Source organism: Salvia splendens, chromosome 13, assembly GCF_004379255.2.
Source record: "Salvia splendens isolate huo1 chromosome 13, SspV2, whole genome shotgun sequence".
Taxonomy (NCBI): Eukaryota; Viridiplantae; Streptophyta; class Magnoliopsida; order Lamiales; family Lamiaceae; genus Salvia; species Salvia splendens.
This window is the reverse complement of record NC_056044.1, coordinates 32,984,555-33,107,235: the sequence shown is the minus strand read 5'-3', so window position 1 is coordinate 33,107,235 and position 122,681 is coordinate 32,984,555. Positions and strand designations below refer to the sequence as shown.

The window sequence follows — 122,681 nt, the reverse complement described above, 5'->3', positions numbered from 1 at the left end:
ATCGGATGATGTAGAGGGGCTCGTATCAGTTTCCTTCTAGTTTGGGACATTGCCAAGGATTGGAGCTTTTTGATGTTGCAGGGAATGAGTTAACAGGTGAGATTCCCACTTGGATTAGCCAGATGTATAATGTAGTATACCCGTTGAGATATGCAATCTTACTTATATTAAAGTTCTAGACTTTTCTGGAAATAACCTATCTGGGAGAATACCCGATTGCTTCAACAAATTACTTCACTGGCTCAAGAGAATATACCAGCTAATATAAGTCATAGGGGTTATGTTTTGTATTTCTATCACAATGATCATCATCCAAATGTGGCTACGATGCATATTCGTTGGTTCAGTGGAAGGGCCAAGAATCGGAATACAAGAGAAATCTTGTAATTCTCAAACTCGTTGATTTTTCAAGCAATAGATTGAGTGATAACATTCCCCAATCATTTTCTAGTATGAGGGGATTAATTTCCTTGAACCTGTCACTGCTTATGCTGTGAATGATGGACTCTGTGGCGCAGTCACTAATCCGAGAGAAAATACATGAGAAAGGAAACAACCTATCTTTTATGCAAGAAGTTGGCATATCAATGGCCTTTGGTTTTATTTTCGGGTTTTGGGGAGTTGTTGGTTCTTTCATACTCAAGAAATCGTGGAGAATTGCATTTTTCAACTTCTTTGACGATTTTATACGATAGGACTCTTGTGCATGTATCCAAATGGCGACCTAAGAAATCAAAGTCATTGTTGTGCTATGATGTACGATGGATTTTGGCAATCAGACATCCTTTGTAATTTCTTTGTACTTCTTTTTGAGTAGCTAAGGTTTTCCAAACCACTTGTAAATAATGGATTCCATTGTTTTCTCCTTTACTTTATGGTCATTCTATGACACATTTGCATTACAGCTTGCACAAAGAAAATGAAAATGAATATGTATTCATGAATAGATTAAGTTGGCGATGGGTTGGCAATTGGAATTTGAATTGGTAAATTTTTTGCTATTTTCTCTTAATTTTTCCATTTTTTGGTTATCATATGGCTATGGGAGCTTGTGTGTCTTCTCTTTTTCATGGGAGAGAATGAAATAGAGAGAGAAAAAGATAGTAAAGTGACTGAGAATAAACTAAAGTGTTTGTCAAAAAATAAAATCACTTCACTATCTTTCGATAACCCAAAAGAATACAACTAAACTACCTTATGATGGAAGGAGTATTTCCTTTGCATAAAAAGTGCAAGAAAGAGAATTGTGTGCTTTTTTCTCTTACTTGTTTCCTTTATCAATTTCAGAGAACTGAACAAATTGGTGATCTTAATAAATTGGAGATGATGTGGTTGTATGATGACTAAGTCCGAATCAAATCCCAAACTTAGACTCTGACATATATAAACAACTTGTAGTCGAATTACCAAAAGAAACTCAACAATTAGGTTTCCCATTAAATCATTTGTCACCAAGAAAGTTGTTATCCCATTATGATCGACTAACCATTCCACACGCCAAACTATGTCTTAATTCTTCCTCTAATAGTAATAAGGTATCTGTTTAGGATAGAAATCCATGGGTTCCATCCTAAAACCAATTAGTGATAGGAGGAGGGGCCCATGAGACTTATATACTAGTTTCAGTTTTCTCTTGACATCGATGTGGGACAGTTATATGTTATATTTTTAGTTTCAATTGCCAACACCCTCCCTCAAACCCTTCAAGGTGAACCTTGGAGGGGTTGGACTTTTTTCTAATCGATTGGACAATCGGCCCAATTTTTTTTCGATCGGTTGGACCACTTGGCCCAAATTTTTAAGTCCAGATATACTGCTGGATCAGTCATTTTTTCGGTTTCGGCCCAGATATATTGCTGGGTCAGTTAAATATGACCCACAGTCGGCGACCCGCTCTGATACCATGATAGAAATCCATGGGTTCCATCCTAAAACCAATTGGTGATAGGAGGAGGGGCCCATGAGACTTATATACTAGTTTCAGTTTTCTCTTGACACCGATGTTGGACAGTTATATGTTATAGTTTTAGTTTCAATTGCCAACAGTTTATAATCATTGCAAGTGCAAGCTGACCAATTTTCCACTTCTCTACCCTAAAGACTAAACCTGCCCTCATTTCTAGTGGGGCAACAAAAGTTTGGTAATTTTACACTTTGCAAGCTAACCAATTTTCCACTTCTCTACCCTATCAAAGACTTGACTTGACTTGGAAAATATTATTTTAGATTTAAATGTAAAAGACTTCTTTTACCAAAGTTCACTTTTTTCTTCTTAGCACATCATTACAACTAGCACTCTGGAAATAGTTAATTCCATAGAAAAAAATATGTGATGCAAATCCAAGTCGTCTTATGATTAAATCAAAGTCCATTCTCTAAACCATCAGCAGTGGGGCGCCCTATGGCGCGCCACGTCAGCATTTTTATCCTCCTCCTTCTCCACCTGCAGTGGGGCGCCCTATGACGCGCCACATCATCATTTTGTTGTTTTGTTTAATTAATTTAACTATTTTCAAATGACACGTAACGAGTAAAAAAAACAACTAAATAACAAGCGGCGAAGTTTTAATAATAAAAAAAATTACACCATTTAACTAAAAAAAAGAAAAAAACTAAGTCGGGCCAATTCCCAACTTCCTACGCAACTCATCGAGTAATGCACGGAGATACTCGGCTTGTTCGGGGTCGGTGCACTTCTTGAGGGCCTTGTGCGTCTGCAACATCGTCCTTGCCATCGACGCTGTAGCTAACGACGCAAACGCGGTGGCCGTCTGCGTCGGGAGCTCATCTGGGTCCGGAACAGGGGTTGCAGCGGTCGACGATGACGTCGCGGTCGCCTTCCCCTTGGCCTTCGCAGCCTTGATGCCCGGAGGACACCGGTGTGCCGGAACTCCCTTCATCCACGTACGTCCGGTTGAGGTCAACCGGGTTAGTGCCGCTGCCGCTGCTCGTGTAGTCACCAGCTTCGGTGACCTTCGTCCTCTTCGGCGCACCAGTGTGCAGAATTCCACCTTGGAACTTCTGCTTCTCCCTCAAGAGCGCCCAGATGGCCTCGTGCTTGAACTAGCCGAACATCGACCGGTACGACAACATCGCTTTAGAGCGCACGTCGTGCACGCTCTCGCCGCTCCCCTGTGACCGCGCACTTCTCGAACTCCGCCGAGTACAAGTTCACTTGCTTCTTGATTTGATCCCAGTGCTTGTGGAGTTGCTCACGCTTGCGCTTGTACGCGGTCGGCGGCTTGACCGAATTGTAGAGGTCTGCGATGCGCTCCCAGTACGCGGTCTGTCTCTGGTTGTTGGCGAATATCGGATCTTCCGATATATCTACCCAACACCGGGCCAAAGTGAGAGTTTCGTCGTCGGTGTAGTTCGTACGGCCGGGGGCGTACTCATCGCAATCACCGGGAGACAGCAACTTCTGCGCCCGCTGCCGGTTCCGCTTCGCCTTCCCCTTGGAGGCACCGGTCGCTGCGGGGGCGGGATCGGCCGATGCGGTTGTGCGGTGCGGCGACGGCTCCATATCAGACAACCCATACGATTCCGTACTGAAATCGGGATCGTAATGGGTGTTGTCGCCGAACGAACGATAATCGCCGGGTTCTGTACCCGGCCAATGCGCCTCTCCGCTAAACGTAGGGCTATTGGGGCTTGAATCCATTTCATAGTAATTATGTAAATGAAGGTTTCGAAGATGAAATCGTGTGAAATGATATGTTACAAATGAACGCTATTTATAAAAAAAACGAAACCGCGTACCATCGTCCGCGTGCCATCGTCCGCGGCCTTCACAATGGGGCGGACGATGCCGCGGACGATGGCCATCGTCCGCGACGTCCGCAATGGAGCGGACGATGGCCATCGTCCGCGGTTTAAGTCGCGCCCGAAGCATAGGCCGCGACTATCGTCCGCGGCCTATGCCATATACCCACAGTGGGGGCGGATGATGAATGGCGCGGACGATGCGCGCCATCGGGCATGCCATCGTCCGCCCATTGCGGATGGCCTAACATTCTTGTAAGGCATGTCTCTTGGACACATTTATGTTTCCCTTTCAATCACTTCCTTTTTCCATCAAAGCTTTTACTCAAATAAATTATTATGTACTGTATTGTGTTTTGCCAAAAAGATAAAATGACTTAACTTAGTTGGGATATCCCAAAAATGAATACGACTCAACTTAGTTGGGACGGGAGAGTACCAAATTTGAATCCCATTGCTGATGATATTATTATTCATGGATGTATTTTTAGGTGTAATTTATGCTTACATATAATTCTCAATTCCCACGTTAAATATACTTAGCATTAGATGCTGTGTTTAAATTTAATTAATTCATTTCCAAAATTACGAAATTCATTTGAAACTTACATTCTAGTGACACAAACAGTGACTTGTTTGGAGTTTATTTGAGAAGCTTCTTTGATTTTTCATTAATGGGACCAGAAAATATGAGGCCTTATTTCATTTTGCTTCATCATGCATTTTCTATTAATGGTACAAAAATAATATTTGGCTTTATTTGATTTAGCTTAATTATGCAGTAAACACCTTGTAAAAGTCTTTGTAGCTTTTGCCTCCAAATTCACTCATTTTTCAATTGGACTTGACTGGTTTGTGAAGGACTTTTTATAGTTGAACAAAGGGGCATATATCTTCTAGTCTTCGTTTTTGAGCATACAATTAACTGATGCAAGCGTTACAAAGAAAGACAGGAAAGTAGAGAAAGAGGGAAATCGTAGAAAGAGAAACAGTGAAACCCATAATTTATGTTTCCCTTTCAATCACTTCATTTTTCCAAGAAAGGTTTTACTCAACAAAAATATTAGTACTCCTTCCGTTTTTTCATAGTTGAGGCAAAACTTTTCGGCATGGAGTTTTAGAAAAAAATGTTGGGTGTATTAAATAAATAGATAAAAAAGTAAGAGGGAGGAAAAGGTAGAGAGAATAAAGTATTAAGTGAATAAAGTAGAGAGAGTAAAGTAAGAGAGAGTAAAATAAGAAAGAGAAAAAAGTTACCATATATGGAAATGACTCAACTACGAAGGACTTCTCGAAATGGAAAAATGACTCAACTATGAAGAAACGGAGGGAGTACTATATTGCTTCTCACTTCAAGCACTTACCCTCTCTCTACCGACACAAAGAAAAAATATTATTAAACACCAATTTATCTGTATCAAAGCTGACCAATTTTCTACTACTTCTCTACCCCATCAAACACCATGCTTCCATCAATTTTTTTTCGTTTCTATTTTTACTCTTAACTTTTTGTTTCCGTTTTTACTTTATTGTTTGTATAATATCAAACACCAAGCTTCCCTCAATTTCCAGTGGGGCAACACAAGTTTGGAAATTTTACACTTTGCAGTTGACTTGACTTTGAAAATATGTTATTAGAGAAGGTTTCAGACATATTTGTTGGAATATAGTATTTTAATTTTGAGTAAAAAGGGCATCTCCTAGTTTGTATATAAATAGGCAAATGAAGCAGAGTAGATAGACAAAAACACAGCCATGAAAACAGCATACCTTTTCCTTACATATCTTTCTCTCCTAACACTTTGTCTATGTTTGTGTCCTTCAAGAGCAGCCACAGATGAAGCAGAGAGTTTGATGAGATGGAAATACAGCCTATCATCTTCTGCTTCTCTCGAGTCTTGGTCCGTCAACAACATCAGCAACCACTGCATATGGATTGGCATTCGCTGCAACGATGAGGGATCTGTCTCTGGGATTGATCTCTCCGGTGCAGACCTTGCAGGGACATTGGACCTGTTCCATTTCACTGCATTGCTGAATCTCACCACTTTCAACCTCAGTGGGAATTATCTCAACGGCTCCGTACCAGCTGCTCTTGGCAACCTCACAAGCCTCACTCTCTTGGACCTCTCCAACAATTCGTTTGCCGGCGCCATTCCTCCAGAGGTCGGCCGCTTGACAGAGCTTCGATACCTGAGCTTCTCCGAAAACTCTATGTTTGGAGAAATCCCATATCAGATTGGCAATCTGAGGAAGGTGCGCTTCTTGGATTTGGGATCCAATTACTTTGAAACTCCAAAATGGTCTCGATTTCCAACTTTCCCTTTCCTAACTCACCTGAATCTTGGTATCAATGAACTCAACTTGGAATTTCCACACTTCATAACCACATGTCTCAACCTTACTTTTCTTGATTTGTCTCAAAACAAATTCACAGGCCAAATTCCTGAATCATTGTTCACTAATTTGGTCAAACTTGAATATCTTAACCTCACCAGAAATGGTTTTCAAGGCCCCCTGTCACCAAATATCACTAACCTCTCCAAGTTGAAGGATCTTCGCCTCACCGAAAACCTTTTCTCTGGCAAGATTCTTGATTCAGTAAGCCTTATTCCAAGCCTGCAAAATCTAGAGCTGTACAATAATTCGTTTGTAGGAGAAATCCCTTCTTCTATAGGCCTACTCACGAATCTTCGAAGTATAGGCCTTGGAATGAACAGATTCAATTCCTCCATTCCTCGAGAGCTCGGCCTGTGCAACAAGCTGACCTACTTAGATTTATCCCAGAATTCACTCTTGGGGCCATTGCCGCCATCCTTATCAAATCTGGGTAATTTATCTTATTTGCGACTATTTAAGAATAGCCTGACTGGTGAAATATTGACCTCTTTCATCACGAGTTGGAGAAAACTAATCTGGCTAGTAATTCAAGACAATGAATTCAGTGGGGAACTTCCATCAGAAATAGGCTTGCTCACAAACCTCGAGTATCTGTTTCTCTATAATAATTCGTTTTCAGGCACCATCCCACCAGAGATAGGAAACCTACAAAAAATGAGTTGGCTGGACCTTTCAACCAATAACTTTTCAGGTGAAATAGCTCGAGTCATAAACCGATTGAATGGGAGTTGGAAAACAATGCATTATATTCCATACTGAATTTCTTTTTCTTTTTAATGACGGTTTGAAACGATCATCGTTTTGAATTAAATACTTTTTATAAAGAATGCAATGCATTACTCATAAATGTGCTATTAAAATGCTATTCATACATTTACATTTTAAAAGTAAAGAATTTTGATTTATATCCTTATTTAACTTTAAAATATATTGTTTGAAGGTCTATTACCATCCACCATTGGGAGTCTTACAAATCTGGAGGGCTTAGTTCTCTCTTTCAACAAATTAAATGGTGAGTTCCCAACCTCCGTTTGCAACTTGACATCTCTTGAGTAATCTTGTTGGCCAAATACCAAATTTAATAACTAGATGTCATGCTAGTATGAAGTGACATTATATAAATATCTCAATATAAACCTAAAATACTATATCATTTCTAGAATATTTTGTTATAGTGATTCCCTACATGCCTGCTAGAACATGAATTTTGTTCCTAGGGATATTACCATATGAGTAATGGTTGTCTCAAACTTGTACCATCCACAATTGAGAATCTATACGTTATGGATATAAGTCTCAACAAATTAAATGATGCTTTATAATAACTCGTTTTCAGGCAGCATCCCACCAGAGATAGGAAGCCTACAAAATTTATGGAGGCTGGACCTTTCAACCAATAACTTTTCAGGTGAAATACCGATTGAGTTTGAGTTGGAAAACAATGCTTTATATTCTTCCCTTGGTGAATTTCTTATTATTTTTCATGACTTTTTGCAACGAGTTTGAATTAAATCCTTTTTAAAAAGAATGCAATGCATTACTCATAAATGTGCTGATAAAATACTATCCATGTGCATTTTTAAAAGTAAATAATTTTGATTTATATCCTTATTTAACTTTAAAATATATTGTTTGAAGGTCCATTACCATCTGCCATTGGGAGTCTTACAAATCTGGAGGACTTAGCTCTCTCTTTTACCAAATTAAATGGTGAGTTCCCAACCTCCGTTTGCGACTTGACATCTCTTGAGTAATCTTGTTGGCCAAATACCAAATTTAATAACTACTTGAGTGCAAGATGTCATGCTAGTATGAAGTGACATTATATAAATATCTCAATATAAACCTAAAATACTATGTCATTTCTAGAATATTTTGTTATAGTGATTCCCTACATGCCTGCTAGAACATGAATTTTGTTCCTCGGGATATTACCATATGAGTAATGGCTATGTCTCAAACTTGTACCATCCACAATTGAGAATCTATACTTATGAGTTATGGATATATATGTCTCAACAAATTATGGTGCTTTTATCTACAATATGGAGTATTAGTTTAGTTCACAACATGATATGCATGTAGTACAATTTTAGATGTAAAGAAATTTGATTTATATCCTTCTTATATTTCAAATAAATGGTTTGAAGGTACAATTCCATCCACTATCGGAAATCTTTCAAATCTGAATACCTTAGATCTCTCTTCCAACAAATTAAATGGTGAGCTCCCATCCTCCCTCTGCAACTTAACATTCATTAAATAATCTTGTTGGGCATTTTTATAACTTTCAGAATACCTAGCATAATATGGCATTTTTATAATAGTTTTTATTATAGTGATTCCCTACATGCCTGCTAGAACATGAATTTTGTTCCTCGGGATATTACCATATGAGTAATGGCTATTGTCTCAAACTTGTACCATCCACAATTGAGAATCTATACTTGAGTTATGGATATATATGTCTCAACAAATTATGGTACTTTTATCTACAATATGGAGTATTAGTTTAGTTCACAACATGATATGCATGTGGAGTACAATTTTAGATGTAAAGAAATTTGATGTATATCCTTCGTATATTTCAAATAAATGGTTTGAAGGTACAATTCCATCCACTATCGGAAATCTTTCAAATCTGAATACCTTAGATCTCTCTTCCAACAAATTAAATGGTGAGCTCCCATCCTCCCTCTGCAACTTGACATTCGTTAAATAATCTTGTTGGGCATTTTTATAACTTTCAGAATACCTAGCATAATATGGCATTTTTATAATAGTTTTTGTTATAATGATTTCCTATATGAGAGCTAGGTATGAATAGTGAATTTCATTACTCTGGATATTAACATGAATAATCTAGATATGTTCGAACATGGACATTGAAAAGTTCATACATTAGGGTGAATAGTTATATTTTCGTACAACTATATGGTCGGAGAAATCTCATATCAGATTGGCAATATGAGGAAAGTGCGCTTCTTGGGCTCCAATTACTTTGAAACTGCTGATTGGTCTTGATTTCCCACTTACCCTTTCCTAACTCACCTTAATCTTGGTTGGAATGAACTCAACTCAGAATTCTCACACTTCATAACCACCTGTCTCAACCTAAATTTTCTTGATTTGTCTCAAAACAACTTCATAGGCCAAATTTGGTTGCGCTGGACCTTTCAACCAATAACTTTTCAGGCGAAATACCGATTGAGTTTGAGTTGGAAAACAATGCTCTATATTCCTCCCTTGGTGAATTTCTTATTCTTTTTCATGACTGTTTGCAACGAGTTTGAATTAAATACTTATTAAAAAGAATGCCAATGCATTACTCATAAATGTGCTGATTTGATTTTTATCCTTATTTATCTTACGAATAAATTGTTTGAAGGTCCAATACCATCCACCATTGGGAATCTTACAAATCTGATGTTTTTATCTCTCTCTTCCAACAAATTAATTGGTGAGCTCTTGACATTCATTAAATAACACTTTTATATCTGAAAATTATGCTAATTTTATTTAAATGTCATCTTGACAAACACTTTGATTTTATGTGGTCCCTCTACTGTAAAATATTAATATCTAATGCAGATAACTGTCATGTTATGTATGTGTATTTTTCAGTATAAATAAATTTGATTTGTATCCTTCTTTTATCTTTCAAATAAATGGTTTGAAGGTACAATTCCATCCACTATTGGAAATCTTTCAAATCTGGGTTCCTTATATCTCTCTTCCAACAAATTAAATGGCGAGCTCCCATCCTCCATTTGCAAGTTGTCACGGCTTTATTATCTTCTTCTCTCAAATAATACTTTGGAAGGAAGACTGCCACAGTGCCTTGGGAACTTCAGCAGAATTTTGACCATCTTTCATCTAAACCAAAATCAATTTGGTGGCCTCATTCCATCCACCTTTTCTATGAATTGTAGTCTCGTTTCCATCAATTTGGGTAATAACAAATTCCACGGGCGATTACCTAAATCCTTAGTCAATTGCCAAAGTCTAAGGGGTCTCGACATTGGAAATAATAGAATACAAGATGAATTTCCCTTTTGGATGGAACGCCTTCCCAAGCTTAAAGTGCTAGTGTTGAAGTCTAACAAGTTTGATGGCAACTTATCACTTCCTTCGCCTACCAAACTTCCATTTCCTATGTTACAAGTTCTAGATATATCTCATAATGCATTTGTAGGCTCTCTCCCTGAAAGATATTTCAAGAATTTCAGAGCAATGATAGAGGAAAAGCAAAGAGATGACACAAAGAGTTTCCATGACAAAGAAAAAGACAACGACGTCTATTATCTAATTTATGTGGATATGATGATCACCTTGAAAGGTCAGGATCAGTTGTTGAATAGACTACTTGAAACCTTCACAACAATTGACTTATCCTCTAATAGTTTCTCCGGGACTATTCCACCTTCCATAGGAAATCTTAATATTCTCAAATACTTGAACCTATCCCACAATAGCCTCACAGGACATATACCTTCATCTCTTGGAAACATGAGCCAACTCGAATCGTTGGATTTGTCAACAAACAAACTGGAAGGAGGAATTCCAAGTGAATTGACAAGGTTGACATTTCTTGCTAAATTAAACCTTTCAATGAACAATCTTGTTGGGCATATACCGCAATCCAACCAGTTCTCCACATTTGACAATAACTCATATATTGGAAACTGGTGGTTGTGTGGATTTCCGTTGACGAGAAAATGCAATGATGAGAATGGGCCAACGATAAACCACTCAAATGAGAAAGGCAACAACCTATCTTTTATGCAAGAAGTTGGCATATCAATGGCCTTTGGTTTTATTTTCGGATTCTGGGGAGTTATTGGTTCTTTCATATTAAAGAAATCATGGAGATTTGCATTCTTCAACTTCTTTGATGCTGTTGGAGATTGGCTCTACGTTAGGAGTCTTGTGCTTGTATCCAAATGGAGACGGACCTAAAATAAGGTACTAATCACTTCATCCCTTCAACTTCTTTGATGTTTTCATTGAATGTTATTAGCAGTAAATTATCTGGAAATAGCATGACTTTTAACCAATATTTTTTTAACTAAAAAGAAAATTTTGAACCATTTTGGTCCCTTTTTGTATCAATTGTGCACACATGTTTGATGCATTTTGATGCAGTTCCAGCAAACGACGTTGATTGCGTTGGAATGACTAGAATTATGGCGTCAAATTCACGTGATGCTTGTGGAAAAAGTTGAGGAATCAAAGTCATCGTTGTGCTATGATGTTCGATGGACCATCGGACATCCTTTAAGTTACGAAATTGTCCTTTTATTTGTTTTTCAGGCTTTTTTTTGGTAATTTTGTTACTTTCTCTGAAACGGTAGGGTTTCAAACCACTTGTAAATAATGGATTTCATTGTTTTTCAATTTAGAATAGACTAAAAGTCCATTTTTGGTCCTCATATATGGCCATTTCGCATTTTGGTCTTAAATATTAACTTTTTGATCTTTGAATCCCAAACAAACGAAAACAGACATGAAATGAACCTTAAATAGCATTGACCATCAAGTTTTGAAGAAGCCTTAAAAAAGGACTATTTGCATACTATTTTCATTTGTTCGGGATTCAAAGATAAAAAAAAGTCAATGTTCTAGACCACAATCATAAAATAGTCATAAGTTTAGGACCAAAAATAAACTCTACTCTCCGTCGATCTAAATTTGAGATGAAATATTCTTATAAAATTGATGAATTTGTTTGGCAAAAACAGCTGCATGGCAATTGAAACCCATATTTGTCAAAGTACCTTCAAAGAACTTTCACCAACGTAATTCTCATTACACTTCCATTTTATACAGGCCCAAAAATAAAAGCCCAAGATTGAACCCCAAGATGGGCTTCACCAATGTATTCACAACCCATTTAGGTGTGATCTGATGGTAGATATGGAAGCCAATTGGACCGCCGGAACCTCTGTTTGTACATGGAGAGGAGTTACTTGTGATTCATCTAATAGTAGAGTGACTCATTTACATCTCAACTATAAGGGACTCAGAGGTTGCATCGCACCAGAAATTGGAAATATTTCTTTTCTCGTTTCGGTAGATTTGAGCGACAACTATTTCCATGGCCCCCTACCAAAGGATATTTGCAGATATAACAACCTTCCTAGACTCAAAGAACTTCAGCTTTTCAATAACAAATTGGAGGGAGAAATACCAATGAGTTTGGGTGAATGTCCACAACTTGAGCTTCTTGATTTGTCATTCAACAACTTTAGTGGACATATGCCTACACAAATTGGGAACATCACACACCTTAAGACACTAGACCTTGGTTTTAACAATCTGAGAGGTAAGATCATATATTTATATTGAAAATATAACTAATTTTCAGCTTAATCTTGATTATCAATTCTAATAGACCATGTCCTCATTGTTGAAAATGTAATAAGTAAATTGCTTCACTTATCAAATCCATATGCACATTATCCATTTCCAAATGCATGGTCTTTTCTATATAATCATGTTGTTTACTTGACTGATAATTTTATTATTTTTAATGCATTTTAGGTACTATTCCCAAAGAAATTGGCCTTCTTAAGAAGTTGAAGGTGATGGATTTGTCTTATAACAAACTTAGCGAATCAATCCCAAGAGAAGTGTGGAATATGACAAATCTCATTCAATTATGGCTTTCAGATAATTTTCTAAGTGGTATGATTTATTATTCAGCTATAGCCACAAGTTTAGTAACATCATCTTGCGCTCACACACAAATTATTTGATAGTAATGTTATTAATAAAATTATTATTTGGACTAAAAACTAATTTTTAAATATATTTTCCTATAAAATATTAACTTTAGGTAAACATTTTGATTTATAGGAGTTATTCAACAAGAGATTGGTCATCTTGCTAATTTTCAACGGTTGGGCATGAGCTCGAACGAATTGTCAGGGTCTTTGCCGTCAGCCGTTTTATCAACATATCTTCTTTGGATACCATTGACCTATCAAGTAACACACTTTGTGGTGCATTTCATTCGGAAATTCAGAACTTGAAAGCACTGACACTCTTAAGGCTTGGGAACATTGGCATGATTTCTAACTCTTGAAAGCACTGACACTCTTAATTTAAGCATATTCTTGCATTATAGCATTAATTTGCAACTTGCACGTAGCATTAAATGATCTCTTATTCTCTCCAACAACTTGAATGGTGAGCTCCCATTCTCCATCTGTTACTTGACATCCATTGAATGTTTTTGTTGGGCATTTTATAAATATCATAAAATGGCATGCATGCATGCATATTTTTCAATTTGATTCTTATCGTTGGTTTATCTTTCAAATATACTTGTTTTAAGGTCCAATACCATCCACAATCGGAAATCTTTCAAATCTGGACTTCTTATATCTCTCTTCCAACAATTTAAATGGTGAACTCCCATCCTCCATCTGCATGTCAGGCATTCGTATTCTTCTTCTCTCAAATAATACTTTGGAAGGAAGACTGCCACACTGCATCGGATCTTTGACCATCTTTCATCTCAACGAAAATCAATTTAGCGGCCTCATTTCCTCTACATTTTTTAAGGATTGTAGTCCTATGTCCATTAATTTTGGTGATAACAAATTCCACGGACGTTTACCTAAATCCTTAATCAATTGCAAAAGTCTAGAAGGCCTCGACATTGGAAATAATAGATACAAGATGAATTTCCCTTTTGGATGGAACGCCTACGTAAGCTTCGGGTGCTAGTGTTGAGGTCTAACAAGTTTGGTGGTAACATGTCATTTCATTCAAGAACCAAGTTTCCATTTCCTAGGTTCCAAGTTTTAGATGTATCTCATAATGAATATATGGGCTCTCTACCTCAAAGCTATTTCAACAATTTCAGTGCAATGACTGAGCCAACAGAAATTGAAAATGATGAGTTTCTAAGCTATGTGGAGATGAGGCTCATCTTGAAAGGTCAGGATCAGTTAATTGATAGACTATTGGAAACCTTCACAACAGTTGACTTATCCTCCAATAGATTAACTGGAAATATTCCACCTTCCATGGGAAATCTTAAGATTCTCAAATATTTGAACTTGTCCCATAATAACCTCATTGGACATATACCTTCATCTCTCGGAAACATGAGTGAACTTGAATCGTTGGACTTGTCAACAAACAAATTGGATGGAGAAATTCCAAGTGAATTGACAAGGTTAGCATTTCTTGCGAAATTAAACCTTTCAATGAACAATCTTCTTGGGAAAATACCACGATCTAAGTAGTTCTCCACGTTTGAGAATGATTCATATATGGGAAACTTGGGATTGTGTGGAGTTCCGTTAACAAGAAAATGCAACGAGAATGATGGGAAATCGATGCATCCTGCAATAGAAGAAGTTGAATATGAATTATAGATGGATTTGGTTGGCGATGTGTTGTGATGGGATATGGAAGTGGATTTGTAGTTGGGATTGGAATTGGCTACATATGATTATAAGAAATGGAAGGCCAAGATGGTTAGTGGAATTCTTTTTTGGTGTTGGATATAAATATAAGACGAAAAAGAGACGCAACAAAGCAGCACCAACACGCAGGGGAACTTAGATTGGAAGACAAAAGGAGGATTGTGTGATTTCCTTGTGTTAAATTTGGAACTCTTTCTTGAGTTGTTCTGAATTTCTTTCTTACCTTTTTTTCCGTTTTTGGATGTCAGGAGAGCTTGTGTTTGAGTTGTGTTTCTATTTCTTTTACCATATTAATTGCTACTTTTGTGGTTGTGCTTAGTTTCAAATTTGGAGTTGCTGCAGTATATTAAATTATGTTAAGAGTTAAGCTAATTTATTTTCTGTATTTTGCAAACAAATAAACAATTATCTGTGCTAGAGGAAATTGATGAGTAAAAAAGTTTGCCAAATTATACATATAGTATAAGGTTTTAATTGTCACATTTGAAATGCACCCAATAAATACAGAAAAAAATAAAAAGAACTCAAACTCCGACGTTCTACATAAAGTGAACATCACATCAAAATTTGTATTATTTAGTACTTTGAACTTTTAAAATTTATATTATTACAATCTTTTGAGAAATTGAAAAGTATAAATTTCAAAGAGTCGTTCGGGGAAAAAATAAATTAGAAATCGTGTTGTAAATCAGCAAAATCCGCACACAATCACGCTCTAATTAGGCCAAAGGCGCAAGAACAAAATAGCTCGTAATTTGTGTGAAGAATTGTGAATTAACCCTAATTTCTCACTTTGCCTAATTACGGTATGTGATAATCGGAATGGGAGTTTAAACTGTTTTAATGAGTGGTTTATGTGTTAATTCACTAATTAGTGTGATATTTGTGAGCCAATTTTGATAGTGATGTGTTTGATTGCTTCCTTCTCTTTTTTATATGGATTTTTTTGGTTAATCACTTAAGAAGAAGATTGAATTTCTTCCGTTCATCATTTATTATGAATTTCTTCATGAGATGCAAGTACATTTTCTCAACGTCTGGAATCTGTTTGGTTTCCTAGTTTTGTAAGGGAAATAATCCTTATACACTTTTAATAACATAGTGCACTTCCATCTGTTTGATATTATTCTTCATAGCATATATGTGTTGTTTTAATATAAATATCATGTACCAATAAATATCAAACTGACACTATGTATATAAACAACCAATAGTCAAATTAAATAAAAAAAGAGAGGTTGAAAATAGTTAATTCCATAGAAAAAAAATATGTGATGCAAATCCAAGTCGTCTTATGCTTAAATCAAAGTCCATTCTCTAACCGTCTTCTAAGGCACGTCTCTTGGACACATTTATGTTTCCCTTTCAATCACTTCCTTTTTCCATCAAAGCTTTTACTCAAATAAATTATTATGTACTATATTTATTTTTTGCCAAAAAAAGAAAATGACTTAACTTAGTTGGGACGGGGGAGTACCAAATTTGAATCCCATTGCTGATGAAATTATTATTCATGGATGTATTTTTAGGTGTAATTTATGCTTACATATAATTCTCAATTCCCACGTTAAATGTAATTAGCATTAGATGCTGTGTTTAAATTTAATTAATTCATTTCTAAAATTACGAAATTCATTCGAAACTTACATTCTAGTGACACAAACAATGACTTGTTTGGAGTTTATTTGAAAAGCTTCTTTGATTTTTCATTAATGGGACCAGAAAATCTGAGGCCTTATTTGATTTTGCTTCATCATGCATTTTCCATTAATGGGACAAAAAAAATATTTGGCTTTATTTGATTTAGCTTAATTATGAAGTTAACACCTTGTAAAAGTCTTTGTCGCTTTTGCTTCCAAATTCACCCATTTTGCTATTGGACTTGACAGGTTTGTGAAGGACTTTTTTTAGTTGAAAAAAGGGGCATATATCTTCTAGTCTTCATTTTTGAGCTTACAATTTTGGAAATGATAATAAAACCCCTAAAAACAATAGATTTACTATTTCGCCCCCAAGACGTCTTATTCTTTAATCAAAGTCCATTCTCTTATCGTCGTGTAAGGATGGCTCTTAGGCACACTTATGTTTACTCAAGAAAAATATTACTTCTTCCGTCCCTAAAGAGTATGAACTATTTCATTTTTCGTCCGTCCCTAAAGAGTATGAACTTTCTAATTTTAAAAATTCAAACAAAATACTACCCTTACACATCATTTTATTTATAACTTATACCATTTAAATTTATTTAATTCATTTCGAAATTACAAAAATTCATTTGAAACTTACACTCTAGTGACACAAACAATGACTTGCTTGGAATTGATTAGTAGATGTTGTTAAACACGGCTGAATTGAATAGTAAGGGAATTTCTTATTCACTGGATTAATTTTCATTACACATTAGGCACCACTTTATAGTATAAGGAATATACAAGGTAAATATTCTCTAATTACTCTAATTGATTGCTATCTCCTATGTATGGTAAGGTATAATCTCGAGCATATCTCTTGTGTAATTAGGAGAATATCTCGTGATCTCCTCAATCTTCTCCAACACTCCCCCTCAAGTTAAGTAACGGGATTCCCGATATTTAACTTGCATAAGACTTCCCGGAATGACTTCGAGTTTACTGCCTTGGTCAAAATATCTGCCAGCTGATCCTCGGATTTGACATAGGGCATCTCGACTATCTTTGCCTCAATATTGTCTTTTATGAAGTGCCTATCCACCTCCACATGCTTAGTTCGATCGTGTTGAACTGGATTCTCTGAAATGCTTATAGCTGCCTTATTATCACAAAATAGCTTACATGTTTGGGACGAAGAGAGTCCTAGTTCCCTCATAAGCTTCCGTAGCCATAGAAGTTCTGTGAGTCCACTCTTAATCCCCCGGAACTCTGCTTCTGCACTTGAAAGGGCTACTACCTTCTGTTTCTTGCTTCTCTAAGTCACAAGATTGCCTCCCACGAAGGTAAAGTATCCTGCTGTGGACTTTCTATCATTTGGGTTGCCAGCCCAATCGGCGTCAGTGAACCCATGTATCTGTAGATGCCCATGACTCTCAAATAGAAGCCCATGTTCAACTGTTCCCTTCAAATATCTCACAATTCGCAAAACTGCTTCCCAATGCTCTTCTTGGGGAGCGTGCATAAACTGGCTTACAATCCCTACAGCATATGCAATATCTGGCCTTGTATGCGATAGGTAAATCAACTTCCCGACTAATCGCTGGTACCTGCCTCTGTCGGTCTGCTTCCCTTCTTCCTTCATCTGCAGCCCATGATTTTGGATCATTGGAGTGTCTGCTGGCTTACAATCTACCATCCCGACTTCAGCTAGCAAATCAAGCACATACTTTTTCTGATTAATGAAGATTCCCTTTTTCGATCGTAGTACTTCGATTCCCAAGAAATACTTTAACGGTCCCAAGTCTTTCATCTCGAACTCACTAAATAAATTCTTCCTTAATTCAGCCATTTCTTCTGTATCATCTCCCGTAAGAATCATGTCATCCACATATATGATCAGACACGTAATTTTATCTCCTCTCCTTTTGATGAATAGCGTGTGGTCTGAATTACTCTGCATGTATCCATACTTCTTCATTACCTCTGTGAACCTTCCGAACCAAGCTCTAGGAGACTGCTTCAGTCCATACAAAGTCTTCTGCAATTTGCATACCTCTCCTTCTTGAAACTCGTCGGTGAATCCAGGTGGAGCCTCCATGAAGACTGGTTTCGGTAATTCTCCATGTAGGAAGGCATTCGTAACATCGAATTGGTGAAGCGGCCAATCCTTGTTTGCAGCAATTGAGAACAACACCCTTACAGTGTTAATCTTTGCGACGGGTGAAAAAGTCTCCGCATAATCGACCCCATAGGTTTGGGTATATCCCTTCGCCACCAGCCTGGCTTTATATCTCTCAATCGTCCCGTCTGGTCTTCTCTTTATTGTGAACACCCATCTACACCCAACAGTCCTTACCCCTTCGGGCAGCTTGTCTTTGACCCAAGTGTTGTTCCTCAATAGTGCTTTCATTTCGGTGAGCATAGCCTCCTTCCAGTGTTTGTATTTCATTGCCTCCTCGGCTGATTGCGGGATCTCTTCTTCTTCATATAGAGCAGCTTCAAATGATCTTGCCATCTTTGATAGATTTCCCTGTACAAAGTTTGCTACTCCATACCTGCTCTTTCTTCCAATCTTCTCGGGGGAGTACCTCTTCGGAGGGATTCCTCTTGTGCTCCGGGGTGGTAGAATGTATCCCCCAGTGTCACTGTCTATCGTATTGATCTCTTCCGATGATTCTGCATCTACTGGGTCAGTAGAAACTGTATGAAGGATGGGTTCAGTAGTTACCTCGGATATCGGTGGAAGAGGATCGTCGGAATGTGGGTGAGATGACTCACTTTGCGGCGAGACATGCTCCGCGGTAGTGACAACTGGTTCTGTTAGATCCTCAATCGAAGAGTTTGGAAGTGGCACGACCCAACTTAGATAGTCCACGGAAGTATTTCCGGGATCACTCTCCCCCTGACTACTAAGGTGGGTATGGTAGAAGAATTCGGTTTCTAGGAAATTACAGTTCATGGTGGTGGTGACCTTTTTGGTGATCGGATCATAGCATCGATAGCCCTTCTGGTTAATACCGTACCCGACAAAGACACATTTGGTAGCGCATGGGGATAGTTTGGTTCTTTCGTGTTTGGCAATGTGGACATAGACGGTGCAACCAAAGACTCTAGGTTGAAGGTTAAGGTGTGGAGGGATTTTGGATAAGGAGGATAAAATATCTAGAGGGGTTTTTTTGTTCAGGATTTTTGTTGGTAGGCGATTCATGAGGTAGACAGATGTTGCGATTGCTTCTGGCCAAAAATATTGTGGAACTTTGGATTCGATCATTAATGCTCGGGCTATTTCTAGGATTATCCTATTTTTCCGTTCGGCTACCCCATTTTGTTCTGGTGTGTAGGCACATGAGGTTTGGTGAACCATTCCCTTTTCTTGGAAAAATTTGGTCATTGGGCTATTAATGAATTCCCTCCCATTATCAGATCGAAGGGTTTTGATGGAGGTGTGAAATTGGGTTTGAACCATTTTAAAAAATAAAATAAACTTGTCCATAACCTCAGATTTGTGTTTCATAAAGTAGATCCACGTCATCCTAGTGCAATCATCAACAAATATCACGAAATATCGAAAACCATTCCCCCCAGCAAAAGGTGCGGGACCCCACACATCAGAATGTACTAAGGAAAACATAGATTGCACACGAGTGTTTGAGAGTTTAAATGATTGTCGGTGGCTCTTTGCCAAAACACAAGTTTCACAGAAAAAATTAGCAGGAACAGAAAGGTTCGGAAAAAGCAGTTTAAAATAACCAGGAGAAGGGTGTCCTAGTCTTCGGTGCCACAGCCAAATCTCTTGTTTCATGGATCCGTGAGCCAGCATCGCACTACCATGTTGAGCTATCTCGTCCACGTAGTAGAGTCCACATTTCTCAGTGCCACGCCCAAGTATCCTCTTCGTCCGAATATCCTGTAAAATGCAGAAGTTGGGATGCATCAGAAGGGTACAATTTAATTCCTTTGTAACATGACTGATAGACATCAAACGTTGAGATAAAGTCGGAACATATAAGCAATTTTGGAGACGAAGTGTAGGAGATATCTCAATAGTGCCAGATCCTTCAACAGTGATTAATTCCCCACTTGCGGTCTTAATATAAGTTTTAGTGACTCTACTCAAGGTAATAAAATCACTCTTATCCGGTGTCATAGTATCGGTGGCCCCACAATCAAAAATCCAACCCTTTGACATACTTGCCTCACTATTCATATGAAATGCAGCGGAAATAGTTTCTAAGGGAGCAAATGGGTTTCCTGTCACATATTCACATAAATTTGGGCTAATTTGGAAATTTTCAACAACAGGGGGGTCAATTATAATTTTCGAACAATCTGAGGGACTCCTATGTAAAGAGTGGGGTCGAAAATCTAATTTTGGCGAAAACGGGGGACTCCTGTGCAAAATTCGGGGTTCCAATTTTAATTTCCTAAACTCTAGTGGGGTTAAATGTGGTTTCAAGAAATTTCTAGGGTTTGGTAATATACCAAACCTGTTACCTCTACTATCCGGCGCCGTCCCCTCTTTTTCGGCGAAATTGCCGACTCCTCGGACATTGCCGCCCCGGGTTGATGCCTCCTGGTTCACCATCTGACCTTTACCGGCTGTTCCCCCACGGTTCTCCGGTTGATTTCTCTGTATTCCGTCCTCGGTGACTCCGACGGCCATTCTCGCCTGAGGCTTGTACCGTCTTCAATTTCTGTCTCTCCTCCCACCATTCGGGGTACCCCAGCCGTTTGAAACACGTCTCGTACGTGTGTTTGGGTCTCTGGCAGTGGGTGCACCACAGGCCAGATTTATCGGGACGGCTCCCCGGTCGGCTGGCGGTGGCTGCTGGACGCGGTGTTCCTCCGTTACGGTGTGGCGTCCGTTGGCTTTGGGCAGCGAATCCACTTCCGATTCCATCCCCAGATGATGTATTGGTGTTAACGCCGGCGGTCTCGGGGTTCGGGAAAGGCGACGCCGGTGGCATGATTTGACGTCGAGCCGCCTCCGTCTTCACCCACCCGTAGGCCGCCTCCACTGATGGGTAGGGATCCTCCTTGAGGATATCCCGTTTGATCGAATCATACTCGGGATTTAATCCGGCCAGAAACTTGAACAATCTCCTCTCGTTTGAGTGAGTCCGGTATTGATTGACTCCCTTGTCACAGCACGTAATCGGTTACTTTTGGCATCGGTCGATATTGACCCATAGTCCGTGTATCCGGCGGTAATATGTTTCCAGATCCATACTGTCTTGTTTGATTGTTATTATCTTCTCTTCCAGGTCATATATGAGATATTTGTCGGCCTTGTTTTCGAAGGTTATGGCCAGACTATCCCACAACGCTTTCGCCGTTTGGTGGTGAGCGAAGTCGGCAATAATTTCGTCTTCAATGTTATCGACGATCCACGAGAACACCACCAAATCATCTTCCTCCCAATCATCATATCCCTTGCTTCCCGGTTCTGGGGGCTCCTTCCGGATGTGTGCATAGGCACCTCGGCCTCCTATCTTGACTTTCATAAGTCTCGACCACAGTGGGTGGTTCTTTCCGTTAAGCTTGAATGCCACGGTGACATTCTTGCTATTCTTCAACTTCGATGGCTGTTCTGGATCAATCTTCTTGTTTTCTGTATCTGACATCTTGTTTTACAGGGTTGGTTATTCTGGTTCTTGGCTAAGGTAGGTCGAGATTGGTATATCACGGCTATGAGGAGAATTCTCTGAGCCGAGATCGTTTTTCTGGCTCTGATGCCATGTTAAACACGGCTGAATTGAATAGTAAGGGAATTTCTTATTCACTGGATTAATTTTCATTACACATTAGGCACCACTTTATAGTATAAGGAATATACAAGGTAAATATTCTCTAATTACTCTAATTGATTGCTATCTCCTATGTATGGTAAGGTATAATCTCGAGCATATCTCTTGTGTAATTAGGAGAATATCTCGTGATCTCCTCAATCTTCTCCAACAGATGTTGTTTTTTTTTTGGATTCACAAGACTAGTAAATAGTCTTTGATTGCCTTTTCCAACATCAACGTAGGCAGTTTTTTCTTCTTAGCACCAATCACACTTCAAGTAAGTTAAAATTGATTCAAAAAGCTTTTCAGTTGGACCTGACTTTGAATATGACTCAAGTAACACTGGCTGCTCGTAATAAAATACGACTTAAGTAACTTGGGACGGACGAGATATTACTTTAGTTTTGATCGAAACTCATCGTCGGTTATAGGCAACAATATGTTAGTCAATCTTGGCTTTACTATTTTGTCTTTTCCCCTGGATTATAGACGCAATTCTTACGTTAAATTATCAATAATCAATTTCACTGATTTATATTGATTTATAAGTTGGTTGGAAAATTCTTTTGTCAATTAAAACCTCAATTGCGACACTATCTTGAGATGAACTATTTCAAACAGTTTCTACATTATTTGTGATCATAACTTAGTCACGCTTCACTTTCTTCATTTGTCTTTCAAATTTGCAAGTTGGATTTCTGCTTAATTCAAAGTCCATTCTCTTACTGTCACTGCTCTTGGACCCATTAATTGTGAATAGTCTTTGTCTATATTTCCTCCAAAATTTACTCATTTCACATTATTTTGAAAAATAATTGGACCACCACTCCAAGAAACTTACTATGTGTTTTACATTTATTTAGGCTTCCCAAATAACATGTTTATTATATCTAAAATTCTTGTTTTTGTGTTTACTTCATTATGCGACTGTAATCTGTCCTTTTTTGTGTATGTAAATAAATTATTAAAGCTGACTTGCTGAGCCATCTGTGCTCAAACTTCAAACACGTTTGAATCTTTATTGTTTGAGTTAATTTATATACTCTAATTATATGGATTTTTGTCTTACCGGTGTCGGGCTTGAATCGTTTGTATCAAAGCTGGCCTATTATTTTAGAAATACCAAGCTTCCCTCATTTTCCAGTGGGGCAACACAGTTTTGGAAATTCACACCTTGCATTTGACTTGACTTTGAAAAAATGTTATTTTAGAATCTTTCAGACATATTTGTGGAATACTATATTATTTTAATTTTGAGTAGAAGGGCATCTCCTTTTTACTATATAAATACTCTATAAATAGGCAAAATGAAATAGAGTAGATAGACAAAAACGTCAGCCATGAAAATAGCACACCTTTTTCCCATATATATTTCTCTCCTTACACTGTGTCTATGTATGTGCCCTTCAAGAGCAGCCACAAGTGAAGCAAAGGGTTTGATGAGATGGAAATTCAGCCTATCATCTTCTGCTTCTCTCAAGTCTTGGTCCCTCAATAACATCAGCAACCACTGCAGATGGATTGGCATTCGCTGCAACGACGAGGGATCTGTCTCTGGGATTGATCTCCCCAATGCAGAGCTTGCAGGGACATTGGACCTGTTCCATTTCACTGCATTGCTGAATCTCACCACTTTCAACCTCAACGGGAATCATCTCAACGGTTCCGTACCAGCTGCTCTTGGCAACCTCACTAGCCTCAGACTCTTGGACCTCTCCACCAATAGGTTTTCCGGCGTAATTCCACCAGAGATCAGCCGCTTGACAGAGCTTCGATACCTGAGCTTCTCCGAAAACTCTATGGTTGGAGAAATCCCATATCAGATTGGCAATCTGAGGAAGGTGCGCTTCTTGGATTTCGGCTCCAATCACTTTGAAACTCCTGACTGGTCTAGATTTCCCACTTTCCCTTTCCTAACTCACCTTAATCTCTATTACAATGAACTCACCTCAGAATTCCCACACTTCATAACCACTTGTCTCAACCTTACTTTTCTTGATTTGTCTCAAAACTACTTCACAGGCCGAATTCCTGAAATTTTGTTCAGCAATTTGGTCAAACTTGAATATCTTAACCTCACCAGCAATAGTTTTCAAGGCCCCTTGTCACCAAAAATCACTAACCTCTCCAAGTTGAAGGATCTTCGCCTCACTGAAAACCTCTTCTCTGGCAAGATTCTTGATTCAGTAAGCCTTATTCCAAGCCTGCAAAATCTAGAGATGTACAATAATTCGTTTATAGGAGAAATCCCTCCTTCTGTAGGCCTACTCACGAATCTACTAACTCTAGCCCTTGGAATGAACAGATTCAATTCCTCCATTCCCCGAGAGATCGGCCTGTGTAACAAGCTGACCTACTTAGATTTATCCCAGAATTCACTCACGGGGCCATTGCCGCCATCCTTGTCAAATTTGGGCAATTTATCTCGGTTGCAACTATCTGGCAATAGCCTGACTGGTGAAATATTAACCTCTTTCATCACGAGTTGGAGAAAACTAATATTGTTATTAATTGGAGACAATGAATTCAGTGGGGAACTTCCATCAGAAATAGGCTTGCTCACAAACCTCGACTATCTGTTTCTCTATAATAACTCGTTTTCAGGCAGCATCCCACCAGAGATAGGAAACCTACAAAAAATGAGGTGGCTGGACCTTTCAACCAATAACTTTTCAGGTGAAATACCTCAACTCATAAACCAATTTAATGGGAGTTGGAAAACAATGCATTTCTTTTTCTTTTTAATGACGGTTTGAAACGATCATCATTTTGAATTAAATACTTTTTATAAAGAATGCAATGCATTACTCATAAATGTGCTATTAAAATGCTATTCCTACATTTACATTTTAAAAGTAAAGAATTTTGATTTATAGCCTTATTTAACTTTAAAATATATTGTTTGAAGGTCCATTACCATCCACCATTGGGAGTCTTACAAATCTGGAGTTCTTATATCTCTCTTTCAACAAATTAAATGGTGAGTTCCCAACCTCCGTTTGCAACTTGACATCTGCAAGATGTCATGCTAGTATGAAGTGACATTATATAAATATCTCAATATAAACCTAAAATACTATGTCATTTCTAGAATATTTTGTTTAGTTCACAACATGATATGCATGTGGAGTACAATTTTAGATGTAAAGAAATTTGATTTATATCCTTCTTATATTTCAAATAAATGGTTTGAAGGTACAATTCCATCCACTATCGGAAATATTTCAAATCTGGATACCTTAGATCTCTCTTCCAACAAATTAAATGGTGAGTTCCCATTCTCCTATGCAACTTGACATTCATTAAATAATCTTGCTGAGCATTTTTATAACTCTCAAACTACATAACACATTATGTCATTTTTATTATAGTTTTTGTTATAATGATTTCCTATATGCGAGCTAGGTATGAATAGTGAATTTCATTACTATGGATATGTTAGAAGGCGGACATTGAAAAGTTCATACATTAGGGTGAATAGTTATATTTTCACCAACACTTTTATGTCTGAAATTATGCTAACTTTGTTTAAACACTCTGATTTATGTTCTGATTTATGGGAGTTATTTCATGAAATATTGGTCATCTTGACAACTGACATTTTGATTTTATGTGGTCCCTCTACTGTAAAATGTTAATATCTAATGCGGATAACCGCCATATTGCCAATGAGTATTTGATAAAATGAGTTTTTGGCAAATAGATATTACTCTTATAAAAGAATTAATTAAAGAAGTCAATTGGAATTATTTTACGAATTTGATAGACACTTCGCATAAGCTTCTTTTGTTACAAACATGTCTCAAATAATTTCATTTGTATAATGACTTCGTATTGATATTCCACCCTGATTTGGCGTATTAAAGAAAATGCAAATGAAGACGTATGTGGTTGTATCTATCTTCTATCTTCAATATATGCCATGTACTATTAACTATTGATTAATAGTATAATTTTGTTATATATTCCAAAATTCGTAAAACTAACCCAAATTCGTAAAACTAAGGTATATCGTGACAATGATGTATTATATTGTTAAGTCATCCTTAAATTGCTAATTACAATCAAATCAAGCACAAGGTCATTCAATCACGAGTATCAATATAGTGTATAAAAAATTGTTATTAATCTCATTTAGCAAAAAAGTTAGTTATAACTAACTTTTAAAAAATATCCCAAAACTTTAAATAATTATAACTATCTCAATTTAAATTATTTTTTAATGCAACTTATATCAAATAAAGATAATTTAATAAGGATGCTAACGAGATCTCACTTGCATATGTTTCGATGTCAAAATTTGAAATAAAAAAACTCTTGAATTTTCGTGTTTTTGAAGAGTCAGCTTAATGTCAACGTAGCTATCATAATATGTCAATGTAATGATTATACAATGTCAATATGAAATTGTGTTGACATATTTAATTAATCGTATTGATATGTTTAATACACTATATTGATATTGATCTAAAATCTTAATTTTAATAATTTTCATATCTTTTTAAATTTAAATAATAATAAAATGAAATTATACATATAAATTTAATAAACCACTAGATCTCTACAAATCTTATGATTTAAAATTAATTGTAGTTAGTAATTAAAAATAGTGTTAACAATTGATTACACCCTTATCGTGACATATTGTTATGTGTTAGTAGAAGATAGATACAACCCCATACGTCTTCATTTGCATTTTCTTTAATACGCCAAATCAGGGTGGAATATCAATACGAAGTCATTATACAAATGAAATTTTTTGAGACATGTTTGTAACAAAAGAAGCTTATGCGAAGTGTCTATCAAATTCGTAAAATAATTCCAATTAACTTCTTTAATTAATTCTTTTATAAGAGTAATATCTATTGCCAAAAACAAATGTTTAGAACAACTCATTTTTATCAAATACTAATCACTTAAAAAAATGCGCCGTTGCCGGGGATCGAACCCGGGTCACCCGGGTGACAAGCAGGAATACTTACCAGCGTGACGCATAAGGGTTATGGGTCATTAGGGTAAGACGCATAATGCTTATGCGTCTTTGAACGACGCATAACCCTTGTGCGTCATTAACCAAAGACTCATAAGGGTTGTGCGTTTCATTAATAACGATGCATAACCCTTGTGCGTCACTCCTCCATTCGGAATAAATCTACTCTCCTTCATTAAAATGGAATTCCATTAGTGGGCTAGAACAAAAATAGAAAGAACTCTATAATTATCTCAATATAAACCTAAAATACTATGTCATTTCCGGAATATTTTGTATAGTTATTCCCTACATGCATGCTAGAACATGAATTTTGTTCCTCGGGATATTACCACATGAGTAATGGCTACGTCTCAAACTTGTACCATCCACAATTGAGAATCTATACTTAAGAGTTATGGATATATATGTCTCAACAAATTAAATGGTGCTTTTATCTACAATATGATATGTATGTACAATTTTAGATGTAAAGAAATTTGATTTATATCCTTCTTATATTTCAAATAAATGGTTTGAAGGTCCAATACCATCCACCATTGGAAATCGTACAAATCTGTTGTTCTTAGATCTCTCTTCCAACAAATTAAATGGTGATCTCCCATCGTCCCTCTGCAAGTTGTCAAATCTTCAGTATCTTCTTCTCTCAAATAATACTTTGGAAGGAAGACTGCCACCACAGTGCTTTGCGAACTTCAGCGGATCTTTGACTATCTTTCATCTAAACCAAAATCAATTTAGTAGCCTCATACCATCTACCTTTTCTAAGAATTGTAGTCTTATTTCCATCAATTTGGGTAATAACAAATTCCATGGACGATTACCTAAATCCTTAGTCAATTGCCGAAGTCTAAGGGGTCTCGACATTAGAAATAATAGATTACAAGATGAATTTCCCTTTTGGATGGAACGCCTTCCCAAGCTTAAAGTGCTAGTGTTGAAGTCTAACAAGTTTGATGGCAACTTATCACTTCCTTCGCCTACCAAACTTCCATTTCCTATGTTACAAGTTCTAGATATATCTCATAATGCATTTGTAGGCTCTCTACCTGAAAGATATTTCATGAATTTCAGAGCAATGATAGAGGAAAACCAAAGAGAGGACACAGGGAGTTCCTACGACGAAGATGACCAGTATCGAAGATTTGTGGATATGATAGTCACTTTGAAAGGTCAGGATCAGTTGTTGAATAGACTACTTGATACCTTCACAACAATTGATTTATCCTCCAATAGTTTCTCCGGAACTATTCCACCTTCCATAGGAAATCTTAAGATTCTCAAATACTTGAACCTATCCCACAATAGCCTCACAGGACATATACCTTCATCTCTTGGAAACATGAGCCAACTAGAATCGTTGGATTTGTCAACAAACAAATTGGATGGAGAAATTCCAAGTGAATTGACAAGGTTGACATTTCTTGCGAAATTAAACCTTTCAATGAACAATCTTATTGGGCAAATACCACGATCTAAGCAGTTCTACACATTTGAGAATGATTCATATATGAGAAACTTGGGATTGTGTGGACTTCCGTTGACGAGAAAATGCAATGATGAGAATGGGCCAACGATAAACCACGCAAATGAAAAAGGCAACAACCTATGTTTTATGCAAGAAGTTGGCATATCAATGGCCTTTGGTTTTATTTTCGGATTCTGGGGAGTTATTGGTTCTTTCATACTAAAGAAATCATGGAGATTTGCATTCTTCAACTTCTTTGATGCTGTTGGAGATTGGCTCTACGTTAGGAGTCTTTTGCTTTTATCCAAATGGAGACGGACCTAAAATAAGGTACTAATCACTTCATCCCTTCAACTTCTTTGATGTTGACTTGACTTTTCATTAAATGTTACTCTGATACAATCCCAGCAGAGCCGCAACCTCAGCATGAGCCGAGCATGGAGCAGGGGACGACTCCGGCGGAACAGCAGAGCGCGGAGCAAGCGACGACCCCGGCGGAACTGCAGCCTCAGCAAGAGCCAGTCGTGGAGCAGAGAGGAGCGAGAGAGGAAGAATCCATTGCGAAGTTAAGGCCGACGAGGAACGTGAAGCCTCCGAGCCGATTCGGCAACTTCGTTGCCCGATAGTCTCTTTCCATATTTTCGTTCTTTTATTTTTGGTAATAGTCGACTTTAGTATTTATTTTTTTGGCATATTTTATTATTTATTTTTGCATTGAGTCGGGCGTAATTATAAGCTCCGTCGGGTTTTCTTGTTGGTTCTTTTCCGATGTTTAGGATTAGGTCGAACCAAACCTAGGGTCCGTAGTTTATAAATAGGGCTGTTATGTTCACAACACAGAATAATAAGAATATTTTGGCCCTACTTTGCGTTGCTTAACAATCAAGAAACCCTCGAAACGCGCTGCCCGACGAGAGAACTTGTGCACAGCCGCTTCAGGAAGATTCCGACGACCCTACGTGAAGGGCGCCGGACGTGGGAGGACGACGATAGGCTTCGTCGATTGCAGTTAAGGGAAAGGAGCCTTAACATCTGGTGCTTTCAATTGAACTCTATGCGACGCTACAACAACTACGGTAGACCGGGGTGGGGCTCATCTCGCCGTGGCCAACCGGTGAACCGTCGCGAGGCTGGAGGGTTTAACCATCAGCCGTTTGACGATTTGGACGTGGAACCGAGACAGGGGGAAGACGTCCAGCATGGGGACCCTGTTAACAATAAATTGGACCGGCTGTTGGATCGGTTCGACAAATTGGATATGTGGAGGGATGAGACGGATCGGAGATTTGAAAATCTGGAGGCGCCTTCCGCACGCGAGGTAGAACCCCCTTCGCGCCAGGGCGATTGGGAGAAGTATGAGGAGTTGGACGTAAGGGGCAAGAGACCATGGGACCGTGGGCTCAGGCCACGCCGCGCGCCGGTCGGCTGGGAACCAGCGGGGGTTAACTCAGGCCGTTCGCGACTTAACGGGTTCAATCAAGCGTTTGATCGCCCCCCGTCCTGTTGGGACCCCCCCCCAACGATTTGCATCGCGCGAATCACCCTTCGACAGGACCGAGAGGGTGAAGATGGCGGCACCACGATTCGATGGCTCGGACGCTACCAATTGGATGTCCCGGGTCCAGTTTTATTTTAATCATCTGATGATGCTGGACGCACAGCGCTTACACTATGCAGTAATGTTGTTCGACCCACCAGCGTCGGAATGGGTTTTTAATTATTGCGCAAACAATGAATTTGTCACGTGGCAGGAGTTCTTGGATGATGTGCGTCATCGTTTTGATAGACAGAGCTTTCAAGACTACTTCGGTCTAATTGCGAAGTTGACACAGACCGGTACGGTGCTCGAGTATCATGACACGTTTGAGAAGTACCTTAACCGGATTCAAGGCGTTCCGGAGAAACAGCTCTTCACGCTGTTCGTGGCCGGGTTAAAGCCGAATATGAAGGAAAGGTTGCATCTACATCGCCCGTCGTCCCTAGCCGCGGCGATGGCCTTAACCTTGGAACTGGCAGACTCGCACCCCGATCGACAACAGCCACAGATGACAGCTCGTCGCACGTGGCAACCTCGGGATGGTCGCACTCCGACGGCGCCGAACCCCGCCCAGTCTTCGGCCGAAACCCCCATAGGTCAACCGCAGCAGGCAGCTCAGGGGCGGCCTCCCATCCACGCTCGTCTCCCTCAAATCCGGGTGTCCCAAGCTGAAAAAGCAGAACAGGCGAAGCTGGGCCTCTGCTACTTCTGCCCAGATAAGTGGGTCGTGGGGCACATTTGCAAGCAGCGACTACTCTGTTATGCCGATGATCTCATCGACGTGGAGGATGAGGATCTAGAGAACATCCCGACTGAGGACTTCGAGGATACAGAGGTAGCGCATGTCCACACGATGAATGGCGGCCGACAGTCGCGGCCTTTGAATGTGCTGGGCACCATCCAGGACCGGGAAGTAAGTGTTTTGATTGATACGGGGAGTGATCGGGATTTTCTCCACCCGCATATCACGGAGGGATTGCACCTACCGATTGATCCTATTCGGCCGTTTAGGGTGATTGTGGGGAATGGCAAGGCACTGCTTTGCACGCACGTATCGAAGCAGACAAAATTGGACATACAAGGAACCACATTCTTGGTGGATCTACACATTTTGCCGGTACACGGACCGGACGTGATATTGGGGATGGACTGGCTCGAGTCCTTGGGACCAATCACTGCAGACTTCGCGGATAAGAAGCTTACTTTCTTTCAGGGGAATCGCCAGGTAGTGCTGCAGGGTATATTACCCCCACCCCGCCGCGCTACTCTCCATCTGTTGGCATCATTAGTGCCGCCACGTGAGGGGCACGACATCTTCGAACTGTTGTTACTGGACCCAGAAGTTGTTCAAGGCGGGGCCACTGCGAGCGAGGATTTTCCGGTGGGCCTACCGTCGGGTATAGTGGAGGTATTGACAAATTTCAGGACGGTTTTTAGCTTGCCGACGGGGATGCCCCCCAAGCGCCCTTTCGACCACCGGGTCTGTTGCCGGGTACGAGATCCATCAATGTGCGGCCTTACCGTTATCCTTACTTTCAGAAGAATGAGATTGAGCGGCAGGTGAAGGACATGCTTGAACAGGGCATCATTCAACGAAGCAACAACCCGTTCTCGTCTCCAGTACTTCTTATCAGGAAGAAGGATGGGACGTTCCGCTTCTGCATTGATTACCGAGCCTTGAATAGCGCCACCACCCCGGATCATTTTCCGATCCCAACGGCAGATGAACTCTTTGACGAGCTGGGCAAGGCTCGAGTTTTCACTAAATTGGATCTGCGTTCGGGATACCACCAAATCAGAATGCATGATGCAGACATTTTCAAGACGGCTCTCCGCACTCATGATGGCCACTTTGAGTTTCTGGTCATGTCGTTCGGCTCACAAATGCACCTTCGACGTTTCAGGCAGCGATGAACGCGATTTTTCAACCAATGCTCCGGAAGTTTGTTATCGTCTTCTTCGATGACATTTTAGTCTACAGCCCGTCGGAGGAGGCGCACGGGCAGCACCTGGCCGAGGTCCTCACCGTGCTTAAGAAAAATGACTTCTTCGTAAAGCTTTCGAAGTGCTCGTTTTGCAGCACCATGGTGGAATATCTAGGGCATCTGATCAGCAAGGGCCTTTTAAAGGCCGATCCGGGCAAGATTACCGCAATGACAGCGTGGCCTACGCCTAAGTCAGTCAAGGAGCTTAGGGGATTTTTGGGGCTGACAGGATACTACCGTCGCTTTATTGCGGGGTATGCCATGATTGCGGCTCCGTTGACCGAGCTACTCAAGAAGGATTCCTTCCGTTGGTCCCCAGAGGCAGAGGAGAGTTTTATGAACTTGAAGACAGCGATGACGTCGGCCCCGGTTCTACGTCTACCCGACTTTGAACGCCAATTTTGTATAGAGACCGACGCGTCGGATCTAGGCATCGGGGCAGTATTGTTGCAAGATGGCCATCCTATAGCTTACTTCAGCAAGAAACTGGGACCCCGACGTCGGGTGGCGTCGACGTATCACAAGGAATTGTACGCCATCGTAGAGGCGGTACAAAAATGGCGACAGTATCTCTTGGGCCGTGAATTCGTGATTAGAAGCGATCAAAAGAGCTTGAAAGAATTGTTACAACAAATCGTTCAGACCCCGGATCAACAGCTGTATGTGAGGAAATTAATGGGGTACAAGTTCACGATCGAATACAAAAAGGGGTCGACCAACCGCGCGGCTGACGCATTGTCACGCCGCGCAGAGACGACCGAGGGTGAGCCTCCGGTTGATGCAGCGGGCGAGGACTTCGCTGAGGAGCAGGCTGACGGAGCTCTGCTGGCAGCAGCCGCCTGCCCAGTTCCACAGCTTATCAACCTATTGCGGCGCGAGACGGCCTCGTCTCCAGAAATGCGGGAATTGACCAAGGACATTAAGGAGTGTCGCGCCCAGCCTTATTTATCGTACGTAGACGGGTTAGTCTACTACAAGAGGCGCATATTTGTGGGGTCCCGGTCATCCGCGCGCACACCGATACTGACTGAATATCATTGCTCGCAGTCGGCGGGACACCCGGGCTTTGAACGAACGCTGCGGAGAGTGACGGCCGAGTTCTGCTGGCCAAAGATGAAGAAAGAGATTCGTCGTTTCGTCGAGGCGTGTGTGGTCTGCCAGACCACCAAATATTCTACTCAAAAACTGGCGGGTTTGCTACAACCTCTACCGATCCCTTCTCAGGTTTGGGAGGATGTATCGATGGATTTCATTACGGGACTGCCACCCTCGCGGGGCTACACGGCCGTCATGGTCGTCGTGGATCGTCTATCCAAGTACGTGTTAGGGTTTAGTATACTGAAAAGCATGTTTCGAGCAAATTCGCACGAATAGGAATTTTGCTTGTATACGAAAAAACTCTACAATCCACTTTTAACCCGATTCAGTATTATTCGAGCAGTTTGCACGAATAGAATCAGTATATTATTACATTGTGTTTACTTTTGCGTTTATAAGATGTTTTATAAACATTTAAATGCATAAGAAGTAAACAAAGCCTAAGTCTTTTGCTTAGTAGACTGGTTGTGGGCGTCGTCCACTTTAAGGTAACTACAGTCGGTTCTATGCAATGCTTTGCAAAAGAAAAAGAAGAATTTCACAACCTAGATAGGCTTTGGCTACCTATCGTGAAAGGTTGCAATGTCAGTCCGATTATTTCCAAGCCTTATTGAAATAAGATGACGTTGGTGTGGTATAGCACTGAATGGATCTAACAGCAAGACGTGTCTTTATGCTATCTACTGAAAGACGGTGTCTTGATAAATATTTAGTTCTTAATCAATGTACGTTAGCATTGAGCATACGATATTGAGTATCTACTACTTTGACTTACCAAAGGTGCGGGTTTTTCGTCACCCAACGATCCAGGTATATTGGGTAGTGGTGATCATTATCTAGCGGTGCTAGGATTGCTATTATGTTGAATCGCGCACGAGGTGAGTCTCGTTTGATAATGTCCTCAAGAGGAGCTTGAACAAGGTTTTATAATTCGGAAACTGGCCAGTTGGAGTTTTATTACTCTATGAATAATAAATAAGTGTTTCTTGCTAAGTCTACTCTTGGAATTAATAAGATGTTAATTAATTAAGTCCATAGCAGACTTTAATTAATTAATGGACATTTCTATCTTAAGCGCGGGAAATAAATAATAAATAAAGTGGAAACCCGGATTACTTGTAATTTCGGATTTGGATGGGGAGTTCAATATTACGTCTGTAGTGGCTGCTCGTAATATTCCAATATAAGCTTGTATTAAATTGTGGGTTCAATTTAATTAGGAAAAAGCTAATTGGGTGAGCCCATATCCAAAGCCTTCCATAGATCTCTGACTGGGCCCAATATGAACTATTATAAATAGGAGAATAAATGAGACATAAATTATTATTAATTCATTATGAAATTTCGTCCACCCTCATATTTTGAGGGAGGAACGATTTTCTTGAAGAATTCTCCTCCGTGAGTTCTTCAGCTCCTCCTCCGTGAGAAAGTTCTGTCTTCTTTATTCGAGTCCTAGTGTTTCGATAAGATCAGCCCACCCTGATGTCGGAATACAGTTCGGGACACCAGTCAGAAGATCTGTGGTCTAGTATTGAAGATCATCGTGGAGAAGGCGCGAGCAATCGACGATTCTTTGGAGAATCAAATCGGTAACTCTAAACCGTAGAATTCATGTTTAGGATTTATATTCTATGAGCATGAATTATTTGCGTTCTAGCATGCAATTTTGTGTTAACATGTGAATTGATTAATCCCATAATCTGTCAAATAGATCCTACGTCTGATTTATTTGTTTGTACAAGTCTTCCGCTGTGCAAGGGGCTCCAAACCCCAGCAGTACGCCCACTTTGCGGCCTTACCAACGCGGTTCGATGCACTACGGGTGGCACATTTGTTTGTGAATACGGTGGTCCGACACCATGGGTTTTTGGTTTCAGATCGCGATCCGGTATTCCTAAATAAGATTTGGGAGGAAATCATGCGCCTAAGTGGGACCAAGCGGAACTTTTCAACGGCATACCACCCTCAGTCGGATGGCCAGACGGAGGTGCGGAATAGGGGGCTCGAGCAATATCTGCGCGCCTTCGCGGGGGACCAACCGTCGAAGTGGACGAACTTCTTGCCGTGGGCGGAGCTGGCTCTTAATTGCTTCTATCATGCGGGCCTAGGCATGTCGCCTTTTAAGGCGTTATACGGGAGGGACCCGCCGAGCTTGGTCTTTGCTACTCCATCGGCCGCGACGCCGGCCACTGTGGCGGATTTGATACGCCAGCGGAGTCAGTTGTTGGTGCAGCTTCGTGAGAACTTGGCCCGCGCACAGCAGCGGATGCGTGACTCGGCGAACAGGCATCGGCGAAACCTGGAGTTTGTGGTAGGGGATAAGGTGTTGCTCAAACTCCAGCCTTATCGACAGCATTCCGTCGCACGTCCGTTGTCGGCGAAATTGGCTAGGCGGTATTATGGTCCGTTTAAGGTGATTGGGCGCTTTTTTCAATTTGTATCTAAAATATTTATTTGAAAAACTAATCAAATCGTAACAACTTTATAACAATAAATCATAAATTACAGATAAATAGCTTACTTTAACAGTAGAGTAAAAATGAATCTTACTTTTCTTGATATCTTCAAATACTATGAAGTAAGTAATCTACTAAAAATCATATCCTCAATAATCGTATTTTCCAATAATATTTTACTTTTCCTAATAGTCTAAGATATTTTGCTCTCTATAAATACACGAAAATGACAAAGATTACTCCATATTTTTCTAAACCCTAATCTTCTCCTTCATCAAAATTGTGATTTCATCTTCTCCCAGCTCTGTCAAATTCAGCCATGGCTCGTGTTGATAATTCAAAGTCCAATCATCCGGAGCAGCGACCCTATCTTCGGATCGATCCCCCGAAATTCAACGGAGACAGACCCATGGGTATGGACTTTCAAGGTTGACCCGTATTTCGACTATTACCGGATGTTGGAAGAGCATCGTGTTAAGGATAATCTCCCTAATGTGATGCCGCGATAAAGATTAGAAGTCTCGGGAGGTGAAATCCCGTCGACAACTAGGGTTTGTGAGAACGTAAATGAGAAGTAGGCGAAATTTTTGATCATTTTATTGATTTCAGCGCCTCCTAGGGTTGGTTCGACTTGACTTACGGCCCGGGAAAGAACCAACAAAGAAAATCCGTACCAACAAAGAAAATCGGGAACGGAGCTTATAAATTGCTCGACCCAATTGCTCAAAAATAATAATAATAACCGAATAACATAGTTAAAAAAAGAAGATCCTATTCAACGAGGCCTTTCATCGCGCCTTACATGGGAATATAATCCCCAAACCTTACAGGCGGCTTGGCTCTCCTGGCTGACTTCCTCTGATCCCTCCTTTCCCTCGGCGATGGCCTTCCGCGCTCCACAGTCACATAGTTCAGATCCGGGGTCTGTAGCTCCTCTGGCTCCTCTTCCTCTCCGGCGATGTTGGGCTGCTCCGTCTGGCTGTGGGGGATAACCGTATCACATCGTCTACACTTCGTCGGACTACTCTTCGAGCAGCCGGCGCTGGGTTGGTTCATTTACCGAAAAAAACACAATTTGCTGAAATCATGGCCTGATTTCATGAAAGAGAGGTTTGATCCAACATATCATGACAATCATTTTGGGAAACTCTGTAAGCTGCAACAACGCAACACGGTGATGGAATATCAGAACGAATTCGAGAGGCTTTTGGTCAAGATTAAGGGTCCATCGCTATCGGAGAATCACCTCGTCTCCATATGTGAATCGGGCTTGAAAGATCCTATTCGGTGGGAAGTTCACTTGCGAAGGCCATCGTCCTTGTGTGATATGTTTGCGCTTGTTCGCAAATTCGAGAAGATGTACGATGAAGGCTTCAAGTAAGAGAGGTGTGTTTTGGTTGTTTTATAGCTTTAGGTTTTGTTTTGAGTTGAATTTTATGGGGATTGAATATCTTTGCAATTGTTTCCTATTAGAATTAGAAGTTAAATTTGGATATACTTTCATAAATGAGAGTGAATTTATCTATTTGTTCTATGTCTAGGCTTTGTTGTTAGTTTGAATGATGTTTTTTTATATTTTAATTAATAGATGATTTAGAAACTGTAGTTTTTGTATGTGTTGGCTTTGTTTCCCTCAGATGTTCGGTCGTTATTGAGAGCGACTAGGCAACAACTCGTATTAGAGATGTAGACATGGTGATCGTGGTGTTCGTAGTAGTGGGAAAAGAGAGATAAACTCATGTTTTGATAGGTTCAATTGGAGTTTACTCATTTAAATCTGTAGTTTTTGACCAATTATATGACTTTTGGGAGTTTAATGAGTTGTTTAGAATGCTCTAAGACTATAAGTGAAATGGGCAAGAAAACGGGCATTGAATGAGATCCAGGGAATCTCATTCGAACCGAGTGAGCGTGGTCTAACATTACCAGTTTGTGATGCAATAATAGCATTCGTCATATTTTAATTAAATTCTCCTTCCGTCCCAAGATAAGCGAGTCATATTCCTTTTTGGGATATCCCACTATAAGTGAGTCATTTCTCTTTTTACCAAAAAAACATCTCTCTCACTTTATTCTCTACCTACTTTTCTCTCTCTCGTACTTTATTCTCTCTACTTGAACTCTTTAAATATCAATTCCTTAAATCCCGTGCTCAAAACAAGTGTTTCGCTTTGGGACGGAGGGAGTACTAACTTATAGTCATTAGTCCACATTAAAGTTTAACCAAAGTTGCTAGTATTGATAGAAACACACCACATCAAGTTCTGAACAAATACTTCTCTTTAAGAGAAAAACAAATATCAGAGTTAAATTTTTGTCCAAAGTCGTAAACATAAGAATAGAATCTAACAATTTTGAACATTGAAATATTTGATTTTTTCTAGCATCTGTGCAGATTGCAAGCTTGGGTTGCTTAATCACACATTAGAGACAATATGTTGGAAATAATGAGTTAGGGTCTCAAGGAGTGTTGGAAATAATAAAGTTGGAGTATCAAGGCTATTGGAAAGAGACATCTTACAAGTTCAAGGAATATAACATTAATTCCAAGTGTATAGTTCCTAGGAGTATTTATTTCTCTAGCATTATAAATAGGATGTTCAAAGTGTATTACAAATTATATCAATGCAATACAATTCCTAGTTCTATCATGGTATCAAGAGCAGAAACGGTTCTGTGGTTCAATCGAACTCAGAATTAAAATTCATCGTTGTTCAAACCCCTCCCAAACCTTTCGACTAAGATCCGGCAGAAATCCAAAAACAACCAATCCCGAACCTTGGCTATAGATCCAGCAGAAATCTCTCAAACCTACACCAAAAAACAGCCAAAATCAAGTGAGTATCAATCAACATGACAAACACCTTTGAAAACGTCTCAACTGTATTCAAGTTCGATGGGAGAAACTTCCCTGTTTGGGCAAGAATAATGCGAGTCTACGTTGGCAGTAGAGGAAAACTCCCATCATCTTGAAGGTGATGAAGATCCTCCAAAAGCCGACGACCCAAAGTTCAAAACATGGCAGGAGGTAGATTTCACAGTGTTCTCATGGTTGATCCAGAATATGGATCAAAAATTGGTGATTCAATTCGCTCAACACCAGACAGCGAAGGAGATGTGGAAAAGCCTCAACACTACATTTGGAGTCAGGGCTGACCCTGTGCAGGTGTACGACCTCGAGATCAAGACAAACAAATTAGTTCAAGGAAATGAATTCCTCGAAAGCTACTGGAGCAATTTACAAAATCTGTGGGTGAACATGGATGCTCGAAAACCTTGCCCGTATGATTGTTGCGACAAAGGTATCAACATTTACAGAAAGGAACAAGAAATTAAACAGCTTTACCAATTTCTTGCCGGATTGGATGACAAATATGACAACCTCAGAAGAGAAATATTGAAGGATGAACCAAACGCTGAAACTGCCTTCGGCCTCATCAAACAAGAAGAAGCTCGGGCCGGAGTCTGGAAACCATCAGATAGTACCACCAACGTCAACGCCGACATAGGCGCCGGCTTCGGTGCTCGTCAGGGAGTCCCACCGCCCCAGTTCGGCGGCCAGAACAGAGTACCACAGCCACCACCGCCCCATCGAGGACCACCTCCACCACCACAATCACGCAACAATTCCTCAAATCGGAGAGGAATAGACAAATCAAAATTGTATTGTACCCATTGTGGGATGACAAAGCATACCAAAGAAACATGCTTCAAATTGGTGGGATTTCCAGAATGGTGGGAGGATGGACACAAACTGAACCGGAATTCAACCGGCAAGGGAAGAATGGCGGTGGGGAAAGAAGAAGGCGCCGGCCTTGTCACTCCGACGGGCAGCCAAGGGGCTACTCACGCCGGAAACAACGGCGGCGAACCGATGGAAATCTTGACCGGCGGCGGATGGTGGGGCGTGAACGGAGGAGGAATCAACCGAGAAACGGAGGCGGCGAGAGGTTCTGCGTCATTTACGAAGGCAATTGAAGGTAAAGGGTTTGAGGGTTTGACTTTGCCCTCAAACCCTTCCACTTTCCTTTATTATAAACCTGTTCCCACCCTCTTACATGACAATCCCTATATTTATCAAAAATCTCATGTTGACCCCAACACTAGCATTAAATACCATACTAACCCAATCTCAATCCAAAATCGTTTTTCCGTATTAAGAGATACCCCAGAAATTTCCATTGCATGTCAAGTCACAAAAATAGATGGAAAAAATGAAACAGGTTGGATTTTTTATTGTGGGGCAACAGACACAATGTCATATGATAGGTCTGACTTTGGAGAGTTGACTAAATCGAAAAGGACCTATATTGAAACAGCCAGCGGGGAATTTATATCTGTTGAGGGGTTGGGAACCATTCAAATATCACCATCGTTGAGAATCCCTAATTGTCTCTTTGTGCCAGCTTTGTCTCAGAAATTGTTATCTGTCAGTCATGTTACACGAGAACTCAATTGCACCCTTCTAATAAATCCAAAATTTTGTTGTCTACAGGATATCCGGACGGGGAGGACTATTGGGAGTGGCACTGAGCATCATGGGTTATACTATGTGGATGAGACGGTTCAAACTGGCAAAGGAATGTTGGCCCATGGAAATTCAGAACGGGAAGCTTGGTTATGGCATAGGCGGTTAGGGCATCCGTCTACTAGTTACTTAAGTATTATTTTTCCGCATCTAGATTTGAGTTCAGTTTTGCACTGTCAAACTTGTGTTTTGGCTAAAAGCCATCGAAAAACTTTCAGACCCAAAAACACTAGAGTTGATAATGTTTTTTCCTTAATTCATTCTGATGTGTGGGGCCCATCTCCAGTTGTGGGGGGAAATGGTTTTCGATATTTTGTTTTATTTATTGATGATTGCACTCGCATGACATGGGTGTATTTTCTCAAAAATAAATCAGATGTTTTTTCCAGATTTTCAGACTTTTACACCATGATCCTTATCCAATTTCAAACAAAAATTAGAATCCTTAGGTCTGACAATGGGGGAGAATATGTTAATACTCAGATGAAAGAATTTTGCACCAATAATGGCCTCATCCATCAAACCTCATGTGCCTACACCCCAGAACAGAATGGAGTTGCCGAAAGGAGAAACCGTATAATCCTTGAAATGACCCGAGCCATCATCCTAGATTCAAAAGTACCAAATTTTTTCTGGCCTGAAGCTGTGGCTACATCAGTTTACACCCTCAATCGTCTCCCCACCAAAGCCCTTGGACTTAAAAATCCTATCCAGATGCTATCCAGCATGACTACAATTCCTCCTGCCTTATCCCTCAAACCTCATATTTTTGGGTGTTCGGTGTTTGTTCATATTCCAAAACATGAGCGAACAAAACTATCCCCGTGTGCAACCAAATGTGTTTTTATTGGGTATGGTGTCAATCAGAAGGGGTACAGGTGCTATGATCCAAAAACTCGTCAAGTGATTACCACAATGAACTGCACCTTCTTAGAATCTGATTTTTTCTACAACACACAACTTACCAGTCAGGGGGAGAGGGAAATTACTAGTGTTGACTCGATAAGTTGGCTACTTATGCCGAATAACCATAATCCCATTGAAGGTCCACCAGAGCCAAATAATACTGCCGACGAACCTGTCTTAAACACATCTCAACCTGTGATTCATGGTGGCGCTCCAATACCGCCCCCTCCGATATCTGAGGTAAACAATCATGTTGAAAACTTTGTTACTACTACTGCTGACCCTGTCATTACAGAAGAAAGAATGGAGGAAGTCATAGACGAAGATACAAGGCAGTATATCTTACCACCCTGAAGTAACCGTGGTGTTCCTCCCAAACGATACTCACCGGAGAGACCAAGTAAACAAGCAAAATATCCAGTAGGAAGTGTGGCAAAGGCAAATATGACAAGATTGGCAAGAGCTTTTGAGGCAGCCCTATATGGAGAAGAAGAAATCCCACAAACTGTGAAAGAAGCCCTGAAGATCAAACACTGGAGAGAAGCAATGATGGTAGAGTTGAGAGCTCTAGAAAGAAATAAGACATGGAAAAAGTGTCGGCTACCAAAAGGGAAGTGAATTGTGGGGTGCAGATGGGTCTTCACCATCAAGCGAAGACCCGATGGAACCATCGAGAGGTACAAGGCTCGGCTCGTGGCTAAAGGCTACACTCAAACCTATGGAGTTGATTACTCCGAAACTTTCTCGCCAGTGGCAAAGATGAATACTGTTCGAGTTCTGCTTTCTATAGCGACAAACAAGGATTGGCCCCTGTACCAGTTCGATGTTATGAATGCATTCTTGCATGGTGAATTAAAAAAAGAAGTTTACATGGAAGCTCCGCCAGGTTTCGAAGATGATTTTGAAGATGGAGAGGTTTGCCAATTGAAGAAAACCTTATATGGGTTGAAACAGTCTCCAAGAGCTTGGTTCGGGAGATTTACAGAAGCCATGAAGAAGTACGATTACCTACAGAGTAATGCAGATCACACTCTATTCACGAAGAAGATATGAGATAAAATCACGTGTCTGATAATCTACGTTGATGATATGATCATCACAGGAGACGATTGTGAAGAAATAGAGCAACTTAAGAAGAATTTGGCAAGAGAGTTTGAAATGAAGGATTTGGGAGCACTCAAGTATTTTCTGGGAGTCGAAGTTCTAAGATCAAAGGAGGGGATCTTCATAAATCAAAAGAAGTATACATTAGATCTCCTAGCAGAAGCTGGTATGATGGAATGCAAGCCGGCAGACACACCAATCGTTGTCAACCATGGACTTAAAATCACGGAAGGAGCTAATTTGGCAGATAAGGAAAGGTATCAAAGACTGGTTGGAAAACTGATTTATCTTTCACATACCAGACCTGATATAGCTTATGCTGTTAGCGTGATAAGCCAATTCATGCACCGACCTCAAGATGATCACCTTGAAGCAGCATTGAGGGTTGTTAGATATCTCAAAGGGACTTTTGATCATGGGATCATGTTTAGACGCGGCAACCATCTTGAAATCCACGGCTATACCGACGCTGACTGGGCAGGAAACCCAATTGACTGAAAATCAACTTCAGGGTACTTCACATTTGTTGGGGGGAATCTAGTCACCTGGAAAAGTAAGAAGCAAAAGGTCGTGGCATTGTCAAGTGCAGAAGCTGAATTTAGAGGAATCATGAATGGATTAACTGAAATCTTATGGCTCAGAAGATTGATGGATGAGCTTGGTCTTTTGTCAAAGAAGACCTGTCAGATTTTTTGTGACAATAAAGCTGCAATCAGTATTGCAGAGAATCCAGTTCAACATGACCGAACAAAACACGTTGAGGTAGATAGACACTTCATTAAGGAGAATATTGAAGATGGAATTGTTGAGTTCCCATTTGTTAGGTCAAAAGAACAACTTGCAGATATTCTGACAAAAGCAGTTGGAGCAAAGCATTTTTCAGAAGCTCTTAGCAAGCTAAGTATCGGAAACCCCGTTACTTAACTTGAGGGGGAGTGTTGGAAATAATGAGTTGGGGTCTCAAGGAGTGTTGGAAATAATAAAGTTGGAGTATCAAGGCTATTGGAAAGAGACATCTTACAAGTTCAAGGAATATAACATTAATTCCAAGTGTATAGTTCCTAGGAGTATTTATTTCTCTAGCATTATAAATAGGATGTTCAAAGTGTATTACAAATTATATCAATGCAATACAATTCCTAGTTCTATCACAATATGTATAATTTTATAAACAAAAGTAGCCTAACTTAGAAATACAACATTGCATAGTTTAAGATGCATTATTGCAAAGCATCATACACACAACATGCTAGTGTTCCAAATGAAACACATGTAAAGCCCAATGTTTGTCTTGAATCACCTTCTTCTTCTTGTTGCTTTTGCTCTATTTCTTCTCTTCATCTTATTATTACTATATCCAACGCCAAAAAAGAATTCCACTAACCATTTTGGCCTTGCACTTCTTATAATCATGTAACCAACTCCAATTCCAACCACAAATCCACATCCATATCCCATAACCACACTTCGCCAACCAAATCCATCTATAAATCCTGACTCATCATCATCTTCTGGAGGAAACACTGGATTTCTGATAGAGATCAAGCTAATGATCTCCATTATCTCTTGAGATTATTTTCAGTATTATGGAGATTGGTGAAGGATTACTTTAAATGTTGAGGATTTGTTTCCTTGTTTATTTATTTATATGCTGATTCACTTTCCTAGATTAGAGTGCGTAGGAGTCCTATAAATAGCTCATCTTTAGAAGAGCTAGATATCTCGGAAAATAAAGTGTATTAGGACGGTATCAACCGTAGGCCTCTTCGGAGGATTATCTTGGCCTCTTTGGAGGATTGATCTTCTTTTATATTGAATTCCAGTTCTTGTTTTACTTCCGCCTTTCACTCCATATCAATTTGGTGCGGTGAACGTGGGTCGCATCATGGTGAACACTCAGAGCACTTAAGAACGTCTTGACAGATTGGAGAAGGCGGTCGCGAACATCAAAGTGCAAATGAGCACATTCGAAGCCCGGATCTCTAACTGTATCAATGATGCCTTGGCACCATTCTTGCAGGATCTGCAGTCTAGTGGCTTCATTCGAGAGCGCAGGCAACATATCGCATTCACTTTAGATGATCAACCTTTATCTCACACCAACAATACCAAGTCCCACAACTTCAACTCTGGGCCAACGCCGCCCCTACTTCCTCTTGCACCTAATCCTCCCCCAACCAGCCCCCTTGTGCAGGAGATACAATCAGTCCAACAACTTGTGACTCTCCCACGTTTGGATGCACCATCCATCCCTGCAAGTCAGCATCTCCATAAGTTGCCCATCACCCAACCTAATGTTGCACTTTCACCATCCATTTCACAATCAAAACTGCTTGCACTCTCTCTGCCACTCACTGTACGTCCAGTTGGGGCTGGCCTTCTCTCTTCACTCATGTTTTCCTCTCCCAATTCCACGTGCATTCAGTGAAGCTAGTTGTAGGGGTATGGCAATCAAACATCTTGAGTATGAATGGCTACTTGCAAGCCCAACAACAAGGATATCCAAGCAATGCATTAATGTTGTTGGTCGTTCTCTCTTGTTCGGAAATCTGGATTCTCTTCGAAAGCACGAGTATGAGCCTCCACCAATCAAAGCAATGTGTTTATGTTTCAACTCCAGCCTTGTGGGCAAGGCTGTTTTGACAGCGAGGCAATTGATAGAGATCAAGCTAATGATCTCCATTATCTCTTGAGATTATTTTCATTATTATGGAGATTGTTGAAGGATTACTTTAAATGTTGAGGATTTGTTCCCTTGTTTATTTATTTATATGCTGATTCACTTTCCTAGATTAGAGTGCGTAGGAGTCCTATAAATAGCTCATCTTTAGAAGAGCTAGATATCTTGGAAAATAAAGTGTATTAGGACGGTATCAACCGTAGGCCTCTTCGGAGGATTATCTTGGCCTCTTTGGAGGATTGTTCTTCTTTTATATTGAATTCCAGTTCTTGTTTTACTTCCGCCTTTCACTCCATATAAATTTCCATCAGTTGTTTCACACTGCTTTGCCAACGGAACTCCACACAATCCCGAGTTTCCTATATATGACCCATTCTGAAATGTAGAAAATTGCTTAGATTGTGGTATCTGCCCCACAAGATTATTCATTGATAGGTTTAATTTCGAAAGAAACGTCAACCCTGTCAGATCACCTGGAATTTTTCCACTCAATCTGTTCCATGACAAATCCAATGACTCAAGAATACTTATATTCCCAAGAGATACAGGAATCTCTCCCGTGAGAGTATTGCTGGAAAAATTCAAGTATCTAAGAGAATTAAGATTGCCGATGGAAACTGGAATATTCCCGGAAAATCTATTGGAAGATAAGTCAATCATTGTAAACGTATCCAAGCGAATCTCGGCAAAAAAAATAGATTCTCCGGTATCTTTCTACAGTCAAGTTAGTTGCTATTTTTTAGGAATGTTTGATTGAGAAAACGGCAGCTGATATGTTTTGTGCGTTTTGACGAGAAGTTCGTCGTATCGATCAACAGAATATCACAATACACACAAACGAAGAGAGATAGAATTTAGCATCAAATGGATTCAATTCAGCAAACCATCGAACACCTGATGTGCTAACTCACTAAAATCCCTTTTTTACTTATCAATTACGATAGCTATGTTGACATTCAACCGCTAATCGAAAAATACCAAATTTAAAGAATTTTTTTAGATTTTGACATGGTAACATATGCAAATGAGATCTTGTTAGAAAGTTAGAAGCGAAGTTTATATTGCTAAGTCAATACTTAATTGCTAACTGCAATTAAACAATATTCATTAGATTCAAATCTAGGGCCTAGATCATCAGTCTCGGAATATTAATACGATCAACAAAAACGTCAATAAAGGTATTAATGTCAATTTATAACAAAATAGTTGTAACTAACTTTTGAAAAATATCCCATAACTTTAAAACGTATATAACTTTCTCGATTTAAATTGTTTTGTCGCACAACGTATATCAAATTAAAGATAATTTCATAAGGATTCTAACAAGATTTCACTTGCATATGTTCCGATGTCAAAAGTTGAAAAAAAATTCGAAAATTTTCATAAATTTCGTTAACAGCTTTATATCAATACATGACACATAATATGCCAATACAATGATTGTACAATGTCAATATGAAATTGTATTGACATTGTCATGTCTTTGTTTTGATGTATTTCATACACTTTATTGACATTGTATTTCTAAACCCTAAATTTGATAGTTGTTATTATCTTTTTAATATTAAAAATTTAAAAATGAAATTACACGTGGGAAATTGTAGACCACAAGATTTCTAAAATACTATGGTCTTAAATTAGTTGTAGTTAGCAATTAAATAATGAGGTAGCAATTGATCACTCCCTCTCGTTAGAATCCTTATAAAATTATTTTTAATTTGATATATGTTGTGTAAAAAAATAATTTAAATTGAGATAGTTATAATCATTTAAAGTTTTGAGATATTTTTAAAAATTTAGTTATAACTAACTTTTTGTCAATTGATATTAATATCCTTAACTCAAATTTTTTTTACATTGTATTGATACTCGTGACTAAATAATCTTGTACCTTGATTTATTAATCCAATATCTATCATTAAGTTGTCAATAGCAATTTAGAGATAATTTAGCTATACAATGAAACCCCATAGATTCAATATGTATAAGTTTTTGTGAACAAAAGTAGCCAACCTTAGATATACAAAGTATGATTACAAATCATCATATATACACCCACCATGCTAGATTTACAAATGAAACACAAGGAAATCACAACGTTTGTCTTGAATCACCTTCTACCTGGTGTTGCTTTTGCTCTATTTCTTCTCTTCGTCTTACTATTATTGTATCCAACCCCAAAAAAGAATTCAACTAACCATTTTGGCCTTCCACTTCTTATAATCATGTAACCAATTCCAATTCCAACTACAAATCCACATCCATACCCCATCACCACACTTCGCCAACCAAATCCATCTATAAATCCGTACTCATCATCATCTTCTTCGTCTTGAGGAAATACTGGTTTTCCAACATTCCCTTCACATTTTTTTGTCAATGGAAATCCACACAATCCTACATTTCCCACATATGATTCCTTACCAAATGTGGAAAGTTGAGTAGATTGTGGTATCTGTCCCTCAAGATTATTCATCGAAAGATTTAACTTTGCAAGAAATGTTAACCTCGCGAATCCACTAGGAATTTCTCCATCCAGTTTGTTTGAAGACAAGTCCAGCGACTCAAGCAAACTCATACCTGCAACTGATGATGGTATATGTCCTACAATGGTATTGTGAGACAAATTCAAGTATCTAAGAGAGTTAAGATTCCCTACCGATGTTGGAATGCTACCAGAGAATCTGTTAGATGATAAGTCAATAGTTGTAAAGGTATCCAACAATAGAAGCAATAACTGATCCAATCTTTTCAATGTGAGTTTCAAGTCTACATAACTTAGAAACAAATTTGCTCTATCATCAGTCTGGTTTTCCTTTGCATCTATCATACCTCGAAAGCTCTTGATATAAATATCAGGTAGAGGGCCAACAAATGCATTCTGCGATACATCCAAGACTTGCAACTTTGGAAATGGTTGCTCCGTGTTTGAGTTTGAATCCACCAACATCGTACCATTGAACTTATTTGACCTCAAGACAAGAAAGCGAAGTTGAGGGAGTGTTTCCATCCAAAAGGGAAACGCATCTTGTATTCCATTATTACCAATGTCAATGCCCAACAAACCCTGGCAGTTGAGTAGGGTTTGGGGTAGTGTTCCTTCCAATTTGTTGTCATTCAGATTGATTGACTGAAGATTGCAACCCTTTTGGAATGTTAACGGAATGATGCCACTAAGTATATTTGCATTCAAATGGAGGATTAAAAGAGATGTGCTCAAGTTTCCCACACATTTTGGAATTGGCCCTTCCAAATTATTGTACGATAAATAGAGGATTTGGAGGGATGTCATGTTGCAAATGGATGGTGGAATCTCTCCATCGAAGAAGTTGAGACCAAGCCCTAAAAAAACCATTCCTGATTGATTCACAAAGGTGGATTGTATCGGACCTGAAAGATTATATTATACGACATACGGATCAAATTTATTAAAACAACGAATGATCTGTAGTTTATACATTTAATATGAAAATTTGGATATGCATCAATTCCAACTATATTCAGGTCTGTAAATGTAATATGAAAGTTTGTATATACATCAATTCCAAATAATGATTTATTGTTTAAAAAGGTATATATTCCAAGATATAAAGCATACAAATCAAAAAATTTAAAGGAATATGGCTTTAAAATAATCAGTTGTACACCAATCAAAGCCTAAACAAGAAGCATGGAAATAGTTAAGATCTTACCACTTAAATTGTTGGCATCCAAGAACAGTTCTTGAAGCTTTGGCAAGTTTTGGATTTCTCTTGGCATGTGTCCATGTTAAGGACCTAAATCCTTAACGTCGATTTCCACACAAAATCAAGAAACGAGATGTCGTCGTTGTCGAGCGCCCAACGTTGGGTCGTGACTTGGACGGCAAAAAGGGGCGGTTGAGCGCGAGATCAGCCTCGTCGGCAACCTTAGGAGATGTTTCTTGTTTGCTACTCAATTGAGCCAAAAGAATGATAATTTCATATATTGATTGACTGAATAAAATGATAACAATCTATCCTATTTATAATAGGAGAATACTAGCTTAGGGAACAAGAAACAAATATAAGAAAAGATATGTAAATCCCTAATATATCTAAACTAATTAATAATGATAATACTTAATGATAATACTCGTATCAACTCCCCCACGGTTAAAATCCACCTTGTCCTCAAGGTGGGAACCACGAAGCAAAAAAGGAGAGTTGAAATCAGAAGCTTCGGCGAGGCAACTCCTCCTGGATCAAACACACACCGAACAGCTGAACGTCTCCCTTCTTCATCAAAAATCAACAAATGAGACCCAACTTTGTCGGCAAAATTCCTTGTCAAATCGACAAGTTTGTCCACGCCTCCCAAAATGCTCAAACATGACATGTCATTACGCGGTGGGATCAACCTTGCATCTGTGTCGAGCGATGTTGATCGATGATTCATACTTGGAACATCACCGACATTCAAATCCACATAGACACAAGCAATTACGGGCAAATCGGTGTAAGCACCATATCCTTTCTTTCCCCAACAATTCTTAACAATAGATTTTGATTGCACTTGAACAACAGGGAATGAGGCGATGACCTTCGGCACTTCCTCAATGGAATCGTCCTCCTCTACATCGTCTACTGAAGCCTCTTCCTCATTCTCTTTACTCATATCGGGGCTGCGCGGTAGGTGGATTTCCACAAAAGATAAAATTGGTTGGTCGTCGGGGCTGGTATCTCTACGTTCCCTAGATCCCTGTTTCTCACTAGGCAATCCAATGGCAACCTTTGATACAGATCCTATTTCCGAACTGTCAGCATCACGATCCCCGGTCCTTTTTGTTGCTGTCCCTATTATGGAGTCCTCGAGATCACAAAGCTCATCTTCACCGTCGTCTATCGGGTATCCGTGCTGCGTGCGCAATCCAGACGGGTCCCAACAGGTAGGGGAACGCGACGGCTGGTACGGGGTCTGATTGGTCACACGCGCGGACTGACCGTACATGTCCCGCGGTGGAAGGCTCAAGTAGTGGGGCTGGTGGCAGGCAGAATGACCTCGCGGCGCTCGCACCTCCTCTCGATGGTAAGACAGGTCCCAGCACGTCTCCGCGCGTCGAGGCCGGTTATCAAAGGATGGGTAACTGTGGTCCTGCTGCTGCGTCGGTGGGTCCCAGCACGTCGGGCGGTGCGGCCGCGATGCGTGAATCGGGTGGCGATCGAACCCTAATTGGATTCGTTGATCCCCACGATCAAATAGGTGGCCTCTCTCGGCATAGCCACCGCGGCGTCGAGGCCGCGCATCCTGCGCGCAATCGCGGTACCTGATGGGTGAGTATCCCGTCCGTGGGCGACGATCAGGTGGATCCAAGCGGCGTAAGACGTAGGGTGGTTTGGGCTCAGGCTGAGTGGGTGGACGGCGGTTGTCAATGCGCCGCTCTGCTGCTTCCAGACGATATTCCATCATGTCCAATATGCGATCGAGTTTTGCAATAATAGGGTGTATCTGGTGCGGGGGCTGATATTGTTGGTGAGTACGCATAACGGCGGCGGTGAACCTCGGCAGTGGGAGGTGATCGGTGGTACCTTTTTTGGTGAAGAAGATATCTCTTCTTTTTTTTTTGATTGATGAGATTTGGGATGAGCTCTGGATGAAAGCACCAGTTGTTAAGGACCTAAATCCTTAACGTCGATTTCCACACAAAATCAAGAAACGAGATGTCGTCGTTGTCGAGCGCCCAACGTTGGGTCGTGACTTGGACGGCAAAAAGGGGCGGTTGAGCGCGAGATCAGCCTCGTCGGCAACCTTAGGAGATGTTTCTTGTTTGTTACTCAATTGAGCCAAAAGAATGATAATTTCATATATTGATTGACTGAATAAAATGATAACAATCTATCCTATTTATAATAGGAGAATACTAGCTTAGGGAACAAGAAACAAATATAAGAAAAGATATGTAAATCCCTAATATATCTAAACTAATTAATAATGATAATACTTAATGATAATACTCGTATCATAAGGCCACTGAATTTATTTGCATTCAAATGGAGGACTGATAAAGATGTGCTCAAGTTTCCCACACATTTTGGAATTGGTCCTTCCAAATGATTATTTGACAATTGAAGAACTTGAAGCGATCTCAAGTTGCAAATTGATAATGGAATTTGTCCAATTAATTTGTTTCGATAGAGTCCTAAATAACTCAACTTAGGCATATTTCCAAAAATGGAAGGTATAGGACCTAAAAAGTTGTCATGAATAGGAATCAAGAATAACATATGGAAGATAGAGAGTCACAAAGAGAGAGAGTGAGTGAGTGATACCATTTAAATTATTTTCGAAAAGCCATATTCTACTGATGGCTGTCATGTTTCCAATTTCCGCCGGCAATGGTCCACTCATATTGTTGGTTGCAATATTGAGTATATCCAAATTATTAAGATGACCAATTTCCTTTGGTATATTACCTGTGAAATAATGTCGTACAAATTTTGAAAACGGAAACAAAGAAATTCAATTAATTAATTAGTGTAACTTTGTAATCCAACAATATAAATATAGACATAAAAGCATACCACTTAAATAATTTTTGTTGAGATATAGGCGGAAAAGGAGAGTCATGTTTCCAATCCCTTTTGGAACGGGACCTGCGTAATATCAACTTTTGACAATCCAATTGGAATAATGATATACTCTGCTTGCAATAGTTACTACTCCTCATAAATAGTTAAAAATAAATTTCAATAATTGAAAATTATTAAAAAGAATAAAAGATAACTGAAAGTAGTATGCAAGTAACAACTAGATCGCCACAAAGTAAGATTGTGTAACTTCTCCTATTTTATATACAGATGATCAATAAGTGCTGAATATAAAAACTCTTTAAAATTTAATTAAATCTCAACCTATAACGATTTTCTACATGGTCGGTAAATCTAAGTACACCCTCCATCCTATCATAGATGATAGGCTTAGGTAGTGGCATGAAATTTTATGAGACGTTGTTTTGTATATTACATGAAGAGAGAAATTAGTATATATTTATATTAATGTGAGAGAGAGTTTTTTCTAAAAAAAGGAAATGTGACATTTTTTTCAAAGACAAACTAAAAATGAAAGTGTGACATCTATTATGGGAAAAATGGAGTATTACACAATGCATGCTCACGTGTATGTAGCGAGAATATCATACCGATCTCTTTTGGAATTTCACCTATAAGATTATGATAGAAATTATAAACTTAGCTCAAATTAACCATCAACAAGTGATTTGCTCATACCAAGTAGATTATTATATTCAAGGCCTATTCTGCGAAGGGATGTCATGTTTCCAATATCTCTTGATAGCGATCCATTCAAATCATTCGATGCAAAGTCCAAATACTCCAAGGAAGTCATGCTGTAAATAGTTGCAGGTATAGGGCCTGAAAACTCATTGAAACTCATTCCCAAACCTTGTAAGTTTGTAAGATAACCAATCTCTTTTGGAATATTACCTGTGAGTAAATTGCATCAAATTAATATCCAATTATATATGAGTTTGTAAATATGTAATATGGAAGTCTTGAGATCAAGAAGATAAGATCTTACCACTACTTAAATTGTTGGAACCCAAGTATAACTCTTGAAGCAATGTCAAGTTCCCAATTTGAGGTGGCACGTGTCCACTAAAATTGTTGCTGACCAAAGAAACATACTCAAGTTGGGAACAGTGCTCCAAACTTGATGGTATTTCCCCAAACAACTTGTTGTAAGAAATATGAAGTCTCTTGAGTCCATGCAGATTGTGTTTGCACATATCAATTGGTAGGCTACTTGACAAACTATTATTCCTCAATTTCAAAACTTCTAAACTTGACATGTTGAAAATAGATGAAGGAATAGGACCACGAAAAGAGTTCTCGCTCATATCTAACGAAACGAGAAAGGAAAGATTCCCGATTTCAGGTGAGATGGTTCCTACGAGACCCATGGAAGATATATTCAACTGAATCACCCTGTGATAGCGAGAATCACATGTAACTCCGATCCAACTACAGATATTGCTTCCAGAGCTCCAATTTTTGGTCAATATATAATGGGGATCTAAAGAGATTCGAGATTTGAAGGCAATAAGTGAAGAATGGTCAGGGTTGATATCTGAGTTGGCTGAGATATAAACAATCAACCATTGAAGTAGTAAGAATGATGCTATAAGGAGGCAGAGATGGATAGATCTATCCATTAGGCTTGATTTTTAAAGTAGTAATGAATGGAGGTACAAAAGATATGTATACACTAACATGTGTGTTCTTTTTCTATGGAGGTAGCCTTGATTTGCTTTTGAGAAAAAAATAGTAGTTAATTATTTATCTTAAAATAAATGAAATAACCTTTTCATAGCGTCCACATGCTTAATCCTTCTCCTTCAATCCTAACCCTCCATATTTTCATCAAACGGCCGAGAGGGCCGAGATTTAGTCAGAATATGCATGTGGATATTGTCTCACCGCAATGCAACCATATGCATTTATGTATATCTAAATCAATTGGGATTTAAAATCTAACCAACTATTAAAATTAAACAAGCCAACAATGTGAAAGTGGGCATAATCAGGTCAGGAATTTCAAGGCGAAAAATTGTGGAAAATGGTAGTGGAAAAAACTAAATAATAATCAATTATAGAGAAGTATGGACATATTTTGACTGACTTAGAGTGCCCAATTAAGTCTTCTTAAAATATGTAGAAGACTTGGTCTTTTTTTTCATTTACAACAAACGGCCATCTCCTTGCTTTTGCTCTATTTGTTTGTTTTAAAAAATTCAACTAAAATTGTTGTATTCAATAAACACTATTTCCATTTCATTTCTTCCAGATTTGTATATCTCTTCAATTTCGATTCAAATGTCTTGTATAGTCCTGTCAAAAACGGATACCGGGTACCGGACAATTCCTGACCCGGCCCAATTATAAGCCCATTATTAAATATATTATTTTCATCTTTATTATTATTATTATTGTTATTGTTAAATTTAAAAACATACTTTAATTATTAGGTATATTAGTTAGTTGAATTTAACTAAAGTAAGTAATCTTCCTTAATTTTTTATCGATTTCTTAATTGAATTTAACTAAAGTAGGAGATCTTCCTAATTTTTCTTGATTACTTCACACAAGAGATAACTAATCCCTCCGGTCCTCATTAAATGTCACATATTTTCTTATTTGGACGGTCTACAATAAATGTCTCATTTCACTTTTACTATTTTTAATAAATAGACCTCACATTCTGCTCACAATTATTATTAAACTAGTATATAAAGGTGGGGTTGGTCCACCACATTCCGTCAAGGGGTGAGTGACTCTAATACTTCCTCCGTCCCATTCAAGATGATCACTTTTCCTTTTTTTGGTTGTCCCAATCAAGATTACCACTTTCTAATTTTGGAAATAACATTTTCTCTCCTCTCTCCTCATTAAAATATTTAACTGCTTTTTTTGTCTCTACTTAATTCCATCTAATAACACTTCCTAAAATCTCGTGCCACTCAAGAATGTGGCCATCTTGAGTGGGACGGAGGGAGTATTAGAGTGGACACCACCGCGCCGGTATCCGCCGCGTCATGTCTAGTCAGCAGCACTGCCTGTCTCAAGCTCAATGAGAAAAGATGAAGCTTTTCTTTCGTGATCAATATCATATGGTAGGGATGAAAGTGAAGTTCTATATTGGGAGATGATGTCATCTTTCTCTCATAATAGTTCTCTGCGGAAGGTCTACAGGTGCTCGAAGACGGGTTCGGCTCCTGAGATGAAAGCTATTCTCGAGGCTCAATTTAGAAAGAAGAGGTTGTTTGGTCTTTGTTCGCTTCGGAGCCGGAGTGGGACAGATTCACTAGTTAGTGATAACGAGTTCTCACATACATATTCTTCGAAGTATCCTTAATTATCCTCACTGCTGTCTATTCCTCACAACTTTCTTTCGTCAATCTCTTTTTTTTCCAGCGCTGGCAACACTCAAAGATCTTCTCAAAAACATCATCAACTTTCTCAAAGTATTTATACCTGAAACATCGGCAGAACAAAAGCAGCCATGAAAAGATTCCTAAGCTCAAAGCATAACCAGCAGCAGCAAACACATAACCCCGCTCGATCTCCCTATCCGATTCCACTTCCACATGAGGCGGTGATGGTTTTCCATCACCCCCCTCACATTTTCTCGTCAATGGAAATCCACACAATCCTACATTTCCCTCATATGATTCGTTACCAAATGTGGAAAGCTGAGTAGACAGTGGTATTCGTCCCTCGAGATTATTCATCGAAAGGTTTAATTTCGAAAGAAATGTCAACCTTGCCAATCCACTTGGAATTTCTCCATCCAGTTTGTTTGAAGACAAGTCCAACGACTCGAGGAGACTCATACCTCCAAGAGATGGCGGTATATGACCTTCAATGGTATTGTGAGACAAATTCAAGTATCTAAGAGAGTTAAGAATCCCTAGAGAAGGTGGAATGCGCCCAGAGAATCTATTGGAGGATAAGTCGATAGTTGTAAAGGTTGTCAGGAGTTGCAGCAATGGCTGATCTAATCCTTTCAATGTGAGCATCAATTCAACGAAACCGCTAAGGTTTGGTACACTAAGGTATTTTGATCCATCATTAGTTTGGTTTTCCGTGGCATCTACCATACCTCGAAAGTTGTTGAAATATCTATCAGGTAGAGAGCCAACAAATGCATTATATGACACATCAAGTACTTGCAACTTTGGGAAAGGCTGCTCGATTTTTGAAGACACCAACATTGTACCATTGAACTTATTTGACCTCAAAACGAGGACGCGAAGTTTAGGGAGTGTTTCCATCCAAAAGGGAAACGCACCTTGTATTTCATTATCACCAATGTCCACCATAAGCAAATTTTGGCAATTGCCCAAGGTTTGGAGAAGTGTTCCTTTCAATTTGTTTCCATTTAGATTGATCAACTTAAGAATGCAATGCTTTGGGAAAGTTGATGGTATGATGCCACTAAGTTTATTTGCATTCAAATAGAGGAGGATAAGCGCAGATGAGCCCAAGTTTGCCAGACAATATGGAATTGCTCCTTCCAAAGAATTGTATGATAAATAGAGGACTTGGAGGGATTTCAAGTTGCAAATGGATGGTGGAATCTCTCCACTAAAGTTGTTGGACCGTAGTGCTAAATTAAGCAGCCTTGATTGATTCTCAAAGGTGGATGGTATGTGACCTGAAAGTTTATTTTGTTAGTGTCAATTTCTATTTAATCGATATGAACCAAATTCATTAAAAGTTAAAACAAAGAATGATCTACCGTTTCCATAATTTAATAATAAAATGATAATTAAAATTGATAACTTTGATAACTAATCAACTCGGTGCCATAAATTAATAATAAAATGATAATTAAAATTGATAGCTTTGATAGTTAATCAACTCAGTATATTAAAAATGTCAAGACATAATTTTGAATTGACGTACTAAATGTATAAGATTGATATGTATATTTAAATGTCAACAAAGAGAAAAAAGTATGTCAATCTAAAATTGTGTTTGACATTTTCAATTTATTAGATGATAAGTTATCAAAGTTATCAAACTAAGTTAGGTATCATCTTAACACGACCTGGTATTAGGGAAAAAATTTTAATATAATCAAACGACATATACTCTCTCCGTTCGTGAAATGTTGTCCTGTTTTGTCATTTTGGTCCGTCCGTGAAAAGTTGTCCACTTAGCTTTTTTACTATTTTTGGTAAATAGACCATACTTTCCACTAACTCTTTACACTCACATTCTATTATAAAACTAATACTACTATAATTGTGGGACCCTTATTTCACTAACTTTTTCAACTCACTTTTTTCACATTTCTTAAAATTCGTGCCGAGTCAAATTTGGACAATATTTCATGGACGGAGGGAGTAGTAGTCATCCCTACACGAAAATATTCTTGTAATAGTGTTATTTACATTGTTACGTCACAAGACATACGAATTGATGTTGAGTGATTTAATTAGAGACAAAATAAAGTAAATATATGGAGATAGTAAAGTATGAGAGAATAATGTATACAATAAAAATACTCATTTATCTAAAAAGTTTCTAAAAGCAATTAACTTGGGGTGGATACTGGATGGACTATAGCATTGTAAATAACATGGTTGCACATATTTTTTTGCAAGGCATAGTAATCTAAAATGATTACTTTTTCCACATTTTTTTATCTACATGGATAAAATTTTCTTTTGCTATATGGAAATGATTAGACTGATCCTCAATATAAAATGTATTATGAAAGATGAAGAAAGCAGCATTAATTATAAAATAAACTTAATTAATGAAATGGACAGAATTTACATTATGAAAAGGAAATAGAAAATCATACCGCTTAAGTTATTGTAGTTAAGAATCACATCTGAGATGGTTGTGTTACCAATTTCTGTCGGCAATGATCCACCAAGTTGGTTGTTAGCCAATTGCAATTTAAATAAATTATTGAGTAGAAAAATTCCTCTTGGAATATGACCTGTGATTATAAATCATCCACACATAAATTTAGTTATCGGTCAATTTATTACTCTAGCAACTAGCTAGTAGCATAACAGAGAGATACTATTCATAAGTACACTATTAAATTGATAGAGGATAAAGCAATGAAAGTGAAAATAACATACCACTTAAGTCATTGTTGTTAAGCAATAACATGGTAAGGGATGTCATGTTCCCAATTTCCTTTGGCAATGTTCCTGACAAGTGATAAATTAGTTTGGGATTAAATTTTTACTACTATTTCTACTAATTATGACTGGGTGGATTCATTTTCAAAGATATCTTGAATTTTAGTGCACCCACTTTTTTCTAATATAAAATATCTCATAATTATGAATAAATATAACTTTCCTGATTTAAATGATTTCTTCACACACCTTATATATTAAATTGCAAATAATTTAATAGGATTCAAATGAAGTCCTAATTGTACATTTTCACATGAAAACATAAGTACTAAAGATGTAATATGTAAATATCTCAAAGTGCTAGCAATGTGAGTAAATTATATCACATCAACATGACTGACGTATTATAAATGTTAAATGGATCTACATCACTAGAAAAAAAAATATCAAAAATAGATTATTTATATGTACACTAAATTATTCAAATTGATAGAAGATAAAGCAATGAAAGAGTAAATATCACACCACTTAATTCATTGTTCTTGAGCTCTAAGTTGGTAAGGGATGTCATGTTCCCAATTTCTTTTGGCAATGATCCTGACAACTTGTTGGAATTAATGCTCAAGAGTCGTAAGTTAGTAAGATGAGTTATCTCTTTTGGAATATTACCTGCGTAAAAGTTGCATAAAATCAAAATGCTATGATCAACAATAGAAAATTGTTAATGCAAAATTGCAAAACTCTATAACATTAAGTTTATTTTTAATTTATATTTGGTACAGTACATCTTTAGAAAATGTTGATTTTTCAATTATGGAGGTCATATTTAGTTTAGGATTTTCCAAACTGACCTAAAAATAAACTTAGTTGAGTTGTATTACTTTTTAGATTCCTTTAAATATGGACCAAAATTTACAAGTTAGGACTAAAAGCTATCACACTTAGTACGTAAGACCAAAATTTTTTTTTTTTGAGAAAATGTAGTAAACAATTTTGGACTTCAGTTTCAAAATGAACAATACCTGCGAAAATAATTAACGAAACGACTATGACATCATAAGAATAATTTCAATTCCAATCAAGCCATAACAAATGTAGGGAAGGCAAACAGATGATATATGATCTTACCACTTAAGTTGTTGATGTCAAGATATCGGGCCGTGTTAAGATGACAACTATCTTAATGAGATAACTTTGATAAATAGTCAACTCAATATATTAAAAATGTCAATACAATGAATATGTCTACTATGTATTTGTGTTGACATTTAAATAAATAAATACAAATGCCAATACAAATACACATACTCATATCATATCATTGTGTTGACATTTTTAATACAATGGATTGAAAAATTATCAATGTTATCACATTAATATAATTATCATTTTTAATGCACGGGGCCACTAAAGTTGTTAGTAAGAGCACTGAAGTCATTTGGAATATTACACGTGAGTAAACATCCATCATGTATAAGTTTGTACATGCAATATGAAGTCCTGAGATCAGATCTTACCACTGAAATTGTTAGCACCCAAGTGTAGTTCTTGAAGCAATGTCAAGTTTCCAATTTGTGTTGGCACATGTCCTCTAAAACTGTTGTTGTACAAAGAAATATACTCAAGCTTTGAACATCGCCCCAAACTCGATGGTATTTCCCCATACAACTCGTTGAAAGAAATACGAAGCATCTGCAGTCTATGCAGATTGTATTTGCATATATCGAATGGTAGGCTACTAGACAAACTGTTATTCCTCAAATTCAAAACTTCTAAAAATGACAAGTTGAACATAGATAGCGGAATAGGACCATGAAAAGAGTTCTCGCTCACATCTAAAGAAACGATGAAAGAAAGATTTCCGATTTCAGGTGGAATGGTTCCTACAAGACCCATGGACGATATATTCAACTGAGTCTCCCTGTGTTGGCGAGAATCACATGTAACTCCGATCCAACTACAGATACTGCTCTCACTGCTCCAATTTTTGGATAATATATTACCGTGATCAAAAGATATTCGAGATTTGAAGGCAATAAGGGAAGAACGATCAGTGTTGATATCTGAGTTGGCCGAGCTATAATCAATCAGCCATTGAAGAATAAAGAGTGATGTAATAAGGAAGCAGAGATGGGAAATTCTATCCATTAGGCTTGATTTTGGAAGTAGTATGTGGAGGGTCATACAATATTTTAGCTCTACATACATAACTCAAAAGTGTGTGTGAGTTTTTTATGTGGAGGGGAGAGGGTTTGAGCAAATAGGGCGTGATACTTGATTGAAAGTGAAATAAGTGCTACATGTACAATTTGAATTTTATACATAATCAATTAATGGGGACAAAGAAAAAAACTTTGGAAAAATATATTTAATATCATAAACAGAGTAGATCTCCCTCCGTCCGTCATAAGTGTCACAAGTTGACTAAACACAGGTTTTTAAAAATGTGAAGAAAAGTGGGTGGAAAAAGTTAGTGGAACATGTGTACTACTTTTTCATATTGATTTTTAATAAAATTTGAGTAGGAATGATGAGTTAGTAGAATATAGGGTATATTATCAAAAGTAGTAGTAAAAGATAGGTGTGATAAGTATTGGTGGATGGACCGAAAAGAAAATTAGTGACGAGTAACGGCGGATGGAAGGAGTAGTGATTTTTCATTTGGATGGTCTAGTTGCAGAGTACTGTTGACGCTAAAAATGTCATGTTCAAACGAATAAGTTAAAATTGGTTATGATTGATAACTACATATATCTTTGATACCTATCATATCTTTAATGAAAACTTTGTAAGTCAAGTAGCCAATGGCAAATAACTGCATTAATTTATTGTGGAAAATGATACAAACTCTTAGAAATACTAGAATTTTCAGCAAGAGAGGTGGATCATCATCCATGGACATATCACAATTCAAGTCAAGTAACTACTCCCTCCGTCCCGCTTTAGCAGTCCCGGTTGATCAATTTTGGGTATCCCGCTTTAGGAGTCCCGGTTGAACTCGGTGCATAAAAATTGATGTCCACTACATCAATTTATTTATTACATCATTTAAAAGTGAGACCCAATCTCCACTACATCATTTATTTATTACACACTTAAAAGCAAAAAAGTAACAAAGTTGTTTAAAAGTGGGTCCAACCTCCACTACATCATTTATTTATTACACACTTAAATATCCCTTAAAACATGTGCCCGACTCAATTGGGACTGCTAAAGCGGGACGGAGGGAGTATAAATTATTGGCTGGAGGTCTAATCATGAGAAAAGTATAACCTCATTTTAATGGAAGGAAGAATTGTGACTGAATAAATTGTCCATATTAGTGGTTAGTCAATGATATATATTGTGGAAAGTAAATGTTTAAAGGAAAAGTTTTCTTGATATTAAATTGCCAAGCAAGGCTTACAAATGGGGCACGGCATCAGTATATACAATTTGACTTATACAGGAGACACAATCTTTTTAAAATATAGAGAAAACTAGGACTTTTCTTATATTGAAAAATTATAAACGTAATATCTAATGTTTCAGTAAGTTACTAATTTAGGTATGATTTGAAGATTTGCCCACTATTAACACATGTGATGGAGCCCAATGAGACAAGAGGATGGACATGTATGGGCTGATAATGGGCCGAGAAGATCAAACCAAGCCCACAAGCCGTGGACTAGACTAAGGAATAATGATAACTAAATTACTGAAATATTCAAAGATAATTGAGTGTTAGTTACAAGACATCTTCGAATTTGAATGCATAATTTACCAAACACTTGACACAACTAATCTAATTATTTGTAAAAGACAACAACATTCTTCATATTTGATGCCCAATTCTATTTCATTAACCGATTCACTTCTTTCTTGCCCTAATCTTCTCTTGACTTCTTCTCTCCCTCACTTTAACTCATGCTGATAATTCAAACCCCAATTCTCAAGTAGAAACCCCTAATCTTGTTGGGTCGTGATACCGCCGATCTCACACACGCACGAACGAGGAAATAAAGCACGCAAACGATATAACGTGGTTCGGTGATAATCCACCTACGTCCACGGAGAAGATGACCGGAATCTTATTGACGAACTCTTTACAATTACAACGAACTCACACTCACACTCTACCGCTCACAACTGCTTGCTATCTTGAGATTTAATCTCTCTGAGTGTGTGTATATGGTGTAATTCTGCTCTCTCACTACTGAGCTCTATCGAGCTATTTATACAAGATGCAATCAAGAAATAAAATCCAACTAACTCTATTTCCCAAAGTTAGTTATAACCGCTGCTCGGCTAAAACCGAACTGCCATTCTTGGTTAGCAACCGAACTGCATTTCTCGGCTATCAACCGAACTGCCTTTCTCGGCTATCAACCGAACTGCCTTTCTCGGCTAGCTCAAAGCCGAGCTTTATTTCTTGATCTCTTCTCGGAGCTGCCGAGGCTCCACCACTCGATCACAACCGGACTCAAAGCCGAGCTTCATTTCCGAGCTCAGAAGCCGAGCTCCAGTAGTTTGCATGGACACACTTTCACAAATCTCCACCTTGTCCTTGCAAAACTCCATCAATATCTGGATTCCCTTCTCAATCCTTGTTACAAGCTTCAACACTCCACAATCTCAACCAACTTCAAACAATGTTTGAATTTCGAAGTTGGCAGAGATTTTGTCAACATGTCTGATGCATTTTCTTCGGTAGGAACTTTCATCACATTGATCTTTCCACTTTGAATCTCATCTCTGATGCACCTAACTTCATCACACCACGTTTTGCCAGCTGCCTGATGCCCTTTTCACCCACATGTCCCAGCCTAGCATGCCAAATATTAAGATTCTCTGACTGAGCAACATTCACTGCATCAACCACTGTCTCTCCCAGCAAGTAGTACAAGCTATTCTTTCTTTGGGCCTCCATAATGATTCTGGAACCCTTTGTTACTCTGAGAATCCCATTACTGGAATCAAACTTGTACCCTTTTGATTCTAACAATCCAAGAGAGATCAAGTTTCTCTTGATCTGTGGTATAAACCTGACCTCTGTGAGAGTCTTGACACTTCCACCCTTCATTCTGAGCTTGATCTCCCCAATGCCCTTGACATCACACGTCTGATCATTCCCCAGCATCACTGATCCTCTCCATGCTGACAATTCTTGAAACCAGGATTTGTGAGAGCATATATGGAAGGAGCAGCCCGAGTCCATAATCCAGCACTCTTCAATCTTTGCTCCTGAGTGTATATTCAAGGCCTCGTTGGCCTCCACCTCTTGAGCTAGATCAGCAGTCTCCAGGTTGCCAGCCATCTCTTGCCCTTGCTTCCTTCTCCAAGCATTGCAAGATTTCTTTAAATGGCCCGGTTTCTTGCAATAATAGCAGCTCCTGGTCTCCTTCTCTCCCTCAGCCCTCTCCTTCTTTGGTTTCTTTTTCTTGAAGCCTTTCTTGTTCTGACTTTTCTTCAGATACAAACTTTCAGCTACTGGATCATTTTTCCTTGAAGAAGTTGGATGATCAATCCTCTGTGATTCTTTCAATTTTAGGGCAGAATGAATCTCCTCATAGGTAACCTTGGACTCTCTTCCAAGTAGCACCGCATCCTTGAAATGTTCGAAACTTTTAGGAAGGGAATTCAGCAACATCAAGGCTTTGTCCTCATCCTTGATTACCTCATCGATGTTTTCAAGATCATCAATATATTTTCCGAACTCCTCAAGCTGCTCAGCAATGCTTCTTCCATCCGAGAACTTGAAGGCAAGAAGTTTCTGCTTCAAATGCAATCGATTTGCAAGGGACTTGGTCATATATAATGACTCAAGTTTTGTCCACACCCCTGCGGCTGTCTCCTCCTTGGAAACCTCTCTAAGCACCCTATCTGTCAAGTTTAAGATCAGGGTGCTATAGGCCTTGTATTGCATGTCTTGAAGCCTCCCTTTCTCCTTCTCGTCGGCCTCCGGATTCTCTTTAGGATCACTATTTCCCTTCAAGACATCCCATAGGCCTTGCTGCATCAAGATGGCCTTCATCTTCAGCCTCCACAGCCCAAAATCGTTTCTGCCGGTGAACTTCTCCACCTCAAACCTGGCCGTGGACATTTCTCGAACAAACGGTGGGCAATCGCCAAGATCGGCTCAGACAACAGAGCTCCCGGACTTCAACTCGCCCAGAAAACCAATCAAGAAAACGTTTCAACGTTTCCCACAGACGGCGCCACTTGTTGGGTCGTGATACCGCCGATCTCACACACGCACGAACGAGGAAATAAAGCACGCAAACGATATAACGTGGTTCGGTGATAATCCACCTACGTCCACGGAGAAGATGACCGGAATCTTATTGACGAACTCTTTACAATTACAACGAACTCACACTCACACTCTACCGCTCACAACTGCTTGCTATCTTGAGATTTAATCTCTCTGAGTGTGTGTATATGGTGTAATTCTGCTCTCTCACTACTGAGCTCTATCGAGCTATTTATACAAGATGCAATCAAGAAATAAAATCCAACTAACTCTATTTCCCAAAGTTAGTTATAACCGCTGCTCGGCTAAAACCGAACTGCCATTCTTGGTTAGCAACCGAACTGCATTTCTCGGCTATCAACCGAACTGCCTTTCTCGGCTATCAACCGAACTGCCTTTCTCGGCTAGCTCAAAGCCGAGCTTTATTTCTTGATCTCTTCTCGGAGCTGCCGAGGCTCCACCACTCGATCACAACCGGACTCAAAGCCGAGCTTCATTTCCGAGCTCAGAAGCCGAGCTCCAGTAGTTTGCATGGACACACTTTCACAAATCTTCTCTTGATCACTTCTTCTCTCCCTCACATTTAATCATGGCAACAGAAACTCATGCTGATAATTCTCAAGAAGAGCTTCTATCCGCCATCAAATGTTTAAGATTAGAACTTCACAACCACAAAGAAGAATATGCTGCCTTATCCGCCCGAGCTGACCGGCTGTTTTCGACGTTGGAGGCCAAGCCAAGTCGGCCCAAACTTCACATCGATCCCCCAAAATTCAACGGAGACGACTGTTAAGAGGGAACCTCCTAACGCTGCTCAGTTCACAAGTAAGAAACCCAGCCGTTAATTATCCGGTGTCCAGGGCCGCTGGATCAGCGGCAATTCTCGACGAAGAGAGGCTGTACGCGAGAGAATCTCGTCGTCAGCAAAAGAAGCGTTTCTTGTTGCGCAAATATTGGGCTAGAAAGATATGATTTTCATTTTCCTCGTATGATGAAAGAATAGCCCTATTTATACTAAGACCCTAGGGTTGGTTCGACCTAACCTATACATTCGGGAAAGAACCAACTAAGAAAACCCGAACGGGGCTTATAAAAGGCCCGACCCAAATACAATAAAACATTAATACTTCATGTTTCAGTAAAAAGGAAAAGCAACAATTAAATAAAGGAAAAACGACTACTACTTCATTACGTCGCTACTTGGCGACGTAATTCGCCAGCTTCTTGGGTGGCTTGATTCGGTCTCTCGGTCTCAACGATCTGGCTTCCTCGTTGCCTGCGTATTTCTTTGGTTGCCTCTGTTTCCTGCTCTCCGTGGTCGCTGCTGGTGCTCCTGCATCTGTGGGTGCTTCGGCCCCCTCTGTTATGGGGATATCCTTATCAACTCCCCCCCGCATAACTGCCACCTTGACCTCAAGGGGAACATTTGGAAAGTGCCGTCTGATCACGTCAATTGGCTCCCATGACGGGGAATTTGTCCCGTCTGACCACCGAACCAAAACGTGCTCCGTCGGTTTACCGTCGTGCCACATCACCTGGGAATCCACAAAGGCTACCGGCGTCACCACCGGTCGGCTTCCCATGAACTCTGCTGGCATCTCGCTGTGAGGAAGTGAATCTTCATCTCCTGCCACAAATTCACGAAGTAAGCTGACGTGAAATACGTCATGAATTCGACTCCCCTCCGGTAGGCGCAAACGATACGCCACCGGCCCCACACGCTGCAGCACCTCATATGGGCCATAGAAACGTCTGGCCAACTTGGCCGAGAGCGGCTTAGCTACAGAATGCTGACGATAAGGTTGGAGCTTCAGCCACACCATGTCGCCAACCTCGAATTCCACATGCCGCCTGTGTTTATTTGCCGCCTCGCACATTCGTTGCCTTGCACGATCCAGGTTCGCGCGCAGGTCCTTAAGTAACTGGCCCCTCTGCCGTATCAATTCAGCCACCTTCGGGGGCGTGGCCGTCGACGGAGGGGACGCCACGAGCAGCGGGGGGTCCCTCCCGTATAGTGCTCGAAATGGCGATGTGCCCAACCCCGTGTGATGGAAACAATTAAGGGCGAGTTCCGCCCATGGAAGAAAATTACACCACTTGGACGGGCGGTCCGCCGTAAATGCTCTAAGGTACTGCTCGAGGCCACGGTTCCGAACCTCCGTTTGCCCATCCGATTGCGGGTGATAAGCCGTGGAGAAGTGTAGCTTAGTTCCGCTCAAACGTAGCATTTCCTCCCACGTAGCGTTCAAAAATACCGAATCCCTGTCCGAGACCAGAGTCTTTGAAAATCCATGATGGCGGACAACCGTGTTGATGAATAGGTGGGCGACCCGTAAGGCGTCGAACTTTGCCGGTAACGGGGCGAAGTGGGCATACTTTGAAAGACGATCAACTACCACCATAATTGTAGTATATCCTCGGGACGGGGGCATGCCCGTTATGAAGTCCATAGACACGTCCTCCCAAACTTGGGACGGGACATGCAGGGGCTGTAATAATCCCGCCGGCTTTTGGGTTGAGTATTTAGTGGATTGACACACGGCGCAGGAGTCGACAAACTTTTTAACGTCCTTGCGCATCCGGGGCCAATAAAACCCAGCCGAGAGCAGACGAAATGTGCGGTCATGCCCTGGGTGGCCTGCGATCGGCGTGCAGTGATGCTCTGTTAACAACAATTGCTTAAGCTTCGAGTCTGGACTAAGGAGGACCCTGCGATTGTAATAGACCAGCCCGTCGACAAAGGATAGATGCGTAGGGGCTGACCCTACCCCGATTTGGTCGACCAATGCCCGCAGATCAGGGAGGTTTGCGGTCTCCTCCCTTAAACGTTGCAATAACTCGGGCATAGGCTGGGCGACTAACGCGAAGAAAGCAGCGTCTGCCTGGGGTACGGGATCCGTCTCGGGCCTGGAGTCATGCAGTCCCGGATCAGTGGCTGGTTCGTCGCCTTCCTCGCGGCACGACAGGGCGTCAGCCGCCTTGTTGGTGCTCCCTTTTTTATACTCGATGCAGAATTTATATTCCATCAATTTTCTGATGTACAGATGTTGGTCCGGGGTTTGCACCACCTGTTGAAGGAGGTCCTTTAAGCTCTTCTGGTCACTGCGTATTACAAACTCCCGGCCAAGAAGATATTGCCGCCATTTCTGGACCGCTTCCACTATGGCGTAGAGCTCCTTATGATACGTCGAGGCGACCCGTCGACGTGGGCCTAGCTTTTTGCTAAAATAAGCAATGGGATGTTTATCCTGGATCAGAACCGCACCAATTCCTACGTCCGAAGCATCCGTTTCAATGTAAAATTGTTTCTCAAAATCCGGCAAACTTAAAACAGGGGCTGTCGTCATGGCGGCTTTGAGAGCTGCGAACGCGGCTTCCCCCGCATCGGACCAAACAAAAGCTTCCTTTTTTAATAGGTCAGTGAGTGGTGCCGCGATCATGGCATAATTAGCAATGAATCGACGGTAGTATCCCGTTAGGCCCAAAAAACCACGCAATTGTTTGACTGTCTTGGGCGATGGCCACGACGTCATTGCCTCGATCTTAGCCGGATCTGCCTTAAGGCTGCCGTCCAAAACCAAATGGCCCAAATACTCCACTGTCGTGCTGCAGAACGAACACTTGGAGAGTTTGATGAAGAACTGATGGGTCTGCAATAACTCTAGTACTTGTTCTAAGTGGGAGCAGTGGGCGTCCAATGTCGGGCTGTAGACGAGGATGTCGTCGAAGAATACGATTACACACTTCCGTAATAACGGTTGAAAGATCCCGTTCATGGCCGCTTGAAATGTTGACGGAGCATTTGTGAGGCCGAACGGCATTACCAAGAACTCAAAGTGGCCGTCATGTGTCCGAAAAGCCGTTTTAAACACATCCGCCTCATGCATGCGAATTTGATGGTAACCGGACCTCAAATCCAATTTGGTGAAGAATTTGGCCCGTCCCAGCTCATCGAAGAGTTCATCTGCTGTCGGGATTGGAAAATGATCCGGCACCGTGGCCATATTCAAGGCCCTATAGTCAATGCAAAAACGGAAAGAACCATCTTTCTTTCTAATTAACAACACCGGGGAGGAGAAAGGACTCTGGCTCCGCTGAACAATTCCCTGCTCGAGCATGTCTCGCACCTGCTTTTCGATCTCGTTCTTTTGGAAATAAGGATATCTGTAAGGCCGCACATTGATTGGTTTAGAGTTCGGCAGGAGGTGGATGCGATGATCATACTCCCGCGGCGGCGGCATCCCAGTCGGAACCGCGAACACCGAACGGAATTTGCTCAAAACTGTCTGTATTTCCGGTGGTGTGTCCCCGGGAAATTCCTCGACGCCGGGTGCGCCTAAATCATGTGGATCGGACTCGAGCCGCACTATCTCGTAGAACTCATTGGCCGTCGAGTGGGCAGCCAACATTGCCAAGGATTGCAACGAGATTAGGCACGGAGATGGTTGCACTCCATGTAGGGCCACCTGTACGCCATTCTGATAGAACTCCAACGTCTTTCCCACAAAGTCAGCCGATATTTTTCCGAGTGATTCCAACCAATCCATACCGAGCACAATATCAGGGCCATGAATTTCCATGATGTGCAAATCCAGCAGAAAGTCCACGCCTTGGATAGATAGCTTGGTCTTACGTGCTATATGGGAACACAATAATGACGCCCCGTTGCCCACATAGACCCGAAAGGGACGGATCGGCGTCAAGGCCAAGCGCAATTGCTCCGCTACTCGTGGATGAAGGAAATCATGATTGCTCCCCGTATCAATAAGAATACTCACTGTAGTAGCCCCGATTGTGCCCATGACGTTGAACGGGCGAGACTTGTTGGTTCCCGTCAATGTATGGAGATGCGAGAGGTCAGCTGTGATGACCGTTTCCGGGTCGTCCCCGTCGTCTGATCCATATGATTCGTCTGCAGTCTCTTCCTCTCCCATATAACATAGGACCTTCAGTTTACACACATGGCCGGGCACCCATTTCTCTGGACAGTGGTAGCATAACCCTTTCCTCAAACGTTCGGCCTTTTCAGCGTTCGAAACCCGGATTGGACGAAACCCCGATTTGAAGGGCTCCCTAGGCTGAGCGGCTGCCTGCTGATTGGACGGAGCGGCCGCCGTAGAAGGGCTGGCTGCTGCTGTACTTCGGACATCACGTCCCCCCCATCTGCTCCGGAACTGCTGGGGGTGGCGCTCTTCGTGAGACGCCGCAAGACGTAATGCCAACGCCATTGCCTCAGCCAATGAAGAAGGTTGCTGCAACTCAACCTTCTCTTGGATCGGCTCCTTGAGCCCCGTGACGAAGATCGGAATTAGGGCCTCTTCAGATATACACTGCACCCGATTAAGGTATCGATCAAACGCATCATGATACTCTGCCACACTGCCCGTTTGCACCAGTTTAGACAATGGTCCAGCGCAATTACGGAAGCTCTGAGGATCGAACCTATGGCGTACATCTTCTAAGAACTCCAACCATGTCACGAAGGGATTATTAGCTCTGTAATTAAAAATCCATTCGGCCGCCGAGGGCTGAAACAACATGACCACGTAGTGTAAGCGGGTCAACATGACCATTTGTAAATGGTCGAAATAGTATTCGACCCTAGAAATCCAATTCGAAGCATCGGAACCGTCGAAGCGCGGCGCTTTCATGTCCAAATCCTTCGGCTTCTCCATTCGGTCTCCATTATGAATAGGGCGTGGTAGGGGCGAGTCCCAGGATGTATGTTGGCGGTACCCGTTGGACCCACGATCCAAGTCCTGTGGAAAACGGGTCGACGGTCTATCCCATGCCGAACGTTGTCTGGAATAGGGTCGGCCTCGCTGAATGATCGGACCCTGCTGCAGGTAAGCCCTACGCCCCTCCCGTCTTGGGTTATCGTGCAGACCCCCACGTCGTCGGCGGATGTCCCCACCACGAGCCCGCAGGCTGTGGTTGAAATACCGGGGGGCATCCCCGTCGGCAGCCATAACCTCGCAATGAGAACGATGCTGAAACCCTTCCGCGTCGTCCGAAAAATAAGGGGGGTCTGGCTCCGGAACGAAAGGAACCTCCAACTCCTCAACCCTCCTATCCGTGGCCTCCATACGAAATTCCAATTTATCGAACCTCGCCATAATCTTCTCAAACCCCAGCGAAACTGGATCCGCGGTACCTGCTTCGATCATCGGTTGTGTGCTGGTCTGCGGATCGCCCCGTATCCGGGGGCCGCCAAGTCCGCGACGCGCGGCTGATGCCTCACGACTGGGCTGATTTGTTCCAATGTCCTGGGCGTTGCCGCCTGTCAACAGTCCCGCTGGTGGAAACACACTATCGGAGCCGTCCATGGTGAGTACGCAATGAAAGCACCAGTTTGTTAAGAGGGAACCTCCTAACGCTGCTCAGTTCACAAGTAAGAAACCCAGCCGTTAATTATCCGGTGTCCAGGGCAGCTGGATCAGCGGCAATTCTCGACGAAGAGAGGCTGTACGCGAAAGAATCTCGTCGTCAGCAAAAGAAGCGTTTCTTGTTGCGCAAATATTGGGCTAGAAAGATATGATTTTCATTTTCCTCGTATGATGAAAGAATAACCCTATTTATACTAAGACCCTAGGGTTGGTTCGACCTAACCTATACATTCGGGAAAGAACCAACTAAGAAAACCCGAACGGGGCTTATAAAAGGCCCGACCCAAATACAATAAATCATTAATACTTCATGTTTCAGTAAAAAGGAAAAGCAACAATTAAATAAAAGAAAAACGACTACTACTTCATTACGTCGCTACTTGGCGACGTAATTCGCCAGCTTCTTGGGTGGCTTGATTCGGTCTCTCGGCCTCAACGATCTGGCTTCCTCGTTGCCTGCGTATTTCTTTGGTTGCCTCTGTTTCCTGCTCTCCGTGGTCGCTGCTGGTGCTCCCGCATCTGTGGGTGCTTCGGCCCCCTCTGTTGCTCCTGCATCTGTGGGTGCTTCGGCCCCCTCTGTTCTGGGGATATCCTTATCAACGACCCATCAGTCTGGATGCACAAGGTCCAATCCTATTTCGACTATTTTGAAACGTCGGAAGCCGACCGTTTACGCTTAGTTGGCCTACTGTTTGAACACCGCACGTACAATTGGTTCCTCCACCAACATGATCACAATTTGTTGAAAACATGGCCTGAATTCTTGGAGTCCGTGAAACAGAGATTCGAGCCTCTCCGGGCGTTGAGACTGGGAGGTGCGATTTCGGGGGCACATGTCGAGACCTTAATCAGTTGCGGCAGTACACATAATTTCATCCATTCCGATATAGTCAAGATATTGCGATAGGATGCTACGCCAACCAGTCCTTTTCGTGTTTACGTGGGCAATTGTTACGGGGACACTTTTCGTGTAAGCAAAAGTGTAACAACACCAAGTTTTCACTTCAAGGGCATGAGTTTGTTGTTGATTTCTTTGTGATTTCGTTTTTATATTTTTTTATTGTCGTTCGTTTTGATTCATATATTTGGCTTGATTTTAATATATTAAAAATTGTTATTGAAATTTTTAATTTCACGAAATTTATAAAAATCAAAGCTTGATTTGCTCGTTTTCTCTATAATTTCAAGAGATTGATGGTATATGCCCTCCAATGATAAGATAACAAACACACTGATAATGAACCTTACAAAACATTGGATAATCAAAGCAAACATATCCATACTATTACCAACACAGCATTCTTGGATAACTAAGCTTCATCACCACTATTGTCTCTTCTAACCTGATTCCTCACAACTCCGTCTATCTCCTCTTTCCGGCTTTGGCAACACTCAAAGATCTCCTCGAAAACATCCTCAACTTTCTCGAAGTATTTATACCTGAAACTTGGACAAAGTAAAAGCACCCAAGAGAAGCCTCCTAATCCCACAACATATCCAGCAGTAGCAAACACATAATCCCACTCAATCTCCCTATCCGATTCCACTTCCACAAACCGCGGTGATGGATTCGTGCAGCTAATGTTCAGAGGGAGACCACACAATCCCGTGTTCCCTTCAAATGAATCAGCAGAAAATGTTTGCAACTGATTCCCTATCGGAATCTCTCCAACTAGCTTGTTGTGAGATACATTCATCACAACAAGGAAGGTGAGCGACGCGATCTCCTTTGGTATCTCCCCCGTGAGCTGGTTCATCGAGAGGTCAAGCGATCCAAGCTGCCTCAACTTGCCAAATGACTTTGGGATTCGACCGGTGAGAGCGTTGTGAGATAAGTTGAGAAGATAGAGTGAGTTGAGCTTACCAATTTCCACGGGGATTTCGCCATGAAAATTATTGCAAGAGAAGTCAATAGAGATAAACTCTGGCCAAATCTTGACAAGCTCAAGCTCTTGCCCTTTAATGGTTAATGTCACCTCGTTCCCGTAGTAGTATCCTATCGTAGCCATGACGCCTAAGTTGATACGCTCCAATTCTGCATCACGATCCAACACCATTCCTCTCCAGTATGTGAAGTTAAAAGGATTTATTTTGCCACTGAAATTATTGGAAGCGATGTCGATGATTTGAAGACTTGGCCAACTCTTTTGACATGTGATCTCTCCGTGGAATCTGTTCGAACGCAACACAAGCAACCGCAAGCTAGACGGGAGCATACATGGGAAATTACCAACTATGTGATTGTTTCTCACATTCATAACTTCTAAGGAAGTGCAATTCTCTAGAGAAAGTGGAACACCTCCTACCAAATTGTTGTGACTCACATCTAAAGTCTTTAGGCTGCAATTGGGAGAAATATTATCAGGGATCCAACCAGTCATGTTGTTTCTACCCAGATTAAGAACTTGAAGATTCTTCAAGTTTTCAAATAGACAAAGAGGTATACTTCCACTCAAGTTATTGTTTGAAAAGTCAAGAAATTCAAGACTTGTATTGTTGCAAATGAAGGGTGGAAGTGGTCCCCATAGACTGTTGTTTGCAATGGATAAGAACTTAATGTCGGGGGAGCGAAAAATGAACGGTGTAATCTCTCCACTTAAGTTGTTTGAATCGAGCACTAAACTAAGCAGTCTTGATTGATTCACAATGGTGGATGGTATCGGACCTGCAAGTTTATTTTGAGATTGCCAAGCTTCAAATTCATCAAAACAATAGATGATCTTAAAATGTACTAGACCTAGGTAGCACTCTATAAAGTATAAAGGGTGAAACATGAAAATGGGCATGGATCCCTTGTTGTCCTTCCTCCACATCAGAGTGTTGTGCTCTCACAGCATGAGAGCACAACACCCCTGCTGTGGAAGAAGCATAGTAGGGGATCCATGTTGAAAATACAAGTTGACCTTAAATTGTATTGTACTAGAGATAGCATTGTATATAACATTAAGCATACAATATCAACTATGCACAACCCTATAATACAAATATATGAGATAAACGAGTGGGTTTCATTGTTTCCTTTTAACTTATTATAAAAAGTGGGTTTCATTGTTTTGAAGTTGAAGTTTGATTATTAAGAATATTTTCATTTCCAAAAGATTAAGAGGTAATTCCATCCATCATCAAGAATGTCATATAGTGGGTCATGTGTATGTGTGAGAGAGAGAGTATGATACCATTTAAATTGTTATTGTTGAGCCATAAGTAGCGAAGAAATGTCATGTTTCCAATCTCTTGTGGCAATGGTCCATTGAAATTGTTTACTTCCAATTGCAACTCTATCAAATTAACAAGGTGACCAATCTCTCTTGGAATGTGACCTGGACAACATGAATTTTGAACATCCAATTTGTTTAATACTACTACTATGCTATTCTTGTATATTGATATTATTAAAGAATGGTAGATATTCCTAAAATTCAAGACGTGTATATAAAATGACAAGATCTTACCACTTAAAGCATTGCTGTGAAGGAACAATCCACACATGTTTGTTAAGTTCCCAATTTCTCTTGGCAATGATCCGCTAAACATATTTCCAGACATGCTTAAGCGCTCAAAATTGCTAAGATGACCAATCTCCTTTGGAATATTGCCTATTGTAGCAAAATCATCACTTCATTTTTAGCTAATTACAAAATATTTGAGTAGTTATCATACCAGTGAAATTGTTGAATTCAAGGCCAATTCTGAGAAGAGATGTCATGTTTCCAATAGCTCTTGATAATGACCCACTTAATTCATTGAAGGCAAAGTCAGCATATTGCAATGATGGCATGCTAAATATAGTTGATGGCAATGGGCCTTTTAATCTGTTGTAACTCAGACCCAAACTTTGTAAATTAGTTAGACCACCAATCTCTTCTGGTATATTACCTAACAATTTGAAAATTTATGAAATCAAATCAATAACATGATTTCAAAACCAATCAAGTCAAATGTAAATTGCATGCCATCACATCTACATCGAATTATATACGAGTAGTCTATACATGCAAGGGCAATTTTATAATTATTTCGTAAAGGAATAAAGTAAAATTGATAAAGTAAGAGAGATATAGAACGAAAAATGATTAAGTATTGCTAGTGGAAAATGAATCTAACCTCGTTAGAAAGAACAACGTATCCAAAATGGAGGTTGACTAATTTTGTAACAGGGAGTTCTAAAGTGTATTTCTAATAAGCATTTTTGTGCATTTTATTCGGATCATACGTTTCTAACCATTTAGAAAAGAGTTTGTAAAAATCTATCTAGTTCCAAAGTATAGAGAATGTTAGAGCATGAAATTAATAAGATCTTACCATTTAACGTGTTGCTATCAAGGTACAAAATTTGAAGCATTGTCAAATTCCCAATTTCACTTGGCACCGGCCCACTAAAGTTGTTGATACTCATGCCCAATTTTTGTAAATTAGCAAGAGCACTAATCTCTTTTGGAATAATACCTATGAGTAAATTGCAACAAATCAATCAAAACAAAATGTAGGGAATGTAAGAGCTTGACATAAGATCTTACCACTTAAATAGTTAGCACCCAAATTTAATAATTGCAGCAATGTCAAGTTTCCAATTTGTGTTGGCACATGTCCACTAAAACTGTTGTTGTACAAGGAAAGATACTCAAGCTTTGAACACTGCCCCAAACTCGATGGTATTTCCCCATACAACTCGTTGTAAGAAATACGAAGATACTTCAATCTATGCAGATTGTGTTTGCAGATATCATCTGGTAGGCTACTAGATAAACTATTAATCCTTAAATTCAAAACTTGTAAAAATGACATGTTGAAAATAGAATGGGGAATAGGACCATGAAAAGAGTTATTGCTAATATCTAAAGAAACAAGAAAAGAAAGATTTCCGATTTCTGGTGGAATGGTTCCTGCAAGACCCATGGATGATATATTCAACTGAGTCACCATTTGATAGCGAGAATCACAAGTAACTCCCATCCACCTACAGATACAGCCCTCTCCACTCCAATTTTTGGTCAATATATTATGGGGATCGAAAGAGATTCGAGATTTGAAGGCAATAAGGGAAGAACGATCAGTGTTGATATCTGAGTTGGCAGAGCTAGAATCAATCATCAGCCATTGAAGTAGAAAGAGTGATGTTATAAGGATATAAAGATTGCATGAATATCGATCCATTAGGCTTGATGATTTTAAAAGTAGTAACGTGTTATCTTTATATTATATATATATATATACACCTCAAACGTGTAACGTGTGTGTGTTATCTTTTTTCTATTGAGGTAGCCTAGATTCGCTTTCTAAACAATAAAAATAAGTAATTTCCCTCCATATTTTCTTCACAAGGCCGGGACTTAATTATCTTGAATACGGTAGTGAGAAAAGCTTTAGATTTAAAATCGACAAAATATAAATTAGTTAAGATTTAAAATCTAATCATGTGACGAAATATTTGAAATTATACAAAACCAACAATGTGAAAGTAGAAATAATGCTTAGTGTAGATATTATACAAGCCAACAATGTGAAAGTAGAAACAATATTCAAAATTAGAGTACTACAATCATAGTCACGTGGATATTGTCATATTGCAAAAGAGATAAAGTCGTCTTCCCACTTATTAAGGCTAAATTAATTCTTACATTAAAATTAAAGCCAGTTTAGAGCTCTTAAAATCAAACACCAAAATTACATGATGTATTTGTAGGTATGGAATAATCGACAATGCTATAGATGCATTTGAATAACTTTGTATGGATAATGAACTTGATGCTTGGTTGTAATGTCATTGATTTTTTTCACTCAACGAAAGAATTAGAGTAAAACTTCGATTATGTGTTTAGCTTAGTTTTTCAAAATACGTTTATAAAATTTTTTAAAATATAACAAGTAAATTTTAATTTTCAAATAATTGTGTAAGTGACAAATACTATAATCATTTTATAAATAATTCCATTATATTATATTATTTTTAATATATATTGATTTAAGAACTTATTGTCTAAATATTGCAGTAGCTAATTTATTAAAATTGCTACCTCATTTAAGTTTGTTTAACTGGCGGTCTTCGATATTTTGGGCTTACATTCGGGCCTCTAATATATTTATTTGATATTATAGGAATATTATAATTGTATATGCTATGGATGGGTCGACAATACGTAAGGTTTAAAACATTGGCCCAAGAAGATCGAACCGTGCTAGTTTGTCTCAACCAAGATGACACATTTTTATTTTTAGTAACTTTCTCCAATTGATGCACCCAACCATTTTTTTATCCAATTAAATATCTTATTCTCTTTCTCTCTACATTTAATACTTACACTCACATTTTCTCTTTCCAATTAAATATATTAAACAACTCCTAAAATCTCGTGCCGATTAAAAAATGTGTCATCTTAGCCGGGACTAGGGGAGTAATTCCTAAATGTGAGCAAGATTCTGTTGTGGGAAATATTCTAATTCCAAAATTTTAAACTCTGATGTTTGTTTCATATTTTCATATTTGTATATTTATATTTAAATGTCACACTTAGACATAGTTGAATTAATGAATTATCATAGTTATCACATCAAACTAATTATAAACATATTATCAACTTATAGCTGCGGTGGATTTTGACCTAAAATATGACATGTATGGAATCATAAATAAAACAAGAAAAGTAGTTATTACTTTTATTTTTATGGGTGAAATAATTATTACGGAAATTAATTTTCCATAGTGGTTAGTGATTACTCATTATGATGATAAAATTATCTACCAATATAATTGGCTTGAGGTCAATATTTTATTGGCTAAAAACTGCATTGATTTCTCTTGCACAAAGTATTATTTATAAAATATTTAATTAATCAACGAATCAAATGAAATTGATGATAAAATTTCGGTGAAATTGAATCGTTATGGCTTACAAAGTGTTCCTATATAGAGAAGTATGAAAATATTTGACTTAGTCATAGCCTCAATTATATCTTTTCGAAATATATTAAATTTGACTGAGTCTCATTATTTTATTTAAGCTTTTTTTATTTCATATGCTAGTTTGACTGAGTATACATCTTTGTTTTATAGTATGTGAATTTTTGTTATTGTACAACATAAGAGAAGATTTTCATTTCAGCAGCAAACCAGAAAACGTGAAACAATCAGGATTACAATCAAAATCAAAGGAGAATACTAAACATTGGATAACTAAAACAAAAGCATTCATACTTTTTTATTTTCGTCTGCTAACAAGCTTGATCTCTTCTTCGTCTCTCTCTTTTCTTCAGGCGCTGCCAACACTCAAATATCTTCTCAAAAACATCATCAACGTTCTCGAAGTATTTATACCTGAAACTTGGGCAGAATAAAAGCAGCCATGATAAGATTCCTAAGCTCAAAGCATAACCAGCAGCAGCAAACACATAACCCCACTCGATCTCCCTATCCGATAACACTTCCACATGAGGTGGTTATGGTTTTCCATCACTCCCCTCACATTTTCTCGTCAATGGTAATCCACACAATCCTACATTGCCCACATATGATTCCGTTACCAAATGTGGAAAGCTGAGTACACTGTGGTATTTGTCCCTCAAGATAGATTCATCGAAAGGTTTAATTTCGAAAGAAATGTCAACCTCGCCAATCCACTTGGAATTTCTCCATCCAGTTTGTTTGAAGACAAGTCCAATGACTCGAGCGAACTCATACCTCCAAGAGATGACGGTACATGTCCACTGAGGGTATTGTGAGACAAATTTAAGTATGACTGACAAATGTTAAAATAAAGGGTTCCACTTCCAAAAAGAGACATACAATCATTTAGAAAATATTCATTATATTACTATTATGGAAAACATTCATTATACTACTATTATGGAAAATTATGCAATCGTAAATATGAAAATTACTACTACTATACATTATATTGCATATTTGTATATGCAATAATATTTTAAAATATCTTATATGTACCGACATACAAAAAAAATGACTTGCAAGGTAGATTTTTTAATATATTTTTTGCAGTTTAGATTGTTGAATATATATTTACAATTTAGATTTATGAATATATATATTGACTAAGGCCCATACAAATATTTTAGTTGCTTATTTCTCTTAAATGTTAGATTTTTTAGAATCCGTGCAAACCGTGTTCTGTAATTACCTTTGCTGTGAAGATTATGGCCCTTTATAAGAAAGCCCAATCCACATTTGTAGCCCAGCCCAGCCCAATATAGAGCCCCTAGTCCACGTGTCATGCGGTGTGTGGTGTATTATGGGAGACGTGGCCTTTTTACACTTGGTGATTATACACTGCGTGTACAAGGGATTCTTCGTGGAAGGAGGTTTCCGGAAAATAGTTTCTAAAATTAGAAAGTACGTATTTTTATAAGACGGACTAAAAAGGAAAGCAAGCATATTCTTGTGGTACGGAAGGAAGTATCTTTTACTGCTTTATCTCAGTTTCTGTGTTCGTTGGTATTTCTTGTGTATTTAACTTACTAACGTTCTATTTGTGTCTCAGGAGAACTATCTTGACACTATTAGTGTTTAGATCTGTTTTGTTACTGATATGTTTTTATATAAAGAAGCTTGATATATATTCTTTTATATTTCAAATTACAAATAAATTGTTTGTAGGTACAATACCCATGGCTTGGATCTGTCTTCCAACAAATCTATTTGTATGGCTTAGTTCTTTTTATCCGTTAGTAAATATTTCTGATGACAGTTTGATTTAATTTGATGCAGTACTCATGAATGTGCATTTTTAAAGTTAAGAATTATGATTAATGTGCTTATTTATTTTATAAATAAATTGTTTGAAGGTCCAATAACATCCACCATTGGAGTCTTACAAATTTAGGGAACTTATTTGTCTATTCCAACAAATTAAATGATGAGCTCTCATCTCCCATTTGCACTTGTTGGCCAAATAGTACATTTTGATAGCTACTCACGTGCTAGATGTCATACTAGTGACTTTTTAAAAATCTCTCAGTATGTACTCACGATAGAACACAAATGAGTTGGAAAACAATTTAAAAGATGTGTTTGGTACGTGGAATTGGGGTGTGGAATTCGAACAGAAGCCTTCAATTCCAAATCCAGTGTTTGATATTATAAAAATTATTGGATTTGGAATTGAATTCCAATTCCAAATCCTCTAATTCCAAAATTTGAATTCCATATTAAAAGTAGTGGAATTCCAAATACTCACACACACACACTTCACATACTACACACGTTTCACACACTTCACATACTATACACATATCAGACACTATACATATATCACACACTACACACACTAAACACATATCACACAATACACAATTTCACACACTGCACATATTTCACATACTATACACACTTCATACACTACACAATTTAACATATTTCACATACTACACACATTTCACATATTTAACACACTACACACATTTAATATATTTCATACACTTCACACACTACACACATTTTATATATTTCATACATTTCACACACTACATGCACTACACACATTTCACACACTACACACAATTCACACATTTCACACACCACACATTTGAACGTGTGTAGTGTGTGAAATGTGTGTAGTGTGTGAAATGTGTATAGTGTGTGCACTGTGTGTATATTTATCAAACATGTCAATTTAATTTCATATCCATTCTCATTTTACCAAACATAAGATTTGGAATTGAATTGTTGGCAATTGAAACATAAAAATGAATACAATAATATCCGACATCGGTGTACACAAAGAGCTTAATTCACTATATAAGTCTCATACAAAGAGCTTAATCCACTATTTAAGTCTCATGGGCCTCTCCTCTTATAACCAATTGGTTTTAGGATGAAACCATGGATTTCTATCATGAATTATAATTCAATTCCTTCAATTCAATTCCAATTCTGTGTACCAAATCTTAAAATTCTCGTTTATTTGAACCTATCTCACAATAGACTCACATGACATATACCTTCATCTCTTGGAAACATGAGCCAACTTGAATCGATGGACTTGTCAACAAACAAATTGGACGGAGGAATTCCAAGTGAATTGACAAGGTTGACATTTCTTACGAAATTAAACCTTTCAATGAACAATCTTGATGGGCAAATACCGCAATCCAACAAGTTCTCTACATTCGATAATAATTCATATAATGGAAACTTGGGATTGTGTGGATTTCCGTTGACGAGAAAATGCAAAGTTGGAATTGGAATTGGAATTTGATACATGATTTTAAGAAGTGGAAGGCCAATATGGTTAGTGGAATTCTTTTTCGGAGTTGATTATACTAATAAATATAAGATGAAGAAGAAACGCAACCGAGCTGCACCAACACGCAGGGGAACTTGATTCAAAGCCAAAGAAAAAATTGTGTGCTTTTCGTGTGTTTGATTTGGAACTATTGCTTGTGTTAGTTGTGTTTCCTATTTCCTTTTATCTTTTCATTTGCTATTTTTGTCGTGTGTTTTCATAATCTTTTTACCTTTTTCAGTTGCTACTTATGTGGTTGTGTTTGATATCTTTAATACTCTCTGTGAAGTATATTATGCTACAATATGTTCCTTATTTTGAAAAGCAAAATCTGTAGTGCAGGAAAATTGATGAGTATAACTTTGGAAATTTTAAAATAAATAAACATTCCATTTTCAAATTTCAAAAGACACCCACCATATACTCCCCCGTCCCCCATAATTTGTCACCATTTGACCCGACACGAGTTTTAAGAAATGTAATAGAAAGTGAATTGAAAAAGTTAGTAGCATGTGGATTCTACTTTTATATATTAGTTTTATAATAAAGTGTGGGTGAGAATGAGTTAGTAGAATATGTGGTCCACTATCAAAAATAGTAAAAATGATAAGTGATAAATTTTTAGGGACGGACAAAAATGGAAATAAGTCACAAATTTTTAGGGACGTAGGGATAATAAACTTTCCACTGTCAACTTTTTTCAACCTCGAAGTTACATTTATGTAGTAGTAATTTAAAAAATTCAAACTATAAAAGGTTATGCAACATAAATTGTACAAACAATGTTTTTGATCAATTATCCCCTACAAAAAAACCCAATCAAACAGTTCCTGCCACAGGTATTCAATCCACAGGAAAGTCCACATATATATTTTGACATCTCTAATCTTAGGAAAGCCCATTAAGTTGTAAGATAATTGGGCCAAAATAAAATTCTACTACTTTTTAAACCAAATATTATCTCCAGGCCCAAATTAAAATTCTAACTCCAAAGTCATTTTCTATCTGTAAGCGCAACTTGGATTTCTAGCTTACATACACCAATAATTAAATTATTTTAAATAATGCTCAATGTATATCATTTAAGTCTTAGATTCATGAGATTACTCAATTTTATCGCTTATTTCATGGATTAATTAAATGGTTTTAAGTTGTTTACTAATTGTTAATTCAGAGAAATGATATGCTATGTTCAATCTATATATGAGCACCATCCATGACCATAAGCACTATACATACTTTATCGTTATTTGTTTTGTTTTACACTTAGTTGGATCTATTATATCAAAATCATTGTTGACATTTTTAATTTTTTTTATATTTTTTTATAAAATTTAATGCTTGAACCGTCTCAATTTGTTAATTTGTTTTTAAGATTTGAAAAGTATTTGTTATACCTCATGTGGTCATAACATAAATTATAAATGATTTTGATAAATTATTTGTAATAATAGACCATATGTGGTCTTAATATAAATGTAATATAGGAACAAATCCCAAAATTGACTCTTTGTGTGTAAACAAGTTATAGTCATATCACCAATAATCCCAAAATTGACTCTTTGTGTGTAAACAACTTATAGTCAAAAAAAGAAGAAATGTGATGCACATTAAAGTCTTATACACAATTATGTTTCCCATTGAATCATTTCGATGTTTTCCCATAAATCAAACTTTGCCGTGTTTCACAATTATGTTTTGCACATTGAAGTTGTTTTTTTAGTGTTGGAATATAGTATAATTTTAATTTTGATTAAAAGGGCATCTCCTAGTTTGCATATAAATAGGCAAATGAATCAGATTAGATAGACAAAAACATCATTCATGAAAACAGCACACCTTTTTCTTGCATATCTTTCTCTCCTAACCCTGTGTCTATGTGTGTGTCCTTCAAGAACAGCCAAAAGTGAAGCAGAGGTTTTGATGAGATGGAAATCCAGCCTATCATCTTCTGCTTCTCTCGAGTCTTGGTCTGTCAACAACATCAGCAATCACTGCAGATGGATTGGCATTCGCTGTAATGACGAGGGATCTGTCTCTGGAATTGATCTCCCCGTTGCAGGCCTTGCAGGGACATTGGATCTGTTCCATTTCACTTCATTGCTGAATCTCACCACTTTCAACCTCAGTGGGAATTATCTCAACGGCTCCATACCAGCTGCTCTTGGCAACCTCACAAGCCTCACTCTCTTGGACCTCTCCGCCAATCTGTTTTCCGGTGGCATTCCACCAGAGATCGGCCGCTTGACAGAGCTTCGATACTTGAGCTTCTCCAACAACTATATGGTTGGAGAAATCCCATATCAGATTGGCAATATGAGGAAGGTGCGCTTCTTGGATTTGGGCTCCAATCACTTTGAAACTCCTGACTGGTCTCGATTTCCCACTTTCCCTTTCCTAACTCACCTTAATCTTCATTACAACGAACTCAACTTGGAATTCCCACACTTCATAACCACATGTCTCAACCTTACTTTTCTTGATTTGTCCGTAAACACCTTCACAGGCCAGATTCCTGAATCATTATTCACCAATTTGCTCAAACTTGAATATCTTGACCTAAGCATCAATGGTTTTCAAGGCCCCCTGTCAACAAATATCACTAACCTCTCCAAATTGAAGGGTCTTCTCCTTGGCGACAACTACTTCTCTGGCAACATTCTTGATACAGTAAGCCTTATTCCAAGCCTGCAAATTCTAGAGCTGTACAATAATTCGTTAATAGGAGAAATCCCTCCTTCTATAGGCCTACTCACGAATCTACGAACTCTAGCCCTTGGAATGAACAGATTCAATTCCTCCATTCCCCGAGAGCTCGGCCTGTGTAACAAGCTGACCGAATTAGATTTATCCCGGAATTCACTTTCGGGGCCATTGCCTCCATCCTTATCAAATCTTGGCAATTTATCTTTGTTGGACCTATCTTACAATAGCTTGACTGGTGAAATATTGACTTCTTTCGTCACGAGTTGGAGAAAGCTAATCGCACTAGAAATTGAAGACAATGAATTCAGTGAGGAACTTCCATCAGAAATAGGCTTGCTCACAAACCTCAACTATCTGTTTCTCTATAATAACTCGTTTTCAGGCACCATCCCACCGGAGATAGGAAACCTACAAAATTTGTCGGCGCTGTACCTTTTCACCAATAACTTTTCAGGTGCGGAGTTGGAAAAAAAATGCTTTTTATGCCTTGGTAACAACTAACAATGGTTTCTCACATTGCATTTGTGAGCTCCCAGCCTACAATATTCCCTTAAATTTTGTTACATTTTTCCATTTCCGTGCGTCCGTCCCATAAAATTTGTCACAATGTTAGAACACGGAGATTGAAAAGTTCATACATTTGGGTTAATAGTGATATTGTTGCGAGCACTTTTATATCTAAACTATGCTAACTCTAGAATAACTCGTTTTTCAGGCAGCATCCCACCAGAGATAGGAAACCTACAAAATATGTGGAGGCTGGACCTTTCAACCAATAACTTTTCAGGTGAAATACATAAACCGACTGAGTGGAATGAGTCAGTGGTATAGGGAGGTTATTATCATTTATAGTAAAAACGAATCGAGATTCCTATTTTACAAATGGGCCAAAATGAAAATATGGGCCTCCTAATGGTACGTGGGGTCTAAAGCAGATAACAAACATATTGTTACGATGAGTAAAAGGCCATGCATGTGTATTTTCGGTTTGAATAAATTTGATTTATATCCTTGTTTTATCTTCAAAATAATTGTTTGAAGGTCCAATTCCATCCACAATCGGAAATCTTTCAAATCTGATGGTGTTACGACTCTCTTCCAACAAATTAAATGGTGAACTCCCATCCTCCATCTGCAAGTTGTCAGGGCTTATTGCTCTTCTTCTCTCGAATAATACTTTGGAAGGAAGAGTGCCACGATGCTTTGGAAACTTGAGCAGATCTTTGATCATCTTTCATCTGAATGAAAATCAATTTAGTGGCCTCATACCATCTACCTTTTCTAAGAATTGTAGTCTTATTTCCATCAATTTGGGTAATAACAAATTCCACGGACGATTACCTAAATCCTTAGTCAATTGCCAGAATCTAAGGGGTCTCGACATTGGAAATAATAGAATACAAGATGAATTTCCCTTTTGGATGGAACGCCTACGCAAGCTTCGGGTGCTAGTGTTGAGGTCTAACAAGTTTGGTGGTAACATGTCGCTTCCTTCACGAACCAAGTTTCCATTTCCTAGGTTGCAAGTGTTTGATGTATCCCATAATGAATTTCTAGGCTCTCTACCTCAAACATATATCAACAATTTCATAGCTATGATTGAGCCAGTAGAAATTGATTATGATGAGTTTCTAGGTTACGTGGAGATGAGGCTCATCTTGAAAGGTCAGGATCAGTTAATTAAGAGAATATTGGAAACCTTCACAATAATTGATCTGTCCTCCAATAGATTCTTTGGGAATATTCCAGATTCCGTAGGAAATCTTAAGATTCTCAAATACTTGAACCTGTCACACAATAGCCTCACTGGACATATACCTTCATCTCTTGGAAACTTGAGTGAACTCGAATCGTTGGACTTGTCAACAAACAAACTGGATGGAGAAATTCCAAGTGAATTGACAAGATTGACATTTCTTGCGAAATTAAACCTTTCAATAAACAATCTTGTTGGGCAAATACCGATCCAATCAGTTCTCCACATTTGAGAATGATTCATATATGAGAAACTTGGGATTGTGTGGACTTCCGTTGACAAGAAAATGCAAAGATGATGATGGGAAATTGATGCAGTCTGCAGAAGAAGAGAGTGATGATGAATATGAATTCATAGATGGATTTGATTGGAGATGTGTTGTGATGGGATATGGAAGTGGATTCATACTTGGGATCGGAATTGGTTACATGATTATAAGAAGTGGAAGGCCAAGATGGTTGGTGGAATTCTTTTTCGGGGTTGGATATCAATATAAGACTAAGAAGAGATGCAACCGAGCTACATCCACCCGCAGGGGAACTTGATTCAAAGCCAAAAGGAGAATTCTGTGATTTTTCTTGTGTTTGATTTGGAACTACTGCTTGTGTTTGAGTTGTGTTTTCTATTTCTGTATACCTTTTTAATTGCTACTACTAGTTTTGCTTAGTATATAATAAATTTTGTGAAGTATTAAGCTAAAATATGTTCCGTATTTTGAAAAAAAGTTATCTATCCTACAAAAAATTGATGAGTAAAATAATTAAAAAGTTAAAATGTTACCCCCTTCATCCATAACCAGTAGTATGTTTCTTTTTCTAACAGGCTGGATTTCATTTTCTATGAATAATATTTCAACCATTTTTTTCTCTCTTATTATACTAATTGTACATTATAACTAACGAAAAATCTCATTGTTATCCGTTTCACAAATCCAAAAGTAAATTAACAATTTCCACTCGTACATTCTCTGTTGCCATGAATAAACAAGTAGAGATCTTTTCTAGCAATTTTCAAATTTTATGCGGTGAGAATCGAATTTGGTAAAAGTTTGGGGAGTGTCATGCATGTTCTGCCTTAAATAGGATCATTTTTGTATTTTTCCATATTACATAGGTTTGACTGAAAATCACAAAAAGACGAGGGACCTGACTATGATAATTGAATCTCGGAGGGATATAACACCAAATCCCCATTTTACCCTCAATACTTGGAACCTCAGATGTCAAGCCTCATGCAGTAAGAAATTGACACAATCATTGATTCTGTATAATTAATTATGTGCATCAATATCTTTCTGAACAATTTCATAGAAATCTATCAAATCTGCGATCCCTATGGCTCAATTCTAACAAATTAAATGGTGAGCTTAATTTCTCATGCAATATATTAATTTGCAACTTGACAATATGTGATGGTCATATGCTATGCATGTGCATTTTTTAGAAACAAAGAAATATGATTTATATTTTTATTTAATCTTTTCAATAAATTATTTGAATGTCCAATACCATCCACCATTGGAAATCTATCAAATATGGAGTCCCTATATCTCTCTTCTAACGGCCCCCCTCACCTCAAGTTGAGTATCGAACCTTTCGATACTTAACTTGCACGATTTTTAATTTTCAAGTTTGAGGAGCTGCTTCATTTTTCTTCATTGAAAGTGTAGGCTATTATCAAGGAGCTCTTCAATTCTTTATGACAGTTTTTGCTCGTGTCAAGAGCCCAACTTAGATAGTTTTTTTTATCACAGTTTTTGCTCGGAAATCTTTCATACCTGGAGTCCTTATTTTGTTGGAAATATTGCAGCCTTTACACGGGCAACCCTTGCTATTACAAAGAACACAAAACTGGAAGGTAAATAAAACAAAGTAAATACAATAAAAGGAACAAGATGCAAACTATATTCTTCTTCAAGTCGAGTCGAGGTGACCCTCTCTCCGCAAGACGAAATACGCCCCGGCTAGTGCTCACGGATTGGCGTAATGTCCCCAAAGATGAAACGACTTTCCTCCTATCGAGTTGAAGCACCTCAAACTCGTAGGCTCCGGCGAACTTGAATTGGAGGCGAGAACCGAGCAATGCGAAGCTCCTAAGATGCGAACTAGAATGCTTGAGCTAGAGAGAAGAGAGAATGATTGTTGGTTGTATTTTCCATCTACAAATCCATGCCTTATATAGGCTAGAGATGGAGACATGAAAGATCATGACATCAAGACACTACATAAAGAAATTGGGGTTGAAAAGCCAAAGGACTTGGCCACATGAAAGGCCAAAAGCCTCTCTCTTTTCCCCCACATTTCTCACATTTCCTACAATCCCCCACATTGGTTAGAGCGCTGCAAGCTCAAACCAACACCAGACATGTATGCATGTATGCAGACTCTTTTGCTCAGTTCTCAGGAAACGATACTGTATTTGAAGAGGTAACTTGTGGTTTTGAACCTTCCATAGTCAACACTATCGGACATACAGGCGGACTAGTGGACGTGATGCCTTGAACTATTCCTCCTTGGTGTATGCCTAGTCAATAGCATCAACACAATATTGTCTCAACTCCATCAGTTCTCACGTTTGTGTCCGTTTCGGCTGTGGAACACCTCTTTGGAATTCATAAGTGACTCACACACACGAAGCGACCTCACTTCTCACTTATATAGGTGATTCTTTCATGAGTATCCTGCCATACTGCATCTCCTTAAGATTTCAAAAATCATTAAAAGTCAAAAGACTTAACCTCTTACCACGTGCAGGTTACAACACTCAATGCTTTCTAAAGAATGGGCGAAGATTAAAATCTTCTGAGTGTTACAGCTAGATTTGTATAGCTTTGTTTTCCCATTGAACCAATCCCATGGGATCTCCAATCGTATGGTTGGGTTACCACTATACTCATCTTTTAAGATGTGGTTTTCAGTCTCATTCCTTTTAGCAATTTATGCATTTGATCACGGTTTAAACCTTTTGTTAACGGATCCGCTAAGTTATCCACTGACTTTACATAGTCAACTGAGATAATGACACTTGTGATCAACTGCCTTACGGTATTATGTCGCCGACGAATATGTCGAGACTTACCATTATAAAAGCCACTTTGTGCTCTACATATAGCTGCTTTGCTATCACAGTGTATCAATACTGCGGGCACTGGCTTCTTCCAACATGGAATACATTCTAGGAAATTTCTGAGCCACTCGGCTTCTTCTCCTGCTTTATCCAATGCGATAAACTCAGATTCCATGGTGGAACGAGCAATACACGTCTGTTTCGTTGATTTCCACGAGACAGCACCACCCCCTACAGTGAACACATACCCACTTGTCGAAAATGAGTCTTTTGAATCAGAGATCCAATTTGCATCACAGTACCCTTCAAGTACTTTGGGATATCTTGTGTAATGCAACCCAAAGTTAATGGTATACTTCAAGTATCTCAAAACTCTACATAGAGCTTTCCAATGTTCCTTGCTTGTAAATCGGCTCAACTTGTTTACAGGACAAGCAAGATCAGGTCGAGTTCAGTTTGTGATAAACATCAAACTTCCTATGACCTTTGCATACTCTTCTTGAGCAACAGAATCACTCATATTTGTGCTCAGATAGACATTGAGCTCCAAATGAGTCTTTCCTGGCTTACAACCAAACGAGTTGAATTTCTTAAGCATTTTCTCAACATAATGAGATTGCGTTAAGGCAATTCTCTCATTAGTCCTCAATATTTTGATTCCGAGAATCACATCAGCTAGACCCATATATTTCATATCGAAATTTCTTTTCAACATGTTTTTTGCCTCGTTAATAATGACACTATTGCTGCCCATTATCAACATATTATCAACATATTATCAACATACAGACACACAATAACAAACCCGTTATCTGTGTTCTTAATGTAAACACACTTATCACACTCATTGATAGTGAATCCATTTGTCAACATCACATTGTCAAATTTCAAATGCCATTGTAATGGTGCTTGCTTCAACCCATATAATGACTTTACCAGTTTGCATACTTTACGCTCTTGCCCAGGCACAACAAACCCTTCGGGTTGTTCCATATATATTTCTTCTTCCAGATCACCATTCAGAAACGCAGTTTTCACATCCATTTGGTGAATCTCTAGATTGTGCAAAGCAGCAATCGCAAGAAACACCCGAATGGAAGTGATTCTCGTAACAAGTGAATAGGTATAAAAAAAGTCATACCCTTCTTTCTGCTTAAAGCCTTGGACAACTAGGCGAGCTTTGTACTTTTCTATAGTACCATCGGGCTTATATTTCATTTTCAGAATCCACTTGGACCTTAAAGCCTTACAGCCTTCAGACAAGTCTACTAACACCCAAGTGTTATTTCTCATGATGGATTCAATTTCACTGTTGATAGCTTCTTGCCACCACGCTGCATCTGGGCAGACAAAGCTTCCGCCACTGACTTTGGTTCGTCATCCAACATAAAAGTTATGAAGTCAGGACCAAATGTCTTAGCAACTTTAACCCTTTTACCACGTCTTGGTTCTATATCCTCAGGACTTGACCTCGTCCTTTTTGGAGGATTAGAACTAGTGGATTCATCCATCATTCTTTCACTAGAACGATCCTCTTGCTTCTTGCAAGGATACACATTATCAAAGAATATAGCATTTCTTGACTCAATTGTTGTTCCTTCAGCCACACCAGGCACAGCTGACCTATGGACTAGGAAACGATATGCACTACTATTAAGTGCATGGCCAATAAAGATGCAATCGACTGTTTTAAGGCCTATTGCAACTTGTTTCGGAGGAGGCACTTCTACCTTCGCTAAGCACCCCCACACTTTGAGGTATGAATACGAAGGTTTCTTGCCTTTCCACAACTCATAAGGAGTCACATCGCTATTTTTAGTGGACTTTTGTTCAGGATATGATTCGCTGTTAACACAGCCTCCCCCCACATGTTCTGGGACAAACCAGAATTAATCAACAGAGCATTCATCATCTCTTTAAGTGTTCGATTTTTTCGTTCAGCAACTCCATTTGACTGGGGAGAATATGGAGCCGTTGTTTGGTGAATTATACCACTTGCATGACATAATTCTACAAACAGGGCTACATACTCACCACCTCTATCACTTCGAACACACTTAATTTGACAATTAAGTTGATTTTCGGCTTCATTTTTGAAGTCTTTAAATGCTTCAATTGCCTCATCTTTACTTTTTAATAATCATCTATAAATGTGATGAAGTACTTTTTACCACCTCTTGTTTGCACAAATTTCAAATCACATATGTCTGTATGGATCAATTCAAGAGGTTTTGTGCTTCGCTCTACCGAATGGAACGACAGTTTAGTCATTTTGGGTTGAACACACACTTCACATCTTTCTTGTGAATTAAACTTATCTACTTTTAGTAAATTAAGATTTACTAATCTTTTTATTGCATTTAGATTTACATGTCCCAATCTATTATGCCATAAACCAGAGCTCTCAAGCAAATAAGAGGATGTGTCATCTTCTTTATTGCTTATTCCTTTTCCACGGTGAATGACCGTAACATCCAGCTCAAAAAGCCCATTCACTAGGTGACCTTCACCTATGAACTTTTCATACTTGGTCAATATAACCTTTTCACACTCAAATTCTAGTGAAAATCCATGATTTACTAGAAGTGAGCCTGACACCAAATTATTTCGGATGTCTGGGACATGCAGCATATCCTTAAGGGTAAGAACTTTCTCCAGATCCTAATTTTAGGAACACATTACCCACACCAATCACCTTAGAAGAGGCTTGGTTTCCCATACGTACTTTTCTACCTCCAATAGATTTGTAGGTAGAAAAAACGCTTCTCTCGGAGCATACATGACATGTGGCACCCGTATCAACAAACCATTCATTTGGACTATTACCATGGTCCACGTCAGAGACCATTGCGATTACCTCGTGATCTTTGTTGTTTATAACAACACGTTCAAATAATTTGCACAATATTGTCTCCATCAATAAGTACACAATTATATTAAACCATATGTGCATTGGTATATTCAACAGCCCATGCATCCCAATTACTACTACCAAGTCTAAATTGGTCTTGCTTGTCAAATGACAAACGATAAACATCATTCTCAAGAGAATAGATCTGAAGGAATTAACAACTCCATGGCGAATTGACATTGCGACCGTTCGTTGCTTTATTCCAGCTTTGAATTTCATGTTTCCTCCAGCTTCGGTCGACATGATTTCAACAAGAGTACAATATTTCGTCTTGCGATTGTTGGAAATATTGCAGCCTTTACATGGGCAACCCTTGCTATTACAAAGAACACAAAACTGGAAGGCGCTGGATGAGTCCGATTTTGAAAAAATTGCTGGTGCCACGACATCCAAAGAGGCATGAGAGACATTGCATAAAGTTTTCAAAGGCGCTGACCGAGTCAAACAAGTACGACTCCAAACCTTGCGAGGTGAATTGGAGGCCATGAAGATGAAAGAGACAGAAGGAGTTTGTGATTATATCACTCGTGTCCAAACGGTGGTAAATCAACTCAAACGCAATGGTGAAAATCTAACCGATGTCAGGTCGTAGAAAAGATTCTATGATCATTAACCGAGGATTTTGAGAACGTGGTGTGTGCAATTGAAGAATAAAAAAATCTAGAGGAGATGACCGTTGATGATTTAGCTGGATCCCTGGAGGCACATGAACAAAGAAAGAAAAAGAAGAAACAAGAATCACTCAATGAGGCCTTGCAAGCCAAGGCGACAATCAATGAAGAAGCCATGTATGTGCAACACGATCACCAAGTAAGAGGAAACTTTGGAGGTCGCGATGTTGGTTATGGAAGAGGCTATGAGAAAGAGAACAACCACGATGAAAGACGGCAACCAAATCAAGCTCAAAATTGGCATGGTGGAGGAAGAGGTCGTGGTGGAAGAGGTGACCGAGGTCGTGGAAGAGGCGGCCGTTCATACCGTCCCAACGTTGATTGTTATATTTGCGGCAAACATGGACACTATGCAAGAGATTGTAGATCTCCGAGACAAGAAGAAGAGAACATGAATCTCGTGGCTGAAGAGGAGGAAAAAGAAGATGGCGTCCTTATGATGGCATATGATGACACCGTTCCTGATATTGATGCAGACACGGTGTGGTATCTTGACACCGGTGCCAGCAATCACATGTGTGGGCTCAAATATCTGTTCACGGAGATGGAAGAAATTAAAGATGGGCATGTATCATTTGGTGATGCCTCAAAGATCGAAGTAAAAGGCCGAGGTAAAATCAATTTCTTGCATAATGGTGAAGAAAGTACTATTGAAAATGTGTATTATGTGCCGAATATGAAAGCAATATTCTGAGCATGGGACAATTAATGGAGAAGGGCTACTCAGTATTCATGAAAGATCAAGTGATGCAATTGAAGGATAAAAGAGGCTACTTAATTGCACGTGTTGAAATGGCCAAGAATTGAATGTACAAACTCAATTTGGGAAATGTTCAAGAAAAATGTTTGAAAATAGACATGACAAACCAAGCCTCACTATGGCACTTACGGCTCGGGCACTTGAACCAAGACGGCATCAGAAAACTTGCAAAAAATGGTATGGTCCATGGGCTACCTGATATAAATTACTCGAGATCATTCTGTGAAGGATGTGTACTCGGAAAACAAGCAAGAAGCTCGTTTCCTAAGAAGGCGGAATATCATGCGAAGAATATTCTGGAGATGATACATACAGACATATGTGGACCAATCACACCCGAGTCATTTGGAGGAAAGAGGTATTTCATCACTTTTATCGACGACTGCACAAGGAAGACGTGGGTGTACTTTCTTAAAGAGAAATCCGAAGCACTCGAATCTTTCAAGAAGTACAAGATGATGGTTGAAAAGAGAACAGGCTACAATATTAAGGCGTTGCGGTCAGATAGAGGTGGTGAATACATATCAACCGCCTTCACCAAATTCTGTGAAGAACAAGGAATAAAAAGATATCTAACAGCGCCCTACTCGCCTCAACAAAATGGTGTAGCAGAAAGGAAGAATCGAACCATCAAAATTGTGATTTCATCTTCTTCCAGCTCTGTAAAATTCAGCCATGGCTCATGTTGATAATTCAAAGTCCAATCATCCGGAGCAGCGACCCTATCTTCGGATCGATCCCCCGAAATTCGACGGAGACGACCCATGGGGATGGACTTTCAAGGTTGACACGTATTTCGACAATTACCGGATGTCGGAAGAGCATCGTCTACACTTCGTCGGACTACTCTTCGAGCAGCCGGCGCTGGGTTGGTTCATTTACCGAAAAAAACACAATTTGCTGAAATCATGGCCTGATTTCGTGAAAGAGAGGTTTGATCCAACATATCATGACAATCATTTTGGGAAACTCTGTAAGCTGCAACAACGCAACACGGTGATGGAATATCAGAACGAATTCGAGAGGCTTTTGGTCAAGATTAAGGGTCCATCGCTATCGGAGAATCACCTCGTCTCCATATGTGAATCGGGCTTGAAAGATCCTATTCGGTGGGAAGTTCACTTGCGAAGGCCATCACCCTTGTGAGATATGTTTGTACTTGCTCGCGAATTCGAGAAGATGTACGATGAAGGCTTCAAGTAAGAGAGGTGTGTTTTGGTTGTTTTATAGTTTTAGGTTTTGTTTTAGTTATTTTGTTTTGAGTTGAATTTTATGGGGATTGAATTTCTTTGCAAATGTTTCCTGATAAACTCATGTTTTGATAGGTTCAATTGATCATGTGGAGTTTACACATTTAAATCTGTAGTTTTTGACCAATTATATGATTTTTGGGAGTTTAATGAGTTTGTTTAGAATGCTCTAAGAATATAAGTGAAATGGGCAAGAAAACGGGCATTGAATGAGATCCAGGGAATCTTATTCGAACCGAGTGAGCGTGGTCTAACATTACCAGTTTGTGATGCAATAATAGCATTTGTCATATTTTAATTAAATACTCCTTCCATAAACGAGTCACGTTCCTTTTTGAGATATCCCACTATAAGTGAGTCATTTCTCTTTTTAGCAAAAAATCATCTCTCTCACTTTATTCTCTACCTTCTTTTCTCTCTCTCGTACTTTACTCTCTCTACTCTCTTTAAATATCAATTCCTTAAATCCTGTGCTCAAAAGAAGTGTTTCGCTTTGGGACGGAGGGAGTACTAACTTACAGTCATATTAGTCCACATTAAAGTTTAACAGAAGTTGCTAGTATTGTTAGAAACACACCACACATTTAAACCATCATCAAGTTCTGAACAAATACTTCTGTTTAAGAGAAAAACAAATATCAGAGTTAAATTTTTGTCCCAAGTCGTAGACATAAGATTAGAATCTAACAATTTTGAACATTGAAATATTTGATTTTTTTTAGCATCTGTGCAGATTGCAAGCAAGGGTTGCTTAATCACACATTAGAGACAATATGTACAATTTTATAAACAAAAGTAGCCTAACTTAGAAATACAACATTGCATAGTTTAAGATGCATTATTGCAAAGCATCATACACACAACATGCTAGTGTTCTAAATGAAACACATGTAAAGCCCAATGTTTGTCTTGAATCACCTTTTTCTTCTTGTTGCTTTTGCTCTATTTCTTCTCTTCATCTTACTATTACTATATCCAACGCCAAAAAAGAATTCCACTAACCATTTTGGCCTTGCGCTTCGTATAATCATGTAACCAACTCCAATTCCAACCACAAATCCACATCCATACCCTAACACCACACTTCGCCAACCAAATCCATCTATAAATCCTGACTCATCATCATCATCTTCTAGAGGAAATACTGGTTTTCCATCAGTTGTTTCACACTGCTTTGCCAACGGAACTCCACACAATCCCGAGTTTCCTATGTATGAATCATTCTGAAACGTAGAAAACTGCTTAGATTGTGGTATTGGCCCCACAAGATTATTCATTGATAGGTTTAATTTCGAAAGAAACGTCAACCCTGTCAGATCACTTGGAATTTTTCCACTCAATCTGTTCCATGACAAATCCAATGACTCAATAATACTTATATTCCCAAGAGATGCAGGAATCTCTCCCGTGAGAGTATTACTGGACAAATTCAAGTATCTAAGAGAATTAAGATTGCCGATGGAAACTGGAATATTCCCGGAAAATCTATTGGAAGATAAGTCAATCATTGTAAACGTATCCAATAATCTTTTCAGTTCCAGATCCAAACCTTTTAAAATGACATCTAAGTCTAAATATGTTTGGAGCCTATCCTTCTCAACGCGTGTCAGATTATCCTTGGCATCTATCATACCTTCAAAATTCTTGAAATATCTATCAGGTAAAGAGCCAACAAATGCATTTCTTGATATATCCAAGACTTGCAACTTTGGAAACGGATGATCGGTCTTTGAAGCCTCCAACATAGTACCATTCAACTTGTTAGACTTCAAGATGAGGACGCGAAGTTGAGGGAATGTTTCCATCCAGAAGGGAAATGCACCTCGTATTTCATTATCACCAAAATCAATGCTTTCCAGGCGTTGGCAGTTGATTAGGGAATGTGTTATTCCTTCCAACTTATTGCCATACAGAATAAGGGCTTGAAGACTGCAACCTTTTGCAAATGCTGATTGAAGGGCTGTGATTTGGTTTCCACCCAAATTAAGAGCCAACAATGAACTATTGAAGTTTCCCAAGCACTTTGGAATCTGTCCTTCCAAATGATTGTCTGCTAAATGGAGGAGTGTTAGTAATCTCAAGTCACAAATGGATGATGGAATCTCTCCAATTAGTTTGTTATGAGGGAGTACTAAATAATCCAGCTCTGACATATTCCCAATGGCGGAAGGTATTGGACCTGAAAATTGATTTTGAACAGAGATCAAGTATGACATATTGACATATGAGAGAGAGAGAGAGAGTATGATACCATTTAAATTGTTGTCGTGAAGCCATAACTCCCTGAGGTGTTTCAGGTTTCCAATTTCTTTTGGAATAGTACCTACTCGTACAAATTTTGAAAAGGACAATCATAACATCGAATGAGTTAATAAATACAATACGACTTTGCATCCAATAATATATAAAGAGACATGAAATCGTGCTACTTAAAATATGAAGTTATGACACTAACATATGTATGTTTATGTAAAACATGTACACGATGTATTACTTCCTCCCACAGTAAGAGTCCTATTTTATCATTTCGGTTCGTCCCACAATAAGAGTCTTATTTAACTTTGATAGAAATCTATGGGTTCCATCCTAAAACTAATTGGTGATAGGAAGAGTGACCCATGAGATTTATATACTAGTTTCAGTTTTATCTTGACACTGATGTTGGATAGTTATATGTTATTTTTTAGTTTTAATTTTCAACACCCTTCCTTAAACCCTTCGAGGTGAACCTTGGAGGGGATGGACTTGGTGAACCTTGGAGGGGATGGACTTTTTCTAATCGTTGGACGATTGGCCCAATTTTTTCTCGATTGTTTGGACCATTGGCCAAAATTTTAAGCCCAGATATACTGTTGGGTCAGTCATTTTTTTCAGTTTTAGCCCAGAAATACTGTTGGGTCAACCGCTCTAATACCATGATAGAAATTCATGGGTACCATCCTAAAACCAATTGGTGATAGGAGGACTGACCCATGGGATTTATATACTAGTTTTTAGTTTTATCTTGACACCGACGTGGGATAGTTATATGTTATTTTTTAGTTTCAATTGCCAACACACTTTTACCATAAATGGTAAGTAGGCCCGGCATTCGATCAACTTATCCCACTCAAATTTTATTATAAAACTAATATATATAAGTGGGACTCATATCCTACTAACTTAATCAACCTACTTCTCTCTACATTTCTTAAAACTCGTGTCATAACTAAATAAGACTACTATTGCGGGACGGAGGGAGTACTTTATAACTCTTTGGAGCATATAACAATGAAAGAGAAAATATCATACCGCTTAATGTATTATTGGAAAGCCGTAAGTAGGAAAGAGATGTCATGTTCCCAATTTCCTTCGGTATAGATCCATTTATTAGAATATTGTCTTTCAACTGCAGCTCCCATAAATTAACAAGGCGACCTAGCTCTTTTGGTACAGGACCTGCGAGGATATATAAGAAACATTGTGCAAGCTTAAATTTTATAACTAATAAATTTTAATTTTCATTAATACTGAGTTAACATCAATATACCCGATTGATCCGATGGATGACATATGGTAGTAGTTACTCCCTTCGTTCCAAATTAATTGAGTCATTTTTCTATCTTGAGAAGTTCCAAGATAATTGAGTTTCTGTTTTTGGAAAAAAGTAACATTCTCTTTAACTTTTTTATGTCTTACTTTATTCACCATCCATTTAAGACATTATTCTTAAACTCCGCACTGAAAAAGTGTCTCTGTTAATAAGGAAATGGAGGGAGTATCATATTATGGGAAAATGTGACGCATTCATGTGGACACAAAATTGAACGAATTAATCTAATTTTAGTAGCAATAAATGCAATAAAACGTTACAATAAAGTAAGTTATGAAGGGTTGGGGTCGTACCACTTAAAGCATTATAGGCAAGGTATATACCAACCATGGCTGTCAAGTTCCCAAGTTCTCTTGGCACTGAACCACTAATATTGTTGCAACACATGCTCAATCGTTCGAAATTAATAAGATAACCGATCTCTTTTGGAATTTCACCTATAGGGTTATGATAGAAATCATAAACTTAATTAACTAAGTTTAATCATCAACAAGGAGATTTATTATCTACACCACTACAAGTAGAATCATTATTATTATTATTATTATTATTATTATTATTATTATTATTATTATTATTATTATTATTATTATTATTATTATTATTATTATTATTATTATTATTATTATTATTATTATTATTATTATTATTATTATTATTATTATTATTATTATTATTATTATTATTATTATTATTATTATTATTATTATTATTATTATTATTATTATTATTATTATTATTATTATTATTATTATTATTATTATTATTATTATTATTATTATTATTATTATTATTATTATTATTATTATTATTATTATTATTATTATTATTATTATTATTATTATTATTATTATTCCCTAATTAAAATTTAACGTAATTAACGTAATTCAAATTCAAAGTAGTGCAACTTTCAAGAATTCTTATTCCCTAATTAACTTATATTTAATCTATTATTATTATTATTATTAAAATAATAACTTTAATAAATTCTAAAGAGGCATGAAGAATGAGATATACCACTGAAATGGTTGAATTCAAGGCCTATTTTGAGAAGGGATGTCATGTTTCCAATTTGTGGTGATAATGATCCACTTAGTTCATTGGAGGCAAAGTCAGCATATTGCAAGGATGGCATGCCAAAAAGAGTTGCAGGCAATGAGCCTTTTAACTTGTTGGAACTCATGCTCAAACTTTTTAAATTTGTTAGATGACCAATCTCTTCTGGAATATCACCTGTATGAATCAAATCCAGTTGCATTTGAATATTATTTAGTACATGTTCATATATCATTATAATATTTTAAATTATACTCCCTCCGTCCTCGAATAGGAGTCCCATTTTTTTCGGGCACGGGTTTTAAAAAATGTTAAGAAAAGTGGGTAGAATAAAGTTAGTGAAATATGAGTCCCATGTGTATATATTAGTTTTAAATGACATGTGAGTAGAATGTGGGCCCTTTTACCGTTTATGGTAATTATAAACCAGGACTCCTATTTGCGGATGGACCAAAATGGAAAAATGAGACTCCTATTTGCAGACAAATGGGTATAAAGTTATGTCTATAGAGAAATAAAGAATACAATTAGACTTATCTCCTTGGCCTATTTGTTTAGTAAGATTATGACCTAAAATAATAATACTATGACTCTTGACCTTGAAATTTTTATTCGTATTTGTTGGATTTTTTATATTACAAGATAAGTAATTAAAATTCAAAATGGTGCAACTTTCAAGAATTCTTATTCCTTAACTTATATTTAATCTTTGTTATTGTTATTATTATTATTAAATAATAACTTCAATAAATTTTAATATAAGTTGACAATACCTAATTATAATAATGATAACTATGATAATAAATAACCATAATAATAATAATATTGTTAATATTAATTTGACCCTCTACGTATATGACTGTAAAAAAATAATAGAAATTGAAAATAAATAGAAAATGACATTAAAAAGAATTATTTGACTATAGTCCATGGAGATTAGATCAAATTACCTGTCAACTTATTTGCACCAATGTTCAACGTTTGAAGCTTGGTCAAGTTGCCAAGTTCCCTCGGCACTATTCCATCAAATTTGTTGTTGTACAAAGAAAGATACTCGAGCTGCGAACACTGCTCCAAACTCGATGGAATATTCCCGTACATCTCGTTGTAAGAAATACGAAGAATCTTGAGTTTATCAAGATTGTGTATGCACATATCAAGAGGTAGACTACTAGACAAACTATTATTCCTCAAACTCAAGACTTCTAAATTTGACATGTTGAAGATAGAGATGGGAAGATGGCCATGAAAAGAGTTGTCGTTCATGTCTAATGAAACGAGAGAAGAAAGATTTCCGATTTCTGGTGGGATAGTTCCGACAAGTCCCATGTTCGATATGTTCAACTGAGTCACCCTATTAAGGAGAAAATCACAAGTAACTCCGATCCAACTGCAGGCACCGGCTTCAGTGCTCCAATTTTTGGTCAATATAGTTTGTGGATCGGAAGTGATTTGAGATTTGAAGGCAAGAAGTGAAGAACGATCGGTGTTGATATCGGCGGATGAGCAATAATTCATCAAACAGTGAATTGATAAGAGTAGAGTAAGGAGGAGAAAATGAGAAGATTTTACCATTTTCGACTTGATTTCGACTGTAGTATTTTGTGATCGAGTTACGATGTATATACATGTATGTGTGTAGGATATTTATTATAAGGAGATTGTAACAAATATGAAAGCATTAGGTAAAGTCAAAGCCATGATATAACGTTGTATGTATCTGTTTATTGATGATGCCGCGGCGGCTTCATAATTGATTTATAATTATTTATTAAGTCAATGAAAGTGATCTCTATTTTTAAAGTATTTATCCACCAATTATTATGTTTTTGACTTTTTCATGAACGATCTCATCAGATTTTGTCAAAGATTGAATTGTAAGAGATCGAATTAAATAGATACCACTAGTCTTGGTTATCACCTTCTCTAAAATATGACGATTCCTAGTATTTAAGGCAAACAATATTGTTGGAGTATAATCTCACAATCACCGTTGGATGCAGCAAGCTAAATCAATGTCATTCTCAACAGCTGCAGATTTGTTAGAGGTTGAGCTCGTTCAAGAGCTCGGCATTTTATTGAGCTCGGCATTTTATTGAGCTCGGCATCATGCAGCACTTCGGCATGTTGATGCAAACCAAGAAACGGGAAGTAGCCGTTGGAACAGTTATAACTGGTTTGTTAACTAACATCTCAAGAGAGCCGTTGGAGGATGAAGGGACTGATATAAAGCAGACGAAGGCTGCATCTGGAAAGTTAATCAGCTACTTCGATATTCAAGAAAAGAGTCTCCAAACTATCACTTGATTAGTTCTTGGTTTAGAATTAGATTAGAGGTGTTGAGTTCTTGGAGAGAGTTCTTGAGTAATTGTAAACCTCTGCATATTTCTCAATATACTGAATCATATTGCCTTTGGCCGTGGACGTAGATCTTACGATCGAACCACATAAAACTCTAGTGTTCTTTCTTTTCCGCATGGTTGTTGTTATCATCGATCTTTTGCATACTTTCATAACAAGTGGCGCCGTCTGTGGGAAACGCAATCGGAGTTGATATCGATGGCGACGACGAGGTTCGAAGCGGAGAAATTCTCGGGGAAGAATGACTTTGGTCTGTGGCAGATCAAGATGAAGGCTCTGTTGATCCAGCAAGGGCTCGATGAAGCAATCGAGCCAATTGATCCGAAGGGGAAAGAAAAAGAAGATCTCGATGAGAAGAGCGTGAGGAAGAAGGCTGAGATTGCCAAGAAAGCCCATAGCGCCATTATTCTCAATCTCACGGACAAGGTGTTGCGCGAGGTTGCGAAGGAAACCACGGCGCATGGGGTATGGACGAAGCTCGAAGCGCTGTACATGACCAAGTCGCTTGCTAATCGCCTATACATGAAGCAGCGCCTCTTTTCATACAAGATTCTTGAAGACCGACCCTTCGCAGAGCAGATTGATGATTTCAGCAAGAATCTGGATGATTTGGAGAATGTAGATGGCCCCATGAAGAATGAAGACAAGGCCATCTTGCTCTTGAATGCTCTTCCCAAAACATTCCAGCATCTTAAAGATGCAATGCTGTTTGGCCGGAATGCAGAATCTGGCATCACATATGAAGAAGTTCAATGTGCTCTTCGATCAAAGGAGCTGGAAAAGAACTCTTCGACGACAAATGAAGGAAGTGGCAGTCAAGCCTTGAATGTAAAGGCTTTCAAAGGCAAGAAAAAGAAATTCAATCAGAATCAAAAGCCTAAGTATCAGAAGCAAAATGAGGAGAAGCGAAGCTGTCATTACTGCAAGAAACCTGGGCATCTCAAAAGGGATTGCTACTCGTGGATAAGGAAGCAAAACGAAGAGAAGGCTACCCAAAATCAGGCTGATCTTGCAGAAGACACAGATCCACCCCAGATCATGAATGTGGTGAGTGGTGGGATAGAGAGTTCTTGGATAATGGACTCCGGGTGCAACTTCCATATTTGTTCCAACAAAGCTTGGTTTGAAAACTTTTCTGAGGCAACCAGGTCAGTAATGTTGGGGAATGATCAGATGTGCTACATCAAAGGCATTGGAGATATCAGATTGAGAGCTCATGATGGATCAACAAAACTGCTTACTCAAGTCAGGTACATTCCTGAGATTAAGAGGAATTTGATTTCACTTGGCATGCTTGAATCTAGAGGTTTCAGGTTTTCTTCTGAGAAAGGCTATATGAATGTCTCACTTAATGGAAAAATCTTGCTGATTGCTGAGAGAAGAAACAGTTTATACTATCTAGTAGCAGAAACTGTTGTTGCTTCAGTGAATCTTGCAGAGGACTCTGATATGAGTCTGTGGCACAAGAGGCTCGGCCATCTTGGAGAAAGTGGGATGAGAGAACTGATCCAGAAAGGGGTCATTCCGGCTGGAAGTGATCAGAGGTTCAAGGAATGTGAACACTGTGCTCTGGGAAAGAGCAAGAAGCTACCATACAAGGCTGGTAAACACACCTCCAAATTACCTCTTGACTATGCGCATTGTGATTTATGGGGTCCAGCTCAGCCTGCTTCTATGGGAGGAGGCAGGTATTTCATGTCGATAATAGATGATTATAGCAGAAAAGTCTGGATATACATCCTAAAGCAGAAGTCACAAGCATTTGAAAAATTCAGAGAATGGTGCACAGAGATGAAGCTGAAGAAATCCACCACTCTCAAGTGCTTGAGGACTGATAACGGGCTGGAGTTCTTATCTGAAGATTTTGAGTCTTTCTGCAAATCAAATGGGATACAAAGGCATAGGACAGTCCCGGCTAATCCGCAACAAAACGGAGTTGCTGAAAGAATGAACCGAACACTCCTCGATAGAGTCAGATGCATGCTTTTATCATCAGGCTTGCCAAAGATGTTCTGGGGGGAGGCAGTGTGTACTGCTGCGGTGCTAATTAACAGTTCTCCATCATCAGCTATAGGAAATGAAATCCCAGATGTCAGATGGTATGGTGGAGATAGAGAGTACAATCAGTTCAAGGTGTTCGGTTGTAGAGCATATGCCCACTGCAAGCAGGGAAAGCTTGATGCAAGGGCTCAGAAATGTGTGATGGTTGGGTACCAACATGGAGTAAAAGGGTACAGGTTGTGGTGCACTGAAGAGGGGAACAAGAAGATAATTGTGAGCCGAGATGTGGTCTTCCATGAGCATCATATGCCATTCTTGAAGATTGAGGATCAGATGGGTGAAAGAGTATCTATTGATCAAGAAGTTCAGCATGGCCAGCCACCACCTAGTGATCCAGATGATCAGAATGGAGGTGGAGCTTCAAGTTCCCATAAAGCTTCAAGTCCACAGCAACCCCAGCAACGAGATCAGATTGATGATGATCAGAGATCACATATTATAGCCAGGGACAGAAACAGAAGAGAGATCAGAAAGGCAGCCAGGTTTAGTGATTATGAGATGAGTTTTTTTGCTCTCTGTGTTGCTGAGGTATTGGAGTGCTTAGAGCCATCCACCTATGCTGAAGCTATGTCGAGTAAGGAAAAGGAGAAATGGCTTGCAGCTATGAGAGAAGAGATCCAGTCACTACTCAAAAACCATACTTGGATTTTGGTGAAGAATCCAGGGACCCAAAAGCTTATTAGCTGCAAATGGATCTTCAAGATGAAGATTGAAGTTGGTGAAGTTGAGAGTGTCAGATTTAAGGCACGGCTTGTTGCTAGAGGATTCACTCAAGAAGAGGGGATTGATTATAATGATGTGTTCTCTCCGGTTGTAAAACACAGTTCCATCAGGATATTGCTTGCTCTTGTTGCAAAGTATGATTGGGAGTTACACCAACTCGATGTCAAGACAGCCTTCTTGCATGGTGAACTTGAAGAAACAATATATATGCATCAACCCGAGGGGTTCATGGAGGCTGGGAATGAAGACAAAGTGTGTTTGCTCAAGAGAAGTTTGTATGGATTGAAGCAAAGTAGTAGGCAGTGGTATCTCAAGTTTGATGAGCATATGATGAGTATTGGTTTCAGAAAATCGCAGTATGATAGCTGTGTTTACATCAGAGAAAGGAATGGTGTACCAATTGCTTTTCTACTTTTGTATGTTGATGATATGCTTGTGGCAGGAGCAGATCTGGGAGTGATTGAGAGAATCAAGGCTGAACTGGAATCCAAGTTTGAAATGAAGGATCTTGGAAATGCAAGGAGAATCCTTGGCATGGATATACTGAGGGATAGGCCAAAGAGAGAGCTCAGGTTGTTGCAGAGGAATTACATCCAGAGAGTTTTGAAGAAATTTCAGACTGATGACTTCAAACCTGTCTCTACACCATTGGCTGCTCACTTTAAGTTGAGCATGGATCAGAAACCAAAGAATGACTCAGAGAGGAAAGAGCTGAGCAAGATACCTTATGCAAACATCATAGGAAGCATAATGTACACAATGCTATGCACAAGACCAGATTTGGCTCAGGCTATAAGTGTTACTAGCCGATTTATGTCAGACCATGGGAGAGAGCATTGGATAGCATTGAAGTGGTTGCTCAGATACTTGAAGGGTGCTTCAGATTATGGTCTGTTGTACAAGGCAGATTGTAAGGATCAAGGTGGAGCACTGGTGGGGTTTTGCGATTCTGATTATGCATCAAATAGAGATAATAGGAGATCTCAAACTGGATATGTGTTCACCCTAAATGGCACTGCTATAAGCTGGAAATCTGGATTACAACATGTGGTTGCTTTATCTACTACGGAAGCTGAGTACATGGCAATGACAGAGGCTGTGAAAGAAGCAATATGGCTGAAGGGAATCCTAGAAGATTTTGGGGAGAAGCAAGACACAGTGGAGATAAACTGTGACAGCAGCAGCGCCTTATGCCTTGCCAAACACCAAGTGTTTCACGAAAGAAGTAAGCACATAGATGTGCGGATGCACTTCATAAGGGATGAAATACAGAGAGGTGAAGTCAAGATGGTGAAAATATCTACTGAGCATAATGCGGCTGATATGTTGACAAAGCCGTTGCCAGCCATGAAGTTTAAATACTGCTTGGGGCTGGTGGGACTTGTGGAGTGATGAGTTTGAGGTTTTGTCAGAGGATTATGATTCATTGTTGATTCTGAGATTAAGGTGGAGTTTGTTGGAGTATAATCTCACAATCACCGTTGGATGCAGCAAGCTAAAATCAATGTCATTCTCAACAGCTGCAGATTTGTTAGAGGTTGAGCTCGTTCAAGAGCTCGGCATTTTATTGAGCTCGGCATTTTATTGAGCTCGGCATTTTATTGAGCTCGGCATTTTATTGAGCTCGGCATCATGCAGCACTTCGGCATGTTGATGCAAACCAAGAAACGGGAAGTAGCCGTTGGAACAGTTATAACTGGTTTGTTAACTAACATCTCAAGAGAGCCGTTGGAGGATGAAGGGACTGATATAAAGCAGACGAAGGCTGCATCTGGAAAAGTTAATCAGCTACTTCGATATTCAAGAAAAGAGTCTCCAAACTATCACTTGATTAGTTCTTGGTTTAGAATTAGATTAGAGGTGTTGAGTTCTTGGAGAGAGTTCTTGAGTAATTGTAAACCTCTGCATATTTCTCAATATACTGAATCATATTGCCTTTGGCCGTGGACGTAGATCTTACGATCGAACCACATAAAACTCTAGTGTTCTTTCTTTTCCGCATGGTTGTTGTTATCATCGATCTTTTGCATACTTTCATAACAAATATGAATGTCGACATCTTTAATATTTTTATGATAACTGAAGTGGCATTTCACAATTTGACAAAACATTTAAACACGCAAAAGCGATGTAATATATTTTTTTTCCATTTTATTAGTTGCATTTGTGCTTTCAGATCTTTATATTTTATTTACATTTTTGTTAATTTCCATTATTTGAATAACAGTTTGTATCATGACAATATCCATATGTCGTGACTATTGCGTTCTAACTGTTTGCTGAATTGCCGAAGAGAATCTGGCGTGGTGAGAAGAGCTCTTATTGTTTGATGAAATGCCACATGATGTCATGACCGTAAAGTTGTATTTCAAGAATAAGAATTATCCGAGAAACACCATTTTCTTGAAGCCAGATTCAAATCATCGAAGCGAATCTTGGCAAAAAAAATAGATTCTCCGGTATCTTTCTACAGTCAAGTTAGTTGCTATTTTTTAGGAATGTTTATTAGTGGCATAGTTAGTGGGTTTGTAGTTTAGTGGCTTATGTAGATCTTGTGTAGTGGATTAAGGAATGGCAGCTGATATGATTTGTGCGTTTTGAAGAGAAGTTTGTCGTATCGATCATTAGAATATCACAATACACACAAACGAAGAGAGATAGAATTTAGCTTCAAAAGGATTCAATTCAACAAACCGTTGAACACCTGATGTGATAACTCACTATCCTCGCTCACTGCAATAGAAATAGGCCTTATTTTCTTTTTCAAATAAATTGTTTGAAGGTCCAATACCATCCACCATTGGAAATCTTTTAGATCTGGAGTACTTATATCTCTCTTCCAACAAATTAAATGGTGAGCTCTCATTCCCTATCTGCTACTTGACATATCTTGAATAATCTTGACAACAAACATATTGATTTTGTGCGCTCCCTCTGCCTCAAAATGCTACTCCCTCCATCCACCATAAGGAGTACCATTTCTTTCCCGCATGGATTTTAAGAAATTCTCCTCCTTCCTATAAATTTTGTCACAATTTTACCGGGCACTGTGCTTCCTGCTCGCAAGGAAAGAAGAGCGACAAGGTTCAGTTCAGATTTGCCGAGTTCGGAAAGTAACTGATTAGATTAAATAAGAGTAAGTCGGTGAGAAGGCAGAAGAGCCGAAACTCTTTCAAGACTCTTTCCAATACAATAAGAATTCAGAATGACTTCGGACGATCCACTAATGACCTTCCCGGTAAAGATTACTAAGACATGGAAAGAAATCTTGGCGGGCAGCGCTTATGTTTTCAATAGAGTTTTGGACTATTTTTCTACCATGGCGTGCATTTCGTGTCATTGCCCGGCACGTTTTAAGAAATGTAATGGAAAGTGAGTTAAAAAGGTTAATGGAATTTGAGTCCTACTTTTATATATTAGCTTTATAATAATATGTGAATGAGACTGAGTTAATGAAATATTAGGGTTTAGGGCCCACTACAAAAAATGGTAAAAAAATGAAATGTGACAAATTTTGTTGGACAAACGGAAATGGAAAAATGTGACAAACTTTCTAGAACGGAGGGGAGTATTAATAAAACTGAAAGGAATCAAGTTAGTTGAATTTGGATCTTACTTTTATATACTCCCTCTGTCCCAACTAAGTTGGTACAAAACTTTTGGCATGGAGATTAAGAAATTTTCTTGAATAGATTAGATTAAAGTATAATAAAATAGGAAAGAGAAAAAAGTAGGAGAATAAAGAGAGAGAGTAAAGTAGATGATGAAATAGAGTAAAATAGGAAGTGATTTGAGATTTGAAGGCAAGAAGTGAAGAACGATCGGTGTTGATATCGGAGGATGAGCAATAATTCAGAAAATGAGAAGGTTTTCCATTTTGGACTTGATTTCTTGTGATTGAGCTACGATGCATATTCATGTATTTGTGTAGGATATTTATTATAAGGAGATTGTAACAAATATGAAAGCATTAGGTGAAGTCAATGGCATGAATTAACGTTGTGTATTTCTTATTATTGATGATGCCGCGGCGGCTTCATAATTGATTACACTTACAGAATTATTTATTAAGTCAGTGAAAGTGATCTCAAATTTTAAAGTATTTATCCACCAATTATTATGTTTTTGACTTTTTCATGAACGATCTTATCAGATTTTGTCAAAGATTGAATTGTAAGAGATTGAATTAAATAGATACCACTAGTCTTGGTTATCATCTTCTCTAAAATATGAATGTTGACATCTTTAATATTTTTATGATAACTGAAGTGACATTTCACAATTTGACAAAACATTTAAAAACGCAAAAGCGATGTAATCTTTTTTTTTCCATTTTATTAGTTGCATTTGTGCTTTCAAGTCTTTATATTTTATTTACATTTTTGTTAATTTCCATTACTTGAATAACAGTTTGTATCATGACAATATCCATATGTCTTGACTATTGCGCTCCAACTGTTTGCTGAATTGCCCAAGAGAATCTGGTGTGGTGAGAAGAGCTCTTAGTGTTTGATGAAATGCCACATGATGTCACGACCGGAAAGTTGTATGTCAAGAATAAGAATTATCCGAGAAACACCATTTTCTTGAAGCCAGATTCAAATCATCGAAGCGAATCTTGGCAAAAAAAAATAGATTCTCCGGTATCTTTCTACAGTCAAGTTAGTTGCTATTTTTAAGGAATGTTTATTAGTGGAATAGTTAGTGGGTTTGTAGTTTTGTGGCTTATGCAGATCGTGTTTAGTGGATTGAGAAAATGGCAGCTGATATGTAGTTTTGTGGCTTATGCATATCCCATAACCACACTTCGCCAACCAAATCCATCTATAAATCCTGACTCCTCATCATCATCATCTTCTGGAGGAAACACTGGTTTTCCATCAGTTGTTTCACACTGCTTTGCCAACGGAACTCCACACAATCCCGAGTTTCCTATGTAGGAATCATTCTGAAACGTAGAAAACTACTTAGATTGTGGTATCTGCCCCACAAGATTATTCATTGATAGGTTTAATTTCGAAAGAAACGTCAACCTGTTTATATGTTCCATGACAAATTGATACGGGACCCCCACCAACGGCAGAGCGGCAGGCCGAGCTGGAGCATGCCGAGCTGGAGCATGCCGAGCTGGAGCATGCAGAGCTGGAGGCAACGACAGCCGAGCAGCACGACGCAGCGCTCCCGAAGCCGAGCAGCACGACGCAGCCGAGCAGCCCGCCGCAGTGCGGGAGTAACCGAAGTGAAGAACTAATTGTGTCGAAAAGATCCTTGAGGCCGAGAGACAAGCTCAAGGCGCCGAACAAGTTCACGAACTAGCCGATTCACTTTGTTCTTTTTTTTTTTATTATTTCCTTCCTTTTATGTTTTAATATTTTTGAAACTTTAATTTACTTACTGTTGAGTCGGGCCTGATTTATAAGCCCAGTTCGTGTTTTCTTTGCGGTTCTTTCCCGGATGAATTAGGTTACGTCGAACCGCCCTAGGGTTTCTAGTATAAAATAGGGTATTTCATCAACACATTAATTTATGAATGAAATATTTTCCCTACACAAATCTTGTGCCGCAAGTAATTTATTTCGTTCTCTTTGCTGCTGCGTGGAAGACGTCCACAAATCCAGCCAAATTCTCGAGCAATTCCGCGAGGTTGTCGTGGGAATTGCTCGCCACCCATCGAGAAGGAAGATCTCGGAGCCGTTACGGAGAACGTCCGTAACATCTGGTGCTTTCATCCCGAAAACTCAAAATCTACTTGGTTACGCAATCAATGACGGCGGAATTTCCGCATGCAGAGTCCTCGTCGGGGCTGCAATTGGGCCCGGCGCGGCAGAGGATTCCTGGCGACGTCGACGGGAGACAACCGCACGTCGACCCGGTCACGTTAGGGTTTGCACAGTTGAACGCACGATTTGATAAGATGGATCGCCGGATCGATAGCGTGGAGCGACGACCGCCGCCGCGGCAGAGGGCCATGAGGCCGATTGGGACGACGCCGACCACGCGTGGGAGGAGTACCGCGGGGAATGGTCGGAGCGGTCATCTGGGTCGGGGCCGTGGTCGCCCTTATCGGGGTGGCCGTGGGGATCATTTGGGGAGGGCTTACTCCCGGGCCGGGGAAGCCGCCCTGGTCAGCACCGTGGCGACGCGGGGAATAGAACGGGTCGCCGTCGGGATAATTGGGACCTACCGCAACGCCACGAGGATTGGGATGATGAGACGTTCGAGGAGCGCGGGGTAACCTGCTGGATCCGCCCCAAGTCGAGAACGTTTAACCGACAGGGGTCGGATTAATTCTTCCGGCATAAAGATGGATGCGCCCCACTTTAATGGGGCAGACGCGCCAATTGGATCGCTCGCGTGCAGTACTATTTTGATCACAAGCGAGTTCCGGAGGGCGAGCGCTTGCATTATGTAGTAATGCTTTTTCGACCACGCCCGCTTCAAGAGTGGATTTTATTACCGGGAGACGAATGGCGTTGTTACTTGGCCAGAATTTTTGGCCGACGTCAGGCATCGATTTGACCCCCAAAGCTTCAGAACTACACGGGGTTGATCGCGAAGCTAGTTCAGACGTCTACCGTTGCTGACTATCACGCGACGTTCGAACGTATCTTAATCGGGTTACTGATTTCGGAATCAGCCTTGATTCCAATTTTTATTCAAGAGTAGAACAGTGAACCATCATTTTGTTTTCGCCATTTTTTTTTTTTTTTTTTTTTTTTTTTTTTCAATCACTTCATTTTTTTCCAAGAAAGGTTTTTACTCAAAGAAACTATTTCTGTATGCCTTCCGTGTTTTTTTCATAGTTGAAGGCAAAATTTTTCCCGCATGGAGGTTTTAGGAAAAAATGTTGGGTGTTTAATAATAGATAAAAAGTAAGAGGGAGGAAAAGGTTAGAGAGAATAAAAGTATTAAGTGAAAAAGTGAGAGAGTTATGGTAAGAGAGATAAAATAAGAAAGAGAAAAAGTTCCATATATGGAAATTGACTCAACTAAAGGATCTGAAATGGAAAATGACTCATATGAAAAGAGGGAGTACTATATTGCTTCTATTCAAGACTTCCCTCCTCTACGAAAAAGAAATATTATAAACACGAATTTATTGTTATCGTGACCAATTTTCTAACTACTTTTACATAACACCTATGCTTCATCAGATTTTTTTTTCGTTTCTATTTTTACTCTTAACTTTTTGTTTCCGTTTTTACTTTATTGTTTGTATAATATCAAACACCAAGCTTCCCTCAATTTCCAGTGGGGCAACACAAGTTTGGAAATTTTACACTTTGCAGTTGACTTGACTTTGAAAATATGTTATTAGAGAAGGTTTCAGACATATTTGTTGGAATATAGTATTTTAATTTTGAGTAAAAAGGGCATCTCCTAGTTTGTATATAAATAGGCAAATGAAGCAGAGTAGATAGACAAAAACACAGCCATGAAAACAGCATACCTTTTCCTTACATATCTTTCTCTCCTAACACTTTGTCTATGTTTGTGTCCTTCAAGAGCAGCCACAGATGAAGCAGAGAGTTTGATGAGATGGAAATACAGCCTATCATCTTCTGCTTCTCTCGAGTCTTGGTCCGTCAACAACATCAGCAACCACTGCATATGGATTGGCATTCGCTTGCAACGATGAGGGATCTGTCTCTGGGATTGATCTCTCCGGTGCAGACCTTGCAGGGACATTGGACCTGTTCCATTTCACTGCATTGCTGAATCTCACCACTTTCAACCTCAGTGGGAATTATCTCAACGGCTCCGTACCAGCTGCTCTTGGCAACCTCACAAGCCTCACTCTCTTGGACCTCTCCAACAATTCGTTTGCCGGCGCCATCCTCCAGAGGTCGGCCGCTTGACAGAGCTTCGATACCTGAGCTTCTCCGAAAACTCTATGTTTGGAGAAATCCCATATCAGATTGGCAATCTGAGGAAGGTGCGCTTCTTGGATTTGGGATCCAATTACTTTGAAACTCCAAAATGGTCTCGATTTCCAACTTTCCCTTTCCTAACTCACCTGAATCTTGGTATCAATGAACTCAACTTGGAATTTCCACACTTCATAACCACATGTCTCAACCTTACTTTTCTTGATTTGTCTCAAAACAAATTCACAGGCCAAATTCCTGAATCATTGTTCACTAATTTGGTCAAACTTGAATATCTTAACCTCACCAGAAATGGTTTTCAAGGCCCCCTGTCACCAAATATCACTAACCTCTCCAAGTTGAAGGATCTTCGCCTCACCGAAAACCTTTTCTCTGGCAAGATTCTTGATTCAGTAAGCCTTATTCCAAGCCTGCAAAATCTAGAGCTGTACAATAATTCGTTTGTAGGAGAAATCCCTTCTTCTATAGGCCTACTCACGAATCTTCGAAGTATAGGCCTTGGAATGAACAGATTCAATTCCTCCATTCCTCGAGAGCTCGGCCTGTGCAACAAGCTGACCTACTTAGATTTATCCCAGAATTCACTCTTGGGGCCATTGCCGCCATCCTTATCAAATCTGGGTAATTTATCTTATTTGCGACTATTTAAGAATAGCCTGACTGGTGAAATATTGACCTCTTTCATCACGAGTTGGAGAAAACTAATCTGGCTAGTAATTCAAGACAATGAATTCAGTGGGGAACTTCCATCAGAAATAGGCTTGCTCACAAACCTCGAGTATCTGTTTCTCTATAATAATTCGTTTTCAGGCACCATCCCACCAGAGATAGGAAACCTACAAAAAATGAGTTGGCTGGACCTTTCAACCAATAACTTTTCAGGTGAAATAGCTCGAGTCATAAACCGATTGAATGGGAGTTGGAAAACAATGCATTATATTCCATACTGAATTTCTTTTTCTTTTTAATGACGGTTTGAAACGATCATCGTTTTGAATTAAATACTTTTTATAAAGAATGCAATGCATTACTCATAAATGTGCTATTAAAATGCTATTCATACATTTACATTTTAAAAGTAAAGAATTTTGATTTATATCCTTATTTAACTTTAAAATATATTGTTTGAAGGTCTATTACCATCCACCATTGGGAGTCTTACAAATCTGGAGGGCTTAGTTCTCTCTTTCAACAAATTAAATGGTGAGTTCCCAACCTCCGTTTGCAACTTGACATCTCTTGAGTAATCTTGTTGGCCAAATACCAAATTTAATAACTAGATGTCATGCTAGTATGAAGTGACATTATATAAATATCTCAATATAAACCTAAAATACTATATCATTTCTAGAATATTTTGTTATAGTGATTCCCTACATGCCTGCTAGAACATGAATTTTGTTCCTAGGGATATTACCATATGAGTAATGGTTGTCTCAAACTTGTACCATCCACAATTGAGAATCTATACGTTATGGATATAAGTCTCAACAAATTAAATGATGCTTTATAATAACTCGTTTTCAGGCAGCATCCCACCAGAGATAGGAAGCCTACAAAATTTATGGAGGCTGGACCTTTCAACCAATAACTTTTCAGGTGAAATACCGATTGAGTTTGAGTTGGAAAACAATGCTTTATATTCTTCCCTTGGTGAATTTCTTATTATTTTTCATGACTTTTTGCAACGAGTTTGAATTAAATCCTTTTTAAAAAGAATGCAATGCATTACTCATAAATGTGCTGATAAAATACTATCCATATGCATTTTTAAAAGTAAATAATTTTGATTTATATCCTTATTTAACTTTAAAATATATTGTTTGAAGGTCCATTACCATCCGCCATTGGGAGTCTTACAAATCTGGAGGACTTAGCTCTGTCTTTTACCAAATTAAATGGTGAGTTCCCAACCTCCGTTTGCAACTTGACATCTCTTGAGTAATCGTGTTGGCCAAATACCAAATTTAATAACTACTCGAGTGCAAGATGTCATGCTAGTATGAAGTGACATTATATAAATATCTCAATATAAACCTAAAATATTATGTCATTTCTAGAATATTTTATTATAGTGATTCCCTACATGCCTGCTAGAACATGAATTTTGTTCCTCGGGATATTACCATATGAGTAATGGCTATGTCTCAAACTTGTACCATCCACAATTGAGAATCTATACTTATGAGTTATGGATATATATGTCTCAACAAATTATGGTGCTTTTATCTACAATATGGAGTATTAGTTTAGTTCACAACATGATATGCATATAGTACAATTTTAGATGTAAAGAAATTTGATTTATATCCTTCTTATATTTCAAATAAATGGTCTGAAGGTACAATTCCATCCACTATCGGAAATCTTTCAAATCTGAATACCTTAGATCTCTCTTCCAACAAATTAAATGGTGAGCTCCCATCCTCCCTCTGCAACTTGACATTCGTTAAATAATCTTGTTGGGCATTTTTATAACTTTCAGAATGCCTAGCATAATATGGCATTTTTATAATAGTTTTTGTTATAGTGATTCCCTACATGCCTGCTAGAACATGAATTTTGTTCCTCGGGATATTACCATATGAGTAATGGCTATGTCTCAAACTTGTACCATCCACAATTGAGAATCTATACTAATGAGTTATGGATATATATGTCTCAACAAATTATGGTACTTTTATCTACAATATGGAGTATTAGTTTAGTTCACAACATGATATGCATGTGGAGTGTAAAGAAATTTGATTTATATCCTTATATTTCAAATAAATTGTTTGAAGGTCCATTACCATCCACCATTGGGAGTCTTACAAATCTGAATACCTTAGATCTCTCTTCCAATAAATTAAATGGTGAGCTCCCATCCTCCCTCTGCAACTTGACATTCGTTAAATAATCTTGTTGGGCATTTTTATAACTTTTAGAATACCTAGCATAATATGGCATTTTTATAATAGTTTTTGTTATAATGATTTCCTATATGCGAGCTAGGTATGAATAGTGAATTTCATTACTCTGGATGTTAACATGAATAATCTAGATATGTTAGAATGCGGACATTGAAAAGTTCATACATTAGGGTGAATAGTTATATTTTCGTACAACTATATGGTTGGAGAAATCTCATATTAGATTGGCAATCTGAGGAAAGTGCGCTTCTTGGGCTCCAATTACTTTGAAACTCCTGACTCACCTTAATCTTGGTTGGAATGAACTCAACTCAGAATTCTCACACTTCATAACCACCTGTCTCAACCTAAATTTTCTTGATTTGTCTCAAAACAACTTCATAGGCCAAATTTGGTTGCGCTGGACCTTTCAACCAATAACTTTTCAGGCGAAATACCGATTGAGTTTGAGTTGGAAAACAATGCTCTATATTCCTCCCTTGGTGAATTTCTTATTCTTTTTCATGACTGTTTGCAACGAGTTTGAATTAAATACTTATTAAAAAGAATGCCAATGCATTACTCATAAATGTGCTGATTTGATTTTTATCCTTATTTATCTTACGAATAAATTGTTTGAAGGTCCAATACCATCCACCATTGGGAATCTTACAAATCTGATGTTTTTATCTCTCTCTTCCAACAAATTAATTGGTGAGCTCTTGACATTCATTAAATAACACTTTTATATCTGAAAATTATGCTAATTTTATTTAAACGTCATCTTGACAAACACTTTGATTTTATGTTGTCCCTCTACTGTAAAATATTAACATCTAATGCAGATAACTGCCATGTTATGTATGTGTATTTTTCAGTATAAATAAATTTGATTTATATCCTTCTTTTATCTTTCAAATAAATGGTTTGAAGGTACAATTCCATCCACTATTGGAAATCTTTCAAATCTGGGTTCCTTATATCTCTCTTCCAACAAATTAAATGGCGAGCTCCCATCCTCCATTTGCAAGTTGTCACGGCTTTATTATCTTCTTCTCTCAAATAATACTTTGGAAGGAAGACTGCCACAGTGCCTTGGGAACTTCAGCAGAATTTTGACCATCTTTCATCTAAACCAAAATCAATTTGGTGGCCTCATTCCATCCACCTTTTCTATGAATTGTAGTCTCGTTTCCATCAATTTGGGTAATAACAAATTCCACGGACGATTACCTAAATCCTTAGTCAATTGCCAAAGTCTAAGGGGTCTCGACATTGGAAACAATAGAATACAAGATGAATTTCCCTTTTGGATGGAACGCCTTCCCAAGCTTAAAGTGCTAGTATTGAAGTCTAACAAGTTTGATGGCAACTTATCACTTCCTTCGCCTACCAAACTTCCATTTCCTATGTTACAAGTTCTAGATATATCTCATAATGCATTTGTAGGCTCTCTCCCTGAAAGATATTTCAAGAATTTCAGAGCAATGATAGAGGAAAAGCAAAGAGATGACACAAAGAGTTTCCATGACAAAGAAAAAGACAACGACGTCTATTATCTAATTTATGTGGATATGATGATCACCTTGAAAGGTCAGGATCAGTTGTTGAATAGACTACTTGAAACCTTCACAACAATTGACTTATCCTCTAATAGTTTCTCCGGGACTATTCCACCTTCCATAGGAAATCTTAATATTCTCAAATACTTGAACCTATCCCACAATAGCCTCACAGGACATATACCTTCATCTCTTGGAAACATGAGCCAACTCGAATCGTTGGATTTGTCAACAAACAAACTGGAAGGAGGAATTCCAAGTGAATTGACAAGGTTGACATTTCTTGCTAAATTAAACCTTTCAATGAACAATCTTGTTGGGCATATACCGCAATCCAACCAGTTCTCCACATTTGACAATAACTCATATATTGGAAACTGGGGGTTGTGTGGATTTCCGTTGACGAGAAAATGCAATGATGAGAATGGGCCAACGATAAACCACGCAAATGAGAAAGGCAACAACCTATCTTTTATGCAAGAAGTTGGCATATCAATGGCCTTTGGTTTTATTTTCGGATTCTGGGGAGTTATTGGTTCTTTCATACTAAAGAAATCATGGAGATTTGCATTCTTCAACTTCTTTGATGCTGTTGGAGATTGGCTCTACGTTAGGAGTCTTGTGCTTGTATCCAAATGGAGACGGACCTAAAATAAGGTACTAATCACTTCATCCCTTCAACTTCTTTGATGTTTTCATTGAATGTTATTAGCAGTAAATTATCTGGAAATAGCATGACTTTTAACCAATATTTTTTTAACTAAAAAGAAAAAATTGAACCATTTTGGTCCCTTTTATATCAATTGTGCAAACATGGTTGATGCAGTTCCAGCAAATGACGTTGATTGCGTTGGAATGACTTGAATTATGGCGTCAAATTCACGTGATGCTTTTGGAAAAAGTTGAGGAATCAAAGTCATCGTTGTGCTATGATGTTCGATGGACCATCGGACATCCTTTAAGTTACGAAATTGTCCTTTTATTTGTTTTTCAGGCTTTTTTTTGGTAATTTTGTTACTTTCTCTGAAACGGTAGGGTTTCAAACCACTTGTAAATAATGGATTTCAATGTTTTTCAATTTAGAATAGACTAAAAGTCCATTTTTGGTCCTCATATATGGCCATTTCGCGTTTTGGTCTTAAATATTAACTTTTTTATCTTTGAATCCCAAACAAACGAAAACAGACATGAAATGAACCTTAAATAGCATTGACCATCAAGTTTTGAAGAAGCCTTAAAAAAGGACTATTTGCATACTATTTTCATTGGTTCGGGATTCAAAGATAAAAAAGTCAATGTTTTAGACCACAATCGTAAAATAGTCATAAGTTTAGGACCAAAAATAAACTTTACTCTCCGTCGATCTAAATTTGAGATGAAATATTCTTATAAAATTGATGAACTTGTTTGGCAAAAACAGCTGCATGGCAATTGAAAACCATATTTGTCTAAGTACCTTCAAAGGACTTTCACCAACGTAATTTTCATTGCACTTCCATTTTATACAGGCCCAAAAATAAAAGCCCAAGATTGAAGCCCCAAGATGGGCTTCACCAATGTATTCACAGCCCATTTACATGTATTCTTTTTATCATCCTTATGACCTTAGCTATATGTTTTATATTACTACTCCATTTAGGTCTATCGTTGGAAATATATTATTCTTCATGTACTACTCCCAAAGATATTGGTCTTTCAAATAAAATAAAAATATAGTAATTCGTATATAAACGGGACCCAGAATCAAAATTCTCTAGCCACTAACTACAAGTAAAACGAGTGCACATGACATTTCATACATAACATATACATGCGGTCTTGATATAATTATGTGGCTTTATTTGATTTAGCTTCTTTATGCATTTCCATTGATGGGACAAGAAAATATGTGGCTTTATTTGATTTAGCTTCATTATGTATTTTCCATTAATGGGAAAAGAAAATGAATGGTTTTATTTGATTTAGCTTTATTATGCAATTGGCATGCCTTGTTTTAAAGGGCATATCCTTAGCGGCATTTTATAGTGATTTTCTACATGTTTGAGCTAGACATATTGGGCATGAATTCCGTTACTCGGGAATTCGGGATATTAACTTAAAAGTTAAGAATTATGATTAATGTGTTTATTTATTTTTTAAATAAATTGTTTGAAGGTCCAATACCATCTACCATTGGGAGTCTTACAAATTTGGGGAACTTATTTCTCTATTCCAACAAATTAAATGATGAGCTCTCATCCTCTATTTGCACTTGTTGGCCAAATAGCACATATTGATAGCTTCTCACGTGCTAGATGTCATACTCAGTGGCGTATCCACTAAGGAACAAGGGGGTACAACTGTACACCCAAAGTAAATTATTAGTACTATGTATTCACCAGAAAAACATAACTCTTACCCTAGCCTAGTGGTAAGTTGTTCCCTCACCAAGCTAGGAATCCGGGTTCGATTCTTGTTAAACCCATATTCATCCCTATTTCTGTAGACATGTTTTAGTTTATAGAGTTCTAGAGTCTTCCCGTTTGTGAGTAACTCTTTTTATGTACACTTTATTTATCTCAAAACATTATACATTTTGTACATCATGTTAAATCGATAAGTATTATTTTAATTCTTTTTTAATGTATTTTTATTTTCTTCTCTTGCAATGAGTTTACTGTGTGCTTCTATTTTAAATTCTTCTTGTAGGTTTTATGCATTTTAATGTACAATTTAATTCTTTTCTAATGCAATTTTTTTATCTTTTCTATTTTTAAAAATTAAAATTTTCTCAAATAAACTAATAAATGATTCAACTATAATTTATAAATCCAAAATTAATTCAGCTATAATGTATAAATCTAAAAACCTTTATTTTATATAATGGGAGTTACTAAATAGTAGCTGTAAAATAAAAATAATCCAAAGAATAATCTTTAAAAAATAAGGATAAAAATTCGAACAAGTTAAAGAAAGGACATGTCAGATTTTGAAAAACATCAAATCCCGATAATTCTTTCTCATACCCCCAAATCGAAAATTCTGGATTCGCCACTGGTCATACTAGTGAGTTTTTAAAAATCTCCCAGTATATACTCACGATAGGACCCAAATGAGTTGGAAAACAATGCTTTAGGCTCTATTTGGTACATGGAATTGGGGTGTGGAGTTGGAATTGAAGCCTTGAATTCCAAATTCAGTGTTTGGTATTATAAAAATTATTGGATTTGGAATTGAATTCCAATTCCAAATCCTGCAATTTCACATATTTGACACGCTACACACACTACACTACACGCATTTCATATATTTCATACATTTCACACATTTGAACTATGTGTAGTGTGTGAAATATGTGTAGTTCCTTCGAAATCTTTCATATCTGTATACCTTATATCTCTCTTCCAACAAATTAAATGGTGAGCTCCCATCCACTACTAGAAAATTCACATATTATGACATGTATAAATGCAATTAGAAAACTATTATCTTGACATTTTAGGTGTAATGGCACTTATTGCATGTGTGAGGAAAAAAAGTGTGATAACAAGCAAAGTGTGAAGATAAATCCTTCTTTATTACACTCCAAAGGTGCCATGAAACATAATGTGTAATGTCACTAGAAAATGCCACAATATAATTTCTTAACCTACACTAACTTTTGGACGAAAATTTACAAAATACCCCCATAAATTTTTATTATTACAATTTACCCTACATTTTATTTTATTTATTTTTTCACCTACATATTTGTAGAATTTATATTATTGTCCTTCAAATATTCATAAATTATGTTTTAATCCTTCAATTACATTTTGGTTTCAATGTACAAAATTCATTATATTATTATTAATCATTCAACAAAATTTAATAAATAATTAATTCAAATAAAATGGCAATTTTCAATAATACCCAAAGTATCAAATGATGTTATCTAATGTGTTTAAACACAAGGATTAAACATAAGCGTTGGTTATCTTTACTTAAACTACAAACAAAATTAGTACTAAAAAAGTAAAAATTATAAAGTCTTAATCTATTCCAAAAGTGCTTGTAGGGACATTGCTTGTTTCTTTAAAATGTGAGCCTCTTATGCCTGTCAAAAGAGCAAAGTACCACTCCAACGCCATGCGACCTAAAATAATTAAGTACAAAATTCCAAGTTAACACAATAAATAACAATAATATACATGTACTTTGAGAAAATAACAAAGGTTGGAGATACTCATATATATCACACTCTGCAGCATAATGAAATGGTTTAACTAATGATAATGGAATAAAATCATCCAACAGCCCGTTTTGTAATAACAAGAGAGAACACAGACTTACTGTTCTAACTGAGCAGCATATTGAGCTACCTTCTGCTTGCACTGATTTGCTGATGTTGATACTTCTTCACATTGGAAGAGATCAACAGCTTTCTCAAAATACACGATAGCTAGTTCCAAGTTCTGTTCATGCTCATACAACTCAGCTATTTCCTGCAAAATTAAGATTTCTCAAATAGTCAAATTGCCATCTTTCAATTAAGTTCTGGTCATGCTCATACAACTCAGCTATTTCAATGCAATAAAATTCTACAAGAATCAAGTTTTGACCTAAACTATGAGCTATAACATAACAATGTCGAACTACTTTTGCTACGAAGGCTGACAAATTCAGCAGATGAAAGATAACCACACCTTGTGTATTGCACTTTTTGTAGCAATGAGCTGCATCAGCATACGCATTAGCAGCTTCATGCTTGCTATCTAACTGCAAAAGGGGAAACGAAAGATATACTTAAATCAAATTCATATTACTGTTTATAACAATATGAAAAAATGTGATGGAATTGGAAACTAATACGATAATGTGCTAAGAAATAATCATTTCAATTTCTAGCACAAATCGCAATCAAATTACTTCAAATGACAGTTAGCCAACTTTACATAAACTGTTCCCGCTCGATCCCCTGACAATGAATCAAAATAATCGATTAGACTCGTGTCATCGCCCAAATTGAATCCCTAGCTATAAAAAAATTAAATTTCGATTCATAATTTTCAATTTCGACTTAATCCCCCATTGTTTACGGTTGAATTCACGGAAGGAAAATGCGAGAAGGACGATCACACCAAACGAAGATGAAGAAGAGGAATCGGCGGTTTCCATGATTTGGAGAGCTTGAAAGAGTTGGCGGCTTTGTCGAATAAGTCGGCTGCGTCTTCGAATTTGGAGCCTAAAAGCCCCAGCCGCTGAGCTTCTTCACGGCTTTGCTCTCGAAGTCCTCCGCCCTCGCTAGATGATCGCCCATTCTTCTTCTTCACGCGAATTTTCCTGCGGTTGGTTTTTTGCAGGAATGAAAGCAGAAATTGATGGAATTTTAGGGGGGCAGAGAGAGATCAGAAACCACCAATGTAATGTCGAGTATTTATTGTATACTATCTATTATTTTGAATAAAACGATTGATTTTGTATTTGCAATTTTCTCTTGTTAATTCGTTGTTGCTTCTGCTTTGACACTTTCACGTAAAGGAAATGTCATTAAGTGAATCCTGTTTTGACATTTATTTAAAATGCAGCAATAATAGATATTATAAATGCCATAAAACATTGATGTGATTATTGGATATATATGTTGACATTTTTTATGAAGTGCCATATTGTAAGTGTAAGAACAGCTCATTTTTCTAGTAGTGATCCTCCATCTGCAAGCTGTCACAACTTGGTTATCTTCTTCTCTTAAATAATACTTTGGAAGGAAGACTGCCAGAGTGCTTTGGGAACTTCAGCAGAACTTTGATCATCTTTCATCTAAACCAAAATCAATTTAGTGGCCACATGCCATCTACCTTTTCTAAGATTTGTAGTCTTATTTCCATCAATTTGGGTGATAACAAATTCCACGGACGATTACCTAAATCCTTTGCCGAAGTCTAAGAGGTCTTGACATTCGAAATAATAGAATACAAGACGAATTTCCCTTATGGATGGAACGTCTTCCCAAGCTTAAAGTGTTAGTGCTAAAGTCTAACAAGTTTGGTGGTAACATATCTCTTCCTTCAACAACGAAACTTCCATTTCCTATGTTACAAGTTCTAGATATATCTCATAATGCATTTGTAGGCTCTCTGCCTGAAATATATATCAAGAATTCCAGAGCAATGATTGAGCATTTAGCAATTGAAGAAGATGAGTTTCTAGATTACGCGGAGATGAAGCTCAGCTTGAAAGGTCAAGATCAGTTAATTAAGAGACTATTGGAAACTTTCACAATAATTGACTTATCCTCCAATAGTTTTTCTGGGTCTATTCCACCTTTCATAGGAAATCTTAAGATTCTTGTTTGTTTGAACCCATCCCGCAATAGCCTCACAGGACATATACGTTGTGTCACTACCACAACTCCCTAGTCAAAGAAAGTGTAGCTATTTCGCGACTAAAACTTACTAAATAATCTCAACTCATCATAAATGGATAATCAATTCAAGAGAAACATTGTCTGAATGTGAAAGAGAGTACAACCATACTGAATCAGAGTAATTTCTGGTCATTGTCTTTTCTAAAAACAAAGTCTAGATTCTCGCAGCGGAAGAGTACCAAGACGGTGTAATATGTATGAAGACATACTACATCAGCTATCTCCTTTCTTACCTAACTTAATTTACTTTCTTTCCCAACACCTCCTCCGCTGCGACAACGATCAACCTGCACATTAAAGAAAATAATATGCAGGGCTGAGTACTTGGTGCACTCAGTGGGCTCATGCCGAAAACATTTTCCCTTTTAGTTGTCAGCCAACTTGAGTGAACGCAGGGTTTTTCTGAAACAATTCCCGGCCACTAAAACTGTTATTTCTTTCTGAAAATAGACTGCAGTCTCATAAACTTCTCATGAAATACCATATCTGATCTGTGTGAACCGGGAATGTGGCCACATTCCACGACTGTCACTGGACCGGCCAGCGCTGGCGCTAGTACACGGTCCCTATGTGTACACTAATCCGAGTAGGGTTTGCGGCCCTATTGGGACCCGTATTCGATTTAACTGGTTGGACATAGCCAATAGATAGGCAATCATAAATAAAACTAGGCATGCCAACTCATTTCAAAATATTCATGTTTTCACATAAAACACATTCTGAAAGAAAAGAAGCCCACCTCGTTTGCTCAAACTCTTTCAAACGGGCGGTCCCTG

The 122,681-nt window shown here is 38.5% G+C and overlaps 4 protein-coding genes, 1 long non-coding RNA gene and 2 pseudogenes across 20 annotated transcripts; 3 read left to right on the top strand and 4 right to left on the bottom strand.

The window, feature by feature from the left end:
• Positions 1-5,302: 5,302 nt before the first annotated feature.
• On the top strand, positions 5,303-116,633 carry LOC121761750 (receptor-like protein 52). 12 transcript variants are annotated; one of them, XM_042157389.1, is made up of 14 exons: positions 5,303-6,592; positions 6,782-6,853; positions 7,103-7,174; positions 7,499-7,570; positions 7,801-7,872; positions 8,313-8,384; positions 8,769-8,840; positions 24,929-25,000; positions 25,216-25,287; positions 113,409-113,480; positions 113,851-113,922; positions 114,601-114,672; positions 114,892-116,177; positions 116,347-116,633. In XM_042157389.1, the coding sequence occupies exons 1-13, from the start codon at positions 5,518-5,520 to the stop codon at positions 116,169-116,171; spliced, it is 3,147 nt and encodes a 1,048-aa protein (XP_042013323.1). In that variant the 5' UTR covers positions 5,303-5,517; the 3' UTR covers positions 116,172-116,177; positions 116,347-116,633. The 12 variants fall into 12 exon arrangements, with proteins under 12 accessions (XP_042013323.1, XP_042013325.1, XP_042013321.1 ...); XM_042157391.1 differs by lacking the exon at positions 6,782-6,853 and having other exon boundaries at positions 5,304-6,592; XM_042157384.1 differs by having other exon boundaries at positions 5,307-6,853.
• Positions 11,720-13,668, top strand: LOC121761764 (probable LRR receptor-like serine/threonine-protein kinase At3g47570). The gene is made up of 3 exons (XM_042157432.1): positions 11,720-12,487; positions 12,706-12,849; positions 13,021-13,668. Exons 1-3 carry the CDS (start codon positions 12,070-12,072, stop codon positions 13,194-13,196), a joined length of 738 nt encoding a protein of 245 aa, XP_042013366.1. The 5' UTR covers positions 11,720-12,069; the 3' UTR covers positions 13,197-13,668.
• LOC121761760 (receptor-like protein 9DC3) lies at positions 54,160-59,671 on the bottom strand. Of its 2 annotated transcripts, XM_042157423.1 has the most exons (5): positions 58,930-59,671; positions 57,938-58,081; positions 57,410-57,481; positions 57,121-57,261; positions 54,160-55,962 (listed from the first exon to the last, which is right to left on the bottom strand). In XM_042157423.1, exons 1-5 carry the CDS (start codon positions 59,618-59,620, stop codon positions 54,677-54,679), a joined length of 2,334 nt encoding a protein of 777 aa, XP_042013357.1. In that variant the 5' UTR covers positions 59,621-59,671; the 3' UTR covers positions 54,160-54,676. The 2 variants fall into 2 exon arrangements, with proteins under 2 accessions (XP_042013357.1, XP_042013358.1); XM_042157424.1 differs by lacking the exon at positions 57,938-58,081.
• LOC121761754 lies at positions 82,058-85,401 on the top strand (annotated as a pseudogene).
• On the bottom strand, positions 94,148-99,670 carry LOC121761759 (receptor-like protein Cf-9 homolog). 4 transcript variants are annotated; one of them, XM_042157419.1, is made up of 6 exons: positions 98,984-99,670; positions 97,995-98,210; positions 97,271-97,414; positions 96,677-96,823; positions 95,637-95,708; positions 94,148-95,564 (listed from the first exon to the last, which is right to left on the bottom strand). In XM_042157419.1, the coding sequence occupies exons 1-6, from the start codon at positions 99,606-99,608 to the stop codon at positions 94,300-94,302; spliced, it is 2,469 nt and encodes an 822-aa protein (XP_042013353.1). In that variant the 5' UTR covers positions 99,609-99,670; the 3' UTR covers positions 94,148-94,299. The 4 variants fall into 4 exon arrangements, with proteins under 4 accessions (XP_042013353.1, XP_042013354.1, XP_042013355.1 ...); XM_042157420.1 differs by lacking the exon at positions 97,271-97,414; XM_042157421.1 differs by lacking the exon at positions 97,995-98,210.
• LOC121761769 lies at positions 105,842-107,044 on the bottom strand. Its single transcript, XR_006042092.1, has 2 exons — positions 106,795-107,044; positions 105,842-106,234 (listed from the first exon to the last, which is right to left on the bottom strand). It is a non-coding gene; the product is annotated as an uncharacterized LOC121761769 (long non-coding RNA).
• Positions 116,634-119,471: 2,838 nt separating the features above from the next.
• Positions 119,472-120,862, bottom strand: LOC121761765 (annotated as a pseudogene).
• Between the last annotated feature and the right edge of the window lie 1,819 nt (positions 120,863-122,681).

Excerpts from the sequence above, each read along its gene's own strand:
- LOC121761750 (XM_042157384.1), top strand. The coding sequence starts at position 5,518 with ATGAAAACAGCATACCTTTTCCTTACATATCTTTCTCTCCTAACACTT. Across the intron at positions 7,873-8,312 it reads CTCTTTTACCAAATTAAATG|GTACAATTCCATCCACTATC; the intron begins GTGAGTTCCCAA and ends AATGGTTTGAAG. Across the intron at positions 8,385-8,768 it reads CTCTTCCAACAAATTAAATG|GTACAATTCCATCCACTATC; the intron begins GTGAGCTCCCAT and ends AATGGTTTGAAG.
- LOC121761764 (XM_042157432.1), top strand. The coding sequence starts at position 12,070 with ATGGTAGATATGGAAGCCAATTGGACCGCCGGAACCTCTGTTTGTACA. Across the intron at positions 12,488-12,705 it reads TGGTTTTAACAATCTGAGAG|GTACTATTCCCAAAGAAATT; the intron begins GTAAGATCATAT and ends AATGCATTTTAG. Across the intron at positions 12,850-13,020 it reads TTCAGATAATTTTCTAAGTG|GAGTTATTCAACAAGAGATT; the intron begins GTATGATTTATT and ends TTTGATTTATAG.
- LOC121761760 (XM_042157423.1), bottom strand. The coding sequence starts at position 59,620 with ATGTATGTAGAGCTAAAATATTGTATGACCCTCCACATACTACTTCCA. Across the intron at positions 58,082-58,929 it reads GGGTGCTAACAATTTCAGTG|GTAATATTCCAAAAGAGATA; the intron begins GTAAGATCTGAT and ends ACTTTTACGCAG. Across the intron at positions 57,262-57,409 it reads TAACAACAATGACTTAAGTG|GTCATATTCCAAGAGGAATT; the intron begins GTATGTTATTTT and ends TTATAATCACAG.
- LOC121761759 (XM_042157419.1), bottom strand. The coding sequence starts at position 99,608 with ATGGTAAAATCTTCTCATTTTCTCCTCCTTACTCTACTCTTATCAATT. Across the intron at positions 96,824-97,270 it reads TGCCTATAATGCTTTAAGTG|GTCCTGTACCAAAAGAGCTA; the intron begins GTACGACCCCAA and ends ATATCCTCGCAG. Across the intron at positions 95,709-96,676 it reads TTCCAATAATACATTAAGCG|GTACTATTCCAAAAGAAATT; the intron begins GTATGATATTTT and ends TTGTACGAGTAG.